Source organism: Ochotona princeps, chromosome X (genome assembly GCF_030435755.1).
Source record: "Ochotona princeps isolate mOchPri1 chromosome X, mOchPri1.hap1, whole genome shotgun sequence".
In the NCBI taxonomy this organism is placed as follows: domain Eukaryota; kingdom Metazoa; phylum Chordata; class Mammalia; order Lagomorpha; family Ochotonidae; genus Ochotona; species Ochotona princeps.
In genome coordinates, this window is record NC_080865.1 from 93,081,030 (window position 1) to 93,225,208 (window position 144,179).

The 144,179-nt window shown below is 39.4% G+C and overlaps 4 protein-coding genes, 1 non-coding gene and 2 pseudogenes across 11 annotated transcripts in view; 3 read left to right on the forward strand and 4 right to left on the reverse strand.

Moving 5' to 3' along the window:
- Nucleotides 1-8,608: 8,608 nt before the first annotated feature.
- LOC118760566 (U2 spliceosomal RNA) lies at nt 8,609-8,730 on the reverse strand (annotated as a pseudogene).
- A 16,709-nt stretch (nt 8,731-25,439) lies between these two features.
- Nucleotides 25,440-49,045, reverse strand: PABIR2 (PABIR family member 2). 5 transcript variants are annotated; one of them, XM_004587726.2, is made up of 10 exons: nt 47,971-49,045; nt 45,696-45,777; nt 41,477-41,533; nt 41,155-41,198; nt 41,017-41,071; nt 40,673-40,774; nt 40,274-40,359; nt 38,938-38,999; nt 35,342-35,438; nt 25,440-27,117 (listed from the first exon to the last, which is right to left on the reverse strand). In XM_004587726.2, exons 1-10 carry the CDS (start codon nt 48,066-48,068, stop codon nt 27,048-27,050), a joined length of 753 nt encoding a protein of 250 aa, XP_004587783.1. In that variant the 5' UTR covers nt 48,069-49,045; the 3' UTR covers nt 25,440-27,047. The 5 variants fall into 5 exon arrangements, with proteins under 5 accessions (XP_004587783.1, XP_004587780.1, XP_036353732.1 ...); XM_004587723.2 differs by having other exon boundaries at nt 25,440-28,031; XM_036497839.2 differs by having other exon boundaries at nt 38,938-39,002.
- A 1,277-nt stretch (nt 49,046-50,322) lies between these two features.
- On the forward strand, nt 50,323-115,894 carry LOC105941975 (P2R1A-PPP2R2A-interacting phosphatase regulator 1-like). Of its 3 annotated transcripts, none has more exons than XM_058658552.1 (11): nt 50,323-50,497; nt 54,219-54,405; nt 61,686-61,764; nt 74,971-75,027; nt 87,534-87,577; nt 87,680-87,734; nt 90,351-90,443; nt 90,772-90,830; nt 91,376-91,437; nt 94,937-95,036; nt 115,743-115,894. In XM_058658552.1, the coding sequence occupies exons 1-11, from the start codon at nt 50,449-50,451 to the stop codon at nt 115,753-115,755; spliced, it is 798 nt and encodes a 265-aa protein (XP_058514535.1). In that variant the 5' UTR covers nt 50,323-50,448; the 3' UTR covers nt 115,756-115,894. The 3 variants fall into 3 exon arrangements, with proteins under 3 accessions (XP_058514535.1, XP_058514536.1, XP_058514537.1); XM_058658553.1 differs by having other exon boundaries at nt 91,379-91,437; XM_058658554.1 differs by lacking the exons at nt 91,376-91,437; nt 115,743-115,894 and having other exon boundaries at nt 94,937-94,955.
- LOC118760506 (U6 spliceosomal RNA) lies at nt 53,082-53,188 on the reverse strand. Its single transcript, XR_004996814.2, has one exon. It is a non-coding gene; the product is annotated as a U6 spliceosomal RNA (small nuclear RNA).
- On the forward strand, nt 83,259-84,555 carry LOC101522802 (charged multivesicular body protein 5-like). Its single transcript, XM_036497881.2, is given in 1 exon segment — nt 83,259-84,555. A coding segment is annotated over 1 exon segment (660 nt). The 3' UTR covers nt 83,919-84,555.
- Nucleotides 105,144-105,262, forward strand: LOC118760489 (5S ribosomal RNA; annotated as a pseudogene).
- Nucleotides 115,895-124,677: 8,783 nt separating the features above from the next.
- Nucleotides 124,678-144,179, reverse strand: part of MOSPD1 (motile sperm domain containing 1) — a 21,980-nt gene continuing 2,478 nt past the window's right edge. Inside the window, exons 2-6 of the mRNA XM_004587728.4 lie at nt 135,318-135,572; nt 135,132-135,207; nt 133,497-133,714; nt 128,293-128,454; nt 124,678-126,235 (exon numbers count right to left, since the gene is read on the reverse strand). Coding sequence (XP_004587785.2) covers nt 126,204-126,235; nt 128,293-128,454; nt 133,497-133,714; nt 135,132-135,207; nt 135,318-135,471 — 642 coding nt within the window. The 5' untranslated portion in view covers nt 135,472-135,572 and the 3' untranslated portion in view covers nt 124,678-126,203. The remainder of the gene's footprint in view (nt 126,236-128,292; nt 128,455-133,496; nt 133,715-135,131; nt 135,208-135,317; nt 135,573-144,179) is intronic.

Genomic DNA, 144,179 nt, shown 5'->3' on the forward strand with positions numbered 1-144,179 from the left:
ATATTTATTTATTTATTTATTTATTTATTTATTTATTTATTTATTTATTTGAAAGCCATAGTTACAGAAGGAGAAGGAGAGAGAGAGAAAGGAATTGTCCATCAGATGGTAGCAATGACCAGCTCTGGGCCAGGCTGAAGCCAGGAGACAAGGGTGTGAGTTGGGTCTCTCAGCTGGGTGGTAGTGGCCCAAATACTTGGGACACTTTCAGGATTTTGTTTTGTTTTGTTTTGTTTTGTTTTTGTTTTCTTTTGTTTTCCAGCCAGGCAGCTGGATCAGAATCGGAGTAGCTACGACATGAACCGGACCCATATGGGATGACAATTTTGTAGGAAGTAGCATTACCTCCTATGCCACAATCACAACAAAATCTTGCTGATTTAAGTGGTATTCGAGTTAGTGGATTGGGGATGATTTGAGTTTTAAGTGAGGCATTTTTTCTTGATAACAAATATTCATTCTAACTTTAAAAATTTAGACTTTTTTGACTTCATCTACCAAATCTAGACATTATAGACTTTGTAATTTCATTCTTAGATATGCCCAACAGAAACACACACACAAATACATACATATTCATAATAGCATTATTCATAATAGTGAAACTCATTCGAAGGGCTATTAAGCATCCAGTGGAATCCTATGGCAATAAGAGTATGGCCAATAGGTATGAACACCCACAAATTTCCTCAGTATGATACTGAGCCAAAGTAGCCACCCATAAAAAAGCTCATCTTATATGAGTTCATTTATATAAAGTTCAAATTCGAACAAAGTTAATCTCTGCTGTTAGAGCTCAGGACCATTGCTACCTTTAACAAGGATATGACTGGGAGAGAAGGTGAGGAGCTCAGCAAATTGAAGAGTGGCCTCAGAAAAGATATGTTGGTGTCCTGAAATCTGCGAATGTGACTCTTAGGAAAAGGATATTTAAAAATATGATTAAGTTAAAGGGCTTGAGATAAGATCATTCTAGATTATTCAGGTGGGCCCAAAATCCAATGACAAGATTCCCTGTAGGGGAAGATACAGAAGGATGAGAAAAAGGTGCAGCAAAGACAGAGCTAGAGATCACCGGAGTTGTGCAGCTGCAAGCCAAGGAATGCTTGGAACCACCAGCACTGGAAGAGAAAAGGAAGAATTCATTTTTAGAGCCCCTAGAGGAGATGCAGTCCTACTGGCACCTTGATTTTGAACTTCTGCCTTCCAGAACCATGAGGGGAGAAATTATTGCTGTTTGTAGTGACTAGCTTGTAGTCATTCATTACAACCACACGGAGGTATTCTGTTTCTTGACCTGGGTGCTGCTAGTTCCATGGGGTATGTTCACTTTGTAAAAATTTATCACACTGTACATTAATGGCATGTACATTTTACATGTGTATTATATACCAGCAGAAAATTTATTCTAAAACTCCATGACTCTACAATCTATTGTCCAATTGCCCAGTATTGTAAGTAGCCAAAGTGGCTCTGTGAGGTTTTATTATTTATGTTTAAGCCATGCTTCACAACAGGAAGGCCTTTTTAACCCTAATAAATATATACACACAGTCTTTCCCACCACAGTAGAATGGTGAGAAGAACTTGGAAAGACAAAATGCCAGAAGCAACAAGCATACAGCCAATTTTCCTATTTTCTTTTGTTGAAGTAGGTAGTCAAATCATTACAGGATAACAAATCATCAGGACAGGAAATATCTAGAAGTTTTGGATAATGAATAAATTCAATAACAGAGGACGGATAGAGTAACCAATCCTCCATTTTCTCATCGTGAATTGACTGTGATCCCTTTGTGATAAACAGCAAGCAATAACGTTATACCAAAATTCTGGTTCTACTTTGCCTAGTAATTTTGCTTTAGACAGAAGCATTACATAGAATTTGTATGCTATTAAGATTGAAATTCAAAGATGGAATCTTCTATTGGAGACAAGAAACACACTTGGCAGCCTGCGAACTACAAACCAGTGGAGGTTTCAGAATTTTCCAAAAAGAATGAGATGCTTCCAAACTGAGCATGTTTTCCATTTTCCACTTCCTTCAACCCCGGGCAGATGATTTCGAACGTGCACTCTCCTCTCACTGGCTTCGAAGAAGTCAGTTCTTGCCAGAACTGTGGACTCAAGAAGAAAGCCAAGTGCAGATGGAAGTGGCTCTGGAGAGCAAGCCCAAATTCCCTCAACGGGGATTACTGAGGAACAAAGCTGGCAGGGTGGAGATTTCAAGCATCACAGGTGCAGAGAGACTCAGAGTGGGGGCTAGATCAGTGAAGAAAGGCCTTTTTCCATCTTCATAGCAGTCAGTTCTCATGCAGGCCTGCCTAGAGGGGCCCACTGCTGCTTAATTGCAATTACCACATTTATCAACTCAAGAAGTTGTAAGCGAAGAAGTACCGACAAATCCCCTGGTTTCTTCCATGATGGACTTGACCCTTTCTCAATAACCCTATCTAGGTGCTTGAGAACAAAGGGTTGGGGCCACTCTAGGGGTATGGAGTAGGACAACAGTGTTCTTTCAACTAGGAGAGCGATTTTGAAATCCAACGTAGAAATGAGCCAAGGTTTGGCCATGGTCTGGGCCGTCTGTAAGGGCTAAATTAGGCCAAACTTTATGACTGTAAATCTCCTCCTGCACCAGAATCCTTAAATGCATGTGTTTTGCTTTATATGGATGTCTTGCCTGTCTTCTGCTCAAGTGTGAGCTACAAAGACAGCAAGAATTGGACCTCTGTTTTCTGTTTTCACCTTCAAGTTGTTATTATGTACATGCAGCTGTTAATGCAAAAAAAGGAAAAGAAAGAATGAAGAAAAGAATGAACGAAGGAAAGAAAAGAAAAAAGTGAAGACAGAAGTGAAAAGGCACATGTTACAAATTAGTCTACTCTGAAATGACCATAACAGTGACTTCTGCAGAAAAAAAGAAAAATATACTCAATAAGATATACTCAAAAAATATACTCAAAGATTGCTTTAGAAAGAAAAATCTGAAATTAGGAGCAAAAAGAACATTCCCACCGCCCCCCCCCCCAAAAAAAAGTAATAAAAAGAAAGCAGTGTTTGTAGACCAGATAACAATTGACTTGAAAAGAAGTTAAAATATTAGGTAATGCAAAATCCTGGATCTGAAACCTCAACTGTAACATATATTGCATGATTTTTCCTAATTCAGTTTTTTCTGTATGGTATTCCAGTTAAATGTTCTAACCGAAATCCCTTGAGGAAAGACTGAATATGAGACAATAGCTCATAATTCAATTCTATCAGCACTCACTGAATACTCACTGTGTGCTTGACATTCTGTTTGGTGCTGTGGGTAATGTGTGGGAAGTAGAAAGCACAGTGAAGACCTGCAAGATGCTTGCCATTTTGTTGGAGGAGAGAAGACTTCCAAACATAAAACAACTCAACAACTTAATCAGAAAATAAACACATGGTAAAGAATCAAAAGAAACATAATTGACTGCAAAGCTGTTGGGTTCAGGCAAAAACAGGCAATTTGACACCATAAAAATTCTGAAAATAGTAAAGAGAAGTCAGCAGGATACAAAGATGGTAGAATCACAGGATGAAAAAAGCAAAAACCAGCCAGTGTTTCTCTCTGGACCTGATGTTAACAAGAAAAACCCTGTTGTTGCCATGAAGACCAAGGAAATGCCTCCACATCAAGTCAGAGTGGTTTCTAGAATCTCAACTGTAAAGGGCTAGCCAATACAAAATCAGTTATTTTATGTTGATGTGTTTGTGACAAACATTTTTGTTTATCGCAGTATGAATACTGAGTAACATCAGGATTGTAAGGAGTAATCAGTGAGTGTGTACAACACTGATGAAGGAAGCAAATTTGTATTTGGGGCTCTTAGAATAAAGTGTGTTTTAGATAGAAACAGAGAAAGCAATCCAATTGCTACCTTTCTCCCTTTCCATTGGTTGCAATTCTTTAAAGCAGTTATCCTAGAATCATATTGGGTGACCCTCATCCCCCATGTGGCCTTAACGACTTAAACTTCTCCAAGCCTCAGTTGCCACTGTTGTACAATAAAAATCATAATAACACCTGAATTGTGTTGAGGATTTAACTAATTAATATGAGGACATCTTCAAAAGGTTTAATGAAAATACTTATTATGGAAAGCGAACTATACATAGATTTTGCACCCAAATAAATGTATCTCTTAATTCTGTTTCTCTGCAAACTGAAATATTCCTATACATGAGAAGTGCTGAGCAGAGGGCCTTCCGCAGAGCAGGAACTCACAGATTTCCTAATCGCACTAACTTCCTGGTTTCCACCAAAGGCCAGATAAATCAGTAGTTAAGAGATTGGGATCTGGATTTACAGATAAAACTTAACCTATAGATATTGATACTTACTAGCAAGGTGACATTGGGAAATTCAAGCTGTTATTATTGGTTTTAATGTTGTTATTAGTGATACCAACTTAGTTTGCCAGGTATCTAAAATATTTTAATATTATAATGGCAGAGTTACAGAGAGGGAAAACTTCTATCTGTTGGTTCACTGTCCAAATGGCTGCCACAGCTGTGGCTGGACCAGCCTGAAGCCAGGCACCTGGAACTCCATCTGGGTGTTCCATGTGACTTGGGCAATCTTGTGATGCATTCCCAGGCATATTAGCAGGGAACTGGATTGGAAATGCAGTGGCCAAGACTGCTACAAAAGACCATATGGCTTACTGACATTACAGGAAATGGCTTAACCCACAGTGCCAAAACGCCAACCCCTCCCAGCTATCTATACTAGGAATGGAAATTAGAGGACATAAACGTTTCAGGCATAATTATTCATTGTCAGTTCTGATTGTCAGGGAATACTTCAGTGTTTCACATTATAGTCCCTCTGAGTCCAGTTTTTATTAGTTCCCTGGATGATCTAATTCCAGCCAATCTCTTCTGCTATCATCAATCTCATCCCATTTCCTGCAAAACAAGAAAGCTGTGGGTTACAGAACAGAAGTTCAGAGGCAGGTAGCTCAGCTCCTCTTCTCTGTGCTTGTCTTTTTTCAGAGCTACTCTTTGAGTTGACTTTACCCTTAAGCTTGAGTGTGGTGGGCACAACACATCCAGACCTCACACCCATGAAGGAAGATACCTGATCCTTTTTTAAAAAAAGATTTATTAATAAACAGAAGACTGACATACATTTAAGAGGCGATTTACAGGAAAATAACAAAGTGTTTCAATAATGGATTTGTCCACCTAAATGTGCTCTCAGACGTGTATAGTCTAAAGCCTGAATAGTTGGATGTACATCTTTCTCTAAAAAAAGACAACTAAACAGAAAAAAAAAGATTTATTTCTTTTTATTTGAAAGGAGGATTTTTACAGAGAGAGAGAGATAAGGTCTTCCACCCATTGGTTCACACTCCAAATAACTGTAATGGCCATTGCTATGTTAAGCCAGTCTGAAGCCAACAGCCTGGAGCTTCTGCCAGGTCTTCCACGTGGGTGCAGAGGCCCAAGGACTTAAACAATCCTCCACTGATTCCCCAGGCCACAAGCAGGGAGTTGGATCAGTAGTATAGCAGCTGGGGCTAAAACTAGCCTCCATATGGGAAGCGGGTGCTTGCAGGCAGAGAATTAGACTGTATGTCACTGCACCAGCCCCAAGAGACCTACTGTTTAGTAATGTAGAAACTTTACTTAGAAGCTAATGGCAATCTTTTCTTCAGCTCTCATCTGCCCATCCCTAAACTAGTCCTTGTACCCAGCTCTGCTTTAAATATCCAGGAGCATACAAAGATTGGCTCCGAACAATGAAGCCCCATACGCTGGATCTGGGAGGAAGCCCCCAGAAAACTAAATTACTACAATTATTCTTTTGCTAAATAATGTGAGAGGGGTTAATTGGGTGGTGGGTTCTCAAAGCACAATGGGCATCATGTTAAACATAGGATATACACATGCTCTAACAATGCAAATTAAAAACAAAACACCCCTACTACAAATAATTTGCCACTCCTTGAAAATCGGTTGAAGCTGAGGTCTACTCCAGTGACCTCTTTGGAACTGTAGTCATATCCGGAGTAACAGGAATGTCAGTGCCTGGAAAAACAGGGCCCTTTTCTAAAATGGGCTTTCCCTTCTGGCCAGACTCCTTGGTCCATAACTGTAGTTGATAGGATCTTTGGGAGAGGTTTCCTTGGCCTTTTGTTTGAATGCCGTGCCCCCTTTATGATTCTATACATGAATAGGAAACCAGCCCTTTCCAGCTGTGTCAGGCCCCTGATTAATGCCTCAGGAGCAAGGCACGACTCAAACCGCAGCGAGCCTGGTTCCTTCCTTTCCCAGAAGGAAGCTCACATGCTCTCCTTTTGTTTGAAGGCTCTGGGTTAAAAAATATCAGCTTTGGTTTCAGAGGAAGGTAAGAAGACCTGAAATCTGTTCCCCTTCCCACTTCTCTACCGTTTTAGTTGAGTTTAAAACCAATCAGCCTGAGAATCCAAGATTCCTCCAAGGATACAGTGAAAGCAACATACACGGACACAGGCAAACTGCAGAGCTCAGCATGACACCCTGTTCTGCAGGGCATGCAACCAAAGACCTGTGGCTTAGGGTTCAATTCCCAGGATTGTTTTCCTCCTTAACCTGGTTTTAATTTTTCAAAACTCCCACCTCTCTTGCAGAACAGTTTCGGTTGCTTGCCTGACCTCTGCTTTGTCTCCCTGGGCACGTTGGCTTGTTCTCCCTCAGCTGGCCTGGCTGGCTGGCTGGCTGCCTTATTGTCCCAAGAGACAGAAAGGCACCCTTTACATCTCTTTGGTTTTGGTCCATTTTTATTGCTTTCTGGAATTAACATTAAGGACTTTAAAAACATCTTGGTAAATGCAGATGTGGAGGCTAGATAGGATTGTGGTCACTTTGGCCCTCATTTTTCTTGCTGCTTACAGGATAGGAAAATTCAGTGCTGTTTTTGGACTTGACCCAACACCTTTTCTGTCCAGAAAGCCAGTAACTCATTCTCCAAGTGACTTGTTTGGCTCCTCTGGATGTATCACGTGTCATATATTATAGATGATATATCACAGTCATTGGCAAGCTAACTAATGCCCAAACTCCACTAGTAGATCCCACCATTAAGATTGCTGGAGGTAACCATACATTAATGTTAGTGAGACATGGTGGGCTGTTAAACCAGTCTGCATTATGTGAGGTGAAAGGGTAGAAGCAAATAGACGTCCAAGTTTCTTGGATTAGTATCAGTATAACTTCTTTTGGACTGTAAATACTTCAAAAGATCGTATTTTCTACATTACTTGGAACTGATTTTTCAAATCATTTGCATGTTGTGTACAGAACATCAAGATCAATGTTCAAGGGCTATGAGGATTTCAGTGAAGGATACATACCATATGCTTTGGGGAAAAAAAACACAAAATAGCCAAGGCAGTATATGCTTAAGTCCAAAGGCATGCTATAGAGCAGGCTGTGTGTGCGACAGAAGCACAGAGAACTTTATCCTTGGTTGATGTATAACAGCTTAAGCTCATTTCTAAACATTGCCCTTGGGCCTTTATATTCAGGACAATGACATACTCTGGGAGAGGTGGGGTGGAACACCACTGACCATCGAGAGTTAAGTGAAACCTCTTATTAACCCATGACCAGTCTGCAGCAACAGTGCCTTGTTCAGTCACTAGCTTCTTATGGCTAAAGCAGGCCTATCCAGCAGGCTAAAAGAGCATATGGCCAGTGGTTTATTTGGCAGATTGCCCTCTGCTAGGAAAGTGTAGATAAATGTGGAGGGGGCAAGGGAGTGGTGACCTGACTCCCTGGGAAACACTGCTGTATTTCGAGTTGCCTGGTCGCTCTACTTAATAATTTTAAAAGAAGACATTATTTTGCTCAGTGGCCTGTGGTGAAGTTTTCAGTTTGCCAAGGAGAAAATAAATGTCTGTGGGAGTGGGGAAATGGTAGGGCCCTCCTTGTGGGACTCTGCTGCTCTCTCACTTTATTAATTCTGAAATAAGACATTATGGCACTGGGGAGAGAACCTTGGCCCAGAAGTCAGGAAACTTGCCATGGGGTGGGCCCGTTAGCAGATGGAGGGGGCATGTCAGCCCCTGGGAACCCAAAGGAACCATTTACAACGATGAGAACAACACAAATGTGACATTTTACACCGCTTAACACTTTGCCAAGCACTTTCACACTTATTACCATAAAACTGTAGAAGATTAAGAGTGGGAAAGGACTTTAGAACTTAGTCAGTGTGACTTCCTATCCCAGGCAAGAGACCTGAAGAAGTAATCTTGGCAGGTAGTGCCATCTCCATTTTGCTAAACAAAAGCAAAGCAAAAACCTAATCACACCAGTATCTTACCACAAATCTTAGCATCCAATTATTCTCAAAATGCTAGAAACCCCAGATTTGTATTTCATTCTGCTTTTTCTACCTGCCTATCAAAATCAGGTGTTCTTGGAAGACACTTTTTAAATGCCTGAATGCGCTGAAATTCTGAAATTGACCAATTACTCCTTATAACTTTCAAAGATTTTATTCTCATCTTTGAACATTTCAGTTGGTTATAGCGTCTGAGGTTACTCAGTTTGGTTGATTTACTCGGGTACCAGGGCTTAAATTGGGAGAATGTCTTGATATTTTTATAGCAGATCACCTTTCTTAATAGAACGCCTGGCAGGACAATTGCCTGATATTGGCAAGATGAGATTCTACACTTGATCTTAGCCAAAAGGCCGAGAAGCGATAAGATGAGTTTCTAATAACGGCTTTATTTCTCTTTAAAATCACAACTGGAACTGTAGAGAATAAAGATGATATGCTGGCCCTTTGTGACCATTGGAATGTATTAAATGAAAAACAATGTTCTTAGTTTAAATCTTAATGTTAAAGAAACAGTTCTTATCAGAGTTACTCATCATGGCTTCTGACACAAAAATCAGTCTTGTCCAAGAGCATTAGGCTGCAATAAAAGCAAGAATCCAAGACTTACTCAGAAATACCCATAGGATTAACTAGCTAGCCAATTGTGCACTTTTTTCTGAAGTTAAAAATTTTTAATTTGGTGAGAGGGTTCTATTTAAAAATTGAGATTTTAAGCTGTTATCAAATTCTTTGAAAAAAATCTCTTCAGCTCATAACTATTTAATGTTGTTAACATATTGAAAAAAACTAGCTGACCACTTTCCATTCCTAACTGCTGATTTTTTTTTTCATGTTTTTTTCTTTTTACACAAACAGGATCTACACAGCAATAAGTATCCTCAAGAGGCCAGCATTGTGACATAGTGAGTTAAGTTGTCATCTGAGATTCCAGCATCCCCAGTGGGTTGTAGTTCAAATCCTGGCTGTTCCTCTTTTAATCCAGCTCCCTGCTATTTCTCTGGGAAAGCATCAGAAGATGGCCCAAGTGCTTGAGGTCCTGCAACTATGTTGAAGACCCCAATGAAGCTCCTGGCTTCTGACTTCTGCTTGGTGCAGCTTTGACCATTGTGGCCATTTGGGGAATGAAGGAGCGGGTGAAAACTCTTTCCCTCTCCCCCTTTTCTCTGTAGCTCTGCCTTTTAGATAGATAATAGATGGATAGATAGATAGACAGACAGACAAATCTTTTTTTTAAAGATTTATTCATTTTATCACAGCCAGATATACACAGGAGGAGAGACAGAGAGGAAGATCTTCCATCCGATGATTCACTCCCCAAGTGAGCCGCAACGGGCCGATGCGCGCCTATCCGAAGCCGGGAACCTGGAACCTCTTCCGGGTCTCCCATGTGGGTGCAGTGTCCCAATGCATTGGGCCGTCCTCAACTGCTTTCCCAGGCCACAAGCATGGAGCTGGATGGGAAGTGGAGCTGCCGGGATTAGAACCGGCGCCCATGTGGGATCCCGGGGCTTTCAAGGCGAGGACTTTAGCCGCTAGGCCACGCCTCCGGGCCCAGACAGATAAATCTTAAGAAGCATCTAGCTCCTAGCTTCCCTCTCAAGGACATCTAGAAATTATGATAAATAGCAGTGGAATTACTGGAATTAGTTGTTGTACAAACAGGGAAGCTTCCCCACTACACTGCAGATGGATGAATGAGCTGTCCCCAACTTTGAAAATAAGATGAGAGCAAGCAGGAGTTGACATTTGCTCTAGATGTTAAAAATCAGATTAAGGTGCCAATGTCCCATAACAGAGTACCTGGCTTTAATACCCGGCTTTATCTCCTGACCCCAGCTTCCTGCTTAGTGCAAACCCTGGGAGGCAGTGGGGATGGCTTGTGGGAGACCTACAGAACCATAAGAATGAATGAAATTCTGACTTTTGCAACTGAATGGACACATTAGAACCCATTATGCTTAGTGAAATATGTCAGTTAAAAAAAAGACAAATATATGTTTTCTCTGATTTTAGGCAGTTAATATAGAACGCAAAAAAGTATACAGGAATGAAGCAGTCATCTCGTTTTTACCATTATTTATATTCCTGTGGAACGAGGTCTTCTCAGCTTTTACTTGAATGCAACAGTTAGTGGCAAATTAAGCCCGTGATTATAGAGTGGGTTAAAATTATGTCTTTACAAAAATGAATGAAAAGAAGGGAGGGAAAGAGGGTGATTGGAAGAAGGAGGGATGTGTGGTTTTCTTAGAACTCTACATATGAAATAGAAGAAACCTGTTTATAAAGACATATAAATCAATTAAAATGAAATAAAACCAAAAATTCTGTTTCTCGATTTCGCTTAACCACATTTCACATGCTCAATAGTTACGTCGCGAGCCTGGTGACTGTGGTAGCACAAGTGTAGCACATTTCCATCACTGCACAAAGTTCTCCTGCACATAGGGTCCTCTGACTTCTTTCCTATTTCCTAATGTCTTTAATTCCCAAGCACACAGCTGCATCACCATCACTGACAACATAAACAACTGCTCTAAAAGTAGCCATCCTTCTCTTTTAGCCACCATTTTCTATATTGTTGCCAAACTTACAGGATGAATGCTATATTCCTTCCTTGGTCCCTTACAACATGTCTTCTGTACTTTCTTCACAGAAATGAAGCCAGCCAGGGTTTTGAGGGTGTTTTTTTTTTTTTTTAATTCTTTTCCAGTTCCCACTCAACTGTGATTTCTTCTCTCTATCCTTGCTGGATTATTGTTTAAATAAAGTAAGAACCTTCCCTCCTTGATCCTTTACTCCTCCGGGATTCTTTAGCCTACATCTACTGACACTCCCCTGTCCTGAAAACACAGTGCTGTGTCTGCTGAACTTTTCTTTTCTTTGCCTTTAACTATCTGCTGCTCTGTGAAAATGAGTCTCAATCTCACAGCACAAACAGCTAATTTCTCACCTACAGGACTGGTGTTACTGGAAGAACACCAAGAATAAATGTTTATATTGTCAATGAATGCTCCTTGTGATGTAGCGAAATCTGTGTCGTCCAACCTAAACCTGAGTCTCTTACAATAGCACAGGGGCCATCTGATCCTGCAAGAAGTGAGCTGTCCTTGTCTAAAAGGCTGCAGTGTAAGAACTCTGAGCATGTGAGGAGTTGGAAACTCAAAAGTCGCAGAAACAAAAACTAAGGTAAAAAGACATGGGACAGTTCTGGTCAGAAGCATTTTGTCTATACGGTAATTTTGCTGGGTTTTTCTTATGATATCTCTTTCCATTTCGTTTCTTTTTTTCTCTCTCTCTCTTGAGGATGGGGAGTGTGTTAAGAACTATTTTGTTGCATCTACACAGTGAGCTATGCAATACTTCTAGTTCATAATGGAAAACCGGTCACTTTCACACGGGCAATATCACACAGTCAGCCTGAAGCAATTTACACCTTGCTGTTGTGTGAAGGAAGTTAACTGGACAATGCTCTCTTTCCCTTCTCAAAATTAATGCACAAAGTACACTGTAACCGCGAGTAGTATGTGATGTCTGTAACTAACATTAAGGCAAATCAGAACTCACTTTCTTCTTTTTTTGCCTTTAAGCATACTTAATACTCTGCTGCTTACAAAGCTGGGAAAGTGAATATGGTTAAACGTACCAAACAAAAATTAAAGTCATGCAGATAATGCTGTGCAAGATGCTTAATTATGTTACATTTAACTTATAAGACCATAGGACTTAAGCAATATTCTTGAAATGCCAGTCCCCAGATGGCAATAAGAACACGGAGAAAACGGGAGAAATTTCTGTAGGAGAGATGGTGCTCTTCCAACACTCGGTGATCCTTTACTGCTACAAGGTCAAGGCAGTTTTTCGCCCATGATTTGTATGAAATTTGCTTCCAAGAGGAAAGCAAAGTTCAAGGGACATGTAGTTATATACAAGATAATCAAAGTAGAAAAAAAAAAAAAAAACCCTCCCAAAGTGACTACTTACTAGGCAATTTGAAGTACAATACTATCAAAAGGAAGCTTGTTTGGGCCAGCAAATCTGCCTTTCTTGCATTTGAAGAAAAGTCGAAGAAAACTAAATGCACTTCTCCAGAACTCCTTTCCCACAGCCTTCTGCCCGACAGATTCTGTTGCTAGGTAAACATAAGCTACCAATAATTTATATACACACATGCACAAACACACACACATATACATGTATCAAATTATAGTTAAACAGATGACAAATTTATGTTGTGGCCCCAGAGAAAACAGTTTTTTGACATAATGAACCATTGCAAGTCTCTCTAACAGCTTCCTAGCCTAATAAACGCTGACTTTTCATGTCTCAAAGAGCAAGAATCATGCAGTAAAGAAATGAAGCATCAGGAAGCAATGGCTCTCTTAGTGCCAGAATTAATCTGTTTTAAACTTTGTGTGTAAGTAAGCGAGAGCAGCATGAAGTAAACCAAACCAGTTCATAATTTATCTTCCAACTTACCATCTGGTTTGAAGTGGTATTTAACAAGTCCAGTGATAGTGATGTCACTGGTCTAGCACTATGACTAATCTAAGGACGACTAGTCCAACAATCATGGGGTGTGAACCAGAGTATATAAACTTCAGTCACTATATGCCTAGACAACATATCCATTCCTATCTAAATTTTGTAAAAAGGCATTACACAGACTTGAGGCCCTTCAAGCTCACATTTCTCATCCAATCTAAACTGGTGTTTGTTTAATAAGCAAATGGTTCACCACTAGCCTTCAACTGTCCCCCCACATCCTGGAGCAAACTATTGACTCACATTCAGATCCACACTGACATCTGCAGGTAATCAACACAGGACGTCTATTTATTCATTTTCAGACTCACAATTTTCAAACAGTTTTCCTATAGCAGCATGTTAATCCCTGAAACTCTTCTACCCTGGATGATAATGCATTTCTTTAAAAAACTACTCTGTGTTGAAGTGCTTTCGTAAGCTAAAATCTTGCATGTAGAGTATGAGTTCAATTATATAGAAGCTTTTACAAACATGTAATTGAGCTCTCTCTGCCTGGTGTAATTATGGGGATTTTTAACTCATTTTAAAATTTGAGTCCTTTTTCTTATTTGTTTTCGTGCATTTTCTAATTACCACATAGTACTTTATTGAAGATTTGTTACATAGATTTTAACCCCAAAACTTTAGTTTTTCTGATTTGTGTATTCACATTCATGAAAGTCTTAGGGAAAAACTTGTAAAATGTTGTTTTGCTGTAATAAACAGCTGCAAAATGGCTGCTATTTATAGAGGCTATCCAAGCTCCTAAATACCAACAAAGATAGTATGAAAACAGATTTGTGGCAGATTTAAGCTCCTTTAGCCCGAAACTCATGATTTTTCTATAGTGTCTTTCAATTGAGCAACATTTCTAAGTAACACTTATTGGATCAATCTACAGTTACTTTATTTGAAAAAATAGGATCCACCACCAAGAGACTTCTTTTACAGTGACTGGGGAAAAGCCTATTTTTACTGGGTTTGTGAAATCAAGTGACTCATTCAGCTTCTGAGGTGTAAATCAACTTATAACGAAGGCTTTATTCTATACCTTAAAAGTGAAACATAATAGAAAAAGACATCAAGGATTTCTAGTGGTATAAAAAGCATAATTGCTCAAGAATTTATTAACAAGAATCCAGGTAAGTCTGAGCAGTGGTGTGGGTGTTTGGATACCGCATAGCCCATGGGTGTGGCTGGGGGAACCCGTGCAAGGCCAGGCTTCCTGCTGGGGATCATAGCTCCCCATCCACTTTTGCTAGGCAGGGAGAAGGTCCTGAACTTCTGGCACTGGACTTCACCTGCTGACTGCCTAGTGACAAGCTCTGGGGTCTTGGGGCTATCAACAATTGCCTAGGGACATCCATGGATAAGACCACTGTACGTGTAGGTGAGGAATGAATCCTGAGGGACATCTAATGACAGGGCCACTGTACTTGCAGGTAAGTGAGTGGACTGAGACCTGGTGGTTTGAAGGGGAGAGACCTGACAATCTTTATGGGTCAAACTGATAGACCAGCCCACGTGGGAGTCCTGGGTTGGGCTTGTTAGCATGAAACATGGCTGACCACCACACACTAGTGCACACACAATCTATGGCTGGGGGCATGTCTGGCAGGGCTAGATCCCAGTACCTGACAGTGAGTGTCGGATCAGGGCATGGGCCACATTAGACTGGGCCATGACACCAACCAGCATACAAGAGAACCAGGTCCAGGGGTGGGTTCTGTGGGGGATATGTTGGCCCAACCCTATGGAACTACAAGTCCCACTGGTTATGCTGAGAGTTGGAATGGTGGTGGGCTGAGCTAGGCGTGACCATGGAACTCATCGATTCTCACTGGTACTGGGCCTGGGAACAAGTGGGGCAGGTCCAGCCTGCAGCACCTGCATGAGTACCCTAAAACAGATGTGGGGTAGGCTGGGCCACACCAGCTCATACAAAGGCCAAGATGGATGGGGCATGTCAGGTAAGGGACAAGCACCCGCTGGCATGCATGAGACCTGGGTCTGGGAGCAGCCCAAGGGGGAGAACCCTTTATCACCTCCCTCCCCCCAGATGCAGGAAGGGAAAAAGAATGTGGAAACAATAGTCTCATTCACTTTCCTCTATCCCTTGACCCTTCGCACCCTAATCAAATATGTAAAAATTATCAAAAATAAAATTGATACAGTTAAAAAAAGAAAAAGAAAAAAGATTTATTAACAAATCCAGTCACTGGGTATTCATAAACATGTAACTCCCAATATATGTAAATGTGTCACATTTCAAATATTTATAGATTTTTTTTTTTGCTAATTGTTCTCTAGAATACATTTTCTTAAAAAAAAATGTATGGTGGTTAGAATTATAAGTTGACTTGCTAAAGTGAAGGTAAAACTGTAGGAATGTAACAGAAATATAGGAAGTTATTTTCACAATTTAGCTAAAACAAAAGTTGAAATGATTTTATTTTATTTTTTTATTAATTACATTGCATTATGTGACACAGTTTTACAGGTACTGGGATTCCCCCCACCCCTCCCCATACCCTCCCCCCATGGTGGATTCCTCCACCTTGTTGCAGTATTACAGTTCAAATTCAGTCAAGATTCTTTCATTGCAAGCATAAACCAAGCATAGAGTCCAGCATCTTATTGTCCAGATAAGTTCAACGGCTTGTTGGGGAGACCTTCTTTGGTCTGAAGGTAGAGCCGGCAGAGTATCATCCCGATCAATTAAAAGCTCCAACATAACGTCAGCAACAATTTATAACATTATGGAATTAATTGGCATAGTATTGAGTAACCAATATGTTAAAAATGAAAGTTCTTAACCACATCCTGTGACTACTTCATTGACATTTCGATTTTAGTTTATATACAACCGGCTGCTATACATCTTAAAATGGCTATAGGGTACTATTCAGCTGTCTCGTGTCTATTTTCATTATAATATTTAGCATTTTATAGCGTTGAAGCATAATTTTGCTGAACCTGGCTTTTTTTTGGGGGGGTAGTCTAGACTGGCTTATAACTCCAACAAGACATATGTCAACAGTTGAGGTGCAGAACAGTTTTAGGAGGGGTGTGCAGAGAAATCTTCAATGCCCTAGTGAGGAGTAACTAATCTTTGTGTCCCACCTAGTAAGGTATAAGTGAATCTACGCTGACCGTTTCCTGTCTGATTCTAAGCTTTCCTTGTTCTCTATCTATTCTAGATTTTTTGTTTGTTTGGAAATGATTTTAGAAATAAGTTATTTCTCAGCTTGTTTAGATGCATGAGAAAATAATTACAGAAATAGAAAAAAATAGGGCATTGCAAACACTTCTCTGGAAATTTCACTTTAAAAATTTCTTATCTAGACCTGAGTTATTCAGTGCATGGGCCATCCTAAAGCTTTTACTTTAGTTAACAAAAGGAGACAAGGTGGAAATTAGGAGAACAGGAAATAAATTTTGCTATGGAAACTAGGAAAAAACTGAAAGAGAAAAGAGGTGAATCAAAGAGAACAAATTTAGACACTAGTCCTTGCTACCTCTTCATTCATTCATGTAGGCCACATCCGTGACAAATGCTAACTGCACTTCACTTTGTTGCATGATGCTGTGGATGCCAGTGTGAACAAGAGAAGCTTGGCACTATTCTCATATCTACTAAGCTAGTATGCAAGATAGCCATGGAGTAAATACGACAACTACAAGTAAGACAAGTGCTATAAAAGGGAAAGCCCATGAGTGTTTCAAGGAAAACCTAACAGTCTAGCATTGCCCCAACTCTCACCCCCCTAACTGATCCAGATGATCCAGCTGATTGCATAAACACATTTGTGTCTCTCTTGCAATCTATATAGTTAAGTATCTTTTCATATGCTAAAGGTCATTTTCTCCTGTGACCTTGTATCCATCTGTTTTTTTTCTATTACTCTCTTGAGATTTCTAGCCTTTTCTCCCCTCTAAATACTGAGAATTTTTATCTACTTTAGAGTTAATCCTTGCTTTCTGCTAATGTTTGTATGATTTTATCTCTCACATTTTGTTCCATTTGAAGTTTATCCTGCAGTAAAATGTGAAGTATGGAACCACATTTTCTTATTATTTAAATAGCTGTTCAGTTATCCCAACAACATTTTTTTTGTATTCTGTTTTTATTTTTTTATTTTCATCTCCATTCACATTTTTTTAAATTTTTATTTTGAATTTTGTGGTACAATTCCATAGGGTCTGCGATTTCCCTACCCATTCTGCAAGTTCCCGCCCCCTGACTGATTTCCCCCATAGTATTACAATAAATAGGCAGTCATAATTCCATCTGTCTGTTATTTAAGTGTTCCCTGACATTGCTGGTACAGATAATGTCAAACAATCCAGCATCCTATTGTTTAGATATGTCCACGGTTTCACTGGGAGTCCATCTTTGATTTAGAAGTAGGGATGCATACTGCATTGTATCTTCACATCTGAATATGATAGTCTCTATTACGCTGTCACTACACATTCCCTTAAATGAGAAGCCATGAAACAAACTCAACAGGTATGAATTTGAAACAAGAAATTTACAACACCTTGGAGTCAAAAAACGCGCTCCTAAATAACCGATGCATGGGTTAAGAAATGAAAAAGAAAACACAAAAGCCTCTTGCGCAAAATGACATCACTGTATGATCCAGGAGCCAGCGATGTAAATTGTAAGATCAGTAACTCTTTCCATACTGTTTTCGCTGCATCCCATGTGCCTTAGTGGTTTTTGCTTTGTTTTTATTTTCATTTCTTCAAAATAGTCTCTTTTCTGTTGTCGAAGTCATAGCATTTATTTATTTTTTAAATCCATCTTTCCCCTAGTAATTTGGTTCATTATAATGTTGAATTTTCACATACATTTAGGTTCATTTCTGGACTTTCTTCTTTGTCCCATTGATCAGTTTACTCTTGCACCGCTATCATAATGTTAGCAGGTTATAACACCTGGCATAACTTACTCAAAAAAGAATTTGAAGTGCAATGTGTAAAGAAGGGGGATCAACTTCAAAGAAAGTAACCTTAACCCTAACCCTAGGTAACCAGAACTATACTCGCTAATCAATGTGAAATGACAGAATTAAGAAACCATAGCTTTGCAGCCACCATCTTAAAAACTGATTCAATAAGGGTAAAAGTATTTGGAGACCAGGACATTCACATAGTAACATTTTTACAGTAATTATTTATTATTAATTATGAAGAGGAGAAAGACAATTTTATAGTAATGAGATCTTGATCACGTGACTACATTTGGCATCTCCAGTGAGACACAGTGTGATCACATACCTCCTTGTGTGATGCACAATGAAAATAACTGATGCAATATTCTTGCCAAAAATAATGTTTAAGCCAGAATTTATGAGGAAACAACATGACAAATCCAAAATACAGGCCATTATACAGGACAACTTGTCTATATTGCTCAAAATGAATATATCATGAATGATGAAAAAACAGTGAAAAAGAAACTAGAGACAGAAGAAGTAAATGAATGCATGATCTTTGATCCTGATTTTTGGATCATGGACCACAAGAACTAAGCTCTAAAGGAAACTAGTGAATAATCTGGAAAGTTTGTACATGGATTATGGATTAGTGTTATTTTGTTAATCTTAAATTTCTTGGGTGCGCTAACCAAAGTGGGTGTCTTTATTTTTAGGCAATGCAGGATTTTAAAAAGTGTTTCAATTATTGCAACTTAATTTCAACTCACACACACACATGCACACACACAGAGGGAACAATTAAGGCAAAACCTGAGAGGTTTTCACCTTTGTGAAGCGTAGGTTAATGTTACTTATACTACTCCTTCTGCTTTATGTAGGCTTGATGACTTTCTAAATTAAAAAGTTAAAATGTCTATTAAATTTGGAAATAACTATCAAAATTATATGCATACCCTTTAATATAATGATTCCACTGTTAGAAGTTGACCTGACAGATGCTCAATGTTATTCACTGAAGTACTGCTATGTAATAACAAGAGAGCTGGAGAAATATAAATTTACTCCACCAATACAGGATTAGCAAAATAAAAGTGAATTTTAGAAAGACCTTTGTTGAAACCAGTACACACTATGGAACGCCAGGGTGAGGTTGCCTGTACTGGATTTGACTGCAGCACCCAACCAGCACACGTGAGATCCAGGAAGGGAGGGGCAGAGCTGGCAAGGGGATTAAGGGGCTGGTCCCCTCGCCGGACAGCTACTCCCACTGGAGAGCATGGGCTGGGATAGACAGACCAGACTAAGCAAGGCTACAACACCTGTGCGCTGCATGTGGACTAGATCAGGGAAAAGCCAGGCTGGGCTGATTATTCCTGCGGGTGCAAGCATAAATTAGAGCGGGTGAGGGATGTTTGGGCTTGCCCACAGCATCAGCTGGCAGAAGCTGGCACTGGGGACTAATTCTGTCAAGTCAAATCACAGAACCACCTAAAGAGTGCAGAAACCGGGACTGAGAGAGAAAAAGTGGGTTCCCCCTTCCCGGGTCACTAGTCCCGCGGGCGGCATGAAAACTAGGATGGGGGCTGAGGTGGCTAGACAGAGAGGCACTCAACAACATCCATGAGGGCTGGATGGTTGAGTTGGTTAGATGGAACTAAGCTTTAATACCCATTGACAAGTACAAGAGCCAAATGGGATGGGGGGCAGACTGGTCTACTGCTATACATACTGGCAAACCAGGGTAGGGGGTGGGCCTGATGGGGGTTATTGTGGGTCGCCCCGACTAGGCTGCAGCTCCCACTGGTTGATATAAGGGCCGAGTATGTTCTGGGCACAACCAGACTGGACTGCAACACCCATTGGTTCCAGTGGAAGTCGGGACTGAAAACAGAACCAACCCAGCAATTGAAACCACCAGCTGATCGGGGTGATGGACTGTGCCGGGCCCTGTGCTTGCTAGAACATACAAGAATCTGGTCTGGGAATACCTCAAGGTTTCTTTGGAGATCTCCCCAATCGAACTGCTGGACTCAGAACTCTAACCAAGAAAAGACAGAAGACAGAACAGGTCAATCATTCATCTCAGCTATATGTTGGTAGCGAAATATGGGGCAAATGGAGACTTTATGATGGACCATATCAATCAGTGGACGGCCTCATCGAGCGAAACTGGCAGTGATTCATAACTGGAGAACTATTAAAACCACTCGAGCAAATATCTCAGAACATGCCCGACATCCGGGACTCGGGGGCGGGAAACCGGGTGGGGCTTCTCCTTCAATATCCCCCTTTACCTCAGATACATGATGGAAACAATATGGGCATAATAGTATTACCCACTTCCCTATACCCCCTGAACCTTTTTGTTTTAACCGCAATTAACTATGTAAAGATTGTCAACAACAATACAATACAATAAAATAAAATTAAAAAAGAAAGACCTTTGTTGAATATCATACAATAATTTCCAATATCTATGAGCAGTATTAGTAAGAAAAGGTAAGATACAGAGCAATACCTGTAATACTGTGCTCGATGGAATCAAAATAGTCCCCATTTTCTCACACTAAACATATGCTCCTTTACATGTGCATCTGCTAAAAATGATTGTGAATGTATAAGAAAGGTAGTTAGGAACACAAAGCAAGCAAGTTTTCCTCAGGGTTGTCTGAAAGAGGAGAGCTCTTTCTATACATTAGAATGTGTGGCTACTACTTCCCTGGAGATTTTCTTTTGGCTTCTCTTATATCACTCCACTGTACATTTCTTCCAGCACTCTCTATAGGTTGAAACATGGAGTTACTGTTCCACAAACTCTTGAGTGACTCCTCTGCCATTTCAGACACAGTAGTAACCACTGAGGATACAGCAGAAGAAAATGGGAAGGAGTTTGTGTTGTAATCATGCAATGGTTGGGAAAGGGGAAGGAGTCAGATCAGACATACACTATATGTGGACATATATATACTCCTGTTTATTCACAGCACTGAAGTGAGATTTGTCTCTTCCATCTCATTAAAAGTACACTGAAGACAGTCTCCAGAGGATACAATGGGAAATTCTCAATACAATTAATTTGACTGACCTTGCAGACTGTTCCCTCCTTAGCCTTTACAGGTATGATAACCACTTTCTGTAGAGCTCCCAACTGCCTCTCTCACCACTCCATTTCTTCTTCAGCCTCCTCCTCAATGTTGGTGTTTTCCAGGATTTTGTCTTTGACCTCCTCCTTATAATTTCCCTGCCTTCATCTATACCTATAGCTTTCACCCACATAAAGACTCCCAAATTCTAACCTAGATCAGGCTTCCATTTCCCTCTTCAACCTCATTTCTCATATCAACAAATTACTTTTACGTCTATTAATAGTTTTTTCTTTAGTACATCCTATATTCCTCTACCTGATTCCTATTTCCACCTCAAGCTGTTCTTCAAGACCCACCTTGTGCTACCTGTTCTGAGAACCGTTTCAGAATCGTAGCCCAGGCTGCGTTGGGTAGTCTTTGTTCATCTTCCACAACACATTCTGATCTGGGCTTTCAACACTTTCATTCCACTATGCTGAACTGAAGGCATTAACTCAATCTGCATCTACAATGCACACCACAGGCTCCAATTTTTTTGTTACATTAATGAAGATAAGAAATTCCTGAGCTGTGAACAGTTCAACATAGAGGAATAGGAACTAGTAAGTGACAGCTGGGTGGGTGTGAACCAGGGATATTTAAAGAGAATATTTCGAGTTTCTTCCCATTCTCTTCCTTCTGTAGAGGCAGCTGGAACTCATGGGACATCAGGATTGATCAGAGCCAAGAAGATGGTTGAGGTTGAGAAAGCAGCCAGAGTCACAGAAGACAGGGTAGGAAACTGATTGCATATAGGACAAAGGAAGAATTAATTATTTACAGTGTAAAATGGAACCAGTTTCTTCATTAGCAGGAATTATAAATATGGGTAAAGGTGGACGTTGGAATGAATCTTGTGGGGAACTGGAGTAAGAAGTACTGATGTGAACTATTTATTTGGGAGGGAGAGTAAGACACACACACACACACACACACACACACACACACACACACATCTTCCATCTACTGCTTCACTCCCTAAATGGCTGCCAGAGCCAGGGCTGGGCCAGGCCGAAGTCAGGAGCAAGGAGCTTCTTCTGGGTTTCTCAAGTGGGTGGCAGGGACTCAGGTAATTGGGCCATCTTCTACTTTTACCAGTTCATCAGCAGGGAGCTGGATTGGAACTTGAGTAGATGGGAAACCAACTGGCAATCAGATGGGGTGTTGGCATCAAAGGAAGCAGCATTACCTACTACATCACAGTACTGTCCCCTATTCATTTGAGACAGCAAGAGCACAGAGATTCCATCTGCTAGTTCACTTGCTAGGCCAAAGTCAGCAACTGGAATCTCAATCTTGCTGCCTCCCAGGGTCTACACTTGTAGGAAGCTGGAAGTGGGAGCAAAGCTGGGACTTGAACCCACCCACTCTAAATGGGACAGGCACTCTAACCAGCAAACTAATCATTAGGCCAAATACTCATCTCTTATTTTGTGCTCACTTTGGCAGCACATATACTCACTGTTTATTTTATTCATTTTGAAGGGGATTCAATGTGTAATAAAGATGTAGGAGTGTGTGTGTGTAAATTTACAGCACATAGGTATTCTCATACATGTGTTTTCCCTAAACTGTTGAAACAGTGATGCTCCAGTCAGTATCAGTAGTCATACCTCATGCCCTCAGCTTAGTTTTCAAATACTATTCTCTACTGAAAGGAATTAAGTGTGGCTGTTGTTGTGGTATAGAGGGTAAAGCTGTTGCCTGCAATACGAGAATTCCATATAGCCACGAGTTTGAGTCCTGGATGCTCTACTTCCAATCCAGCTACCTGCAATGGCCTGGGAAAAGCAGTGGGAAAAGGTTCAGGTGTTCAGCCCCTGCACCTATGTGGGAAGCCTAAAGAAACTCCTGGCTCCTGATTTGGCCTGGCTCTAGCCCTGGCCATTGTTGCTGTCTGCAGAGTGAACAAGCAGATGGAAGATCTCTCTCTCTCTCTGTCTTTCCCTCTGTCTGTATAACTTCTTCAAATGAGCAAACATTTAAAAAAGAATTAAGGATCCTTAGAAAAAAAAGACTGATCCCAGGGGCTAGGACAAGGAAAAAGTGAGTCTGGGATAGCTTATGCCATTAAGTGAAAAGCTGGAAAACAAAAATTATAGGGAATTGTTGAAAGCACACAGAAATGGGCTTAGAAGGGCTCTCTGTGCAAATGTGAGAAAAGCTATCACAACAATCATGGTAATAGATTAAAACACACTGACAAAAAAGAAGGCCATACTGATGCAAATAAAGGAGAAGGCAACTTTTTCTTCTTTTGTTTAGATTTATTTTTATTGAAGAAACAGATTTATAGAAGGAAGGAGAAACAGAAATCCTCTATCCACTAGTTCACTGCCCAAACAGCCACAGTGGCCAGAGCTTAGCCAATCTGAAGCCAGGAGTCAGGAGCTTCATCTGGGTCTCCCATCTGGGTGCAGGGTCCTAAGTTGTTGGGCCATCCTCTACTGCTTTTCCAGGCCGCAAGCAGGGAAATGGATGGGAAGTGGAGCAGCTGGGACACAAACCAGCACCGATTTATGATGGCGGCACTGCAGGTCAAGGATTAGCTTGCTAGACAATACACCAGCTCAGGGAATTTTCTTCCTTGTAGAATGCCAGTTAATAAATGTACAAGGAATTATTGAATTAACAAGTCACAATTATTCCATCAGGCAAGAAAGATTTATAAATTTTATAATGGGGATAGTTTGATAAGGAAATATGGCATTGATATTCCTATTTCAACACAAGTTATTAATTTCAGTAGAAAAGACTAATTGTCCAGTGGAAAAGCATAGCAGACACCACCCTCATCAAAGGATCAAGGCCACCATAAATTATAAAGAGGAAAAGTGACAACACATACCTTCTGAAACGACATATTGGGAACAGAGTATCACTTTAGTGTTATTTCAGCTCAAATTTTTAATAACCTGGCCAGTACTTTTGGAAAATACAAAGATCACAAAAGACAGTTATGGAACTGCCAATCTGAAGGAAAGTCATGACATGTAATGATTAAATGCGACACATTAAGTTTGAATTGACATCTGGACCAAAATAATGTTTCTCTTTTCCTTCTTCTTAAAAGAGCATTACTGGAACCATTTCAGTGGGTTTGTAAATGAGGTGGCTGTTTTGGTTCCAAGTCAGTTTCCTGATTTTGATAGTTGTTTCAGGCGGTTCAGAAACACACACAGAGGGACTAGGAAAAATGGCTCAACTGGCTAACCTTCTCCTTGTGAAGCACCTGGATCCCATATGGATGTCGGTTTGTGTCCCAGCTGATCTATTTCCCATCCAGCTTCCTGCTTATGGTCTAGGAAAGCACCTATGCAGCAGATTTGGAAGAAGCCTGTGGCTCCTGATCAGCTCAACTCTAGCCATTGTGGCCATTTGAGGAGCAAAGCAGTGGATGGAAGACCTTTCTGTCTCTCCTTGTCTCTGCAAATCTCCCTTTCCAATAAAATAAATCCCACCCCCCAAAAAAACACATATACAGATAACTATGAAGAAAATGTTGCTAAATATTACCTAAGGCATCTAGGTGAATGATATGCATGAGTTCCTGCAACTCTTATGAAGTAGAAACTACTTCAAAATGTGGTGTTTTAGATGAAGATCATATATTTTTAATTGAAAATAAGATGGGTGTTGTGCCACAGCAGGGTAAGCCACTGACTGCCTGGGATGCCTGTATCTTACTGCTTGCGGCTGAGTCCAGCCTCTGCTTCTTATTCAGCTTCTTGCCAGTCTGCACTCTGGGAGAAAGCAGCTGATGGCTCAAATTGTTGGCTCCCTATATCCTTGTGGAAGACCCAGATTGAGTTCTGGGGCTCCTGGCTTCATCATGGCCCAAGCTGCTGTTGCCATTCAGGGAGTGAACAAGCAGATAGAAGATCTATCTTTCCCCTGACCCCAGATAGAGGGGGAAAAAATGATAATATAATACTAGTGTGGAAACAATGGTATTACTCACTTTCATCCTGTAACCCTTGGCCTTTTGTACCCTAACCAAGTAAGATTAATAAAAATTAAATTAAAAAAGAAAAAAAGATCTCTCAAATATATAACTTTTAAAAACCTGAAAATAAAATTTAATATTTTATCTTGGGTGGTGCACAAAAGGCTTATTTTTTTTCCATATGACTTCTAATCTTGTTCTAAAACAACTTACGGAGGCATATAAATACATAAAAAAATAGAAGATAAAATGAAGTGAAACAAGGAATACTTATGATTCTGCCAAGAACCTTCTAAATGGTCAGATTCTATGAAAATTCTTTAAATGCTGATATACAATGTGGAGAGATTACTTTTTTCTTGAAGGGGGGGCTGCCCAAATGTCAATATAGCTATGAATTCTTTTGTGGTTCTGATAACCTTTGACTCAGAAATTGACCTGTAATTAGCACATAATTTAACTATTAGGGTACAAAACCAGAAAAAATTATTAATAAGAACAAAAGAGGTAAGACTGAAAAGACACTTACATACTTTATTAAATTTGCATACTAAGATATACACAAGGCCAGCATTTCACAAAACTATTATCCCCAAAATAGTTATGAAATACAATGATTATATAAGTCAGTGAAGCAAAAAAGTATATATAGGATTCTCTTAAAGTATCATCTCTTATGCTTTTCAAATAGAAGCCTGAAATATATATTAGAAGAAAGAATCTGACTGTATAACAATGATCACTTCAAATATTAGATTTTATATAAAAATAAAGCAGTGCTATCAATAAAGCTAATCTGTGGGTTACCATTTCCCTCTCTTGTTTATTTCAAAACAATCCCTGCATAAAATTAGCTATCCAGTCTATTTGAACAATAAAAACTCAAAAAGACCTTTGTTTAAACAATAAGGTGAATAATCTAGTCTAGTTCTCATATCATCAGAAAATTTTTAATCTCTTCCATAGTCTTCTCCCCACAGTGAATTAGTTTAAAACTGTAAATTCACCACATGAATAAGGTAATTTCTTAATAGACCCACATTAGAGCCCAAAAGTGTCCCTTTAAGGCAAAGAAGAGTTCAGAGTGAAGGTGGATAAATTTCCTGAAAGACAAAACCACCTATCATCATTACAGGGGAGACATATCTTAAAATGGCTCTCTGACAAACAGAATAAATACACTAAATAGTATGGAGGAAATTTTTCTTTAAAATGGCATAGTAAAGGACAATCTTCATAATAGATGTGTTAGGCTTAAAGACTTGCAGAAATTGCCCAGGTGAAAGCAATATGAGAATTAAAGCCACTAATGGCTGTTATGGCTATGATAACAAGTGAAAATAAAGGCCATGTCTGATGCTGTGACAGAACTACTGTGAGCTAAGTGATGCTCTGTAATAATTGAAAGAGAATGGCTTTCCCTTCCAGCCAGAGTGTGTGAGTGCCTTCAAAGCACATCATTTTCCTTTAAAATCCAAGGGCCTTTGCCTTCAAAGACACAAATGCAGTAGTTTTCATTTTCTTACATTCACTTAAAAATGGATTAATGTGCACATTAAACACAGACAATCCATCCACGATAGGTGAACCTTAAGAAGTCTATCACAACAGACACTTTATACAGTGCAATAAATAACGAATGACAACAGAGTACGCTGAGCTTTCTTAAATAGCTCAATCAGAATTTTCTTTTAAAATCTGAAAAATTTATGGCACACCTTATACTTATTAGCATGTATACTGTTTACCAATCAAACAGTTTCTTAAAAACAGAATACAGAACAACAATGACATTTTTAGCTCCCAAAAGCATGTTTGCAAATATTAAACTGCCCTTACTAAAACGTGGTAATAATGAGAACTGGCTTCCCATCTGGTGGCAACATGATAACCAAAACACCAACAAGCACGATAAAACAAACAAATCCAACTGACAAAAATAAATCAGAAAAAGCAGCAGCTGAAGCAGTATGTAGCAATCACACACCCACAAAGATCCCGTTTTCTACCCTACTTCAGGATATACATCCTGGACGGCACAACCACACACCCCGAGGCACCTAAAGGCCTCACTATACCACCCGATACTCAGACGGCTCCGAGGATGCTTTTGTACAGTGATTTGTGTGTAAATAACATTATTCATTCATTTGTAGATGCTCCACACATCTGGTCAAGGCAGGGATTTCTTCTCCTTGATAACACCACCTAGAAATACCAACAATAGTATATATATTCCTTAGTGCAACAGATTTGTGGGGAGAAATAACAACTGGGGTGGCAAAGTCATGAAAAGATGGGATGACAAACAGGCGTCCCATAAATCCATTTGCATTCTCCACAGAAAATCAGTCCTCACCTCATACATTCCAACACAAGTAAGCAACAAAGGTAGTAATGAAAGCAACTACGTGCTTTTTCACCTCAGTGAGAAATGGCAAGTAAGCAGCTCAAACAGGAAAGGGAAACAAAATAATGTACTTGAAGCTGATGTATGGGGAAAAAAAAAAAAACTTACATAATCAAAGCAATTTACGTTTTACTGTGAAACAATGAGACTGGAAACTATGTAGTCAACATAGAACAAAAAAAATCTCTCAAGCAAGAGAATTTCTGACCAACTTTGTCATATCACTGCTGGGGAAGAAAACCATGGCATAGAATACACATCAGTGCCTTCTTCAAAAAGTTTACACTTGAAAATAGGCAAGGCACTAAGAAAAACATATCCTCTAAACAATAAAAAATGAGCATCTGAGATTTAGTTACCATATCCAAAGTGAGATCAGTAAAACACAGGTATTAGTAAGATCACTACATTTGCAAAATGGAACTTTAGAGATGCCAAAACAAGTAACACCAGAATGGTGGAAATGTGAAACTTTAACCCACAGTATGGATCAAAGTTCCCTGTGTTCCTCACTCAATGTCTTGTGTAGGAAACAGCAGGTAAAATACGGAATCAAAAATTGTTAAGTCACTTGGGTGAGAGATCATCCATCAAGGTGAACGAAGAGTATGGATTGGAGCATGCTACTGAAGACTCTGCGGAAGCGCTGCCTGTAGCCTGTGAGCCTGAGGACAAGCCACTGCTGCTACTACTGGCATCCAACATATCAGAACTGAGGACAAAGCAAAAACAATTATAAGCAAATGCATCCATCAGGGTAAACATAACATGCAATGACACCATTTCAAGAGCTCACACATTGGTGAAACATTTTAAATAAAAAGCTTCAACACAACAACAAACCACACAATGTACTATATGTAGATTCTTGCACAATCATAAGGTCACAGAGTTTCAAAATAAGATTTCCAAGGTGCTATATCATTTGAGTGCCTACTTGCAGCCACCAGACTGCCCAATGCACAGTAAGTGTTCCACTTGCTACACCATGATCTTCCTGAGGGTGTTGTTCCCTTACCTTCAGCTCAAGAGATTTCTATCCTGAATTTCTCTTCTTACCTTCCCATCAGGCTTGGAAGAAGAGGAAGGACCACTTATTGGCCACCTGAAATGTTCTATCAGGCACAGTCCCTCTCCCCTGAAACAGTCTTTCAGCTGCCCTAGAGCAGACTACTTCCCCTTTCCAACGATGCCTTCAACTCAAACACGATTTGTTCTGACTTTCCCCTCCAATGAAGCCTTTTATATTCTTCACATTTTTGTGAATTCCTTAAACGACTTCCCTTCAGAGGCAATCTAAACTTTTATAACAAATGTTCCCTATTCATCTTATATTCTGTATCTTGCTCTATATTCATAGATTATCGATTCACACAACTGGCTTCTATCTGCTCCTATCCGTCCACTAAAGCTCTTGGTCCAGGCATGAAGAACCTCTGTAATCCAGTCCAGGGACACTGTTCTCTTCCAACCCAGGGGCTCACTGCTCCAAGCAGGCAGTCTAATCTGCCTCATAAATCTAGCTCAACACTTCGGCAGGGAGTTGAGAGCCTTTACAACTTGGCACTAAGTTCCCTTTCTGGCTTTGAGTCCCATCAACCCCAAAAATAAATTTCATGGCTCTATATTTGCCCTGAATACACTTATTCTAATACTTAACTGAGAGCCTGCAAAGTACAAGAAGTAATCAAGTTACTGGAAATACAGTGGTGTGCAATACACACTAGATCTTTTCCTCATTGATTTTACACCATAGAGCAATAGACAGGCATTTAAATAATCATGCTAATAAATATATAGTTACAATTAGCGATGTAAAAAACAGAGAGCTATAAGAAAGCTATGAGAATCTACAACATGGGTAACCTGAACTCATTTGGAGGAACAAGGCAAGGCTCCCCAGAGGTGATATTTACTCGAATCTAAATGATGATCAGATATTAATTCAGTAAGGTTTGAGAGGGAGCAAAGATGGCTTTAGCAACCAAAGGCAGGCTAATGTGGCTTCAGGATAGACAACAAAGACAAAGCTGGAGTGGTGCCAAGGCAATTTTGCAATTTACGCACACTTTTTATTTTCCAAAAAGGAAGAAGACAGAAAATTGGAACAGGAATTATGAACCAGGAAATACAGGCATGAGTTTAAGTTTCATCACTAGCTCCTTTGATGAAACCTCATCCTGATCTCACATTGAGTTCAAATGTTGTGACTCTTCAATATCACTTCTGTGAATTTTCAAATTAATACATGTCAAGCATTAAGTAACCTATGGTACATTTGGAGGTTCCTGGGCCTTACAGCATCCTAAATGGAATTAAGTCTCCCCCATCCAATGCTTCTCTAATCGACTTTTCTTGGAAATGCAGTTTCTTTCTATTGCCTGAAGACCATTTTTAGGTGGAGACAGACTACAAATAGGCTTTGGAAAAGTAAAAATAAAAAATAGAAACAGTATATTCCACACTGCTCCTACTCTGTGCTCACTGCTGTCAAATGCATCATTAATAATACTGCTTTTAAGTAAGAAGCTTGGAAAATTTAGCTGGCTCTAATATTTTTTAACCCAACGGCAAAATGGTTCTAAAATATGAATTATTCAAACTACTGAAAGAAAGTTACAGCACAGATAATTCAAGACATCAGAAAATCAAAAGACCTTTCTATTTGCCTTTGGAACATATGTGAATTTTCCTCCTGCAGTTTTTTTGCCTAGACTAATATTAAAATGAATTTACTTTCCTAAAGCACATATTGGCCAGGCAGCCGAAGGACACACTCTATGCTACTTGGCAGGAAAAGACAGGCTTAGATTAAAATTTGGCCACCAAGCAGATAATCTGAGTATAAATAAAGAATTCCTTATTCCAATCCACAGACTTACAGTGAGCCCTGGGTTAAAAGATTCCGCTTGCAGTAAAGACTGCTTGCATGGATGAATCTTGTATTTATTCAAAGCACAACCACACATGACTCATGCAGTGAAATTTGTCTTCTAAAACTGTTAGTTACCTGAAGAGAAATAAGCTAATGGAGAAGTTACTGAGAAACTAGGAAAAAGTAAATAAGTCTGAACATCTCACTTTAGAATTTCTTCTCCATTATTAAATATAAATGTATATAGTTTTGTCACTAACAAAAATGGTGTATCTGCACTTTGTCTTCATGGTAATTTAGATTCAGATATTTTCACTAAACTCAGACTCTAGCTTCCGTTCTAATTAATCTGCCACAACTGCATGAGCATGCAGGTAGAATACAGGTCATAAATTCCAAGCTGTCGCTGTAGCTGTAGAAAGGCAGATTTAAAAAGGAATTTCAAATCCATAGGCAGCTATCGGCTTAAGAGTAATCTTTATAGAATCCACTGCTAAACCTTCTCCAAGAACTCTGAAAAGGAGGACTATGATCTGTCTTCCTCCTTTTGTAGCACAAATGCTGATGGAGGGGTGAACGAACCTTTCGTACGCTGATGATCAAAAGCCAGACAACAGGAGGAAAGCAAAGGATCTAGACAATTCATGTTGGATATCAGAGTACTTGAGTCAAAAGTGAACTAATTTATTCCAGCCACTGAACATACATGCACTGTGGCTATATTTGATGCACATAAATGAAAGTATGTATTGACTGTTAAAATGGAGCTTTCTATCCAGAAGCAAAAAACATCCAATGACAAGGTAACAGTAAATTTAGCATGGTCAGTTTGACTTAAGTTATCATCCCATGTGCATGAGCGACTTGGTCAAAAACTTTGAATTCGATTACTCATAGTAGGCAGGTCAATGTACTAGAAATTAGTCACAGTGCCATTAGGTCCAGGAGATGCGGGTGCAGACCTCCCAACCCCTGTTGGGGGTTAAACTGATCTGCATCGTATGACCTCTGCTATTTACTATTTTACCTTAGGAAGGCCCAGCATCATCTTTCCACATAACCATTGAGTTTTTCAGATCACATATTTATTTTTTTAAAGATTTGATTCGTTTTTATTTGAAAGACAGTTACAGAGAGAAGCAGAGACAGAGAGAGACATCTTCCATCCATTGGTCCACTCTTCGAATGGTTGCAGCGACCAGAGGTGAGCTGTACTGAAGCCAGAAGCCACGAGCCCCTTCCAGATCTCCCACATGGGTGCAGGAGTCCAAGGACTTGAGCCATCCTCTACTGCTTTCCCAAGGCATAAGCAGGGAGCTGGATCAGAAGCGAAGCAGCTGGGACACAAACAGGTGCCCATATGAGATGTTGGCGCCACAGGCAGAGGCTTAGTCCACTATAGCATAGCGCTGGCCTCTCAGATCACATATTTAAATATGATCATTTTCAAAGCCACATTGGAGGCAGGAATATACAAGTATGAGCACAGATTTCTAAATCATTTACATAAACATTTATAAAATAAATAGATGTATTCCTGTTAATTTATTAAATAAATCATGATGAAAACAATTTTTATACCAGTCATATAATTATGATTTTTTTGGTTTTTTGCCCATGGCGCATATAACATTAGAAATAATGTAACAACACTGAAGTAAATGTTAACAAAAGAAGTTAAAACCATCATTAAAATGGGTGTTTGGAACAAAATTCAGGATGCTTTGGGATACCTGTTTCCCCTATTGGAGTTCATGGTTTTGAGTTCCATCTCTGGCTCCTGACTCCAGCTTTCTGCTAATGAGCAACGTGGGAGACAACAGATGATTGCCATCTACGTGAGAGACATGGACTGAGTTCCTGGACCCTGGCTTCACCTTGGACCAGTTTCAGAGCTGAGACAGAGTGAACCGGCAATGGGAGAACTCTCTTTCTATCTTCCTTTCAAATAAAATGAATATGAATCATTTTTTTAAATCACTGATGCACTGGGCATGAGAATTCATGGGAGACTTTTTCCTTTGATGCAAGAGAAAGAGATTAGCACAGAGCTTCACTGCACAGTCAGCAGCCCTGCAAGTTCTGCTCTACAGCATGCTGCAGATACACACAGTCGTCTGACTCCTTGCAGAAAGAGTAGTCAAGAGTTCACGACATGCGAATTGAATCAAAGCCCCATGCAAAGGTGTATTTCTGAGTTATGCTCACACTTTCAATGTTCATAAAGAATAAATACAGAATGTTATAATTCCTTTCTTGTGGCTAACAATGTTCACCAGATGTGGTTGGCAAAGGTTTCAGAATTTTCAGGGGTTTTGTTTTGTTTTGTTTTGTTTTGAAGATGAAATAAAAAGTATGCCTAACTGGACACAAACTCCAAATGGGTCTGTTCTAAAATTTAATTCATACTTCAAGATGTCAAACTTTAGATATTATCTAATATATAAAATTCGATTTACAGGTTGTAGGCCTCACATTTTCTTTGTGGGATCGGGAAGGAACAAATTATAAAGATTTAAATGATGAGACAGCATCTTCTAATGAAGGGATCCTTTTTCTGATTTCCAAAAGGTAGTATACAAGCTGCTTCCTTAGCTGCATTACCAATTGGATTGTTATCCTTGGCAAAAGAAACCAGAATGCAGCTGGTTCTTGTCTCTGTCCCCATTTCTAAGAATACGACTCTGATGTTTGATTCTGATCAATGGAACTACATTTTAAGAGACAGAAGAAAAAAATTCAGCAAGAGCAGGATCTAGTTTCTACAAAAAGGAAAAATTTATATTTAAAATAATTGGAGATATAAATGTCAGGATCATTAGCATATAAGATATCCCAAAAATCTCATTGCAATGTTAAACTCCAATAACCTCCTAAGAACAGATGCTACAATCTGAGTCAAAACATTATTTGAAAATTTAATGAATTGCTGAACTGTCTTTGAAAGTCTTGTAAATTCTGAGTAACAGTCCTCTTTCAAGATTACTGGGACCACACACCAGCTCCACAGCTCGTGAATAAAGCAAATCACTATGTACAGCAACAGCCTTTTTTGTTTACAGACTCAAAGTTTCCTTTGCTGCCAATGATGGTGTTCCCAGGGCTCTCATAGCTAATCACACGTCCCTCCCAGTGTGGGACTAGTGGCGAGGGAGAAGCCTTATGGTGGTCACCGTCATCCGCTTAGTGTTTCAGAAAAATCACCACCGGGAAGGGAGAGGCACTCAGGTAAATACTTCTCCCTTCCCTTCCCTCCTTTTATGCGTGAACTTCTTTAATGGCACTTACACAGTCAACCCAAAACATCATCTCACCCAGATGTTTTTAGTGTGGCAAAGTGCTGTTGTATCTTTTACTTCACTTGGTCACTTGGGTTAGTAACGGGTAAGCAAATTTATTTCCAGTCATGTGCCTGTATTAAAACACACTATACCATAAAACTGAAAGGCAGTTTTTGCTAAGCATATTTTCACCCACTAGTCTTCATGACAAGTTTCAAAAGTTTTCTCTTTGCAATCATCTGTATACCTCAAAAGATACTCTAAAACTTAGCACACTGTGCTACTAAGGAAAGACTGAGATGACAGGGAAGAGAGATGGTGAGGGGGGCGGGGCCGAACATATCTACAACAATCTAAAAGGCATGTGTTCCAAGATTAAACAGTGCTGTTCAACAAATCTAATAAAGGAGAATCTGACTTCTTGGTCAAATAGAAGCATGGGCTACAACACAAAATAACAAGTAAGTGATTCAGGAAGAAGGAATCGTTAACCCTTATACCTTGTAAGTGGTTTACAAACCTCTTCCATTTAGAAGGCACTAATGTGCTTTTGAAGTGAGTGTGCATGGCCGTTTGTAAAAGATCTTCAAGTCATAAAACTCAATGAACAAAAAAGTTCTGAAAGGCACTCCGCAATTGTGTCTAGAACATAGGTACTCAGTGAGTGGCTTGGAACCTATTCAAAGATTTTGAAATATTACCTAGTTGCTGCCACTATCCTTTTCCCTTCCTTTCAATACACATGTCAGCATGCAAAGCTCAACCTCAGGCATAAATGAACTTTCTCACAAAAGCACCAAAGGCCCTCAAGTTACAGATCTACACTAGGAGAAGCAAGACTGAAAAAAAAAAAAGTCTTCTCCTTGCATGTAACAGGATCCCATATGGGCGCCAGTTCATATACTGGCTGCTCCATTTCCCTTCCGGCTCCCTGCTTGTGGCCTTAGAAAGCAGTGGAGGACAGCCCAAAGCCTTGGGACCCTGCACCCCATGTGGGAGACCCCAAAGAGGCTCCGGGCTCCTGGCTTCAGATTGGCTCAGTTCTTGCCATTGCGGCCGCTTGGGAAGTGATCAGCAGATGGAAGATCTTCTCTGTCTCTCCTCCTCTCTGTCTATCTGACATTCAAATTAAAAAAAAAAAAAAATGCTTGTTTTCACTGCCAAGTCCAAATGCTATAAAACGCAGGCACAGGGGCTGATGTGATGGCTCAACTGGCTAATTCTCTGCCTGTAAGTGCCAGAATCTCGTATGTTCGTGTCCTAGCTGCTCCACTTCCCGCCCATTCCTGCTTATGGCCTGGGAGAGCAGCAGAGGATGGCCCAAAGTCTTGGGACCCTGCACCCACATTAGAGACCCAGAGGAGTTTCTTAGCTTTTGAAGAATTTTCCTAGCTCAGAGGAATTTTCCTAGCTCAGCTTTGGCTGTGGCACCATTTGGGAAGCGAACCAGCAGAAAACAGATCTTTGTTGCTGTCTCTCCTTTTCTCTGTAAATCTGCCTCTGACTTCCAGTAAAAATGAATAAATCTTCAAAAAAAAAAAAAACTACAGGCAGAAAAGCTACAATGTACATTACCACAAAAACCCAACCCAGACTTATTCTCACACCATCCAGCTACTGATCCTATTACACTGCTCCATCTGGCAAGAGAGGCTGATCTATCAGAAGCTAGGAGTGGGAAGTTAAAGTGCCAAAGAAGACACACACATTTCCCAATAAAGTACCTATGACTTTAAAACTTCTCCCTCCAAACTATATTTTTAGTGAGATTTCCTCTTTCTAGCATATGACTAAAAAGATGCTGATCTTTTAACTTATCCCAATATAGTTTTCATATGGCTCTTTTGATTTTATTTCATTTTTTACCATGAACTGAGATCAGAAAATTTCGTAGCATCCGAAGGTAGCACATGGGTAGTGCCTTGGAAGATTCTCTTGGGCTGGCTCTCTGTCTCCATTTCACCTAGAGCAGAAGAAGATGATGGTAACATATAACAATTTTATAAATACAGGCTTGATGCTAAATTGGAGTGATTCTTGTTTAACCAGAGCTCAGAATACTCTTTTAAGCCATTACTTAAAAGCTATTTTCCCATGTGCTTTAACATGGAAGAACTACGTTTCCATGTAACCTCAACCAGAATATCTACAGGCCTAAAAACAAAAACAAAAACCACACTATTCATTTGATATTGCATATGAGACATCTAGATGTAGAGGTATATGCTCTTTAGCAGAAGAGAAAGCCAATTCTATCAGGCAAACTGGATCAAGGCCAACCATATTACAACTAACGCATTCCTAACCCGCTGAGGCTCACACTGAATACCACTTTGCACTAGATGGTTAACAAAGACTACTGATTTTATGTATTTTAGGATGTGAACATTTCCTGAGACAATATCAAGCAAATCTGAAAAATATACAGCATGATAAACAGTATCTATATAAAAGATAATTTATACTACTCAGTGAAAATAAAGATTAAACAAAATTGAAAGTAACTTTGTATTTGAAAGTAATCATTGTCCAACTCACAAAACTGGTATTACACTGGCTACCCCAATCTATAGATTTTCTCAGAAATGGTAACACAAAAACACTGACAGCAATAATGCTTACCATTTTTCTGTCAGTTACTTAAGATTTTAATTCTTTTTATGTAAAAGCTATGATTTTATTTAAAAAAAGCACATTTCTTGTTTTTGAAGTTTACTACATGAGGTTTAAAATGGAATGTTAAATAAAATTTAATTCATAAGCCTATCTATATGGTTCTACAGTATGAAATCAGTGACTCTGAACTTAAATCTATAAAAGAGTCTGTCGCTGTCCTGCAGCGATGGACTTGGTGCACGGAGCAGATAATAACATGCTTGGACTACTGACTGATGATCAATAGCCAAAATTTATTAGGGGCAACAGACTATATGCTGAGGGTCATACAGGATTAGGGTAGAGATACTTAGTTCATCAACAGAACCATCAACTGTTTCTATGCCTTAGTTTGGAAGTCCTTTTGCCTTGTATATTACTTCCCACTCAACTGTTCTTATACAAATGATATCTCATCAGGTATACAAAAGGTAGCCATACAGTTGTTCTCATGCAAAGGATATCCAATCAGTCACACACAAGATATCCATTCAGTTGTTTATCATACAAATATTGTCCCATCAACTGTAATCCTGTGTTTGCTGACTACTGTGGATGACCTATGGACACAATGTCCTCCTACAAGAGTCTTACAATGTAAAAAAACAAGAACAAATTCAATGTTAATTTTTTCATATAACCACTTAACTCAGATTGTTTCCTTTGCAACTCTCCTGAAAACTTCTGCAGCTCAAGAAAAGTTATGATTTTTATTTGCTTTTTCCATGCTTTAACACACAGATTTTAAGAGCTGTTGCTGGATTTTCAACTCCACAGGCCAAACATTTTGGCCCTTTTTAGAAAGGAATCTCTCCATCTGCTGGTACATTTTGGAATAGCTATGAAACTCAGCATTCACACTGATTCCATCAACTTCTGCAATCAATTTTTAATAATAGCTGTATTTCCAGCTGAATGGTACCTTATAGCCATTTTAAGGTATATAGCAGCCGGTCCTGTATACAAACTAAAATTGAAATGTCAATGAGCAAATCATAGGTTGCGGTTAAGAACTTGTTTTTTTGTTTTTTTTTTTTAACATACTGGTTACGCAAAATCATGTCAATTCCATAATGTTACAAATTGCTGTTAATGTTATATTGGGACTCTTAATTGACTGGGATGATATTCTACCAGCTCTAACTTTGGACCAGAAACGGTCTCCCCAAGAAACTGTTCAACCCATCTGGACAATAAGTAGCTGGACTCTATGTTTGGTATATGTTTGCAAGGAAAGAATCTTGATTGAATTTGAACTGTAATACTGCACCAAGGTGGAGGAATCCACCAGGGGGGAGGGGCGTGGGGAGGGGTGGGGGAATTCCCAGAGCCTATGAAACTGTCACATAATGCATAATAATTAATAAAAAAAATAATAGCTGTATTTCTAAAAGTTATTTTTATGTAATAGCTTCTGAGAACTCTGCTAGGATTGTAACTCCTTGCAAGATTGAAAAAAAAATAGTTTGTAAAATAAAATTCATTCAGCAAATAGATATAGTCACTATGTCAGGATCCATTTTCCAGAGCATATCAACTTCAATTTAGATTGCCTGAAATACACCACTGTTTCCATTTTGGTATGATCTATGACTGGAAAGTGTGGACCAAAACACAAGTATTTGATATGAAGACAGTTTTTTATTGGCCCTAAAGGTGATTTGCACACAGAAGCCACTTATTGAACTGTTTTCTAAAAGTTATTGTCAAAACTCTTCATTCTAAATGATACCCAACAGTCAATACCATGTGATCATATCCACAGAAATAATCACTAAACCTGTGCTAAGTTTCTTTTCTTATTGGAAAAAATAACAACAAATGTCATCAAATAATTGTGAGAAGAATCAGCCTAACAGTGATTGAGTCCTATGTTTAGTGCTCTGTGGTTCAAAATAAGGAAATGAACACTTCTCATTATATCAAAAAATGTTATAGATCAGAATATAATGCATTTTAAAATTTGCAGAGTGCAATATGTGACAGAGTAAATGTAACCTTACAGTTGAGCATACAACATGTTTATAGATACAGTTCTGAAGATATTAGTATATATAGCTGCAACACAGTATCAGATCACTGGGACGCAATATATTGATACTGTGAATACTATTCCATTACAAAATATAAGAAAAATATAGATGCTATCAAATAAATTTATAAAGCTTAGAATTAGTAAATTATGCATTGGAAAAAAATACTTCACATTTCTTTAGGGGAAAAAAAAGGAAAGCCATGTCATGATTTTCAGACAGGATTTCTATTATTTGTTTACTTTGAAATTCAGAGTTACACGGTGGGGAGAGGAGAGACTGATCTTCCAGCTGCTGTTTCATCTCCCCAGAAGGTGGCACTCAGCCTGCTCTCCTCTGCTCTTTCCCAGGCTATCAGCAGGGACCTTGACTGGAAGTAGTAGCCAGGACATGAAGCAGTACCATATGAGATGATGGTATGCAGGATAGGCACTGCCTGTCAGCTTTACCAGCTATGCCACAAGGATGGCCGCAGAATTCTACTTTCTTGCTCGGCTTATGATACCTATGATTTCTTTTCTCTTTCCAGCTTCACTGTGGTGTAACTCTCAAGTGTAAGATGTACTTGATACTATAAATGATTACCATAATAAAATGATACTAAATGATAATAAAATGATACTATAAATGATTACCATAATAAAATTTCTTAACAAATTTCTCACCTTACCTAGTTATACTGTGTGTGTGTGGTGAGTAGTGAAGATTTAGGCTCTTGGCAAATTTCAAGGATATAAGATGGTACTGGCAAAGACAGCATATACTGCTGCGTACCTTTTCTCTTCAGAGGACCAAGAACACTGGGCCTGATGCACTTAACTGGACTCTGGCTCCGCCTGCTTGGATGAATAAACAAACAGGATAAGGTGAAGTACTTTCAAGATACAGGATAAATAGTAGGTTGATCCACTAAATAAATGAATCAAAGTGACAAGCATACAGGGAGAAATAGGAAAATGCTTGTGTTCAAAACAACTAAAATAGCAGCAGGACTTAATCTAGTATGTGACAACCTGGAATAACACAGCATTTAATTTTTGAAAATCATTCTTACGATAAAATGCCTACAATATATTTTTTAACAAAGAATGATTTTATTAAACTACACTGTGGCCATCATCCATGCTTTTAGGATGATGCACCAAGTCTAAGAACATACAGATTTTTAAACCAAAAAGCCCAGTGTCAAAGCTCCTGTTACAAAGGCCAAGATAGGCAAGCTTTTGTTAACCACTATCCTGGAGGAAACTAGCAGTCTCTAGGGTTGGTTTTTCTATGTTAATTAAACTTAAAAAATTCAAAAAGAAGAACACCATAGCCAACTTGAACAAAGGGAGGGAGGAGAGGACAGCATGGGGGTTAGGGGAGCCTTTTTCTGTAGTTTACAACCACAACCAGAGGGAGACAGGAAAGAGAGATAGCATTCACTGCTCCAAGATAACCCATCACACCAGGTGTTCTCATAAAAACCCACAATATTTTAAAGGAAAAAATACATTATTACAAAGTTATTTGAATTTTGACTGGTAAACACTCTTCCCTTCTTTAAAACGCTATTTTAATTTTCTTGGAAAAACAAAAAGAGAGTGCTCTTCACATGGCTCACTCCCCAAATGCCTACAACAGTCAAGGCTATGCCATGCCAAATTAGATACCCAGAACTCAGTCTCGCTATCTCACATGGGTGGCAAGGACACAAGTATCTGAGCTACTTCCCAGATTGCTTATTAGCAGAAAGATGGAATGGAATTGTGGCTGAGACTTGATGTGGGATGTATGGGATGTAAGGCATGACCAGACTTAACTGCTGTTCCACAGGATAGACCCTGGTGTTAAAAGTTTGTTTACTTAACCTTAAAAGGGGTATATTATCCTGTGTGGGTGTATATTCCATCTGAAAATACATCAGTGCTAATATTAAAGAAAATAAGAATCTGATGAAATCTTAATGGTAGAATACAGGCATCGGGTATATTGCACACTGTCAAATTCTTTCAGTTTTGCTGTATGTCTGAACATTTTCCATAAAGAAATATTGCGTAAAAAGTCAATCTGTGAGTCAACTGTAATGAGTGGTCCTTAAACATATTTAAACCTCAAGTTCACTTACCTGGAGAATCGTCTTGGACTAGGAATGGGACTTGGTGGCATCCCGCTGCTACTCACAAACATTTGTAAGGATGGTGAAAAGCATTGCTACGAAAAAGCATATTTAATATTAAAGTAGTTACAGTGCTCCTAGTTTTCTTTTTTAACTTAATTTTTTAAATTATTATTTTAATGATACTGATTTATGGGTCCCAGTTTTCAAAAGGTTCTTTTCAAAATGGCACAAACAACATCCTTAGCATGGCTTAGGTGTCTTTATTTTCAAATTACTGTCATAGATTTTCATTGATTTTTTTCCCCGCATCAAGTCATGGATACTTTAAAAGGGACATGGTTTATGCACAGTTTTTGTTCTAAAGAGTAAACCACTCATTGTAGAAGTGAAGACCTAGAAGCTTACTTTCCCAAATCCTCGGGTAGGTGAAGGTGCTGGAGAAACTGGAATGAAGTCAATTCTCTTTGGAGAGTATAATTTCTCTGGCTTCTCAAAATCACTGTCACTCTGCAAGCATACAAATGTTACTGCCTTATAACAACTCAGAAAACTGCAGCACTTACTACTAGAATACATATCTTTAAAGTAGCAAACATACACTGTGTTATTGTGCTGTAAGTCAGAGACCAAAAAGAACATCGCTTGGAAAGCACAAGCGATGGAAATACAGAAAGCAGTTAAATAGGAGTGGTCAACAACATAAAGGTTTCTCAAAAACGCCCAAACGAGCAGACATGGGCAAACTTTACCAGGCTCAAGCTCTCATCCCATGACTGGCTTATCTGCATTGCTGCTTGCACTTCCCTGAAACAAACAAAATGACAGGCCATCAGTGTTTATACACAAGACATATATTAGGCTAGGCCTGGCTTCTGTGAAGCACTAACCTTTCATGTTCAGTTTCTCTGTTCATCATGCCCATGCCTTCCTCCTGAAAAGAAAAATGTATGTGCTACAAACATAATTTTCATCCACATAGTTCTCTATTTCAAATGACATTAAAAAGGTTTTCTACCTCACCTGACACAAGCCACATTTGAGCAGAACTAACATACTAAGATGGTCACCCATGCCAGATCTACATTTCATCCGTATACACAGAAGACTTTTAATCTGTCTCTTACTACAGCTGCAACCTATATTTTATTGTCTAAACCTTTAAAATAAAAATATTTAAAAAATCAGATCTGAACTAGTAAGTAAAATTACCCTTTTGATTTGATGCAGTCTGCTATTATGAATACGATTAGGTGAGGATGACAGCAACTGGAAAGAAAAAGTAAACATTTACTATTTTCTGAATCACAAAGCAGGCAGTCTGCTGTCAATACTGCTGCACAACCTTTTTCTAGATAATTTTTCAGTCTTCTTCGAAATTTAGCTCTCTAAGTCCCTGAACATCAATGCACGAAAAGCAGTACATTTAGTTTTCAGAAAGTACACCAGGTGTCCAACCTCAAAGCACCACCTGTTCCCAGACAGGCACTGACTCTAGTACTTTCCCCAAATGAATGCAGAGCTGGGTACATTTAGGACAAAAAGACTCTGGGTCTTAGAAATATACATTACCCCACTTGTCTAAAATTAGAAAAGAAAACAAAACAAAAAAAAACAGCATTTTTTTAAAATAAGCAGTTGGTATACTAATAACCCCAATATATTTGTGTGTGTGTGTGATTAATGTTGACCAAACACACATCAAAACTGCAAAAAGGAGATTGTGTTTACATGCTCTAAATCGGCTCTGATATTTGATCACTAATGCTATTATCACAACTTACTAGAGAAAAATCAATGTAAAAACGCAAAATATATCTGATTACCATCTTCATTTAGAAATGTTTTAGGCACCAATTATGTTCATTCAAAGTTATCACAATCTGATATGAAATATAAGATACAATTCATATCAATATATGATAGGGTTCTAACAGCCATAATGTAAAGAACTATTATCCATTCTCCCCAAAATTACAATTGAACTGGTAACACTATACAATTAAATTAGCTAAGAAAATAACCCTTTCGGAGTCCCTAAGCTACTAACACTTTATTTTTTAAAATGTTAATGCAGTGAGCAGAAGAACATGGTAATGAGTGACTTGATTTTTAGGCAACACCTAATTCAGGAGAAAACTTTTAGAATGTTATCTACTAAAATATGCTTTTAAGATTTCCTTCATGGGGGCCCAGTGGCATGGCCTAGCGGCTAAAGTCCTCGTCTTGAATGCACCTGGTAGCTCCACTTCCCATCCAGCTCCCTGCTTGTGGCCTGGGAAAGCAGTCGAGGATGGCCCAAAGCCTTGAGACCCTGCACCCGTGTAGGAGACCTGGAAGAAGTTCCTGGATCCTGGCTTCGGAACGGCACAGCTCAGGCTGTTGTGTCCACTTGGGGAGTGAATCATCGGACGGAAGATCTTTCTCTCTGTCACCCCTCCTCTCTGTATATCTGACTTTGCAATAAAAATAAATAAATCTTTAAAAAAAAAAGATTTTCTTCATCATTTCCCACACATTTTTGTTAGGAATTGCAAAGCAAAAAACTTTACCATAGGTAAATATTTTTTCAAGGTGTTCTCCTCCCCCCTCCATGGTCAAAGTTAGGAGTTGTTTTAAAACCCCATTTGAAAAAAAATGTTGACCTGCCAGGCAAGGCAGAGTCTTTCAGGATAACGTGAAAGAAAGCAAGGTGGGTGTTAGAATGAAGAAATCAACAACAGAGAAATCACCTACTTAATACACAATTTATCAATTTTAGAAAAAACTGAAAAGTAGACCAGAAAGAGAGGTGAAAAGCAGCAAAACTGCATCTACTTGCAGGAAGAAGCGAGTGACATACTGCCGGGGGGCGGGGGGAGACAATAACATAAAGCAGGTGCTCCTTAAAGGTTAAGCAAAGCAAAACACTCAAGTGGGATAGGAAATGAGACCCTGACATTGATAATTAAGCGGGCAGTGGTGTTTTTTGCAAGAATGGTTGCCAGATTACAAACTCACAAGTAATTAAGGGAACAAGGGGTTAGAGGCAGTTTTGCCAAAGTTTGATAGTTTCAGGAGGGAAAGGAGATAGCTAGGAAAAACAAAACAGTATGTTCTTCTCATACAGGATGTATGAGTTGGGAGATGTGAGGAAAAGAGACACTGAGGAAGAAAGACACTAGACAAGAGTTCACAGTGAAGTACAGGCATCAGAATGGCCACAAAGCATTAGGGAGAAACATGTGGAGGTGAAGACACTTTTAGAAGAAAGCTGATGTTTATACAAGATAGGTGTCTAGCTTTGTGCAGTAGGAAGGATCACCCACTCAAAGAGTGACTACACGGGAAGCTGGCCCAGTCTAATAAAAACTGTAGAATACTGTTTTGGACAAAAGCATGGGGTCAGTGGCAACCTGAATCCAGCATGCTCCAAAGAATTTATCCTTTTACCTTTTAAACTACTAAACCATTAGATTTCCGAGCTCATCAAAGGTTATACCAACCCCCTCCCCCACACTTGTCTTCTCAAGGTTACAACCAAGAAGAAACACAATTGCAGTCTCTCGCAGTCCTTGTTCTCCCTCTCCTTCTATCTAATCAATTGGCATACCATGAAGCTCCCACTTGTGCCCATCCATCTGCTAACAACTTACACCCTCCACATTACTATGAAACACTTGATAAGCATATTAACATTTACAGAGTGTACTATGGTATAAGATATATAGTGTCGGTATTACGAAGACAGTTGTGTAGGTCGATCTAAACGTGACACAAGATTTTGCTGAGTTTGGAAGGACTGGAAAGGAACAGAGAATGGGGTAAAAGCCAGCACAAAGATCAACAAGGTACAGTGAATTACCACATCCCTTTGGAAAAGTCAATATTTTAGTGCAGAGCAATGCGTGTTTGTCAGGGAGTAGTGAGAGATGAGCCTAGACCAGTACTGACCGGAATCTTTACATCTTGCAAAAGAGATAAGTGAAGTACAGAGAGGTAAATGCATCCCCCCCTTGTTTGCTATGCTACTGTTATCACAGTGCACAGTTGCCTAACACTTACAAACATCTTCCATACACGCAGCAAAAATAAGTAGTGATATTTTCCAGTATCCCTAGGGAAGGAGGTGAAGAGAATGAAACCTCCAGATAGCTAACAGTTCACCCTTTAAGTATTTTTAGGCACCTCAGCTGGAAATCTTGCTTAAATGTGTTACATTTTTCACTTTCTTAAACAGATTATAGCAAACAGAATGGCACTGGAGGTGTTCTGTTCTAATCCCAGTTCTGCCACTTACGAATTGCAACATTCTGAGCAAGTCACTTACAGTGCCTGAGTTTTAGCTGCTGCTACTTTTAATTGAGAAAAATAACTTTCGCCCTGTCTACTTCAGAGGGGTTGCTGTAAGAATCAAATGCGGGAAAGCACTCGGGAACACGTCAGATGCCACACAATTGTGAGTATTCCTAGGGATTAAAACGAGATTAAGGACCCAGGGATCCTTAGACACATTATTGCATGGTTCTGTACCAACAACACTCTCAGGGGGGTACCAACAGGCTCTTTACACATCCCCACAGAGGATGTGTGAGTTGACAGGAGATGTGAGGAAAAGAACCACTTTATACCAAACCACAAATTATTTAAAAAAAAAAAAGACTTTTTCCCAATGCTTTGTTCTGCTCCTTTCCAAGCAGCTATTAGGATATCTTTAACCTAGACATACCTCTTCTGATTTGCTACTTCTCACGCATTATTGAGTTGGAGGATTATTATTGTGATTGTAACTTTTAGATGATTGTGAGGCCAGAGAGACTCCCCTTGTAAATAAACAGATAAACCTTTGTGCACAGACAATGGAACTGTAGTTCAGCCCTTTGCTTCCATTTCCGATGTCTTCCAGAGAACTGAAACTGTTGGATAAGTGAGCTCCACAAGTGAAATCAGCACTACATAAAAATCCTACCATCATTTCTCGTGATGTATCAGCTCCACGAGGTAATCCCCAACAGCTCAGGCTGCAGACAGCAGCCACAGCCAGCAACTCTTTTCAACATATAAGTACAAACACTCTGAAGGAGTCTTGAGTTTTGAAAACCAGCGCCGTCCAACAACACTGTGCTACTGGTTGAAGTGCTTCTCACATCCTGGGACATATAAACACCATTGTTCCCAGCTAGTGGTAAAAGCGAATCCTAACCTACCTCACAAACATGATGAGAACAGTTTCAACAGTGAACTTTTGTTTAAAATATCAAGTCCCACAGCAAAGAAAAAATTGTTAAGGTCCCCTCTGTGTATGAAAAGCTGAATGGTCTTAGCAGTAAACAAGGCAGTAAAAATCAATCTCTTTTCGACAAATGTGTATAGCACATAATCTTCCCAAACAATTGCCTCAGGACATATTTCCCTCATCGAAATTCCTTCCAATACTTACTCAGATACTTACCAACAAGCTGTGGTAGTTCATAAATGCTGTACTATTTCTCCGACCTCTAAAAGTGTAAGGTTCAAAAACCTGTGAAAGGTCACTGAAAATTAAAAATGAAATGGTTAATGTCTTCTAATTGAAGGCATTGTCTACACATATTCTCACCAATTCTGTAGTCCACAAGAAACCCTACTGCGTCTCTCATGTCCAACGGAGAAGAAATGCCTCACCGTCAGGTGTCTGCAGAGGTGGCTAGCTGGTTGCTGCGGATGACACTCTGTCAGGACCCTGAGCTCCACAATAGTTGGGGGGCAGCTCAGGGATGTGTGGGGCAGGGCGTCAGACTGGTTGCTTCCAGCTGCTTCTGGCCAGAGCTATGCCCTCAAACCAGTTATCTACCACCAGATATGAGCAGTTTCTTTTGTTTACTTCAAAGGACCTATGAATATTACCATTTCTGTGTTTATCGTGACCTGAAAAGGGCCGGAGGGCCATGTTCTCCAGCAGGAGATGTAATCAGCACATCTTCTACCCATTCTAAACATGAGTTCTACCTTTGACTCCCTGTAACTCAACTGAACAAACAAACCTGAGGTTTTGCTCATATCTTCAAATGTCCTCCCTCCTAGACTGTATGTCCAAACCCTTGCTCTCCTAACCCATCTCAAATGCCATGTCGTCCCTGAAGGGATGGCACAAATCTCCTTCCATTCCACAGTTCAAATGCAGCTATCTCCTCATCTGAACCCAAAGAACACACGGAGAAACGAGATGCTTCTTGTGGCACCTGGTTTAGTTTTCATTAAACAAAACAAAAGTGTATGTGTCTTCAAGGCCTTGGTACTGAAGTGCTTTATTCACCTTTGTATAATATCCCTGTGGTGTCTACTAGGGAATCAAGCCCATGATAAGACTTTGAGAAGGATTTTCAAGGCTGAACTGGATTGGCCTTCAAGGAACCACTGAGATCACTGCATTCAGCTCTACGAATTTTTAAATGAGAAAACAGAGACTCGGAAAGGTTAAATGACTCATTCGTGATCATAACTAGTTAGTGAAAATTGGATCAGGCTTCGTTTCCTCACCCCTTTTTTTGTCACATCATGCTACCTTTCAAGCAATTACTTAAATCGTGATTCACAAAAAAGATTTTTTTCTACGATAGCCTAAATGCAGGTCAACAGGATCACCCAAGTTCTTAGCAATTGCTGGCTCACCAGATTTTTAAAAAGGCAACAACAACATAAACAACAGATAAGTTCATTCGTAAAGTACATTTTTTAAAAAATGTTATTCCAAGAGCAGCATCATCAAACTAACAATTCACCCCCTCGCTACTTCAATTTAAAATTGTTGTTAATAAAAGGAAAAACAGTAAAATAAAAATGTTTTTGTCTCCAAAATCCAGAAGCTATAATCAGCTTAATAGACAGTGATTAGCTTTTTTCTTTCACTTGCTTGATTATTGTTTTTGGTTAATTCCAATCCCATCCACCTTTCTGGATTCATGCCATTTCTACAGTCTCATCAATTGGATCCCTACCTAAAATGAACTACCTCTAACAGTGAAATGTGATAGATTCCGAAGGTGAGCCAAACTAACCTTTCTGACATGATTCTGCCTTAAAAAGAAAACCTCTGGTAACTTGTTCACACAAGAACATAAACCCCTGTCGCCTAAATGCAAGGGTCCATAGTCCTTTCCATTGTTTGCTGAAATGCGTACTTCCACTGACAAACTATGGACCACCGTTCTTTTTTCTGTTCACTGAAATGCATTTCAGGCAGTTTCAGAACCTGAATACATCATGACAAATCCAAATCACTTAATTTGATGTGAACACAGCATTTAATTACAAGTGATTAGATAAACTGTGATTTATTAAAGTAAACCTCTGCTAATGCCAGGGTTCCTACACTAAGCTTAGAAATAGCAGCTCTTAGAGACAGGTGTCAAGTTGCAAGTCTAGTTCCAGGGGCTTCAGAACGACATTCCCTGGTGTAAATCAGCCAAGGCCAGCAACCTGTCAGAAGAGCCAGGTTTCTGCAGCTCCTTTCAGGCTGGGACACTGCCCCAGGTGGAAGGGACCCAATTTCCCTCATACTGCCCGGAGTTTCGGGCTCAACTTTCATTCCACCTTGGGGTCCAAGTCTCTGACAAGCAAGTAAGTTCCCACCGCCTCAGTTTGGAGAGCACCCATGAATTGCAACTCACAGTTTCGGGAAGGAAAACTGCCTGAACCGGGTCAAGGAGCCCTAAAGCCTACACTCCATCTTCCCCACTCCTGCTCACCTGAGCCCATGGATCAGGGGAGCACTGTTGGATCTCCTCAGGGTGCCCCCATCAGATGTGTCAGGCTCAAAGTCCAGCTCCATTTTCTCCTGAGCCATGTCGGAGACTTGTAGGCAGGCACAGCGGGTTACAGCTCAGCTCCTGGTGCTTAGCTTTGGACTCCGAAGACTCACTGCAGGACTGCGCTGCTAGGGACTGGCAGCTGGGGGCGGGGGCTGAGGGGCGGAGGCTTGGGGGGCGGGGGCTAGGGGCGGAGAAAGTAAAAGAGGAAGAGGAGGAGGAGGGAGCGAAGATGCTTAGGAGGAGAAGAGGGTTGTTGCGTGGGATGGAGATTGGGTGGAAGGTGACGGGCAATGAGGGAAGACCGTGGAGAAAAGAAGAGAAATGAAAGAAGACAGGATGGAGGGAGGGATACGACAAAGGGAGGAGAGAGATGAACAAGTAAGAAGGCAGGGAGGATGAAAGGCGGAGGGCAAAAGGGAAAAGAAAAAGAGGAAAGGTGGACAGCGGCTTGAGGAGTGCAGGAGCGGCAAAGAAGGGCGAAAAGTGGGGAAGAAAGGGAGGAAGGCAGAGGGAGAAGACGAGAAGGGAGGAAACTAGGCAGTGGCAGAATGCATGCTGTTTTTTCCCCGCTGTGTGAGGACTTCAGGCGGCGTCCGGTTTGATTTACACACGCCGCGGCAGCCCAGGCAACGCTAGCACCGAGGACCTGACAGCCGGGCAGGGCCCGGCCAGGAGTCCTCGGGAGCACCAGATCCCCATGCTCAGGGACCTGGTGCAGTTCTCCATGCTCAGGGACCCGGTCCCAGGGGCTTCTCAGTCCCGGGATAGATGCTTCCTCCGTCCCTACCCCCCTTCAGCCTCGAGGACAGGTGCGGGGGAGGGATTCGCCCCTCGGGCGCCTCAACCCCGGGTGCCTCCTTTTCCTCTCTCGGATTATAATGGCCCAGGGGTAGCTACTGGGGCCAAGACCAAAATCTACAACCTGATTTCTCTTCCGCCTCCCACGCTTCCGAAGCGGGAGCTTCGGCAGGGCCAGTGCTTCCGCGTCCCGGCACCCATTAGGTCTTGCGCACGCGCCAGGCGGCCCCTCCAATGGGCCCGCAGGCATGGAGCATGCGTGGGAGCCTTCCCGCAACCCTGTTCCCCCAAAAGGGAGGAGCGTTTCTAGGGTGCCCGATGACTTCCTCATTGGCATTGGCTCCAGGACCCTGGCGCCCTATTTCAAAAATGACCAATGATTTGGAGAGTCGGGAGCATCATTTCTCTGGAGCAATCTGGGCCAGAGACACCACGGGATTTTTCGCGTTATCTCATTCCCAATTTGTACGTTTTTTTAAAGAGGCTGGTATCTGTTGAACGTCATCCATGTGAGTGCACTAGTCAAAAAGAAAATAAGCAAATGGAGTTCAAACTGAAGCAAAGCCCATGAGAGCTCACACACCAGTCAGAAACCCTTCTCTCCATTTTGCAATCATCCACAAGCTTCCAGGACATTAGGCGCGATCCTGAAGAACAGAGAGCAGAACCAGATTCTCTTTCTTTCTTTCTTTCTAGAATTTATGAAGATCCTAACAATTGTGAGGTCTGGAATGATTTATTGAACAGACACCTACGTAACACTTAGTATGTACTAGGTGCTATTCTAAACAGCTATACAGATATTAGCCTATTTAATCCTCACTGTTTGGATGAGCCTGAAGTAAAGAAGGTCTTTGTGTTGCTTTAACCACACAGAGCCAGAAAGTATAGCAACAGTAAGAGGTAGAAACAGGCTTCAAAATGTAGCAAAAATATTTTTGTCTGTGTCTTCAATTAAAGTTCTCCATGTTAAATTCCCTAAGGCCAGTCATGTTACCCCTCAATGTTTATGCTTATGCTTGTACAGATCTTTTTAATCTGCTTGTATTTTCTGCCAAGTAGAGCAAGCTCCGTTTTTGAGTAATGCATGTGTCTGTGCCTCAAAGCCTCAGCATTACCCATCCCTACCTCACTCAGAAGATGGAGATAAATTTGTTTGTTTAAGATAGCAAACAATCACTTGATGATCACCTGCACAGTCCTTAATGCTGACGTGTCCAACAGTTTAGTAGAATCCCTACCTTTTAGGAGCTTCACAATTTAGTAGAAATTCATGTGAAAAGGATGCTTGGCTATGATTTCCACATTTGACCTCTATCATTCTTACCTATCTGGCTTCTTTGCCTTTCATGTAATTCTTTTGGGAAGTCTTGGGGGTGTTTGTAGTATGTGGCCTTGGTTTCAATTTCTATTTGACTTTCCCTTGTGGCAGTTAATGGTTGAACTGTACCTTTAAAGTTTCCATGACAACTGGTCAACTGAAGACCTGATTGTGACATAGTTATGAGACACCTCTTGTAGGTGAGAGGCCTAGGCCAGGTGGTAGTAGACTGGCATACAAGCCTAGAGTAGCAGAAGTGCCAACGTATAGGTCTAGTAAATCGGAGGTGTAAGATCATGGCCCACCACAATGGAACAGGAACATCTGATCAGGAAATGCAGTCAGGTTGGTTTAATAATAACATAGGCAGAAAGCAAAAGAAAAATGATTTCTTTAACTATTGTGTTTGTCTCACAGCATACAGACTTTTCTCTGCTTTTGTAGAACTTGTTCCTTTTAATATTTGAATCAGTTTGTATGTTGGGAATTCTGTCTATATCCCAACAGGTTTTGGGTTCCTGCCATATAGCTATTCTCTAGTTCAAAAATTGTTCCTTTTCAGTACTAGCTGGGGATTTGTTGCTACTGTATATGTTGAATCATTTCATATTACTATTCCTTTTGTACAAACATAATACCTATTTTACCTAATTTCTTAGTGTTATTAGAATGCTACATTTTAAATTAAGTGTAATGTTTAAGCATGATGAGATTTTTTTGCCTGTTTGTTCAAAATATACTTATTCACCCTGATTGCCTCCCCAAGAATAGTTACAAAAACTTTGAAAAGTAAAATTGGGCCCGGCACAATAGCCTAGTGGCTAAAGTCCTCACCTTGAACGTGTCTGAATCCCATATGTGTACTGGTTCTAATCCCAGCGGCCCCACTTCCCATTCAGTTCCCTGCTTGTGGCCTGGGAAAGCAGTAGAGGACGGCCCAAAGCCTTGGGACCCTGCACCCCATGTGGGAGACTCTGAAGAAGCTCCGGGCTCCTGGCTTCAGATTGGCTCAGCTCTGGCGGTGGCAGCTGCTTGGAGAATGAACCATCAAAGGAAGATATTCCCATCATTCCTCCTCTCTGTATCTCTGCCTTTCCAATAAATAAATAAATCCTTTTAAAAAAGGAAAATGAATAGTAGAATGCAGATTAAGATCTACTTGTTCACTGTTACACTCTACATTTTTCTGCTATTCAGGCAAGTTGGTTTTCAGTTCTGTTCTGTGTAAAGTCACCGTCTTTTTTAAAATTCATTCTGACTTTACCCATCAGGAATTATGATTTTTCTAACCTTTTCTAATACACTGGGGATCTTAACTGTGATTTTCAGGAGCTGTTGGTACCAGCATGAATTCAACTGCTTTCTAATAATGTGACATTGCTTTCTTTTTAATTTTATCAACTATAAAATAAAATTGATTTATCTACCAAACAGCTATGAAGGGCCCAGTGCAATGGCTCAGTGGCTAATTGCTCACCTTGCACACACCAGGATCCCATATGGGTGCCCGTTCGTGTCCCAACTGCTCCACTCCCCATCCAGCTCCCTGCCTGTGGCCTGGGAGAACGGTAAAGTACGGCTCAAATTCTTGAGACCCTGCACCTGCGTGGGAGACCCAGACGAGGCTTCTGGCTTCAATCTGCTCAGCTACAGCCATTGCAGCCACTTGGGGGTGAAGCAGGGGACAGAAGATCTTTTCTGTTTCTTCTTCTCTGTAAACCTACCTTTCCAATAAAAAAGATCTTTAAAAAAACAAAAACCAAAAAAGCTACCGTCTGAATATCTATCTCTCTCTCTATATATATATAGATATATATTTTTTTTCCTAAGCACTTAGGTTCTTGGTAAGGCCCCAATCTATTGATACGATTTTGCAATACTGTATAAATATTGTTTTATTTAGCTTAATGATGCAGCATGCACTTTTACATTGTATGAAATCTATCTCCTTGCAGCTATTCATCCAGAGAATGAAGTCCTCAGCAAATTCACAAAGAGTTGAGTTAAATCAGTGGAGTTTATTTTCTTAAATATCTCCTATTTGAGTATCTGTCCGAGTTACTGTTTCCATTTCAGATACTATTGGGAGCTATGTATTATAAAGCTGTGCTCACAATGCCCAAAGAACAGGTCATTTAAAATTGTCACCACTAATTAATGAGACATATGGAGTACTGAAATCTCATCTCTAAGTTAATAATATAGTAAATCACACACATTCAGCAGAAAAGGTAAATGAACCTATTGAAATGGAAATTATTCATGAAAATAACCATAACAGTAGTACGGCACTTTTCAGCTTGCAAAATGTTTCACATGCTTGTCTCAATTGGCTCAATCATCAACCCTGCTCAGATAATCAGTGGTGAATTGAAAATAATGGGATCGTCTTGAAGCGGTTCGTGACAAGTTATGATATGTAAAATCATTATCATTTATTCTTTGTCCATGCTGGGAATAGAATAGGAAAAGCGTGATTATATTAGGTGGAGTTAGATGAACTAAATCCTAGACAAGAGGATGATTTGAAGTCTCCAATCCTGATGGAAGACAGGTTAATAATAGATGGCATTTATTGGACACTTATCATGTGGCTGGTACTGTCCTAATCAATTGAAGTATGTGATTGAATTTAATGCTAACAAAAATTTTGTGAGGTCAGCATCATTGCATTGCCCATTTTTCAAAGTAGGAAGCCAAAGCCCAGAGGGATTACTCGAATGATCGCTACTAAGTGCCACAGGCAAGAATCTTGTCTGTGTTTGAGGAAAAGGACAAATCAGCTGCCTTTGAGTTGCTTCCTGCACACTATTTTCTGATTCATAAGCATGGAAGAAATACTTATTGAATCATTTTATAACTAATTTTAAATAACTTGTCATTCATGACTTTTTTTTTAAGCCTAAAACATAGTGCATCAGCTTTATTAAAAAATATGGAACGCTTCACGAATTTGCGTGTCATCCTTGCGCAGGGGCCATGCTAATCTTCTCTGTATCATTCCAATTTTAGTATATGTGCTGCCGAAGCGAGCACCATGACTGTGTTTTTAAGATTTCTTTCTTTTTATTGGAAGGCAGATGTACATAGAGAAAGAGATACAAAAAAGTTCCACCTGCTGGTTCACCCTCCAAGTGGCCGCAATGGTCAGAGCTGAGCTGATCAGGAGCCAGGAGGCAGGAGCTTCTTCTGGGTCTCCCACACGGGTGCAGGGTCCTCGACTGCTTTCCCAGGCCACAGGCAGGGAGCTGGATGGGAAGTGGAGCTGCCGGGATGCTGCAAAGGGAGGATTTAGTTAGCAGGCAATCGCGTGGGACCCCTGTTTCTTTGTTTTTACAAAGATATAATGTATCTGCTGCTAAAAGCTGGAAAAATACACTTTAGAAGGTTAAAAGCTTATTAGTGTCAGTCTTAAGGGCTGAAAACAGATTGAGAACAGAAAATACAGCACTCCTATACTCTTCGCTCCTCCTAACCCTTCCTAAATAAAGGTAGAAGAAATTGTTCCAGGTTTAGTGTAATAACAAATGGAAACAAAACAAAACAAACAAACCCGAAGATCCTGAACTAAAAGGAGAGGCATGCAGGACTTGGGCGAAGGGAGGGGTTTGGGGGTGGGCCCCTGAATGAGCAAAGGCAGCTGCAGAATTGCGCATGCGCCCTGGCAGGGGCGGGCAAACCCGCGCGCAGTGGCGCGAATTTCTTGTGTAGTAGGCCTGCGCTGAGCCCTGCGTGTGCAAAGGGGCAGGGCGCTCGTGAGTCTCAGAGGCGGGAAATTTTGATTCTTATTTTGACTGGTAAGGCTAACATGAATTTGCTTTGGCTGTAAGAGGTAAAGATTTTTGCTGGTGATGGGATAAAGTTTTCATGTTTATTAATTAAAGGTTTACAGGTCGGAAAATGACGGTTAGCGCCCAGCCGTCATGACTGGGTAAGAGTTTCGAAGCCAGTCCTTCACAACTTTATAGCTAGTGGTGTTAGGGATGTTGGGTTGCCAGGGATGTGGAGAGGCCACTCTCGTTTATCTAAGAGTTTTCTTTTCCTCCCGTGTCTCTCTTAAATCCAGTCTATCCGTCCATGTATGAAGGAGAACCGGAAAAACTTGGGAACTTCGAACTAAGTAGTGACTTCATCTTGGAGACAGGAATGTCACAGGAAAAAATGGAAACAGACTCTGAGCTGCCAAATCCCACCAACACAAATAACACCATTCTGAAACGATCCACCAGTGCCCCAATGATGAATGGGATTGGGTGAGTGCGGTTGAGAAAACGGAGGAGACAAGCGGGTCCGGGGTGGGTCCGGAGAAAGTGGTTTCCCATGGTGTTCTTATCCTTTTATTACTGAAAAATTCTGCAAGTATCTCCCTTGCCCTTAATAGTCTACCTTTAGCCTGGGACAAGAGAGATGGGTAGATTTGAGAAAAAAAAAAAAAGTGCCCTTGACAAATCCTCACCCTTGCACCCTGGTCCCCCTCATCCTCCTCCCACTTGCCACTAAGGTTGACTCGAACATCCTCTACTGAGGGTCCACCCAAACCCACAAGTAGCAACCAGTTGGTGTGGAGCATGAATTTTCTTCCTAACTGTATCCCATCTCTTCCTCCTTTGAAAAAAACTGAGCATTCTGCCATGACTGCGACTCTTGTCATTTTCTCAGCAGCCATGTCATTTCTGGCAGTCATTGCCAGCACATTCAAGATGGAAATAATTGCCAAACAAATCAGCTGGGCCTCTGTATAGCTAGTTTTTCTTGAAATTGGATTTCTTTACAAAAAGATTTATGAATTTCTTTGAGATGCAGAGCAACAGAGAGGGAGGGAGAGACAGAAAAGAGGGAATTGATCCCTTAATCACTACGTAATAACTGTTGTTGTCTCTTAAACTGTGTTTGTCTTTAATTTCACCTAAAAATAGTCTCTCCTGCTCATTTCTAATTTCTGTTTGCATAGAAAATGTTTTTCAATCCTTTCACTCTCAGTATGTGTGTATATTAGTGTAATATATTTTTTTGTAAGCAGCATATAGACAGGTGTGTTTTTCATTCTTCAGCCAGTTTGTATCATTTAAATGGGAAATATACTGCATTCACATTCAAGTTTATTATTCATAAGTAATGATTTGGTCCTGCTGTTTTTCCATAAATGTTCCTATTGCTTATTTTGAAGCAGCTTTGTTCTGCTACTTGGAGGTTTTCTGCATTCACGTTCATTATGGTGACTGTCTCTATTTCTGTGTACACTGTGTTTCCAAGTATTATTTCGAAGCTTAGCCTGGCGGTGATATATTCTTTCAGTCTTTGCTTGTAGTGGAAGCTCTTTGTTTCACTTTCATTTATGAAATTAGAATTTTGCTGAGTTATGTTCTGAGTTGTAGGACTTTGCTTTCAGAACTAGGACCTTCCAGTTTCTCCTGGCATGAGGGTTTCTGTTATGAAATTTGCTGTTAATCTCATGGGAGACCGTTTAAACGTGATTGGGCATTTCTCTCTTGCATGTTTTTCGACATTGTGTTTTACTTTTGAAAGCTTGACTATAGTGTATTGTGGTAAGGATTTTTCCTCATCATGCCAATTTGGGGTTTTATGTGCTTCCTGTATTTCAATTTGCATTTCTTTTTCCAAATGGGAAAATTTTCTGCCATTATTTCACTGAATACATTTTCTAAGCCATTGTTTTTCCCATACCTTGAACCTTCAGGAACGCCTAAGATGTATGTATTTGGTTGTTCGATGATATCCATAGATCCCAAACACTGTTTTTGGACTTCCTAATTTTTTCTTTAATCCATTCTCTTTCTCTCCCTCTCTCTCTCTCTCTCTCTCTCTCTCTCTCTCCCCCTCTCTCTCCCTCTTCTTCGCTCCCTCCTTTCCTTTCTTGTCTGACAAATATTTCAGAAGACTTGTCTTCTACATTAAATGTTGTCTCTTCTGCTTCATAAAATCTGTTGTTAAAGCTTTCTACTATATTTTTGTCTTACTGAATACTTCATTTATAATATTTCTTTCTGATTTTCTTCAGTAGCTCTAATCCATTGCAGAATTTCTCATCTGTATCATGTGTGAATTTCCTTATTTCATGTAACTGTTTCTGTGTGTTCTTGAGTAACCTTGTAATCAATGCTTTGGCATTTCTTTTCTGCATCTTTCCAGTCTCACTTTATTCATAGTTCACTATTAATGTATTATTGTGTTTCTTTTTGAGAATTGTATTGTTTTTCCTTTTCAGTGTTTCTTGTGCTTCCATGTTGGCCTGTATAAATCTGGGGGGGGTCACTTGTTATCATCTCTTCCAGGAGCTATTTTAAATTGAAAGCTTTATTCTTGTAGTATTTCCTCTCTAGTTCTGAGCTCGTGCTGGATAGGGTCAGGAAGCTCTGGCCAGTTTGTAGGTGAAATAACCATTCCAGAGTGAAAGCCAAGTTGGGTCTGGTGCAACACGCCTTGCTACAGTTGATGGAGGGAGGGGATGGTGGAGCTGGCTAGTATGTTCACAATCCCAGCCCTTCCCTGTGTGTAGGTGAACCAGCTGGTTCTCGGCCTAGAGTGAGTTCCTGGTGCCTGTGCACACCACCCACCCAGGCACATGCTCCAAACAGAATAGCAGTTCATTTTATGGTGTGTTCCTCAGTCTTCTGGGAGATCTGTCCCCAGTATGCAAGGAATTCTGCTTCTGCGCTCAGACCATGCAGTTGCATAGGAACCCAATGACAAACTATTTTCCTCTGAGCCCTGTGGCCTCTGCCTATCACTCTCACAGTCACAAGGTACAAGACCTCTGCTTTGCATCCTGCAGGCTGCTGTTCTCAGCATGAGCTCCCTGCCATTCCATGTGGGGGCAGAAATGAGCAGCAGCTCCCCTTAGCAAATGAGCTTGCTGTTTCAGTTTGGGGAGGGTAGATAAAGAAGGCGGTCTTCCTTCATGGCGGCAAGTGGGTTCGAAACTGCCTGCCTGTTCCACAGGCTGCACTCAAAGCCAGTGAGGACTGTGGAAATCTCCCTCAGTCAGCGCTGCTGCTGGTGTTCACTGTGGTAGCCTCCTCCTCTCACCCTGCCTGGGAAGATGGCACCTCCCAGCTAGGCAGCAGCTGTGAATAGATGGAAATTGCTGGAGGCACAGTCCTTGAACGTGTCTGTTCTCACTCCTCACCTAGAGAGTCTTGCTTCTGCTCTGTAATTCTCCATAGAAAATTTCTTTTAATCTCCTGTGAATGTGGCGTTTCCTTGGTTTCCTGGGCCTGCTTTTGTTTTCCTGGCCAGTGCAACTTCTCCCTATTCAATCATCTTGAATCTCTCCCTGTTTCTTAAAAGACTTTGAAAACGTGTTCTTGAATCTCGTATCCCAGTACAGTAGTTTTCTGGATATTATGAAAATGTCTGAAAAATGCATTTAGTACATGTTATTGTCTTTGCTCCTCACTTTTGGACCATCCTACTAATTGATAGCTGCATTTGCAATGTCAGAGGTCATTCAAGATGGAATGAGACCAAACCTGTCCTCTCTCTTTAACATGTGAGGAAACTTAGGCCTGTACATCTCTAAAGTGAAATAGTTCACAGCAGTGCCCATACTAAGGGCTTGTGTCTCTGGACTCAGAGTGTTCTGTTCACACTAATGAGTGCGTAAGTTGATTAACACTAAACAAATGCAGTTTTCAGGTCATTTGAGGTAGGAGATAATTGTTACAAAATGAATAGCAAACTAAGATTTATCAAAACAAATTCATTGCCTTTTAAAAATAGGAACATAGGACAATTAAAGATGGAGTGCTCTCTGTGTATTGTACTGAGAACAAGAACATTTGGAAATTTAGGGTTTCGCTCTAATTCCATTGTGGGAATAAAATTGTTTTTAGAACTACTTGGCTAGTAGAAGAGAGAAGTGGGAAGAATGTTGGTTGTGTTGGCAGCCTTCATGAAAAGAAACAGCTTACAAATAGAGGATGGAGGCCATATACTTGTACTTGAAGAAACTTATGGAATCTGTTTAATTTATTAAATGTACTGGGGGGAGCATACCTTGTCATATCCCTTCTTGCTTGCTTTGTGATAAAGGGGAGTTGAAGGGATTTTTAAAAATTATGTTGGAGTGCAATTATAGTATTAAATTGCATGGCATAATATCTCAACTCATGCAGTAAAATTTGCACAGAAAGGCATGGTTAATAACATGAATCTGGTGGGGGTTAAAGATACACAAATTGGAAAGTGGACCAAGTCTGTTCCTGGCCCATCAAAGGAAGTGACGGGAATGATATGTGATATACCTGAGGTCTGAGCACTTACTCAAATGATCTGTGGGCACATTTGGCGCTGCTGTAACAAGCTTAGAATGGAATCAGAAAAGTTCATCTTTTCCGAAGTTTCCAGATTCGAGAGGCAAGAAAAATAGAATCTCCATCTTTTCCTTCACACCTCATAGCTGAGGTAGAGACAGAGGGCAAAGCTGGGCGGCAGAAAAACTCCAGGTTTCCTACATGAGCAGAGGGAGCCTCGCTGAACCATCACCACTGCTTCCCAGGGTCTGCAGTAGCTGCAAAATGCAATTAGGAGGGCCCGGCGGTGTGGTCTAGCAGCTAAACTCCTCGCCTTGAACATGCCAGGATCCCATATGGACACTAGTTCTAATCCCTGCAGCTCCACTTCCCATCCAGCTCCCTGCTTGTGGCCTGGGAAAGCAGTCGAGGATGGCCCAGAGCCTTGGGATCCTGCACCCACGCGTGGGAGACCTGGAAGAGGTTCCTGGTTCCCGGCATGGGATCGGCACAGCACCGGCCATTGTGCTCACTTGGGGAGTGAATCATTGGACGGAAGATCTTCCTCTCTGTTTCTCCTCGTCTCTGCATATCTGAATTTGTAATAAAAATAAATAAATAAATAAATCTTTTTTAAAAAAAGAAAATAAACCTGTTTGGAGAATGTAACTGACAAATTTATTGTAGCTTAGATTGAGCTATTTAACTATTCAGTATACTGCATTGAACAGTGACCCGGTTACATTATCTTCAGGTTTTCTAAGTTATGGATTTCACATAGGATTCTGTAATTTCAAGGTAAATGATGCGTATCAATTGAGGCACATTCTGCCTTGATTATTTCTTTGTGTAATTGTCTTATTAAATGAAGCCAGCGGAAGATATTATAAATATCTAACCCATTAGGCTCTTCAAATTTCCTGATAAGTGACTTCCACAACAGATTGCTCTTCTTATATGGAAAATGAGTGGGAAAGGAAATGAGAATTAGACCTCTTGACATGTTTTCTCACAATATATTGACTTATTGCCTGTCACATGCGAATTATCATGCTTCAAAGACTTATCAAGGCTCAATACAGTTTTTTAAGTTAATAGGGAAGATAAATACTCAATGAATGTAAATGTTTGGCAAAGTAAAATAAGTATTTAGGGAAAGTAGAAAATGTTAGTGGTATGCAAAGAAGGGAGTGAGAAATCTCAGTGAGATTGGTAAGGGATGAGGAAAATGCTGATGGAGAAGATGGCGTTTGAGATGGACTTTAAGGAACTGGTAAGATGTACACTGGGAGAAAGGGCACCTAAAGCCTGGGACAGCATTACAATTATGTTTATAAAAGAGTTGGTGGCAGAAAAGCACCGGTATTTCCTAGAGGGCTTAGTGGTCAGCATGGCCTGGACCTGTGGCCTCCAAATGTTGCTGATCAGTCCATGCAAATGCAGCTTATGAAAATAAATTGTCATGTAGTGATTCCTTATGTTTTCCTGACCAGGACTGTATTGTACTATGAAAGTGTAAGTGACAAAATGAATGTCCTTTTATAAATGGAACAGTGTTTGTAGATGACCAGCTAAGTCTTTGGAGGGTGACTCTGATACTGTTAGATTAGAGAAAAAACAGCTGAGGAGACCAGCTAAATATTGTGAAGTCGATGAAACAGCATAAAGGCAAGGGACCTGAAGATAATAAGATTAGTCTAAGAGAGGGTATAGAATTGAAATCGGTAAGATTGAGTACAGGCAGCAGGTTGAAAATGTTCAACATAATTTCTTTTTTTAAAATTTTTTTATTTTTTTTATTACAAAGTCAGATATACAGAGAGGAGGAGAGACAGGGATAAAGATCTTCCGTCCGATGGTTCACTCCTCAAGTGAGCGCAACGGCCGGTGCTGTGCCGATCCGAAGCTGGGAACCTGGAACCTCTTCCGGGTCTCCCACGCGTGGGTGCAGGGTCCCAAGGCTTTGGGCCGTCCTCGACTGCCTTTCTAGGCCACAAGCAGGGAGCTGGATGGGAAGTGGAGCTTAGAACCGGCACCCATATGGGATCCCGGGGCGTGCTTAAGGCGAGGAGTTTAGCCACCAGGCCACGGCGCCGGGTCCTCAACATAATTTCTTATTAACATTGGAGAAATGTGGATAAAAGATATATATGGGGACCTTGTTCTTTCTTTTGGAACTTCTTGTGAATCTTAAGCTATTTCAAAATAAAAAAAGAATAAAGGGAAAATGAAAAAAGACAAGTTATTCAAAGTTACAAGTTCAGACAGGACTGAGATCATTTGGGTCGCTGACTGTCAAGGTGGAGGACATAGGCACTGTCTTCAGTGCATAGCAGCTGCTCAGCTCCGGTCTGTTGTTGCCACACGGGAATGGGGCCCGATTGCACATTTTCAAGAGAAGTCAGAAATCTGGAATCTGAATTTTTCATTTGAGATTTCATTGAGATTTCTCAGTATGCACAATGAATTAAATATATACACATATATATATATATATATATATTTTTTTTGAGGAGTATGTGTTTAATACGAAGGTTACACTGCCACTTGGGGTACATGCATCCCTTCTTACAGTGCCTGAGTTCAGTTTGTGGCTCTGTCCAGGTTCTAGTGCCCTGCTAATGTACACCCAGGAGGCAGCAGATTACAGCTCCCTACTTGTTTCCACCCACATTGGAGACCTAGCTTGAGTTCCTGGCTCCTAGCTTTGACCTAACGCAGACACAGTGTTTGTGACTCTTAAAGGAATCAAACAACAGTCGGGAGACCTCTTGTCTGTTTTTGCTGTTCAATTCGATTCAATTAAGTTAAAAAGTACTGAAATATTCTTACTGTCTTGTTGGCCAAGTAAAACGTATCTGTGGAAAGTATGTTTTATCAACTCTGGATATTGTTATTCCTTTTCTTCATGGGAAACTGTGGGTATTTAAAGGATTTGGTACTTGCGTATTGTAGCTCTGATCATAAATTTAAATCAGATCGAAATTGACACTGATGATGTATTTACAAAGTCACAGTAAATTATACTTCTTGGTAGCATGGCTGATTAGAAGTAAAGTGATGTGCTTGGAAATTCCTTATCCTACATGGAGACTTAGTTAGGCTCAGGTAACTAAAACTCTGTGTGTATGTGTGTTTCTAATTTCTGCATTTGTACAACTGTGTTCACCAAGACATCATTTATGTTGATAACATTGCTATTTTAAATATGGAAATTTTATTTCTTGAAAAATATTTTATAATAGGCTTTATGTGACAAACATTTTCTTTTTTCTTCTTAGTGATAGTTCACAAGCTTTCCAAGCTGATACTGTGAGGATTAGAAGAAACAGTTCAACATTTATAAATCGACCAAATCTGGTAAGGAAATGCTTATGGCATGCTGCTTGCCCGAGATGTGTGCTTGTTGGTTTTAACCAGTGATTCGCAACCTTGCACCTGCACGTGAAGGGTTTACTAAACCACAGACAGCCCAATCTCACCCCCAGAGTTTTTGATTCAGTAAGTCTGTAGTGGAGTTTGAGAATTTGCATTTCTAACAAATTCTCACTTTGAGAAACTGTGCTGTAAACATTACTGAAGGCAAAAATCAAACACATCATCTATAGTTCGGTTGACTTTTGCAGCTGTAGCAGAATTAGTTTTTAAGTCTCATATGGATTTAACACTGAGATTTGTTTTCATGTATAAAACTAGCTGGCATCTACTTTTTGAAAAAATTGTAGGATCTTCCAAGAATTGTTTTCAGGCTTTTAGTTTGACTTTTATCTCACATTTATCTTGACCTATAAATAAAATTTGCTTTTCATGGTATATAATAAAATCTCTAATAACAATTGTGTGATTTACTCTGTAAACACAGGAAATATACTTGTAAATCAGTAAGCCAAAATGAATAAATGATTTATTATATGATTTTTTATTGAACTGAGTCTCATATAACAATTAACAGTTTTAAGTGCACCATTCATTGACATTTAATGCATTAACAAATTTGCTCACCCACTACCTCTAGTTTCAAAACTTGCGTATCCTTGTCTTGTTACTAATCTTTTTTTTTAAGATTTATTTATTTTTATTACAAAGTCAGATATACAGAGAGGAGAGACAAAGAAGATCTTCCGTCCGATGATTCACTCCCCAAGTGAGCACAACGGCCGGTGCTGTGCCGATCCAAAGCCGGGAACCTGGAACCTCTTCCGGGTCTCCCACGCGGGTGCAGGATCCCAATGCTTTGGGCCATCCTCGACTGCTTCCCCAGGCCACAAGCGGGGAGCTGGATGGGAAGTGGAGTTGTCAGGATTAGAACTGGCGTCCATATGGGATCCCGGGGCTTTCAAGGCGAGGAGTTTAGCTGCTAGGCCACGCTGCGGGGCCCGTCTTGTTAATAATCTTAAGGGGAAATTTTTCAGTCTTTTCCAATGAATTTGATCTTATATTTGGAATTTTGGTAAATGTTCTTTATCATTTTAAGGAGATGCCCTTCTCTTGCTGAGCATTTTTTTAAAGATTTATTTATTTTTATTACAAAGTCAGATATATAGAGAAGAGGAGAGACAGAAAGGAAGATCTTCCATCCGATGATTCACTCCCCAAGTGAGCGCAACAGCCGGTGCTGTGCCGATCCGAAGCCGGGAACCAGGAACCTCTTCCGGGTCTCCCACGCGGGTGCAGGATCCCAAGGCTTTGGGCCGTCCTCGACTGCTTTCCCAGGGCACAAGCTGGGAGCTGGGTGGGAAGTGGAGCTGCAGGGATTGGAACTGGTGCCCATATGGAATCCTGGGGCATTCAAGGTGAGAAGTTTAGCCGCTAGGCCATGCCGCCTGGCCCTTGCTGAGCATTTAAAATTTTTTTTTTTCACTAAGAGCCAATGTTGTGGTATAGTAGGTTAAGCAACCACTTGCGATGCTGGCGTCACATATTGAACCACCAGCTCAAGTTGCAGCTGGTTCTGATTCAGCTTCCTGAGAAGGAAGTAAAAGACAGCCGATGTACTTGGGTCCTTGCCACCCATGTGGGAGACCAGAATAGAGTTTTAGGTTCCTGGCTTGAATCTGGCCCAGCCCCAGCTGTTGCTGCCATTTGGGGAGTAAATCAACAGATGAAACATCTCTCTCTTTGTCTTTTCCTCTCTTTCTGGCTATGCTTTTCAAATACATAAATAACTCTTTAACAATCTGAAAGAAAACATTTGTTAACAATACTCATATACGTTTATGGGCTTCAGTGTGACACTTCAAAACATATATACAATGTGTAGTGATCAAATAGGATAATAAACATTTTCCCCTTCTTTACCATTACTTTATAATTGGCAGCTTGGAGCATCTCTCTTCTCTATTTGTTCATACAATAAATAATAGGTCACTGTAAACTGTAGTCTCCCGTCTATGCTGTGTATCACTAGGAACTTACTCCTTCCACCTCACTCTGATTTGGTCCCCATTATTCAGACTCCCTACCTCTCCCAGCTTCTAGTTGCCACTATCTTTCATTGAGATTTTTTTCCAGCTTCCAAATGAAAGGGAGAATATTGTATTTTTTCCTTTCCATATGGCTGCTTTGAGCATCAAATACTCTATTTCCAGTGCTTCTTCCAGACATCTAGAGATGATTCCATGACTTATCCCTATTGTTCTGTTCATAGGATGTATTACATTGGTTTTCTTATGTTAAACCACCATTGCATTCCTAGGGTAAATCTTTTTCATCTTTGTTCTTCACATGTGTTTTCCTTTTCTTGTAATAGCTTTGTTGACTTTCCTATCCAGTCATGCCAGCCTCCTAGTATATTAGAGGGGCCAGCATTATAACGGTGTGAATAAAGCCACCATCTATAGTACTGGTGTCCCATATGGGCACTAGTTAGAGTTTTGGTTGCTCCACATCCAGTCCAGCTTCCTGCTAATGCACCTGGGAAAGAAGCAAAAGATGGCCTAAGAGCTTGGGACCCTGCATGCCCACAATGGGAGATGTAGATGAAGCTCCAGGCTCCTGGGTTTGTTTTGGCCTAGCCCCCGCCATTGTGGCCATTTGAGGAGTGAACCAGTGGATGGAAGATCTTTCTGGCTTGGACTCTCTCTCTTTGTGACTCTATCTTTTGACTACATAATCTTTTAAAAATGTTTGAATTTTTTTCTATTTTGCTTATGAGAGAGTTGGAATAGGATTGGTGTTAAAATTTCAAGTTTTTGATGGAGTTCACTAGTGAAGACATCTGGTATTTTTTTTGTTGGAAGATTTTTTCATTATCTCTTGTATAGATCTGTTTAAATGTTCTATTTCTTCTTGAATCAGTTTTCTTTTTAAAGATTCACTTATTTTCATTGGAAAGGCAGATTCACAGAAAGGAGAGACCAAGAGAAAGATCTTCTATCTGCTGTTTACTCCCTAAATAGATGCAATGGCTAGAGCTGAACCAATCCAAAGTTAAGAGCCAGCAGCCTCTTCCAGGTCTCCCACATGGTGCAGGGTCCCAAGGCTTTGGGCTGTGTCTCTACTACCTTCCCAGGGCACAAGTAGAGAGCTGGATGGGAAGTGGAGCAGCTGAAACACAAACCTACGCCCATATGGGTACATTTATTTTTAGATCTCAGAGGAATCTCCATACTGTCTTCCATTATGATTGTACTAGTTTACATTATTTCATAATGGTGGCTATCTTTCTGTATTTCTGTGTTTAATACATTCTTTTTTATTTTTTTCTTTCTTTTTTATTATATTTTTGACAATCTTTGCATAGTTAATTAGGGTAAAAGTAATTACATTCTTAAATGTCTTATAAGGCTGTGAAAGTGCTGACTAATTCTTTTTATTTCTGTTTGGGAATATCTTTATTTCATCTTCATTTGTAAATGAGAGCTTTTCAGGGTACAATAGGTTCAATGGGAGGTGAGACACAACGGAGGCAAGTATCTGGCTTGCGTAAGTGATGGGATGATAGTACCACAGGAAAAGAATCCCACGCACAGATGTGTCATCTTCAGACATATTGTGTTTGAAGCTCTTAGGTACTTCATAGTGGAGATTCTGAATATGCTAGTTTGAATTTCAGGGTAGAAATCTTGGCAAAAGTCCACATTTGAGGATTATCAGTAGACCATCATTTAAAGCTAAATAAATGAATGAAATGACCATGGAGAGGGTAAAGAGAAGGGGCTGCAAGACAAAAATATAAATATCATCAGTCAGAACAAGAGTCCAGAGATTAAGATGAAATTGTCAGAGAGGTGAAGGGAGATTCAGAAGAGTTTTTCTGTGCAAAACAAAAGGCAATTATAAGTGGTCACATGTTCTTTGAAGTACTGAAAATGAGATCATTCATAAAGTTCTTATGTTTGAAAGCAATTTTAGTGGCGAGAGATGGGATAACATTAATCCAAATTGCACTGGGTTGAGCAATCACTGATAGCTGAGAGCCTGATAAATGACGTTATACATGCAATCTCAATGATTTGGGGGGAATTTTGCCAAGCTGAGAACCTATTGAATGATGCTATACATACAGCCTCAGCTACGTGGGAGCAGTCTATTCCTTTTCTACTTCAATTCCTCATCTAGAAGAGGAGAATGTAATAGCATCTGCATTTGGGTTTCTGGTGATGATTAATCTCTGTCAAACACTCAGCCTAGAACTGGTGCGTACTAAGTGATTACTAAATAGGAGAGAATTTTAGTGACAGTAGATGCATACAGTTGAGTTTTTAAATGTGTATAATATTCCTTAGGAATTCTAGGATTTTAATCCACATAAAATTTAGCTTAATATAATACACATTTATAATAAACCATCTTAAATAACAGTTTGCATTTGACTGAAAAATTATATTATCTTCATTGTTAGAATTTCAATGCTCATTTAATTAGCTGGATATATATATATCAAATTAATCACTATTATTATAAGACTCATAAGAATATGAAGGGTCTTTTATTCACAAACTTCTTTTTTTTAAGATTTATTCATTTTTATTGAAAAGTCAGATTTCACAGAGAGAAAGCTACAGAGAAAGGTCTTCTGTCCACTGATTCATTCCTTAAGTGGCCTCAATGGCCGGAGCCGAACCTGATCTGAAGCCAGGAGCTTCTTCTAGGTCTCCCACGTGGGTGCAGGATTCCAAGGCTTTGGGTTATCCTTGACTGCTTTTCCAACCCACAATCAGGGAGCTGAATGGGATGTAGAGCTGCTGGGACATGAACCGGCACACATTTGAGATCCCAGCGCATGCAAGGCAATGACTTTGCCGCTCCCTATGAGGGCAGCTTGGGAGAAAAAAAAGGGGGGGGAGTAATAGCAGCCGGTTGTGTATTTACTAAAATTGAGATGTAAAGGAAGTAGTTACAGGATGTGGTTAAGAACTTGCAGTTTCTAACATATTGGTCACTCAATACCATGTTAATTAACTTTAAAAAAAGTGTGTGGAAAATGTTATAAAGAAAGCTATTCTGGATTAAAATTTTTTTACACCAAAATAAACTTATTTTTAATTCCCCTTTTCCATGAAATAGCAACAGTTTTTAAAATTTATTTATTTATTATTAATTACATTGCATTATGTGGCACATTTTTATATGCACTGGAATTCCCCCCACCCCTCCCCAAACCCTCTCCCCACGGTGGATTGCTCCACCTTATTGCATTTCCATAGTTCAAATTCAGTTGAGATTCTTTCATTGGAGGTATTTACCAAGCATACAGTCCAGCATCTTATTGTCCTGGTAAGTTCAATAGCTTCTTGGTGAGACCATCTCTGGTCTGAAGGTAGAGCCGGCAGAGTATCATCCCAATCAATTAAAAGCCCCAACATAATATTTCCAACCAGTTACAACATTATGGCATTGACATGGTATTGATTAACCAATAATCATTTTTTTAAGATTTTATTTTTTATTACAAAGTCAGATATACAGAAAGGAGGAGAGACAGAGAGGAAGATCTTCCGTCCGATGATTCACTCCCCAAGTGAGCCGCTATGCGGATCCGAAGCCGGGAACCAGGAGCTTCCTCCAGGTCTCCTGTCGCTGTCCCGCAGCAATGGACTTGGTGCACGGAGCCGATAATAACACAGGTGGACCCTGACTGATGGTCAAAAGCCGTAGTTTATTAGTGGCATCAAACTTTATACACTGAGGGCCATACAGGATAAGGGAGGAAGTATTGAGCTCATCAACAAAACCATCAATGCTTTTGTTTGGAACTCTTTTGTCTTGTATATTCCACCAGGTGTTCTCATATACATACTCTCCACTCAACTGTTCTTATGCAAATGATATCCAATAAGGTATACAAAAGGTAGCCATTTGGTTATTCTCCTCCAAATATCCAAACAACTGTAATCCTGTGCTCACTGACCTTCTACGGTCACAATGTCCTCCTACAGTCTCCCACACGGGTGCAGGGTCCCAAAGCCTTAGGCCGTCCTCGACTGCTTTCCCAGGCCACAAGCAGGGAGCTGGATGGGAAGTGGAGCTGCCGGAATTAGAACTAGTGTCCATATGGGATCCTGGCGTGTTCAAGGCGAGGACTTGAGCTGATAGGCCATGCTGCCGGGCCCGAAATAACAACATTTTTAAAACTTATTTGATAAGTTGGGGGAAGTGCTGGGCAAGACAGAGACACACATGTGCTGATTCATTAGCCAAATGTCCACAAGGCCAGGATTAGGTTGGACCAAAGCTGGGATCCATGTGGGCAGCAAGAACCCAGCTGCTTCTGCCATTCCCACTGCCTTCCGGATTTGTTTTAGCAGGACCCTGGACTTAGACATTGGAATTGGAAATCAAAGCCAGGTGCTGTGGAGTATCTTAACCTCTAGGCCAAATGCCCATGGAACTTTCTGAAGTACCTTTGGGTACTAACCTTCAGTGTAGAAAAACTGAATTATTTAGAATGACATATTGAATTAGAATGCTTTTTCTACAAGCAACAGAATTCAGTTGAATTCCTTGCTCCATACATATCCATGTGCATATGCGTAAATAGATGTAAGATCATGCTGGCATCTTCTGACTCTGGGGATTCGATCATGCAGGGTCCCTACACCTTCCCCAGGACTGCTCCTGGCACTTCTGCTGCATCTGGGTACAGTGGCACCATGTTTCTCTCCCCTTACCCTCTTATTGCAAAGGAAGCAGGGAGAATGTCTCATCTCTCTTGCTGGGAAGGCTGTTTTACTTGAGTGGTTCAGCTGTTTCAATATTTGTGTGATTGGATTTGGATTTTGTTCATTGGCAGCTTTGAACCCTAATTCCAGTTTGTATTTGCTGCCTGTCTAGTTTGCACTCAATTTATGTTAAGTATCATTGAAAGCTACTTTAAATCGTTTCTGAAACCAAGTAGATATTTCTAAACATAGCATCTAATTTTTCATTCAGAATTTTATTCATCGTCTAATGATGAAGATTTTGTCTAGCAACTATAGTAGGAAATAGATTAAAAATAACAAATCCGGGCCTGGTGCAGTAGCCTAGTGGCTAAATTCCTCGTCTTGAACACACCGGGATCCCATGTGGGCGCCGGTTCTAATCCTGGCAGCCCTGCTTCCCATCCAGCTCCCTGCTTGTGGCCTGGGAAAGCAGTCGAGGACAGCCCAAAGCCTTGGGACCCTGCACCCGTGTGGGAGACCCGGAAGAGGCTCCTGGCTCCTGGCTTTGGAATGATTCAGCTCTGGCCATTGCGGCTCTTGTGGAGGTGAATCCTCGGAGGGAAGATCTTCCTTCTCTCCTCCTCTCTATATATCTGATTTTCCAATAAACATAAGATAAATCTTAAAAAATAATAACAAACCCAAGAAAATTGGTTTTTTTTTAAAAAAGATTTATGTTTATTGCAAAGACAGATAGAGAGAGAGGAGGAGAGACAGAGAAAGTTGTTTTGTAATGCTGTTTTTGCAATATTAGTTCTCTGTGATTTTTTTTGAGTGGAACTGAAGTTGGCCTTTCCTCTGAGTGCCTGCATCTGGGAGAGCACCTCCAGGCTCCACCTCGGGCTGGCATTCTGGCTTCCTGCTCAGGATGTTTCCCCTAGAAAATGAGAGAAAGACGCAATGGGAAATTTACACAAAAGACAACAATGGAGTTAATGGGCATCTCCGGAAACTTTTTGTTTCCATTCCAGTACTTGGCTTCCTGAAAAATTAGTGCAGGTAATTCCATTTGCAAACACCACCTTAATACTTAGCTTTGGATAGAATTTTCTTCAAAAAGCCTTGTTTTTCTCAGTCTATTTCCCACTTTATAACTAGACAGGCAGTCCAGCACAAATGTTTCATGTACATTTTATCAAATAAAATCTTGCTATGGCGTATGATTTTTGTAGTTCGAATGCCACTCTTTCTTACCACAGCCATATCACTGCATTCCTGCTGATATTATCAATCTGTCAGGCAACCTTCTCATATTCCCTCGATGCAATTTTCCAAACAGAAAGTCTAAGCCTTTGCCATGCTTTATGTATTTTTTTTTTATTTCCACATTCTCTTTTTTTTCTTCCTATATCTGGGGGAAGCAAGGAGATAAGGAGAGAAGGCACACCCAGCCTCCCAACAGCCTCTGTAGCCCGGGGGTGAGGGTGGGGGTGGATAGCCACATTCTGCCATCCCAGGGTTCCTGATGTGGGGCATGATCCCAGGGTCTTACTCAAGATGTTTTGATAGTTCAACAGTTCTGAATTACTGCTGATCTCTCCACTCCAGTCACAATGAAGTATCTTCAGAGTCCATTGGTTGACATAGTCTAAATTAGAATTTCCGTTAGCCCATATTTTCATAGCCAACTCTTTCATGCTTTATGTATTAAAAAATAATATCTTCTAGGAAGTCACTTATAATTAGTTTAGAACAGTTTCCCAAGCTATGTAGTTAATTTTTTTTTTAAAGTGTAGGGCTAGCACTGTGGCATAATAACCCCCGCCTCTGCTTACAGCACTGTCATCCCTTCTAGGAACTGGGTTCACATCCCAGCTGTTCCACTTCTAACCCTGCAGGCAAACACATGTAAAACATCTCTGTTCTTCTTGTGGTACCTCTGCCTTTCAAATAAAACAAACAAACAAACAAACAAACAAACAAACAAAAGAAACCCCACCAACTTTTTAAAATAATGTGTCATTGTATATCAACTAAACTACTACAATTTCTATATGGATTATATGGATATCTTTAAGCTCAGGCTCACACATCTTTTCAATGAGATTATGAATTTTATAAACCTTAGTGTTTCACATTATGCACACACACATATATTATATCTCTTCTGGACATTGAAATAATGAAGATATATGCCAGGTATTCTGCTAGGTGTAACATGCATTACCATCTTTATCATATTTAATGTAAGTAGATGCTTGAAAGATAAACTCTAGTATTTGTTCATGATAATATTTTCTGTAGAAATGAACAATATATAGTACGTAAGCTTTATCTAGAAAAAATTTCCTGATTTTCATGAGTAGGGCCAGTTGGTTGCGTTATGGATTTATGCTAGAAATTTCCTTGAAATATCAATCGTAGGACCGATTAGTATATGCCAGTCTGAGTTACTGACCAGTTAATAGCCCATAGCTGTCACATGGTCTCTATCTCTCTTTTAAATTTTAAAATTTATTTATTTGAAAGAGAGAGAGAGAATCTTCCATCTGCTGGTTCACTCCCCAGATGAACACAACAGTCAAGGCGGAACCACTGTATAGTCAGGACCCAGGAATTTCAGCCAGTTCTCACTTGTGGGTGGCAGGAGCCCAAACACTTAGATCATTTTCTGCTGTTTTTCCCAGGCCATTAGCGGGCAGCCAGATCAGAAGTGGAGTAGCATCGCTTCTGGGCCTTTTGGTTAAGATTAAGTATAGAAGAGGAGTAGCTGGGGCACAAACTGAACCCCATATGACGTACTGGTGTTGCTGGCAGTGACTACCTGCTCTGCCACCATGCCAACCGTGATAGTCTCCTTTTTTATACCCCCTTTCTAGAAAGGAACTGAACGAGGTTCAGGGCTGATGATTATCTGAGCATGTCTACTCTAAATTAAATAGTTGAGGCTGCTAAGTATAAATTGCTCTTTTCTACACCACAGTAGATAGTTTTTTCACCATTAGAATTTTTTGAACATGGTATTTAAAGTTTGCCAGCATCTTCACCCTTTTAGCTTTAGAGCCCTGTCTCTGTTCATGGACTCCTGGTGTTTCATTCACACACAGCTAATAAAAACATAATCACATTGCCTAAAACAAGCCTAGAACTTTCACTTTGGTGTCACATGCTGTCAAACTCGTTGTCTACAAGGCTCCACTCACATGCCAGCTTTGTCATGCCTTTCTTACCTGTCTCACCTCCTAGCTCTCCACACGTCCTCTTCATCTCTGCTCTTTATTCCCACCTCATTTTGCTTCCATTTAACATTCATTACTTTGTCTCCTATATAATATTTATTTACATTATTGGTTTTTATGGTGGATCTTAAGGTCTCTGAAGCTATGACTTAGTATTTTTATAAAGTCAGTTCTTACTCTGTGAACAGAAAAGCAGATTCTTAAGCATAAGGACTCAAAAATATTGAAATATGAAAGGCATACGTATTTTGCTATAATGAATTATTACAGTGAAGTGATTGTTGCTGTTAAATATAATTTATTTGTGTTAGATTTGCCGACCACCAGGGAAGGAACACAGAGCCGTGTATAGAAAAGAATTTAGATGGTTTTTATTCCAAGGAGCTTTGATCACAGGCTTCCCTTCCCTGTGTAGCAGAAAGACAGACGTGAAGCAGGGAGCTACAGAGGAAAAGAAAAAGCCAGGCAGAGTTGTGCAAGGGAGTTTTAAACCACCCCCCACCCGACACGGAAGCTGAAGCAGGGGTCGCTTCAGCCCTTAGTTGGTGGGGAATATTGGCTGGTGTCTGTCACTGGTGCAGCAGCAATTCCGTTGCCTGACAGGTGCTCCAGAATTCTGCTGTCCCTTCTGATCGCAGCCTGAAGTCAGGCTGACACACTGGGCTGGAAGCAAGCGCCACACTCCAGTAATAGTGGCAAGCATCATTTTGTAATGGATTTTCAATTATCCACCTACAAGTTTTTACTGTCATTTTTATAATCTTACCTTATATATTCTTGTTTCTTCTATCTTCTAAGAAATGATTGGAAAAAGCAAACTGATTTTAGCACTTTAAGCAAAATACAGTGATACCTGAAAGATTTCCTGGAAAATGGAATTAAAAGGTCATTTACTTGGGGTCAAAATTTTTTGAAGTCCATGCATAGTTTTTCTGATAATACACATTTTCAGGGACTTTCAAAACCTCTCGGTGCCCGGATTTCAAAAGTCTTCTGTAACGAAGTAAGTTGGTCTTTCAGTCCTAATTTCCTCAAAAATTTTTAACTGCACTTGATAATTAGTGAAGTAATAAGATCCTTCAAAATCCATATTATACATTTAGAACCCAATTGAAATTGAGATTATCTGCAACATAGAGACATTTATTTACCCAACATATTTTTTGAGCATTCATCTCATTCACTGGCTTGCTCCTTTTTTGTGACCATCAGCACCTACTGGCCTTAATTAGGAACCTCAGATTGATCTTTTCCTCTTTCTGATCACTTCTCTAACCTGTCTCATTCTCTTCAACTCTGCCTTTTTCATTCAGATCTTCAGAACCTTTGATTGGTCTACAGCCTGCTTCTAGTCCCTTTCCCTTCTGCTCTCAATTAATTCTGTGTGAGGCTGAATACATATATAATGTTCCTTTTTTTCACCAGGTGTGATCTTGTTTAAAACACCTTTGAGGTTAAATACTCCAAGGAATGTACACGAGGAACCTATGCTTTGAGTTTCCCGTTGGGCTCATAGGCTGAAGCCCAGAGACTACAATCTAGTTTCTGCCAGATTTCCTCATGTTTGTTTCCTGCCACTCCTCATGTACCAAGTTGTAATCATCTTGAACATCTTTTCCTGAAACTAGTCTCCCTGCCTGAGCATCTGTTCCTATGCTTGGAAAGTCTTCCTGCCTCTCCTTCATGTGAGTTTGTACCTCCTATGTGGAGCTTTTTCCAAGTCCTTACATACAGGTCTCTGTTCTTTCAATTCCCACAAATTAACACTCTGTTCTGGCACTTACTGATAGCCTGGTTTTCCTTAAATACATCGTGAATTGCTCTCAGATAGAAAAATGTCTCATTTGTCTCTGGAATTTTAGACCCTAGCAAGGTGTTATAGCACATAGTAAGTGCATATTGAATATCTTTGATTACAACTATATACGCCTTTAAGACCTGATGTGAAAGTAAGATAGTAAATTATCTGCAATTCTGAGAAGTAATCAGGGTACAGATGGAATGTACAAGTGAATTCAGAAATAAATGCTTTTTTTCACAATTAGCTATAAATCCCTCCTCTTTTCATTTACCTGTTGTGAGTCCTCTCAAGCTTTGAGAAGATTAAAAAGAAGGTAGTTGTGAAACAGAGAAAGGTACTAGACAGTGAGTGTCTTAGTAACCAAGAGTAGAATGTTCCAAACTACTTGAACTTTATTGCTTCAAGTCATTGTATATTATGAAATTTTGGTTTCCCCAGCTAAATTGCTGGGGAGTTAGCTGCCAATTTAATGCTTGTTTCAGCTTTTTTTTCTGGGTAATATCTCTCACTATGCTTTAATGATGGGTTCATACTGGCAAGATACGTGGGGTTATTCTAACATATAGTGCCTTAGGAACGGGAAGATACAGACAAACAAAATCTTCTATTAATATTCTGCCCCACCTTTCGGTATTTTGTTCCTTTTTGAAATACATGGGCTTTTAATCAGTATATTTAGGCAAGATCCAGTTTGAAATTTTTTTAAAGATTTAAAAAAAATTTTTATTGCAAAGTCAGATATACAGACAGGAGGGGAGACAGAGAGGAAGATCTTCCATCCACTGGTTCACTCCCCAACGGCCAGAGTTGAACCAATTCAAAGCCAGGAGCAAGGAGCTTCTTCCAGGTCTCTCACACAATTGCAGGGTCTCAAAGCTTTGGGCCGTCCTTGACTGCTTTCCCAGGCCACAAGCAGGGAGCTGGATGGAAAGTAGAGCTGCCAGGATGCAATCCAGCACCCACATGGGATCCCGGCACATGCAAGGCTAAGACTATAGCCACTAGGTCATTGCGCCAGCTAGTGAATTGATTGTACTTCACCGGTTCATGTTTTGTGCATGCATGTATTCATATGTGCAAAGTTTATCAGACTAATTCTCCAGCTGCAGAGTGGGCATCCCATATGGGCGCTGTTTCCAGTCCTGGCTGCTCCACTTCTGATCCAGCTCCCTGCTTATGAGCCTGGGAAAGCAGTGAAGGATGGGACATGTCCTTGGGCCCCTGCACCCAGGTGGGAGACGTGGAGAAAGCTCCTGGCTCCTCGGGTTGGATTGATTCAGCTCTGGTCATTGTGGCTCTTTGGGAGGGAACCAGAGAATGGAAGATCTCTGTCTCTTTGTCTCTCCTTCCTTCTGTAAATTTGCCTTTGAAATAGAAAGTATTCTGTAAAAAAAAACATTTTAAAATTAAAGTACGCTGACTTTTATATTTTAAATTTCAGTTGTTCACACCATCTTCCATTCGTACTTCCATCAACCGCATCGATCAGATAAAACAGGTAAAAGTCTTTTGAAATAGAAAGCTGTTCATTTAAAAAAGTGAATTTTAATTTTCTTTTAAGAAATACATGTGTTTCAATAACTAAGTGAAGTCATATAATTGAATTTTAATTTCAGGAATGATTTTTTTAAAGATTTATTTTATTTATTTTTATTGGAAAGTCAAATATACAGAGAGGAGGAGAGACAGATAGGAAGATCTTCCATTCAATGATTCACTCCTCAAATGACCGCAATGGCCGGAGCTGAGCCTATCAGAAGCCAGGAGCCTGGAGCCTCTTCCAGGTCTCCCACATGGGTGCAGGGTCCTAAGGCTTTCGGCCGTCCTCGACTGCTTTCCTAGGCCACAAGCAGGGAGCTGGATGGGAAGTAGGGCTGCCAGGACTAGAACTGGCATCCATATGGGATCCCAGTGTGCTTGCAAGTTGAGGACTTCAGCCACTAGGCTATCACGCGGGGCAGGAATGATTTTTTTTTTTTACAACAAAACCTCCAAAATCCTTTATGTATTTGGGATATTAAATATTTTAATAAATTGATAGTTTCCAGAAATACTGCATACTGTTATACCTTGAATCTAGGTTTTTTCCAAGGACCTCAATGAAGATGTTATATATATAAATAGGTTTGTAATAATTGTAGCTCTGTTTTTCATCTAAACCCACTGAACACTTTCTTGGCAGAGAAATTGGCCCTTATCTTTTGGTTTGCCCCTTAGTGATTTGGATTCAGGGATACATTGCACTTCACTGGTTCATTTTTGTGCATGTATGAATTCATATGTGCATGCACATATGCTTAAAAACATAATTCTAATACAGAATTAAAACCTAATTATTCAAGCATTAACCATAGAACTGAAAAGATCAAATCACCTCTTTATTCACAATTGGTGGGATTTTTCAGACTCAACTATAAGCAGACTGCGTTACAGGGTGCGAGTGAGATCACACCAGATATGTCTAAGGTTTATTAAGGAGTCTTTATTAACCAAGCTTGGTGATAACAGAGCATACTAGAAACAGCAGATCACAAGTCCATATAGCAATCCAATCAATCATAATCCAACCAAACATATTCCAAAGGGGAACAAATGGTCATTACCCTGAAGTCCACCCGTTAAGCTGAAGATCTGTGTCCCAGCTTCCCCAGCAATATAAGTTATCCTAAGAGACATGCAACGAATAACCTGGACACACTCACAAAGCTGCAGACATTCACCTTTCCCTGGCTTCTCTGCCCACATTCCATCACTGCTAGGCCTCACCTCTCCTGGAACACATGACAGCACACAAACCAGAAATAACACTACTATATCCATTGACCCATCTAAGCAGTCAATACACATGGGCCATGCTCAGGGGATTACCTGTCCTGGGTCAGCCAAGAGTCAAGGTGCCAGAGTAACGGAAACACCTGGCCAGATAAAGCGATTGTGAGCCCCCGCTTCACGGGCCTTTTAAAGGGGCTTGTGAGGGGTGTGGTTACACAACAATGCAATACCCTCTCCTCTCAGTTGATAGGTGAGTCACAGGTGGGCAGGAGCGAATACCTAAATGTTGTGAATTAAGGAGTTAATTGGTGCTCATTGGAATAGGCAGGAACAGAAACTGGGCTTGTAGCTAAAAACACTTATTGGACTCGTCTGGGTTCAACATCCTGGCCAAATTAGGACGTGGGGGAAGAGTATACAAGGAGAGGTGAAGGAGCAATCACTGGCTGCACTCCATAACAACTGTTGTTTCAAGGTAGAGATTAACTGTTGTGAAGCACTTATTATTCACTTACCACTAATAATACAATAGATATTTTATATCAGTCATCTCATTTCATTTCACAATTACCTTATATTGTCACACACTAAAGATAAGAGGAATTTAGTAATTTTTATCCACTGATCTTAAGATAATGAATATCAGAACCAAGATGTAACTCTAAATTAGGTCATCCACCAGCAAAAAGTATGTAAAAATATTCTTTTGCTCTTTTATAGACAAAATATTTTTTTACTATTTTCTTTTACTGTTTGTGTGTTTATACAATGGGTCTTCAAAAAGTTCATGGAAATGCATATTTTGTAAACTATGCTTGGATTTCAAAATTTTTCTTCCCTCTCTGTATATCTGACTTTCCAATCAATATAAAAATAAAACCTTTTAAAAATGTGATTTAGCAAAACAAGTATTAAAAATGCTATTGCGGGCCTGGCGGCATGGCCTAGCAGCTAAAGTCCTCGCCTTGAACACGCCAGGATCCCATATGGGCGCCGGTTCTAATCCCGGCTGCTCCACTTCCCATCCAGTTCCCTGCTTGTGGCCTGGGAAAGCAGTCGAGGATGGCCCAGAGCTTTGGGACCCTGCACCCATGTGGGAGACCTGGAAGAGGTTCCTGGTTCCTGGCTTCAGATCGGCGCAGCACTAGCTGTTGTGGTCACTTGGGGAGTGAATCATTGGATGGAAGATCTTCCTGTCTATCTCTCCTCCTCTCTACATCTGACTTTGTAATAAAAAATAAATAAATCTTTAAAAAAACTAAAAAAATAAATAAAAATGCTATTGCTATTATATTGTGCGTGAAGGTTGCCTTATATCAGAGAGAACATATTAGAGGAACTATTAAGGGAAAACATAGGAAACACTGTCCAAGATGCAGGAACAGGGAAAGACTTCTTAGAAAAGTCACCAAAAGCACAGGCAGCCAAAATCAAAAGAAACGAATGGGACTGCATCAAACTCAAAAGCTTCTGCACAACAAAGGAAACAACAAAGTGAAGAGGCAACCAACAGAATGGGAGAAAAAATCTTTGCACACTACCCAACTGATAGGGGACTAATATCCAGGATTTACAAAGAGCTTCAGAAACTCAACAGCTGCAAAGCAAAAAACCCTGTGAAGAAAGGCGGAGAAAAATGAACATTTTTCAAAAGAATAAATTCAAATGGCTAATAGACAGGTTTCTCTTTTTTTATACGATATCATCACTGTTGGATCAGGGTCAACCCTAATGACCTCATCTTAACTTCATTATCTCTGCAAAGACCCATCTCTAAATAAAGTCAAAATCTCAGGCCTGGGAGGCTGGGACTTCACTAAATAAACTTGGGGGAATTCATCTCAACCCATAAGAGTGTTCATACTATTTTGTTATATAATTTGACACGTTTTTGACTTGTTAAATAAGATGTAAACTCATTGTTACCCAGTAAGAACATACAATGTCTTAAGGACCATCTCTGCATTTATAGTATGTCTTAAACTCGTATCTCCACGAATGCATTGATAACATGTACTACCTGTATCTTGTATCTTACTTGGACCATGAAAGTTAAATTGGGACTGAACACAAATGTGAAGAACTTCCTGAGGTGAAGCTATTTGCAAATGGATTATAGCAGTTATAGTCTAGGCCATGAGTAGATAAGCACAATTTAGATAGAATCTGTGTCTGAACCTTTTTCCTTACTGTCCAACTTCTATAGTAAGTCTCTTACAAACCTTATCACCATTTTCTAACTTAGTAGAACACTGATATTAGACTTCTATGATTTTTGGAGTTTTCTTTGTAACACAATAAGTACCTAGTCTCTTTTATGAAGTATATCTGTTTAAGAAAATAGCCTAACTTGCTCTAAAGGAAGTTTACAAATTGATGTTAGTTTACAAATTGTTTCATGCTTTCAATAAGCATTTACTGAGCACCAAATAAGAACTTAACAACAAAAATATTTCAAAGATAGTCTCCTACAGAACAGAAGTTGGTAATTTTACTCATTTCATTTTTACCTTGTGTATTTAAAAAAATAAATGCTTATTACTTCAGGAAAGTTACAACTTTCCTCAGTTTAATATTCTTTGCCTCTGAAAGCTGTATTGGTACTTGAATTCTTGTTTTAGCAACATGGTACACCATCGAACATCCATTTTCAAAATAAGCAAGATAAAGCTGAGAAAGAATCCACTTCCTTTGACTAAGAACCCTCAATAACTGATATTAAGTGATGTTCCAGATATCATTGTGAAGAATTTGAAGCAAAGTTCTTTTCTAGTTTTAGGAAAACTCTCTTGTTGATCGAATGAATTACAAAACACATACACTTTCACTATAGAGGAAAACATCTACATAAATATTAAGTAGAAGAGATATAGCAACCACTGTATTTTACTGAGAAGACTTACTCTTGTTTAAAAACACTGACAGTTTTAAATTACCTTCCACAGTTTCCCTTATTTTCTCTAATTGTACCACATTTATCGGTCACATAGTTAAGACTCAAAGCTCTGTTCATTTTGAGTTTTTCCTTATTTTTTACTGTACCGAATTTAGTCTTAAAATCCTATTAAATCTTCTTTGAAAATATCCTCACTGTTCTCGCTATCATTTCCTTCTTTTCTTCCAGATTACTAAAGTAATATCCTAATAGATTTCCTATTTCAGTGAAATTCTCTTCCCCCAATCAACACAAAGAGAACTTTTCTAAAGTATTTTCACCTTTTCCTCTCATACACAGGAAGCTGCAGTGGCTTTCCATGATCTATTTTTTTTTTAAGATTTTATTATTATTGGAAAGCCAGATATACAGAGAGGAGAGACAGAGAGGAAGATCTTCCGTCCGATGATTCACTCCCCAAGTGAGCCGCAACGGGCCGATGCGCGCCAATCCAAGGCCGGGAACCAGGAACCTCTTCCAGGTCTCCCACACGGGTGCAGGGTCCCAAAGCTTTGGGCCATCCTCAACTGCTTTCCCAGGCCACAAGCAGGGAGCTGGATGGGAAGTGGAGCTGCCGGGATTAGAACCGGCGCCCATATGGGATCCTGGGGCTTTCAAGGCGAGGACTTTAGCCGCTAGGCCACGCCGCCGGGCCCCATGATCTATTTTTGAAAGATTTTTTTGTTGTTATTATTTGAAAGGCAAAGTTACAGAGAGAGAGAAGTTTAGGCAGAGGGAGAGATCTTCCATCCACTGCTTCATGCCCCAGATGGCTACAATGCCCAAAGTTGGGCCAGTCCAAAGCCAGGACTCAGGAGCTTCCTCCGGATATAGCCCATGTGGGTGCAGGGTCTCAAGGACTAGGGCCCTCCTCCCTTGCTTTCCCAGGCCATTGCAGGGAGCTGGATTGGAAGTGGAGCAGCCAGAACTTGAATTGATACCCTTATGGGAAGCTTAGCCTGGTAGGCCATGGCGCAACCCCCCTCCCCCATTATTTATTGCACTGTAAGATTAAGAATGGCTAATATGTGTTGAGTACTTATTATGTACCAGTTTCTGTGATAAGAACTGTATACCACTTCTTTGTTGTCATAGTCCTTTCCATATGGATACAGAAAGTAAATTTCAGGTTATGCCACATGCCCAAGGTTGCACAAGTGGTAAACTACAGAGCTAAGATCTGACTCAGTTCTTTTAGACTCCAAAACTTATGGTCCTGAGAATCATGTTTAAATGCTTTAAGTTCAAGCTTCAGTTATTTAAACCTATAAATCTGGCTTTGTCTTACCTCTATAATTTTGTCTCATTACTTTAGCATGAACTGTTTCACCAAGTTAGTCTCATGGTCTCCAAATTGGCCATATTCTTTCCCATCTCTAAATGTTTGTTCAGATGGTTCCTTCTGCTTCCTTCCCTTGGCTTGTGCAGATTTTTAGCATGTTTGAAGGCTGAGGTTCAACTTTAATTATTTCACACAACTCATGTCACTCTTCCCAAAACATTTATTGCTTATACTATAGGCAAGAATCTTTAAACTCTTTTAATCACACAATAAAAATGTTTGAACATATGCCTCCAGTATATTTACTTATACATTTTGGCAATATACTACTGTGCTAGTATTTTATGTGAAGCCTGGAACGTGTAAAAATATACATATAAAAAGAATAAGATAAAGACAGAATGCTATCTGAGAAAATTTAAAATTTTATTAGCCGTAGAGCACAATTGAGAGTGGATGTGAATTCCTATGCCCAATAGTCTTGAGGGGTTAAAGTTATTTTAGGTAGTTTCTTTTTTTTTCTTTTTTTTTTTATTAAATTTAATCATTAATTACATTGTGTTGTAATTTCGTAGGAACTGGGATTGATACAGTAGTTCAGCGTCATGTTTTCACAATAAGGTGGTATATGGTGAACTATGCTTGGAGTAGCAAACCCTTTGCTGCTTTCCTGATATTTGCTTCAATTTGTATCATTAGTGTTATCTGCTCTCCAAATTTCTTTTTGGGGCTCTTGTCAAGGTAGTTGTTCCTTTTGTGAAAATTAGTTCAGTTAAAAACTAGATAATACTCTTACATCCTTATATGCGCCTGATTTTGTACAGGTACACTGCAATTAGTTGCAAATAAATAAAGCCCCTCCCCCCCAATGCCCTTCTCTCATGAGAACCTGTATGCTGAAAGTGTGCACCCTGTGTCAGTCTGTGTATTTAATTGCAATAATCCTATGTTAAAACTGTGTTACTTAAGTATCTATCTAATAAAGACATTGATTTGTCTGCGGATTTCATACATAAAATGTTTGCTCCATTCTTTTGCTTCTTAAAGAAAAGACTATCTTGTGTACCCCTTAGACTTTCTTCATGCTGACTTTAGAGAGCATTCACATTGTGTAGTTTATGTAAAGTTTAGCCCCCAAGTATGATTCTAGGCCTCTTTAGTGATACCTCATCTGCTTATTTCATGGTCCCCACAATATTTAGCATTGTATTTGTTCCACATGATCCTATCAGATATTTTATTTTCTGTGAGATATTGTTTCAAGAACGCTAGGGTAGGAGCATGTAGGCGAAACCTCCACCTATAGTACTGACACCCCATATGGGTGCTGATTTGTGTCCTGACTATTCCAGTTCCAATCCAGCTCCCTGCTTATGGCATAGGAGAACAGCACAGGATGACTTAATAAGTCTTTGAGCCCCTGAACTCACGTGGAAGACCTGGAGGAAATTCCTGGCTACTGGCTTTAGATTGGCTCAGCTCCAGCCATTGTGGCCATCTGGAAAGTGATACAGCAGATGGAAGATGTGTGTGTGTGTGTGTCTCCTCTCTGTAACTCTGTGTTTCAAATAAAAAATAATTATTTAAAGAAAACCTTGTACTAAGAGAAATAAATCAGACAGAAGGACAAATATTATGATTTCACTTATATAAGGTGCCTAGAATAGCCCATTTCTTTTGTGTATCTTTATAGAAAAATTTCTATCTTGTGTTGGCATTTGGTAGCAGGTAAGATGCTTCTGGGGGTACACACATCCAATATGGGGTGCTTAGCTACAAGGGTTCAAGTCCTGCCTTCTTTTCTGATTGCAGCTGCCTGCTAATGCTCATGCTGGGAGGTACCAGATGATGGCTCACATACTGGGATCCCTCAGCTAGGGACTCAGGTGGAGTTCTTGACTTAGGCCCTGGCCTGGCTCTGCCCTTGTTATGGACATTTGAGGAGTGAACCTCTGCATGGACAGTCTGCCTTACTGCCTTTCAAATAAGTAAACACTAATAAATCTGGGGAGAAGATTTATTTGTGTTTTTTTTTTTTTTTTTTTTTTGAAAGGCAAAGAGAGAGAGAGATGTTCTATCTGCTAGTTTACTCCCAAATGGCCAGGCTGCGCCAGACCACAGCCAGTAGCCAAGGATGGCTTCTGGATCCTCCACAGAAGTGTCTTGGGCCCAGATGCTTACACCATCTTCTACTGCTCTCCCAGGCACATTAGTCGGGAGCTGCATTGGAAGTGAAGTAGCTGGGACTTGAATTGGAGCCCATATGGGATGTCATCATCACAACGATGACTTTGATCTGCTGTGCCACAATAAATAAATTTTTTTAAAAAGAGAAATGTCGGGCCCGGCGGCATGGCCTAGTGGCTAAAGTCCTCACCTTGAAAGCCCCGGGATCCCATGTGGGCGCCGGTTCTAATCCCAGCAGCTCCACTTCCCATCCAGCTCCCTGCTTGTGGCCTGGGAAACCAGTTGAGGACAGCCCAATGCCTTGGGACCCTGCACCCGCGTGGGAGACCCGGAAGAGGTTCCTGGTTCCCGGCTTTGGATTGGCGCGCATCGGCCCGTTGCGGCTCACTTGGGGAGTCAATCATCGGACGGAAGATCTTCCTCTCTGTCTCTCCTCCTCTGTGTATATCTGGCTATAATAAAATGAATAAATCTTAAAAAAAAAAAAGGGAGTGATTCTGCTTCCGTTTCTGTGTTCGCTCCAGTGTTTGGGTTCTCTCCGCGGCCTCCCAAGATGAACTGATTCTTCGGGAAAGCGAAACCCAAGGCTCCGCCACCCAGCCTGACTGACTGCATTGGCACGGTGGACAGCCGGGCTGAATCTATTGACAAGAAGATTTCCCGACTGGATGCTGAGCTGGTGAAATACAAGGATCAGATTAAGAAGATGCGAGAGGGCCCTGCAAAGAATATGGTCAAGCAGAAAGCCTTGAGGGTGTTAAAGCAAAAACGGATGTATGAGCAGCAGCGGGACAACCTTGCCCAGCAGTCATTTAACATGGAACAGGCCAATTACACCATCCAGTCATTGAAGGACACCAAAACCATGGTTGATGCTATGAAACTGGGAGTAAAGGAAATGAAGAAGGCATACAAGCAAGTGAAAATCGACCAGATTGAGGATTTACAAGACCAGCTAGAGGATATGATGGAAGATGCTAATGAAATCCAAGAAGCACTGAGTCGTAGTTGTGGCACCCCAGAATTAGATGAAGATGACCTCGAAGCTGAGTTGGATGCCCTGGGTGATGAGCTCCTGGCTGATGAAGATAGTTCTTACTTGGATGAAGCAGCATTTGCACCTGAAATTCCAGAAGGTGTTCCCACTGACACGAAAAACAAGGATGGAGTACTGGTGGATGAATTTGGATTGCCACAGATCCCTGCTTCATAGACTTGCATCACTCAACTCCATCATGTAAAATCAGCGAATATTCTGGGACTGGGAAATATTTCTCTTTCCAAATTTACCATAACAAATTTGGATTTTTTCCCTTTCTTTGAAAGAAAAGCTAATCACGCTGCTCTTTTGTTTTCCGTTAAGAGACTCATTGCTTGGGGAATGCTTTTTTGTACTAAAATTTGATTTTTTTTTCTCTTATGAAAGATTAACTTACTTAGAAGTGTCTTTGGCTTTGTATGACACGTTTTCATTCATTAGTAACAATTTGAAATAAAACCTAGGAAATGAGAATATTTAAATTCCATGACAGTGTAACTCTGCAGTCTCAAAATGAACTGATAAATTTCTGAGGCAAAGATGAAATTATGGAGACTGTTCATATTAGGATTCAAAACCATTTTCTATTGTGGCATTATAGGGTGGTTAAAGTGATGGCCTTTTTTGATAGGTTTTGTTGTGTCTTGTGAGCAAATCACTGTGTGCAGTATTGGAATGGAATTATCACTACTGTATCATAAGTGGGTATCTTGTTTCTGTGGTTCCCTCAGTATTGTAGTCTGACTTGTAACCAATAATGAATATTTCTTGATATTTAATGTATAGGACATTTATTTATACTCAATAAATATTTTTCAAAAAAAAATAAAAAAAGAGAGAAATGTCAGTTCAAGATCTTTGTATGTGCAGCAAAACGAGTAAAATTGCAGATCATTATAGTCAATACATAACCTTGACTTTGTTGTTGAAAATCGTTTGCCCAAATGAGTGAAGATTTATTCCTGGTTTCTCTGTTCTGTTCTGTTGGTCTTCATTTCCGTCCTTATGCCAGTAAACACTGTTTGTGTTTTCTTTTCAGCTTATCTGCATTTGTTACAATCCTGTTAAAGCAAAATAACCTATATGCTACTAGTCAGACACAGGAAGACAAATACCACATACTGTCTCCCATGTGGAGGTGAAAGAAAATTGATTTGAACTTAGAATACAGATTACTAGCAAGTAGGAAAGGACTGGGGAAGAGGCTGAACGAGGATGAATAAAGGGTAATAAAGCACAATTAGTGAGAATTAACAGCTTCTAGTCTCTCTTATCCTTGTGAGGCGACTAAAGGTCATGGCAATGTATTGCGTGCTATAGAAAGAGTTACACAAGAGTAGTTCATCAGCTCTGAGCCTGGAGAGAAGATGGGGAGCTGGAGGTAGTGATATCCTTCTTTGATTAGTTTAGATGATTGAAATATTTCATGTGCCCCAAACATGTGTACAAGTATTACAAGTTAATTAAAAATTTAAGAAGTAAAATTTAAAAAAAAAAAAAAAAACCCTTTGCCCCTATTTTAACTGGATTATTCCTTGCTGTTGTTGAGTTGTAGGATTTGTTACATAATAATACTTTATCAGAAAAATGACTAAAATATCTTCTCCAGTTCTCTGGTTGTCTTTTCACTCTGTTAACATTGTCTTTTTCATGTATGACTTTTTAAAAAATCAAGAAAATCAGTCTATCTGTTTTTCTCTTGTTTACTGTGCGTTTGCTGCCAAATTCAAGAGGTCAATGACAAACCCGATGTCATGAAAACTCAGCTGTGTGGCTTCTTAAAGCATTTATGGTATCAGCATTTAATTTTGAAATCTTTGGTCCATTCTGAGTTAATTTTTACACATGATGTAAAGAAAGAAGTCATATTCATTTCTTTGAATTTGGAAATAGTTTTCCCCAACATCATCGCTTGTTAAAAAGACTGTCCTTTTCCAACTGAATGACCTTTCCATTGTTGTCGAAAATCATTTGAGCATGCATGTGAGGGTTTGCTTCTGGATTCTCTGTTCTTTTCTATTGTTCTGTTTGTCTGTTCCAGTCTGTTTGTTCTTACGGCAGTAAATACTGTTTTTATCTTCTTTACAACTTAACTGTATTTGTTACAGTCTTTAAAAATGAAATAACTTGGATGCCACGATTGCATTCACAAGCCTTGCTGAGTTATTATTGGAACTGCTTTACAACAAACTGAGGAAAGTTTATAATTTTGTTCCCCTAAACAATAGTTTTCTTTGGGAAACAAGCCTTGTGGAGAGTTCTTTCCCCCAAGTTGTTTCCGCCTAACTTATTTCCAGAGGAAATCAGGATACACAGCTACAGTGTAAAGTTTTAAAAGTGGGTCCTACAAGGTGAAACTCAGATCACTTTAACAAGTATTTTCTTTTAAACACAAAGGTATATATCAAAACCCTTAAGTGACAGAATATTTAGTCTACTGTAAGGAATCTAGCTTGATAGCTAAGCACTTTAAGACTACAAAGTTGACAATAGGTTACATGTATTGTACAGCAGATGTTTCCTTGATTACTGAAGCTTTGCAAAAGTTTTGAGGTATAGTGTGGGTCTTCCAGTTTGGCTCTTCATTTACAAGATTGCTTTGGCAGGGCTGGTGCAATAGCGCAATTGACTGATCCTCCTGCAAGTGTCAGCATCCCTAATGGGTACTGGTTGCGTCCCAGCTGGTCCACTTCCACTCCAGCTCCTTGTTTATGGCCTGGGAAGGCAGTGGAACATGGCACAAAACCTTGGAGCCCTATACCCACATGGGAGAACTAGAAGAATCTCCTAACTCCAGGCTTCTTATCATCTCAGCAATAGCCATTGCAGCCATTTGGGGAGTGAACCAGCGTTTAGAAAATTTTTCTTTATCTCTCCTTCTCTTTGTAAATCTGCCTTTCAAATAAAAATAAATCTTTTTAAAACAATAGTTTAAACACACTGCTTTGACTATTTAGAATCCTTTGATATTCCATACAGATTTTAGTATAGGTTTTTCTACCTTTGCATAAAATGCATTAGGATTTTGATAATACTTATATTGCATCTATAGTTCACTTCTGGTGAATTGTCATTTTGTTCATTTTAAGTGTTTCAATCTATAAACACAGGATGTTTTTATATATTTGGATTATTTTAAACTGTGTGAAAATTATACTTGTAAGTATTCAGAAGTCAAATAAGAGAGCACAAAGGAAGAGTGAAGAAGTTACTCCAAATCTCGCTATAGGTTTTGATAACCACTGTTAGCAGTTTTTGGTGAACGTCCTTCTGAGTATTTCTTTTACATCTTTTACAATTTTACATAAATAGTATCCATTTTCTCCACTTAATATATAATTCACTTTTATGTTAATAACTAGTTTTAAATAATGTTTGCCTTATTTATCTAAACATATTCATACCATATTCATTTAGTTTATTTTGGACTATTGTGTTATTTGTTACTATCATGCTGTTAATTGCAAGGGAAATATCTAATTTTGAAATTTCATGCTTTCTCTTTTGAATGAAGAAAGCTTTCCTCTGAGCAATTCCTGCATATCTATTGTACTTTAACAATTGGTAAGATAGACTTTGATGTAGTAGTTTGTGCAATGGCAGTGATGAAGAATAAAGAAGCGCATTCTTGTTCAGAGATTTGCTGACACCCTAACTCTTCTGAGGCCCAATGAGAAGTGGTAAACGTGCATCCAAATGAAATTTTGAAACTCTCAACCCAAATGACACATTGTAATGGCATAAAAAGCTGGGTCTACGCAATTTGTTCTCATTTTTCCCACTTTTCAGGAGGAGGGCGTGAATTTGGCAGCGAGGGAAGCAATGACTGAATGGTAAGTGCCGTGCTTTGAATTACTATTCTGATAATTTCATATTGAGTTATATCTTCTCTTGCAGATAACCAAGCCATAGTACTGATTTGTTTTCTTTTGTAGGGAAGTTCAAACAGCAATACAGATCAGTCAATCGTGGGAACGATGTTTGACCTTGGTATGGTATTAACATTTCAATTTTGTAAAAATTTTTCAAAATTCTTACCCACATTGAATGTGTGCTGTTGCTATTCCACTTTAATTTCTAGAAATATAGGCTCTCATGTAATACTAGGATTGTACGTGCTGCATAAATAATTTTTGATTGCTCCTCAGATTTATCAACAAAATAACTATCATATGAAAATTGGCTTAAAAATAAACAGTTGTTTGATGGGAAACTGTGATTGTTGTGGAGCAGATTCCTCTCTGTTCGACTGGAACTAAAATAATAATTGTGCTGGTTAATATGCTTGTATGACAGTAAAGCATTTAGTCCTTGCGACAGAACTCTATGTTGAATTTTAAACGAAAGACAATGGATTTACTGGAAAAACAGTGCTGTTTTATGTCTAACACATACATTTCCAGCAACATTTTAGCATCTCTGTACACATTATGTTTTCTTAACTGTGGTAGTGATAGTGCAATGATGCTTAATTGCTCTTTTCATTGGCCGTTTCAGAATAAGTTTTGAGCAGAAACTTGAGTAGAAAAGCTTCTGCTTGATGTTAGTTTCAGATTTGGGAGTTATTTGATAAGGAAATGGCTCAGTTATCAGCAAAAAGAGTAACATCTTATTTTCCTTTGAGTGTGGATTTTGGAGTCATTCCTGAAGAATGAGTAGATAATTTTTGGAGCCTGTCACTTTTCCTTTTTTTGGGGGACACAACCAGTTTTACTTATTTAGATGTTTTCATAAGAGAAATCTGTGAATGTGCTAGGAGGAGGGGGCAGGTAATATTCAAGTTTAATGTGGCTTTCGTTTATGGAAATAAAATGGACTTTGAAATCCTTAATTGCGAGGTTCTGGCTTTGTTCACACAAACTTATAAACATTCTAATAGATGTAGTTTTCTATTTGTGCTATTTGCATCTTCTATCCAAATATTTTTAAAATTAATCTTTTTTAAAAAATATGTGTTTAAATTTCCCACATATGTAATACTCCATTAGGTGACAATAACAACAAATGGCAAGTAGAAAATAATAACAAAGCACAGAAGAAAAATAAGTGAACAAAAAATCAAAACCCTACTATTTCTACAAAGTATAAACAAAGGCTGTAGATGATAATCAACCCCCAGAGTGTCACTTTTCATATCTATAGATTGCAGGATTTTTCTACTCTGTTATTAGTTGTTACAGATTGGGGAAAACATAATGTTTATTGTTTTGGGATTTGCTTATTTCACATTATGGTGTCCAGTTGCTTCCATTTAGTTGAAAAAAGACAAGTTTTCATTCTTTTTAATAGCTGAGCAGTGTTTCATAGTGTTTCTGTACCACACTTCCTTTTTTTTTTTAAGATTTATTTATTTTTATTACAAAGTCAGATATACATAGAGGAGAGACAGAGAGGAAGATCTTCCGTCCGATGATTCACTCCCCAAGTGACTGCAATAGCCAGTGCTATGCCAATCCGAAGCCAGGATCCAGGAATTTCACCCAGGTCTCCCATGCATGTGCAGGGTCCCAAATCTTTGGGCCGTCCTTCACTGCTTTCCCAGGCCACAAGCTGGATGGGAAGTGGAGCAGCCGGGATTAGAACCGGCGCCCAAATGGGATTTTGGTGCGTTCAAGGCGAGGACTTTAGCTGCTAGGCCATGCCGCCGGGCCCCTACACTTCCTTTTTTAAAACTACCTTTTTTTGTGAAAATGTTTAAAGTTTTTATTTTATTTATTATTTTCCATTAAATTTTTTGTAGGCCAGATTGTCTTGTTTTGTTTTGTTTTTTGAAGGTTTATTTCTTTTTATTGGAAAGGCAGATTTACAGAGAGAAGGAGATACAGAAAGATATTCTGTCCACTGCTTCACTTCCCAAGTGGCTGCAACGGCCAGGAGCTTCTTTCCAGTCTCTCATGCAGGTGCAGGGTCCCAAGGCTATCAGACCGTCCTTTACTGATTTCCCAGACCACAAGCAAGGAGCTGGATGGGAAGCAGGGCCATTGGGACACGAACCAGTGCCAATATGGGAACCTGAGAGTGTGCAAGGAGAGGATTGAGCCATTATGCTGGCCTCCACATTGTCTTTAAAGTTGTTTCCTGGACTAGATGTAATTAAGAACAGGGCAAATCTCAAAAGAAAAACTTAAATTTAGAGTTTATGTATGTTTGTATACTTGTAAAGGTTCATGGAAAATGGAACTAAAAATAAGATTTTTTTCATGCAAAACATTTGAAAGGCATGCAGTTTTTCATAATTCATATTTTATCAACTTTTTGAGGATCCTTCATATACATGGATTTCAATTTTTGGACCCAAATAATTTTATTTTTAATTTAATTATTTTCATGGACTTTTGAAATAACCTTTGTCTATATGATATGTCTCACTCAGAATTGAGTGTTTACATTCCAGCTCATTCTGGGGGTGCTAGAGGAGCCCCTCAACTGTCATGTGGTTCTGTTCCTCCCAAAGGCAAAGCCTTCCCTAATTTGTCAAAGTCTTGGATTTCCCCAGGGCAGTAACATAGTGGGACAGACTCCTTCACTTTTTCAACGGCTATTTTATTAAGTGTTCATTTAATAACAATTGATACTACAATAGTACATTGGTTTCTCCTTGCACAGAATGACAACGATGTAGAAAAACCATCTTCCCTAACATGCACTGATCTTATTTCGGTACTCCCAGAAGTTTCTCCCAGAAGTGGAATTGGGAAGGTAAGAAAAAAGTACCTTAAAATTTACAAAACATAAGGTTTTGGAGAATAGATTTTGCTGTAGTGTGTCTGATTCTATCAGTTTATTTATATTTAATAAAACCAACTTTCAAGTATGTATTTAGATGAATTTTGGTAGCTGTGCACAGTTCTATACTGCAGACATATTCAAGGTAAGTAATTTCCCCATGGTCTTTTCTACTCAATATCCCTTCCCATCATCTTGCCTGCCATTGGAAACTTCTGATTGTCTTTCTGAGGAAGGGGTGGTTTTAAAGCCTCTATTCCAGTTTGATTTCAGCAGTCTTTCTCCATCATTACAAACCCAGGTTGGCTGTACCAGTTCGCCTACAGGTACTACTCCAAGCCTTACACGCCGATTTGTGATGTAAGTTTGTTATATGAAAATTAGTATAAAATAAAAATCTTAGGAACTTAGAGAAATTTCAGGTCTAGGTTTTGTGCAAACCAAAGAAGTGATTCATTTTTAGCAAAATTAAAATTTCATTTGTTTTGGTTTGTCATTTTATATAACGAAGTAAATCAAGAATGCACAAAGTAACAAAATATTTACAAAACTAAGCAGGTGATGATCATAAGCTCCTCTGACCAAGCTTATTGATTAGATCAAAGCTTTTTCTAGAACTTGAAACAACTCCACCTGTGATTCTCACCTTGATTCAAGGCCAGTGCCAGCCAGGACTCCTGGTCTTTCCAGAATGTAGGGTTCAAAGTTCCAAATCCCTGCGAATTAAAAGCAACTTGCTTGTGAGGCATTCTGTTGCTACCCATATTTAGAGAAAAATAACAAAATATGTGTTATTTACTATGCAGTATTCAATTTTATGCCCTTAGGGCTGCTATAATGGAACTATAATTGCTGATTTTGTTCAATTCGTTTTTCTGGTAATGATCATGATGATTTTATTTTAGAAGCAGTCACAACCCCACAAATATTATCAGACCAAGTATCCTTGGACCAATAAAAAGAAAAGGTATTTCAACTACCATAAGAAATATAACGTTAAGTTATTTTTGTAAAGTATCAAAAATAAGTGCTGTACAAAAATTGTTCTTAAATTATTTATTTAGAATGCATTTGATAAGTTACTGGAGGCCTTTCCTTTTACCCAAACAGAAATATTTATAAAGATATTTTGAAAATTATAAAATGTCCTGTAAGAGCCTTGAAAAAGTTCATGAAAAGCATATATTATGGAAAAATGACATGGATCTCAAATTTTGTTTACAACCAAATGATCTTATTTTATTCCACATTTCCATGAACTTCTTGAAGTATACTTACATAAATGTGAATTTTGAAATTTAATTCCAGTTCAGTACACTATTATGATTTTCTTTTTATAAAGGAACTTACCAACACTTAAAAAACCTCCTGAAGGTGGGGAATAAATGAGTGAAGTGAGTCAACGGGTGATTTGCTGAATGTCAACTTCCACCCCACGGCCACAGGCACACACTGGTATATCAATAAGTTGACACAAGTTAGATCCTACTTATAGCACTAAAAATATATATGAAAATGTATGATCTTTGATGTTCAGCTTCTTCATGGGGATTATTTTTAGTTAAGCGTGTAAAACAGCCTATTCACTCAGTAATAAAAGTGAGAACATATATCTTTTTTTAACTCTTGCAACCCTGAATCTCATGTCTCAATACTACCTCACTAAACTATGCTCTTCTTCCCTTTAAAATATCACTGTTTTGTATTTAGTACATGTCTTAACTACAATGGAGAAGAGGAAATAATAGGGATGGAGATTAAATGTAAAATATGTATTTGTGGAAAATCTATTAAATGGGAAAGAGGAATGATTACCGTGGTATTATGGGGAAAAGAATGGAAATATGTTTCAGTGGTCCATGTGTTTTAAATTAGTTAATGACAACCTTCCAGCAACATACCAAACTCAGCATATTCATTTTATATCCTGAATTAAGATTTGATAATCTCTGAAAAGCACATTTTTCCAAACTAAGTACATCGTTTTATGAAGCTACATCAATGGACAAGCCTGTGCTGTAAAATTTGAGCTAATATATCAGCAGTTTAAGAGCTGTTGGAAAGTTGGAGTCACTTTAGTGTTTAAAGTGAACCTAAACTGAAGATAATAATTTTCCAAATTAAACTAAATTAAATTAAATTAATTTACCAAATTACAAGGATTCCTCTTTTAAGACATTTGTGTGAAATTTTTTTATTGTATTGAAAATACCTGAACTTTTTTTAGAATTTATGATTTCAAAAATTGTTTTTAAATATCAGCTTTGGCATAAATAGACTTGGTTTCACACAAGCCCCTTGTCTTGCAGTTTCAATTTACCTGTTGGATGACTGTTTTATTTCTTTGAGGTGTTCCTTAGAAAACTCCAAGTTTTGTGTATTCTGTATATTTTTTAAATATTTATTTATTGATTGATTTACTTTAGATACGCAGAGTTGCAGAAAGAGAAAGGCGGGGGGAGAGAGAGAGGAGAAAAGGGAGAGAGATGGGCCCGGCGGCGTGGCCTAGCAGCTAAAGTCCTCGCCTTGAACGCCCCGGGATCCCATATGGGCGCCGGTTCTAATCCCGGCAGCTCCACTTCCCATCCAGCTCCCTGCTTGTGGCCTGGGAAAGCAGTTGAGGACGGCCCAATGCCTTGGGACACTGCACCTGCGTGGGAGACCTGGAAGAGGTTCCAGGTTCCCGGCTTTGGATCGGCGCGCACTGGCCCGTTGCGGCTCACTTGGGGAGTGAATCATTGGATGGAAGATCTTCCTCTCTGTCTCTCCTCCTCTCTGTATATCTGGCTTTCCAATAATAATAAAAATCTTTTTTTAAAAAAAAAGGGGGGGAGGAGAGAAAGAGAGAGAGAGAAAGGGGAGAGGAGAGAAGAGAGGAGAGAAGGAGGACAGAGATCTTTCCTCTGTTGGCTTACTCCACAAATGGCCACAGCAGTCAGGGCTGTGCCAGGCCAAAGCCAGGAGCCAAAAACTTCATCTGGAGCTCCTATGTGGGTGCACAGGACCAAGCACTTGGGCCAGCCTCTGTTTGCTTTCCCAGGTGCATTAGCAGGGAGCTGGATTAGAAGTGGATCAGCTGGGAATCAAAGGAACACCCAAATGGGATACCACCATCGCATGCAATGGCTTAACCCACTACACCATAGTTCCAACCTATATAGTATTTTGAAGTCAAACTTTCCCATGAACATCCTAACATAAAATTGGTAAAAAGCAATCTGGCCATTGTTAGCCTGTTGTGGTAACAGATAAATAGGCAACTAATGTTATTTAAATATGTTGGAATATAAATATTAGTTTGGGGAATAACAATGTATGTCCCATTTGGAACCCATGAATACAAATGGTACATGAGAACACATGGTATAAAAATGAAAAAGAGATACTAAGGAGGAGGGGAAGCTGAAAAAAATGTGGACTGTATAAAGTGGAGAAGAGTGTGAGAAAAATATTATGACCTTCCTATGGCTATATGGAGGCATATTTTATGGTGGTAAATGGTCATTATTTTCATTTAGAATAGGAACAATAAAGTTTCAAGTGGGAATTCTGAAAACTGTAAAATTGGGCAGCTATAAATATTGTTTTTACAGTACTGTTGGTTTTAGCAAAGAAAACTTGAATTTTCTTTTGTTAGGAATTCACTTTGATTTGTCCTGTTTTAAATTTAAACCACAAAAGATAGATGGGTAGCTTTTCCGTACAGCTGTAAATGCAGTCTGACAAGGGAGAGCATACCAGACAGACTTCTCTTGCGCCTTATGAGCCATGATTATACTGCTAAGGAAAGGCTGGGGCATCTCTATCTCTAGGGATAGTTTTAAATGATGACTTTAAGGTTTTATCATTCAAATATACTCCATTCTGGAAGTTATGGGCCTGAATGTCATTTTTCTTAAGTCCAGACGTAGTTATTATATGAATGTGAAGCAATTTTCAGATTTTAGCATTTACTTCAAGATAAAGATTTTAACAGTATAGTTTTTTAAGATTAGATCATCTTCTTTGATCATTAAAAATACATTTATTTTGTCCAGTTTATACTATGAAACAATTTATCTACGTAGTTCATTATATCCATTTAGCAAAATAAAGATGGCAACAACCTAAAACTTTAGAATAAGGTATGCAATTAAAGTCATTAAATAGTCTTACTACCTAGCTATATAAAAACATGTTGTAAATTTAGTTAATATCATAAAACAATAACTATACTATAAAACAAAAATCAGATTAAATGTCATTCTGTATGGTACAAATACGGTCCTGGTTAAAAAATTAATCACATGTATATACTCAAATTGCTCAAAAGTGATTATAGATGGATAATAGTAACTTGAATTGTTTCTTTGTGTTTTTCTGTATTTTATAAATTAGCTGCAATGAATAAATACTACTTTGTAATTAAAAACATAGAAGTAACATTAAGTAAGACCTACCTATTTTGGTCTACTCTTTTGTCTTAGGTGAAGTGGCACGTGAAGATCCACCAAAGAAGGTTTTCATAGCTACTGACGACAACGAACTTTCTTCTGATGTTACCAAGCTGACAGAAGACAATGTTTCGTGAGTGTTAACATGAAGTTTTAAGCATCCATTGGCTGTTTTCACTTGGTTTTTAAGTTTATTTTGTTGTTTACATTGAGAAGTATGGTAGTGTAGTATTAGATATTTGTATTAGTTATAAAACTAATATTCCAAAATGAAACCATCAAATTCAGGTCTTCTTCTAATATACCTGACTTTGTTATTTGGTGGCTACACGTTTAGGTATGAGGATTCGACATTAGGGTATTAAAGATGTACATATGAAGTTACGCATGTTTGAGAAGTCACATTCTGCCCATCTTTTTTGTCCTAGACTGCTTTTCTTCTGGCACTGAGAGTATTATTGAAAAAGTATGCCTGAAAAAGTATATTTTAATAATAAAAATGAGAAGTACAGGGATAGATTTTTAGTTGTTATTAACATTGCTTTTCTTTTACTGCTCCTATGAAACTGCTCTTTTGATTAGTGCCAGTTGTTGGTATCACAGAGTTTGCATTCATGTGCAGACAAAGCAGAGTACACAGAAAGCTCTTTTGAATTCTTTGATCAGTCAGTAACATTTTCTGTTCCTATTGTATCTTCAGATACTCTTATTAGAAACAGTCATAGTGCTGAGCTTGTAATTCACCAGATAAAGTCAACACTGTCAGTCTCTCCTGTGTCGCTTTCAGACTGTTCTTCACTTATTCTGGTAGATAAACTTTCAACTGAGAGATTCACACATCACGGGATGTTCTCACCACTGGAAAATTTACACTGAGAAAAAAAATGAGAGTGAGAATTGAGTGGTCTAAGTTTGTCTCCTTTTCCCCCTCAGTTTCCTAGAAAGCTGTTTATCTGCAGAACTTCCAAGTGTGATTTTGTCTGTCCATAACACCAAATTAGTAAATTTTCAATGACGTTTTCCATATAAGAAATGTGCAGAAGATACAATCATACATCTTAAGCTATTAATGTTTAGAAAATATTGTACCTTGGCTTTTTCTTTCAAGAGATTTCTGTTATTTTATGCAAATATATAAATAAATAAAATTTTAAGTTCTATTGAAATGTAACGGTTCACATAACCAAGAACTAGCTTGTCCATTTCATTATGTTTCCCTGTATGTCTGGAGTGTACCACCTCCTCTGGGAAAATTCATTTTATAGTACATAATGCGTTATTGTGAAATATAGTCACCTCACTCTGCTGTGAAACACTAGACCTTATTACTTCTATTTCACTCTTTTGGTACCCACTAAGAAGGGTAAGGAAATGGAAAAGCCTATTTCCCTGGTTTTTCTGTTGTTATCAGTTTGAACTATGTATGTGAATTGAAATATTGTGCTTTACCCCGTAAAATATACACACTTTATACAGTAATATAAAAAGCTCCTAAATAAAATTTAAAAATCACTGTAAAATATTCTATTTTTTGAGTCCTATGTAAAACTGTAGTTGTTACAAAAACTAGTCAACAGGGCAAAATTATTTTTGATTTTGTGCTTAACATCCATACTACTTTTTCAAGTTAGGAAAACTCATTCCTAGTTAGACCATACTAACCCAAAGAGTTCCTGTTTTGCACATTAATCCTTAGATGTCTGATTCGTTGGGAAGGGAAGGTAGAGGAAAACAAGAGGAATAAAACCTAATTGAAAGAAAGAAAACAATATGTAATTGGACCTTCACTCAATTTGTACTCAATCTGATTAGCACTGATCAATTGGTATTCTAATTAAGTGTGAAAAAAAGACAATGTTGATAAATTGCAGTCTTTTAACATTTTTATGAATTCCCTTTTATTCATTATCATGACTATAGGCTTAAAATGTTAGTGCTTTTCTGCAAGAATCATGTACTTACAATTTTTCCCAAAGGGCCATAATGTTTGTGTGATCCCTGATTTACTGTTGTAAAGATTTGAGTTTTTTTTTTTTAAAGATTTATTATTATTGGAAAGCCGGATATACAGAGAGGAGGAGAGACAGGAAGATCTTCCATCCGATGATTCACTCCCCAAGTGAGCCGCAACGGGCTGGTGAGCGCCAATCCAAAGCCGGGAACCAGGAACCTCTTCCGGGTCTCCCACTCGGGTGCAGGGTCCCAAAGCCTTGGGCCATCCTCAACTGCTTTCCCAGGCCACAAGCAGGGAGCTGGATGGGAAGTGGAGCTGCCGGGATTAGAACCGGCGCCCAAATGGGATCCTGGCGTGTTCAAGGTGAGGACTTTAGCCTCTAGGCCACGCCACTGGGCCCAAAGATTTGAGTTTTTGAAATAGGAAAAGCCATGTTAAACTTTTTAATTCTAAAGTAAGTACTTTAAGTAATTGGTATAGTATTTGTGTTTTGAAAATAAAAATATAGCAAAAATATTATTGAAAGGATTATTGATCTTACAATTTGCACACACTTTGCCTTGTATCAGGGAGAATATATGGTATTTGTCCTTTTGGGATTGACTCATTTCACTGAGCATAATGGGCTCTAGTTGGGACCATCTAGTTGCAAATAGATTAATTTCATTCTTTTTAATGGCTGAGTAGTATTACATGGACAGATGTACCACAATTTCTTTAACCACTATTCTTTAGATGGGCATCTAGGTCGATGTCTTTGCTATTGTAGATTGTGCTGCTATAAATATACGATGACAGATCCCCTTCTCACACGCAGTTTTCATTTCCTTTGGATATATTCCTAGGAGTGGAATAGCTGGGTCATATGGCAGGTTTATTTGGTGTTCTCTGAACACTCTCCATACTGATTTCCATAGTGATTGTATTAACCTACACTCCCACCAGCAGTGAAGGAGGGTACCTTTCTCCCCACATCCACATCAGCAGGTGTTGTTAATAGCGTTCTGAACGTAGGTCAGCTTCACTGGAGTTAGGTGGAACCTCAGTGTGGTTTTCATTTGTACCTTGCTAATAGCTAGGGAGACTGAGCATCTTTGCATATGTGTATTATCCATTTGCACTCCTTCTTTTGAAAAATATCAATTCATTTCCTTTGCCCATTTCTTCACAGGATTTTTGTTTGTTTGGTTGGTTGTTTTACTGTTCCTGGGTTTCTGAAGTTCTTTGTAAATCCTGGATATTAGTCCCCTTTCAGTTGTGTAGTGTGAAACAATTTTCTCCCATTCTGTTGGTTGCTTCTTCACTTTGTTGATCATTTCCTTGGCTATTGATTTTATTTTATGGTTTCTCATTTAAAGGAATGTATAGTAACTGCGTATTAGAGACTATCTTATCCAGATATGAGGATACAATGCAGTATGCATCTCTACTTCCAAATCAAAGATGGGCTCCCAATGAAATTGTTGGATATATCTTGACAATAGGATGCTGGGCTTTCTGCCGTTGTCTGTACCAGCAATGTCAGGACACACTTAAATAGCAGAATGATGGACTTATGACTGCCTATGAAGGACTATACTATTGTAATAATACGGGGAAAATCAGCTGCAGAGAGGGAATTTAAGTAAGGGGTAAGGGAAATCCCAGAGCCTGTAGAATTATACCATAAAATTAAAAATAAAATAGAAAAAAATTCAAAAATAGAAATATATACTTATGAAATGAAGTTGAAAACTGTTTTGAATTCCCACAGTTAATGAAACAGGAACAGTTATGTAAAAATATTTGAAACAGATTTTTCTAGTCACTGGAAATCATTGGGATGGTAGAAATCTAGTATATTTAGGACTTTACATGGGCAAAATAATTGAGAATTTTTCAACAGTGTCCTAAGTAAAGTTGAATGAAACGGATTTACAATTGGGGGAAGGTTCTACTCCCCGTTACTAGGTGAAACTGAGTGTACAGTAATGGGGTTCATTGTGGTTCCCTGATACTGGAACAGGATTTTGTAAGTTGGTTAAGGACATATGAATGATAAATAATGTCACAGTTTCTCAGCTTCTCTGCTTGCCAGAGCAATACGGTACCAACTGTTAGCACAACAGAGGGCTCTCATTGCAGTGATATTCCTGAGGAAACTGCAAAACCATTGATGAAAAAATTTATACATATGGGCTATTCACAATGTTAGTCAAAAAAAATTTTGTAGTACAAAGAGTACAAAGCTCAAGTACAAAGAAAAATGATGGAGAAAGTAAAAAATAGGGATGAGACTACAGTTACATAAGGAATTTTTATCAGTAAATCTGAGTAATCTTGACTTGCTACACTTTTCTCACTTCAGACAATTCCTTTTTCTTCATTGAGTTAGACATCATTGTTTTAGTTGTATACTTAGGATGCTAAAATATACCAAAATATTCTCAGATTCAAGGATTTCATAGATGGTTCTCCATTCTTCTATTTTTTGAGATAGTGTTTTGGGAGGATCCATTTATTGATTTTCAGACATGAATGTAATTTTTAAATGATGCTTAATGGTTGCTTGTTAAGTTGTGGTGAGGCTGTGTTTTGTTATCCTGAACACGTCAGGGAATCAATCATCATTACCAGTTTTCCATAGTGAAGGACATGTGGTGGTTTCCTAGCGCTGCCATAACAAAAATTGCAGACTGGTGACTTTAATCAGAAAATGTATTCTTTTTACAGTTTTGGAGGATAGAAATTCAAGATTACGGCATTAACAGTTTTTGTTCTTTCTGGAGGTTCTGAAGGACAATTTTATCCCTGTCTTTCTCCTACCTTCTAGTAGTTTCTGGCTATCTTTGATTTGCAGATGCATCACTCCATCTAGTGAGTTCCTGTGTTTCCAATAACCTTCTTATAGACAACAGTTACTGAATTTAAGGCTTTCCTAATTTAGTATGACTTCATCTTAACTTGATTGTATCTGACAAGACCCTATTTCTTGGTAAGGTAAGAGCTTACCTGGGGTCAGAAGCTCCAAATGTCTTGTTTTGGGTACATGATTCGATCCATGACTTAATTTTGTTTTGCTTTTTTCATTATTTTTATTTTATTATTATTTTTATTGTTACTCTTTTTCCATGATACAGTTTTGTAGGTATCGGGATTCTTCCCTACTTTCCTCTCGTTTTTCTTTATTCTTAAATTAGTTTTAAAAAATTATGTATCCTGTAATTCATGTTCAAAATTGTGAGAACAAAAATTGTGTGTATTACTGTATCTTCTTTTTAAAAAGATCTTTTTAATCCTTAAATATATGTTCATTAAGTATTTTAATTTTGCTTATTACTTTATGAAAGAACAGTATTTTAAACTCACCCATGTGATTTACTTAGATTTGTGTGAAAATTCACTGTGATAATGAATTGGATTCTCCAATGAGGAAAAAGAACATTGTTCTTTTTGAAGATCTCTTGTATGCATGGATTTCAGGTTTTTTGTTTGTTTGTTTTGCAGTTAAGTAAACTTTTTAATTCCATTTTCTGCAAGCTTTCTGATACACTCTTTTACACAGTTGGAGATCTTTGTGGTGTTACTGACAGTAAAGTAAATTGGTAATGTGATTGTTCATGCCAAGCTTTTGGGGAGTGACCAAACTATGTTCTCCAAGAATACAAGAATTAGGAGATCTGACTTTATAGTTCTAGCTCTGTCACTAGCTTTGTGTGATTTGGGGCAGGTTTTTTCACCTTTTGGGCTTCAGTTGCCTGATCTGTAAAATGGAGTTTATTTGACACTTGCAAGGCTGCCTGCCTCTGACCATTCATTGATTCTGTGAAAACAGCTGCCTTCATCATTGCAAACATGGCAATGGAAGTCAAGGTGGCAATAAACTATAGAATGCCTTAAGAAACTATTTAAGAAATTAGAGAGCTTTATGCCAATATATTTATTCTTTTTGGCAACAAGAAACTTATTTTCTCATCCTCATCAATGCTTTCCTCTCTTGTCTAACTTATATGCATGATTTATGATGAAATGTGGAATGCTCATTTCCCCTTGGTTTCTTGCTTTGTGTGAATAAATGATCCTCTTAAGATTTCCATACTAATAACAAGTTCCCACTGACAAAAACCTCACCAAAAAATGTTCTTTGTACTGTAGCTACAGCTTCAGCAAAAACAAAATAAAGATACATTTGATATGTTTATTTCAAAAAAGCAGGGGAGACATGGTCAAAAGCTACATCAACCATAAAAGCACTACCCCAGAAAGCATTTGAAAGTACGCAATTAGCACTAAAAAGCAGACTACCAGCAAAAGAGCTTTTTCTTTTTTCTTGCTAATTATCATATGGCTATAAGAAAAGCCCTCTAAGGTCAATTTAGCTTATTTCTTGGCATGGCTGTAATGTTTGGTAACTCTCCATTAAACACAAATGAAAAAGGACACACTTGAAAGTCACAAACAGCTGGCTTGTGGCTTTGTGCTGAGGAAGGAAATACTTAAAAATTACATTACCGAGCAGAGGAACCTAATTATACTTTCCATTTCTAGCCTTGCTGTTCGGAGAGTTAGTTTGCTTCCTTAACTAGACATATATTAAACACCATTGGGCTTTACATCAAGTCCTAATCTTGGATAATCTTTTTGTAGGAGTCGGGTTTTTGGAAGGAACATACTGTGGCTAGTATGTTAGGGCTGGTTAAGCAAGTTCAGCTAAAATTTCCTTTAATGTGATTTGGAATACATTTTCATGCCATGTGGATTAGTAGAATTTTTTTAAAAAGGTAGAATATACAAGGCTGTTGAGAATATAGGAAAAGTGTTATTGGGATTCACTCTGGTGGATTTCTAATGTCCTGTTAAAGTATATGTCGAAAGCTTTCAAAGGCTGTACTTCTTTTGGTGTAACAGTCCTAGTCTCTTAGGGAAAAGTATGGGGCAGATTGTAAAGGATGCTTATTGTATTGTGACTTGTAAATGTGAAAAATTACATGAGAAACCTACAATTTTCAACGAATTTTGCTGGGCAGCTGAATATCCACGCGCAAAATGATGAAGGAATGAAGTGTCATGTGCTAAGTGAAAAAGCCAGTCACAATAAGAAAAACAAAGTGTATGATTTCTCTCATATAAAATATTTAGAATAGATCAATTCATAAAGGCATGGAGTACACTAAAAATCACCAGGGATTGGATATGGGAAGTTATACTTCATGTGTAGAGTGTCCGTTCAGGGTGATAATAAAGTGTTTAAAGAGATAGTAATGATGGATGCACAGCATTGTGGATGGTAGTTAATGTCATAGAATTGTATACTTAAAACAGCAAATTTTATTAAAACAACAACAAAAAGCCTAATCTCACATTAAGATCAGTTCATCCACAATTTGTCATGGTGTCTTGTATAATGTGCAGGGGTACATGTCCCAAAGAATTAAAGAAGAGGGAGTCCCTGTTACCTTTGGTTAGACTCAGTTCTTTAGCATTGTTAAAGCCATTAGACGGAATGTGGTGTGAAGTATTTTCAAACTATTTGATCTGTGGTTTCTTCCTGGAGGAACACCTTGTCTAGTTAATGTTTTATAGACTAATCTTTTCTAAGTCTTGGGTTAAACAAATCACTGTACATTCATTACAAGGAGATCTCTACACCCATTAGGAATGATAGTATAGTCACATATCACTTGACATAGAAAGATATTTACACTGTAATGTAAAGTTAAAAGCAGTGTGATTCATGGGATCTCATTTTTGCCTTATTTATACCTTTTGCATGGATATATAACAGAAAGAAATCTGTAAGGTATATGCCACAAAGTTTACATTTCAGGGAGGTGGGAAGATGAATTGCTTTGTTTTCATTCATTTTGCTCTTTATAATTTCCATTTTTTTCTACATGGAATATTTGTTACTTGTGAAATCAAGGAATAATAGGTTTAAAATGTATTTTAGCAACTTATATGCAGTTGTTAATCATGTGAGGGAGCTGAGAAGGTTGGGACTATCTTACCATTGTTTGAACGTTCATTGAAGGAGAATTAAAGAGCCTAAGAACATTTAGAAAGTCCTACTCATTCAAAAAATCTTCCTGATATTGAACTAAAATCTGGCTTCCATTCTTTCACCCTAATTTGTCATACATAATGCAACAAAATAAGCAAAATCTATCTCTTCTAACATAGATTTTTACATATTTGGCTAAGAGTATCATGTCTCCATAAATCTTTTATCCTCCAGATTTCTTTTCTTTTTTTAAAGACGTATTTATTTATTTATTTATTTATTTTAAGATTTATTTTTTATTCTTATTACAAAGTCAGATATACTGAGAGGAGGAGAGATGGAGAGGAAGTGGAGCTGCCGGGATTAGAACCAGCAGCCATATGGGATCAAGGCGAGGACCTTAGCCACTAGGCCACGCTGCCGAGCCCAAGACGTATTTATTTTTATTGGAAAATCAAATATACAGAGAGGAGGAGAGACAGAGGGGAAGATTTTTTGTCCACTGGTTCACTCCCAAGTGGCTGTAACTGAGCTGATCCAAAGTCAGGAGCCAGGAGCCTCTTCCGGGTTTCCCACATGGGTGCGGGGTCCCAAGGCTTTGGGCCGTCCTCTACTGCTTTACCAGGACTCAGGCAGGGAGCTGGAAGGGAAATGGAGCAGCTGGGGCATGAACCAGCCCCCATATGGGATCCTGGCACGTACAAGGTGATGACTAGCTATTAAGCTACAGCACTAGGCCCTTTCCTCCAAATTTCTTATTCTAATCTTTTTTTCCTCTGAAATAGTTTCCGTTCATCACCTTGACTATTTGTTAAGCTCAACATTTTTCCAGTTTATCCAAAAAACTGGATGATCGTAAAGTATGACACCAACAGATGACCATTTTCACATCTCTGTTGCTATAAAAGTGTTAGACTTCTCTGATTAAACAACTTCAGAATGCGTCCAAATTAAATGTGACTATACCATGAGCTACCCAAAACTTACACAAAACATTCAATTGTCTATTGCTATCTACCTTTTAATTCCTAAGGCTATCTAGCTAGATAAAACATTTCAGGCCAATTCCTTATCCAATCTCTTTGTGTTTATTAAACATTAATAGAATTTTGTTGTTGTTGTTGTTGTAAGGTTTATCTATTCATTTGAAAGGCACAGATATGGAGAGGGAGACAAAGACAAAGAGATCTTTCTTCTGCTGGTTCAATCCCCAAATGGCCACAGTGGCCAAGAGCTGGGCTTCCGGATAGTTGGGCCCCAAGCACTTGGACCATCCTCTACTGCTTTTCCAGGCTATTTGTAGAGAGCTAGATTGGAAGTGATGCAGCCTGGATTCAAACTGTGTCCCATGTGGAATGCTGGTGCTGCAGGTGGCTGCTCAACCTATTGTGTCACAGCACCAGTCCTGTTAGTAGTAGTTGTTGTTGTTTTGTTTTTACCAAATACTGAACAAAAAATAAGATAGCCTCCACACTGATGGAGAGGCCAAGGAATTTAACCTCTTGTCCTACACCATTTTCTAGTCTTTGTCCTAATTGTTGGTGCCAATTTTACTGACTTTGTCAACATTATATCTGAGTTAGACAAGGCCAGTTGAGACAAGGGAGTTGATAGAGATGGGCCCGAGTTACGGTGATGTACAGTACCATTTCTTACCCTGCACTTGCTCCCATCCTGTCCCACCCAGTGTACACTCTGATCTTTCCAGCCTAGTGAATTTGTGCCCTATTTTGTCATTCTTCCTAAATAGTAGGCAGTTTTCAAAAGAACCCAATAAGGGATATACACAAATTTAACTAGCACTAAGTCCAGTGGTTTCCATTCTGTATCTGTGCCCATGTGCTTCGTTTTTTTCAAGAGAGTATTTGCATGATTGTAGTTACTGCCTCTTAGTACACAGTTTAGACAGAATGCCTGTTATTCAACACTTGTTAAGCAGAAAGAAACTGTTAAAGATTTTAGCTTTTAAAAATTTCCATTTGTGGGCCTGGCGTGCTAGTATAGTGGCTAAAATCCTCGCTTTGCACACACCAGGATCCCATATGGGCGCCAGTTTTAATCCTGGCAGCCCTGCTTCCCATCCAGCTCCCTGCTTGTGGCCTGGGAAAGCAGTAGAGGACGGCCCAAAGCCTTGGGACCCTACATCTGCATGGGAGACCCCAAAGAGGCTTCTGACTCCTGGCTTTGGATGGGCGCAGCTCCGGCCGTTGTGGCTGTTTGGGGAGTGAATCAATGGACGGAAGATCTTCCTCTCTCTATATTTGCCTTTCCAATAAAAATAAATAAATCATTTAAAAAACACTTCCGTCTACGGCCATACCACCCTGAACGCGCCCGATCTCGTCTGATCTCGGAAGCTAAGCAGGGTCGGGCCTGGTTAGTACTTGGATGGAAGACCACCTGGGAATGCCATGTACTTTTTCTTACGTCACACACACAAAAAAAAGACTTCCATTTGTAAAGTTTTAAACATTTGACCAACATAATTTAAATATTATAACTTGTACCCACTTTAAATTTAATATTAAAATATAGACCATTTCTATCACCACAAATTGCAATGCCCATTACAATTAGTCTGCCTTCATTCACATTGCAGTCTACAGTAATCTCCTTTTCAGTACCATAGACTGCTTTTGTTTAGAATTTCATGTGTATGTGATCATAAGGCATATTTGTTTTTTTTTTTTGTTTTTTTTTTTTAAAGATTTTTATTATTATTGGAAAGCCGGATATACAGAGAGGAGGAGAGACAGAGAGGAAGATCTTCCATCCGATGTTTCACTCCCCAAGTGAGCCGCAACGGGCCGATACGCGCCAATCCGATGCCGGGAGCCAGGAACCTCTTCCGGATCTCCCACACGGGTGCAGGGTCCCAAAGCTTTGGGCTGTCCTCGACTGCTTTCCCAGGCCACAAGCAGGGAGCTGGATGGGAAGTGGAGCTGCCGGGATTAGAACCGGCGCCCATATGGGATCCCGGGGCTTTCAAGGCGAGGACTTTAGCCTCTAGGCCACGCCGCCGGACCCCAAGGCATATTTGTTTTTATGTATATTTATTTTTGCTTGGAATAATGTGTTTGATATCTGTCTAAGTTGTTTACTATATAAGTAGTTTGCTAATTTTTTATTGCTGAGTCATTATTTGATTGTCTACATGTAATGCAGTTTATTTATGCATTCACCTGTTGATGGAAACTTGGATTATTTCCAGTTGATGGCTGTTACTAATACAACTGCCATTAAATTTGTGTTTAAGCCTTTGTGCAGATGTATGCTTTATTTTCTTTTGAATAAATAGTGTGTAGAATTGCAATATTGTGTGGTGAACTCATGTTTAACTTTGTAAGAAATAACCTATTTTCCACATGATTTTATCATTTCATCTTACCATAGGCAGGACATACTCATTTTTAAAAAACATCCATTTTGTTTCTTTGAAGGAGTTATAAGAGAGAAAGAAGGAGAGACAGAGAGAGAGAAATCTTCCATCCACTGATTCCCTACCCAAACGGCTGCGATGGTAAGGGCTGGGCCAGTCCAAAGCCAGGAACCAGGACATTCTTTTGAGTAGGGGCATTGGGTACGTGAAAAGATAAGCATGTTTTGACTCCAGTATAAAGTACTAGTTTTATCTGACAGTCCCCAAATGTTAGGCAGTATCAGGAAGCCATTTGCATAGTAGGTAATGTAGTCCCACATTCACCAGGCTGTTGACTAAACACATTTGGAATCTCTTGCTTGCGTTGTGAACTCAGGGGTTGTGTGCTTGGCATTAAGGATTGCCTTCCCATCATACATGGTCTGTACCAAAAGATACAACATTGCTTTCCTCCATGAAACAGGAGCCATGTAACACATGACATTTGTAGACTATTTGAGGCCATTAGGTAATATCTGCTCTGTACCCTTTCTGGTTCGTAGTTTTCTGTTTCTATGAGAAGCTTTTCTTTGGTTTCTGTACTATTTAAAAATATTTTCCTGGGCCTAGCGCAGTAGCCTACTGGCTAAAGTCCTTACCTTGCGTGTGTTTGTATCCTGTCCACCCTGCTTCCTATCCAGCTTCCCTTTCCCCGCTTGTGGCCTGGGAAAGCAGTTAAGGATGACCCCAAAACCTTGGGATCCTTCACCCGCGTGGGAATCCTGAAAGAAGCTACTGGGTCCTGACTTCGGATCAGCTCAGCTCTGGCCGTTGCGGCCACTGAAGGAGTTAATCAATGGATGGAAGCTCTTCCTCTCTGTCTCTCCTCCTCCTGTCTGTATATGTGACTTTCCAACATAAATAAATAAATCTTTTAAAAAAATATATTTTCCCTTAATAAACTGAATGTCAAAGGATTGCACTTCCACTCACATTCATACCATATCGAAGTTCTGCTGATGAGAACTCTTGATGAGTTCTGATGAACTCAGGGAGCCTGTGTTCATTTGTGTGTCTGTGGAATTTGTATTACTCAGTGATACCCGAAACCAGGGAAAAATATATCAATGATTCAAATTCTTGGAGTAAGTTGATGTTCTGCCAGCTCTACTTTCAGACCAAGGATGGTCTCCCAATGAAACTGTTGAATTTATCTGGACAATAAGATGCTGGACTCTCTGCATGGTCCATGCCCGCAATGAAGGAATCATGACTGGTTATGAACTGTACTAATGTAATAATATGGAGGAATTCAATATGGGAGAGGGGGTTTGGAGGTGGTGCTGGGGGAATCCCAGAGGCTATGCAACTGCATCACAAAATGATATTTAAAAAATAATTAAAAAATGTACTAGGCCAAAAAAATGGATTTTTAAAAAGAAGTAAAGTTGATTTCTTACAAGGTTGAATAGTAGTAGTATAGTTTGACATACTAAGATTAAGAGGACCTGGGAACTGTCTGTCTACCAATGTGTCATTTTTTCTTGGTTATATTGTGCTCCCTTACAAAGGACTTGAATTGGAGACAAGTGAAGTTCATACTGAAATTTCTTGCCACCTTGCTTCTGTTGCTCCTCTCACTCCAGCTGCCCCACTGGTAGCTGCCTTGGTTTGCCCTCTTCAGAAAGCAGCTGGCACATCAGAGGCACACTGTCTTCTTCTCTTCTAACCAAGGCTCCCATCCCAGCAAGTCTTAAATTAATTTGAACATTCTGATTAAAGTTCTTCATAGGCCAATTAAAGTTACCATTAACTCTGGGAGGAGGGGAGAGGTTTGTATTTTAAATCACTAGTTGAATTCTAATTTCAGTCTTTGGCATTCGGGGCTGATGAGGGAGTGATGCAACTGGGAACCTCTGTCCCCTTCTTTCTTCTCATTAAGGTTTTCCCCAGAGCATGCCATGTGTTAGGTAGAACTCAATGAACCTTTCTCTCCTGTACTCCCACTCTTGCCCCCATTTATGCCAGTGTTAGGAAACTCCCTTTTAAAGAAATTTAAGTAGGAATGTAAGTTATTTTGAAGAAAAACACTAGGTATCAGATGTTGTATGGGTGGGTTTTCTCCTCCTGGAATTGACTCAAAGTCTGTAATGAGCAGCCCCTGTGTTTCATAGTACACCCTGGCTGACCATGCTCCAGCACTCCAGACTCCCTTGGGCCTGTTCTCCTTTCTCTTCTTCCAACAGGACTCGCCACCTTCTAACACGCTATAGGGTTCACTTACTATTTTTGATTGTCTCTGCTAAAACGTAACCTTCCTCAGGAAGGAATCTTTTTCTGATTTTTTTTAAAGTGACCAAAGTACTTAAAAGCATGTCTGGGAGGTGGTCAATAAATATTTGGCAACTGGGTAAATGAATAACCTTGACATTCATAGTTCTTCGTATTCAGGTCCCACTTATTTTACGGCCTCATCTTTTCCCCATCCTCTGATCTGCCTGACACCAATACTAGCAGTTTTTCCATGCACACCACCTGCACACCCATCACTGTGAGTTTAATCACATTTTTTTTCTCTGTCCTGAATAATTAACCCTGGGTCTATGCAAAGATTTCATTTGAAGAAAGTTCTTCACAGCCTGGATTTATATCAATGAATAAATGTGAAAGAGCTTCAATGTCCATCATTAGTTTATTAGTTAAGTACATCATGGTAGTCTGAACTTGATGGAGGGAAATTTGGTGATATGCATCAAAATTACAAATGCACAGAGCCTTTAAGACTTTATCCCGCAAATACACTTGCTCGTGTGCCAGATGAATATGTGCTGGTGACTCAGTGCACTTTCGTCATTCCTGCTAGACATAGCAGTGACAGAATTCATTAAATTATTATGTAGAGCTTTATTTATTGATGTGGGAGGATCATAATAGCGAACATTAATTCGACTTGTGGTGTGTCAGGCAGTGATAAGTGTTTTATAAATTTTTATCTCATTTGATCCTTATAACAACCATTTGAGGTAGTTACTATTAGTCCTTACTTTACACAGGACAATTGGACTCATGAGAGAAATTCATTTACTTAGCCAGGACCTGACAATTGATAAGTAACAAAGGTGAGATGTACAAAATATATAATGATAAAACTGTGTGTACCAGGACTCAATTTTGTAAAAAAAAAAAAAAAAAGTACCTACATAAATTTATATGTATGTACGTAGGAAGATCATAAAGAAATACATGCCAAACTGTTGATAGTTAGTGCATGATTCTTTTATTTTCTCCCTTTTTTCTTAACATTTTAAAAATTTTCCTGTAAAATTTATGGGCTGACACAGGAGAAGTGAAGTCAGGAGGCACAATTAGCTGTGTTATTGCAAAAGTTACTAAGCTTCAGAAATCTGATGGTTAATATGGAACAATGACCCCATAGGAAGGAAGTGTTTTTAGGCTGAGAGGAAAAACAAACAAAAACAAAATAAACAAACTGGAGGGCGGGCGAGCTGTCCAAAGGGAAGGAGTGTGGTTCCTTGAGGCTCCCTTTTTTTGCAGGAAAAGGCAGAGAATCTAGTACCAAAGGCACAAGTGGAAGTGGTAACTTTGAGGTGAAAGTGCCGACTTCCCACGAAGCTGAATGAGGGTGTGAACAGGTATAGGAGTATGAGCCAGGGAGGCAAAGCAGAGGAAATGTTCAGGAAGTGGCTGCTTGATGATCTGGGAGCCTCTGTCGTTGAAATCCAAAGCTAGACTCTGCGCTGTGGGGTCTGGTGCAAGGGTGAGGTCCAGGATGTGAGGCCAGGGGGAGGATTTGGAACAATCACTGAGAGAAATTTGATACAGATATATAAAAGGACTGCCTTAAGGCCCCCTCTGAGGCTGGCTGGCCTGGCTTTGTAGTGGAGCCAATTTCATGACCTTCTCCAGCAGTAGCTATCAGCCCAGGAGCAGACAGCAGAGAGAATGCATGGTGGGGTTTTCACAGGCCTGGGGATTGGCAGAGCAGGTGCTGCTGAAGGTCATGAGGAGAGTTAGTTTAGAGGATCCACACAAGCAGAGCTAAAATGGCTGGTCGTCAAGCTGACTTGAAAGCAGAAAAGGAAGCCAGCAGGCTGCCATTGGCCTTTGGGAGATGAACAGGCAGCACGGGTGTGCTGGAAGCCTTGGGGGCCAACAGACCGTGCAGGAATACCAGTCGGAGGCTACGATCAGAGGGTTCTAGGAGGCTTTAGGGGTTGAAGGATTTTCATATGGACCCTGGAATTCAGTGGCTGCGAGTAGCAAGGAAACAGCCCACCATGAAAGGATATAGGCAGCATTCAAACAACAGAGGCCAATAGATAACATCTGCCAAAAATTATAACTGTACACTCTTCCATCCAGCAATTATTGTGCCTTGATGAATTTATGCCAAATATATACATACTTGTCTTTGTACACAATGAATACATAAGGTGAATCAGAGTAGCAGTCAGTTAGGCAAGAGTCTAAAAGTCTCTCGACAATGATTTGATGAGTTCAGTGAATTACGGTTCATAAAATGGACTGCTAAGTAGTCATAATGTGGTATCTGTTGATATAGCATGATCTTCAGATTATATTGTTAACTGAGACAAACAAGGTTTAGAACAGTGTGTACAGTTTTGCAACGTATTTCCAAAGTTGCACAAAATATTCTCATACGGCTGCGTGAAAATCTTGCCTCTGAGAAACGAAGGCTGTTGGCAAGTGGACTAGGGTTGGAAGCTCTTAGAATGAGGACCAAGATTAGGGGACTTTTCGCTTCTTTCTTTTTCTGTACCCTTTGCATTTGAGTTGTGACTATATTATCTCATGAGAAAATAGAATAATTAAAAAGTATATATGTGGACTATATACTATTCATACTATGTATTTACAATGTGAATTTCTACATAATTTCAATATATTAGTTTGAAAATGAATATCAATAAATTGAATCTGTTTTATTAAGTCATTGAAACAAAAACACAAGGACAACTTCCACCAGAAATTTGCTTCTGATTAAGCAAGCAACTTAATGGGTGGGAACTTGGATGAAGTGCTATTGACCAAGTGTTGGTAACTATGACAGCTGGCTGATGGATATATGAGGGTTCATTTTCATTGGAAATGTGAAATTGCCATCTTTATATATCAAAAATGGTTAAATTTTTTCAGTTTCATGTGGATTAAACATATGTTGTTCTCACTATTTTGGTAAATTTTTCGTAATGGAAGAAGTTTTAAAAGAAGAAAGAACTCCCACTAGGCCCTTGCTAAAAACATTCATGTACTTCCTCATCCTGGCTCTTGTATCTCATAATTGAGTGGAAATTCCCATTCCCCATTGACTTCAGAATCACTAGTATTGTCTTACTGATTTCTCTTTATTATAGGACTGAGTACTGTTCTCCGGATTTTTCTTATTAACAGCAATCTCTCCCCATCCTGTTGTGTGCTAATTGGCTATTGCCTTATCCTTATTACTGGTAAAGTTCATCCTGTTCTCAAGAAAAATCACTTCTTCAGTTTCTTACAATCACTTGACTTTTTCTTCCAACCTCCCAATGTATTATTAGCAACATGAACTTATTTGGTGCCACACATTTATCCAGGTTACTTATATGTGTCAGTCTATGGCTGAGGCTCTTGAACATTTACTATACATCAGTGGAAATTGCATCAATAAGCACACTTCTGTTCAGTCTTTCAACCTTGAGTTGTTTGGCTTATGTCTCTGCTTCTTAAGTTACCGCAGAGCCTATGGAAACCTCAGCTTGCCCCTTACACCTGTTAATCCATAACTTGTCATCTGTCTTCAGGAGGCAAGTGGCTTCTGCGTAACTGCCCACATACCCAGGCTCCTTCTCTGTATCCCACAGTCTGTCAGTCCCCTCTGCTTGCATATCTTGTTGGAAGCCCAAGTTACATTCTCTTGACTTTACATGTCTCCTTTAACCTCTTCCCCCAAAGAGCTCTTCCAACCCCATTTCTAGGAATTCTAGGTTGATTTTACTTTCTCTGTGTTTTCCAAACATCCCTTATGTCATGGAGTGATGCTTGCCTCTTTATTGTCTCTCCTGTCACAGACTGTAAACTAAAGCGAGACAACAGATCCTGTTTTCTTTGGGTTTCACACACTTAGCACAACATTGGGTCTATGGTTAAATGCTCAAAATTATTTATATATATACATATATAATTGTTAAATTTTAAATACTTAAACATACAGTAAACTGTATAGAAGAGAACTTTGATGTAGCCTTTATCATGCTCAGATATTCAGATATGCACACACGCATTTTTCTTTCTGAAACACTTGGAGGTAAGCTACAGATATCATGTCCTTTTGGTCCTTAATCCTTCAGCATGTTTCCTAAGAACAAGAACATTATGTTATATAAACACAGTAGTGTTCTCAATTTCAGGAAATATAATGCTTATTATATTGATATGCATGGGTCTTCAAAACATTCATGGAAAATACATGTTATTAAAAAACTTCATTGCTTTCAAATATTTTATATCAAAATCAACATAGCTTTCAGTTTCACCATTCATGAACTTTTTGAGGAACCCTCATGCAATCTAAGCCTCAGATTTTAATTGCCCTAGTATTGCCCTTCATTGCAGTTTTTTTCTTAACCAATATGCAGTCTAAGATAACATTATATTTAGCTTTTGCATTTCTTAGTTCCCTTGAGTGTTTTCAAATCTGTAACAGTCCTCAACCTTTATTTTTTGTTAATGACATTGACATTTTGGAAGAGTACATGACATTGTTGAATGTCCTTCAATATGGGTTTGCCTGATGTGGCCCCATGATGAGTCAGGACACACATTTTTTGCAGGAATGAAACATGAAAAGACACACGATGATGCTCGGTAATGTCAACTCTGATTTCTTGGTCAAGATGATGTCTTCCAGATTTTCCCGCTGTAAAGATACTGTTTTCTTTTTATACTTCATAGCAAATGGAGAGATACCTTGAAAGTATCATGTTTTTCATGAGGATTTCTCTATCTGGTTTGGTGGGTGACAAACAGCAATTTTCAGTGTTATACATACATATGTATCTATTTATCCACAAAAAGAGGTGCCTCTTTTTCTAGCAGCCTCTGGTTGTTTCCAAGCTGGCAGCTGGCTCCAAAACACATGATCCTTTATAGCACTTGGAAACCTTAGATGAGGTCCTCCTGTAAGCCTCTGGCCTTAATGGGGGCTCAGAATGGACTCCAAGGCTTCCACCAAACAGTGTCCATGCTAAGGCCTGCTGGCAGCAGCTGTTTGCTCAGTAGGCCCCTTGCCTGTATATCCAATGCCTGTTTACTCTATTTTGCCTCATACTTGAGAACAGGAGGGTAAATGGGACAATATTTGCCTCTATTCTGACTTCTCTGAAAAAAATATGAAATAGAATTCAGTATTTAGCACAAACTCTTCTGCCATTCTAGAGACCCACATCTTGAGCCAATTTGATCAGGACACTATTTTCTGCAGACTGATGTACAGAAAAGGAAAAGGGGCCATGACTCCATGGAGGGCAGAAGGAAGTGTATGTGCTGGGGCTTGTTTCTATTTCGGGACTGTATTACATTTTGGGGGCCTCTGTAGTGTAGTATCACAAACTAAGTGGCTCCAAGCACTGAATGTCTTTTCTTCCTGTTTCTGGTAGCTTCCTTGTCTTGTGGTTGAATGTCGCTGTCCTGCAGCGATGGACTTGGTGCACGGAGCCGATGATAACACGCTTGGACTACTGACTGATGATCAATAGCCAAAATTTATTAGGGGCAACAGACTATATGCTGAGGGTCATACAGGATTAGGGTAGAGATACTTAGTTCATCAATGCCTTAGTTTGGAAGTCCTTTTGCCTTGTATATTACTTCCCACTCAACTGTTCTTATACAAATGATATCTCATCAGGTATACAAAAGGTAGCCATACAGTTGTTCTCATGCTGTGCTCGCTGACTATGATCGCTGACCTACGGTCACAATGTCCTCCTACAGTTGAACATCTATAATCATTGCCTCTGACATTCTTCCCTCTGTGGTGTTCTCTCCAAATACACCTCTAGCTACGGAAACATATTGGACTTGTGCCCTCATCTTAATGTGACTTTATCTTAGAATCATTACATTGACAGAGACCCTATTTCCAAATCGGGTCACATTCACCGGTCCCACGGGTCAGGACTTCCACATATCTTTTGGGGGGATATAACTCAGTCTGTCAGTGGGTCGTATCTAAAGTCTAACCCATCTGAGAACACAGCGTACAATTCTCTAATCCTTTGCCCAGTATACAAAAATTCTGTCTCTGGTTTTACTGACTTGCCAACAAGTAAGGAAGATAAATGAGCTTGGCAGAACATGCTCTGCCCCTTGAAATAGACTTACTACAAGTTTCAAGTGATCATAAGCTATTCATATAACCATTACATAGAGGACAATAATAGAGAGCAGTTACAATCTGCATAGCTCTTGCCCTTACATCCTTTCATATCATTTTCACAATTTCTTTGTGATGTAAGTACATTTGTCACCATTTGACAGAGTGTGGGCATGAGACCCAGAGAGACAAAGTAACTCCTGCAGGCCATACAGCTTAGTAAATTCAATGTAAGGCAGGATCATGTCTATGAACCACAGAGCCCAGTCCCATGGTAGGCAGTCAGTGAATGTTTATTGGCTTAATCAGTGAGTGGATTACAAATCTGCAACTGCCTTCCCTGATCAATTATCCTTTCTGTTGTACTCCATGAATAACTGAAGGCTGCAGACTACGGCGTGAGCACAAGGCAGTGATGGAGCATACAACTTCAGATTTCCTTGCCATATTTAATAACTTTCCAAATTCTGAGGCGAGAACTATGTCCATCTACATTTGATTATTTTTCTTGCTTTACACCTGATAAACTAATAATCTATTTGTCAACACACAAACTATTTGCTTATACTTTTACTTGAGCTTCTTACCATTTGTTTAAAATAATGTTTGCATTAAAGGCAAGCTTTATCACATCAAGAGACTTGCCATAACAATGTGTCAAGGAAGGAAATAACTCAGCGTGTTAGCTTAGTATCTTGTGCTAGGATGAATGGTCCAGATGAGATGTACTGAAGAAGTTTCAGAGAGATGCATGGAATAAACAAAGGCCAAGATGGGTCTTCTAGGACACAGGGTGTGCTAGGAATCACTCTGTGGCAGGTGCTCCCATCCCAAATCTCTGTGTAACATGTTAGTCACAACTGCCTGTTATCCTAGGGTTCAGGGTTTGTCCATCTCCTCTTCCGGTTTGCTTGAAGAGGTAGGGAGAAACTGGCTTGAATTTCTACGTTCTGCTTTAACTGTCCTTCTCAGACGCTAGTTTAAGTCGTACTCTTCTACTCCAGCTTTGTGTAGTGACCTTATGCCTCTCATTCCAGAACCACAAGACTCCGTACACACTCTAATTTGCCCTTTCTTTCCTGCCCTAAGCTTTGATTCATACAAGAAATGTTGAGAGAAATTTAACATGCTTATGCTTTCTTTCCCTGTTAGAGAGAAGATCTGATTCAGTTGGATACAGAATCTTTCAGGTTGGCTCAAGGTGTAACCGATGGACAACTCCACCTGAAACATCACTTCTGTCAGTTTAAATAAAAGAAGGGCATTGCATTCTCTGATCTTCCCTCCAGTGAACATACGAAAAAAGAAAATCTAGGGTGGGGAGTGGGCTTCTCTCCAAAGAAAAATGGGACAAATGAAAGGTTTTTGAGGGTGATCACATCCCACATTGGAGTGCCTGAATTTTATTTTCAGCTCCAGATTCTGGCACCAGATAGGAGGCAGCAAGTGATGGCTTAAATACTTGGGTCCTTGGCCCCCATGTGGGAGGTCTGGGTTGGGCTTCTGGCTTCCGGATGCTCACTGTCTCGGGCAGTTAGGAAGCATGCAAGCAGGTTGGAGTGCTCTCTTTCGCCCCCTTTTGAATCTGTTAAAAAGTAAAGCTAAAAATTAATTTAAAAACAACAAGATTATTTTAAAAATCAAAATCAAAGCAATGAATACAGGATTATACTTGAGATTTCCTTTTATTGGAAACACAGATTTACAGGCAAAAAGAGACAGAACAATCTACAATCCCATGATTCACTCCCCATACTGCCACAATAGCCAGAGCTGAGCAGATCTGAAGCCAGGAGCTTCTTCCAGGTCTCCCACGTGGGTGCAGGGTCCCAAGACTTTGGGCCGTCCTCTACTGCTTTCCCAGGCCACAAGCAGGGAACTGGATGGGAAGTGGAGCAGCTGGGATACAAACCGGGACCCATATTGGATGCTGGTAGTTTTAGATGGAGGATTAGCGAACTAAGCCATCACGCCAACCCCAAGATTTCTTAAAACGTTGAAATAATTAGATTCACAAGAAGTTGCTCCTCACCCAGCTTTCCCCAATAATTGCACCTCAAATGATTGTAGTAGGATATAAAGGCCAGAAAAATTTTTAGAGGTACACTGTGTGTGTAGCTTCTAGCCATTTTACTACATGGTTAGATTCATGGAACCATCACTGCAATCAAGACACAATGACTCCCTAGTGGGCCTTTATATAATCCCACAAACGTCAGTTTCTGGCACCTCTAGCTTTCACAACATCTTAGGCTCAAAAAATGGTTTCTCCAGCCCTGACTCAGATTCCCTTTACCGGGTCTCCTCCAAATGTCCATCTAAGCCCTGCCAAACAAACAAACAAACAAACAAGCTTGGCTGAGTTTTTAGGGGTGTTGGAAGCTTTGATATAAACCTTTAGAGCTTGGACATGTGTTTCCTTCCGTAACTGCCTGCACTAATATGTGATGCTTAACTTTAGATTAGCCATTACAACAATGCCCTCTTGTGCTGATTTGTCGCACACTGCGCTGTCTCAGACAAATACCTCTTTTTTTTTCCCTGTTCCTTTTGCCTAGTAGAGGGGGAAAGCACAGCAAAACCTAGAAGACCAACAGAAAATTCCAGAAATCCATTAACTACAGATTAAAAATCTGGCCTGCAACCATTGGGGCCTTTTAAGTGCACGTGGTTTATGCGGTGGAATTAAGTCTCTAGGCTGATGTGTCATCTACGTGATCTCTACAAGGATTGTTCCGTGAGATAATACAAGCTGCAGTCCAACTCCCAGGACTCTTTTGTACATGCAAGAGCATTAAAGCACACTCCATTGTCTGCAGTAATAAAATCATAAAATTATGAGTCAAAGTCATGCTAGGATAGGAAAGGGTTAATAGAAGAGATATCAGGGGAATTCTGTAGCTAGGATTAGTTTGGGTCTCTTACCCGCTTTCCCCTGGACTATTTTGATGTTTTTTTCATTTCGAGCAAATTTAACTTCCTATTCACTTTGCAAAGAACACTGTGCTCTCTGCTGAACTGAACTGCAGCACATATGCAAAGCCAAGGTCAGACACATTATGATGTGGTTCCCTTTAAAATAAATGACTTCAGACTAATGGCTTCCTTCACAGCCAGCCCCACAGAGGTGGGAGTGGGCATCTGCCTTTGAGTCGGGAGACATTGTGGTCCAGGTAGCGGCCCCGAATTCCTGACTCTCTGAGAGCTTTGCCATCCACATCACTTTTCAGTTCCATTTAGATGAGAACACACTGAGGGAGAACAAGAGAAAATGCACCGAGCTCTGTACCCACTCCTGGTGCCATTGCTTGGCTCCACATCCTAGCCCACAACGAAAGGCTCTGTGTGCATGACGAGTGTGGCTGCTGATGTCTCGAGCTGCGCTCCTGCCTCCCCCTCACCCTGTTGTATCATTTGTAATTTCCAAAATGAAAAGATTTTCTAATTAACTAAGTAGGCCTGATTTGTTCTCTACTTCCTTGTTTTTAGGGGAATAATTTTGTAGGTATTCTTGTGTTATTTTTTTAAATCAACGTATGGGAAGTGGAAAGAACACAGAACCAACAGGTGGTCGGGGAGTTTGGGTCTTGGCTCTGTCTTTTACTTACTGGGAAGCCTTCTTGTGGAAGGCAAGTTTAACTGTCAGAGCCGCAGTTTGCTCATTTGCGAAAGTGGGATACCAACTGCCCTTCTAATCTTCACAGAAATGGTACAGACAAAAAGCAACTGTAGGAAAGGCCTCGTGAAGGTTTTAGAAGGGGGATACAGCTATTCGCACATTATTAAAACACAATATTGAAATGCACTATTTTAAACACCTGCTTTCCTGTTTAGAAAAATACTCAAGAGGCCAGCATTGTGGTACAGCCGGTTAAGCCATTGCTTGAGACAACAGCATCTTGCGTCATAGCTAGAGCTCTGGAAAGCAGTAGCAGATGACCCAAATACTGATGCTCTGACACTCATGACTTGGATCAAATGTTTGCCTCCAGCTGTCATGTCCAATTAGGAAGTTGAGCCAATAAAAGGGAGATTCTGTCTCTCTCTTTCCCTCCCTCTTTCGTCATTCTGTTTTTCAAATAAATAAATCTTAGGAAAAAAAAAACCTTTGAAAATAACTCAAGGTCTTATGTATTTTACCTTAGATGTTTCTGTTGATTTGCTGTTTTTGTTTTGGTTTATTCTGTTTCAACTCCTAGTGTTGCTCATTAGATGTAAATAAAGTTTATATACACATATATGCATATGGCCAAGGCCAAGCTTGTCTCCTACTAAATGTACATAATGTATATTTAATATAAAATATGACATATTTAGTGTAATTTATAAATTTATATTGGAGATATTCATTAATAATTATTAAATATGTGTTAATTGAGTTTTAAAATTTGGTAAATCCACATTTATAATGAAAATTATATTTAATGAAAGAATTATTTTATCTTTAACATAATACTTTAGTTTTTATATTTATACTTAGATATAATTAATTATGCTTAATTAATTCTTATTAAATATTAGATTCAATACTAAATATATACAATAGGCAGACAAGCTTGGCCTTGGCCATGCAATGTCATTTGCTTCAGTAGAATATTAGGTAAAGGGATCCAAATACTTATTTACATGGCAGAGGAGACACACTTAGGATTTGATATAATGCTATATACAAGAAGCTTTGTTGAATCTGAGGCTTTAGCATGTTTTCAGAAAGGTGTACTGTCTCACAAGACTCACCTGTGTTCAGGTCATCTGCTTCTGGAGCAGAAAGTCAATCATAACCCTGTTGAGACCTGTCACCAGGCCAGTCGGCCTACCTCTGCTCCTGATCTTTTTATGTGAGGGCAGGTTGCCTCGTACTGGGTCTCTGGGGCTTTGTGTTCGGAACTTCACTAGGTTCCTGCTAGACGTTAATTAATCATCACATCAATTCATCTGCTCATCCATGCAGCTCCATTAATGCAAGTTCAGGTGCCACTGGGGTAGCAAAAGAGAAGAAAATGGCCTCTGCTCTCTCAGGATCAGAGAGGTTTCCGAGATCTAATAGTTCCAGTGAAACTGGGGGGTACGGGGTTCCAGCGAAACTAGGGATATACTCCGAAATAGTCCTATCATATTGTCCAGCAGAGTTTAAATGTGGAAGGGTCCCATCTTGGTGTAGGAACAGCCACAGGCTAAGGTTGCCCAACTGGTCACAAAGTGAAATAGCCATCAATCTGCCCTTCCTGCCTGTGTGACATGATAATCTGAGTTTTATACTTTTACTGACAATTTGGGTGTGCAGCAAATCTTCTCTGCATTCTGGGAGAGCTTGTAGTGTGCAGCTTGCTTCATATTTGGGTCAACAGTCATTGACAATAGGGAGTAACTGATGATTGCTCCTGTTTCTGTTTTCTCACCACTGAAATGCTATGTACACAATGCCATGCTAGCGGGTTGAAAAGTGAAAAGACCTTGCAATGGAGACAGCGACTGTGTGCATGCTAGCAAACAGTTTGGGTTTTTGCTGTTAGTTGTTGCCGAGAAAGCTGGTTGTTTCTATGTTGTGCTACACACACTGTCTCAGTTTCTTTTACTGAGTTGTCATCAAATTGAACTCCCTATATGAGAGGAAGCATACTGTAAGTCATGGACTCTGAAACCAAACATACCTCATTTCATTAGTTGTGGGACCTCACAGAGGTCAAAAACTCACTGTCTGTCTGTTATCTCATCTGTAAACTGGGCAGGATGGAATCAGCCTTGCAATATTGCTGCAAGATTGAGAGACAGTTATTGTGTGTCTGCCCTGGGCGAGGCAGTCAATACTTCTTTGACTTTGATTGCATGCAAAGCCTGCCTGGGAATCTTGTTAACATGCCCATTTCGGATTCCGTTGGACTGGTGTGAAGCCTGACACTGTTGTTGGTCAGTAAGTTTGCAGGCGATGGCCAGGCTGTTCACTGGGCAATATCCCACACTTGGAGCAGCGAGGGTCTAGATAGCATTTGTGAAATAGCCAGCACAGTTAGTGCTTAACAGATACACACGTGTGTGTGCATGTGAACACACATGTACACCCAATTTCATTCTTTTGCCTCAAAATAAACTTCCATTCCAGTTCCTATACATTTCTTGAAGTTCACTAATACGACCACCTACAAATAATTTTTTTTTAAAGATTTATTTTATTTTTATTACAAAGTCAGATATACTGAGAGGAGGAGAGATAGAGAGGAAGTGGAGCTGCCGGGATTAGAACCAGCAGCCATATGGGATTAAGGCGAGGACCTTAGCCACTAGGCCACGCTGCCAAGCCCCCACCTACAAATAATTTAATCAGTCTTTTAAAAATAAGAGGCACTAGGATTGCAGCGGATTAAGTTGCTACCTGCTTAGGCTCTAGCTCACTGCTGATGCACATTGGAAAGCAGCAGATGGGCCAAGCACTTGGACTCCTGCCAGCCACATGGGAGACCAAGACAGGGTTCCTGGCTCCTGGTTGCTGTGTCTAAAACCTGGCTACTACAGTTTTTTGGGGTAGTGAAACATGCAGATAAATATTATCTGTCTTTATCTCTCCCTCTACCTTTCAAATAAATCTTTTTTTTTAAAAGATTTATTTTATTTTATTTTTATTACAAAGTCAGATATACTGAGAGGAGGAGAGACAGAGAGAAAGTGGAGCTGCCGGGACTAGAACCAGCGGCCATATGGGATCAAGGCGAGGACCTTAGCCACTAGGCCACGCTGCCGAGCCCCCAAATAAATCTTTTTAAAAAGACAAAAATGGAAACCTTTCCCACAGAAGTAAAGTCAGTCTTCCAAAAGCTGTAATTCCATAGCTTTGATAAAAAAAAAATCTCATCCAGATTGGGCAGTAGTTTATTATACTATTTAATCCACTCTTGTAATTGTTTCAAATTTTCTGTAATGGATTTTTAAGTTACGAAATTAAACCACAACAGGCATTTGAAAGCCACAAAATTGTCCCGAATGATGCTATTCTGGCAGATGTACATCATTATGCATCTGTTCAAGCCCACAGAATGTGAATCCTGATGTGAAGTCTGCACATGGGGTGAGAGTCAGCTATCAGTGTGGGTCTATGGATCATAACAAGTGCACCTTTCTATTGTGGGATGTTGAGAGTAGGGGAGGCTGTGCCTGTGTCTAAGGGGCAAAGTAGTGTATGAGCACTCCCTGTACTTGCTGCACAGTATTGCTGAGAGCACAAAACTGTTTTAAAACATAGGCTATTTTTAAAAGCCACAAGCAGAAAACACCTGTTACCTAACAGTCTGAGAATAGAAGATACAAGTTATCTAGTACAGTGATTAGCTCCAAACACGTGTTTGTTAGGAAAAAGAGATTTTGTTAAAATCCTCCACATGAATTCATTCCTAACCTTGCCTTTCGGGACTTAATATTATGCAAGAGTGATCTGCTTTGGGATTTTACCTCTGTGTTTGTGCCACATTTGCATTCTGCCTATCCATCCCAGGATTCAGCACATAAAGAAAATTGTTACAATAGTTGTACATATTTATGGCCTTCAGTGGGGGCATTTCAGTATGTGTATACACATTTTTCTTAACAGCACGGTTCACATTTCATTCTGTCAAGACAGATTTTCCATTGTCTACCTACATTCTCAAGAAATCAGTTAATTTAGTCCTTTCATTTTATTAAACCAGGCCTTTCCACCCCTGCCCCAAACCTGGATCACAGCCAGAACTGCCTAACATGTGTTCATGAAGACAGCGATTACAAATGAGTTGCCTAGCTAACTGGAAACTGCACTTGGTGAGCTGGATATGCAACCCCCCATCTTCCTTGAACTTGGTCCAGTTTTTTCAAAAAGTATTTATTTATGTGAGAGAGTTTTATATATAATTAGAGAAAGAATGCGTCCATCTCTCAGTTTACTCCCCAAATACCCACAACGGCAGGAGCTCGGCCAGGCTGAACCCAGGAGCCAATAACTCTACCTAGGTCTTCCACATGAGTTGCAAGGGCCCAAGAACTTGGCGAAACTGCTGCTTTTCCAGGTACATTAGCAGGGATGTGGATCAGAGGCAGAATAGCAGGACCTGAGCTGGCACTCTGACATGGGATGTGGGTGTCACAAGCCATGGCTAAACCACTGCACCACAGTGTGCACCCCTGGGCCCAGCCTTGTTAGGTCTGGAAGATGCAGTAGTCAAGGGCAGTTATCACTTCAACTTGTTGAACAGCTTCTAATTACTGATATTTCAAGCAAATCAGAAAGCAAATGAACACAAAGGAAGCAGCTTAGGCTTAGTCCACTTGCCTTTTTGTCCTCTATATTATATGTAGCCTCTCCAAATTCCTTATTTCTCTGTTCCCCCCACTACCCCTCCCCTGTCGCCAGCCCCCCTCCAGTGGCTTAAAGGGCCTTTGATGTGGTCAGTGGAAGTGCCTCCTGCTGATGTCTCGTAGCTGGGTCAACTTTGTCATTCTGTTTGGTATTTAATCCTAGAGACTAATGTTCTGTTCTGGTATGTTGTTTATCACTTCCAGATTATAGGTGTAGCAAATATTTTCCTAATGAAATAATCACTAACTTGACATTCTGCTGCTGAGATAACTACACTGAGGCTCTGCTGGGCTCCTCTATTTAAATCATCTAATGAAACCACACAATCCTAGTTTTGCCCCCTACTGCTTTCAGGTCAACATGGCTCCTTTGCAGGCATGTGCCCTGTACATGTCAAAGCCTTAGATGGCACTTGAAAATTTCAAACTTTTTCACAATAGTGAAGTTTTGAAACCCTAGTCATCTACTTCCTTGTGCGTGTGGAAACCCTGTAAGCATCTCCTTCACAGCTGCTATAGTCTATGTATAGCTTGGTGAATGAAAATATCTAGGAGTCACTTGTAGCTGGAATCCCTTCCAGAAACCCAAGACTTAACATGATGACTTTATACAACGCTTTTGGAAGCAAACCGAGGCGGCAAGAATTGTGCAGACCTAACGATTCAGAGGTGGCAGAAACACCTGCAGTGACAGATAATTACAATTATTGCCACGTCTCTTGCTGTGTGCTTCCTGTTTGCTGGCTGCTTTCAGGATGAATCATACTTATTTTCACAGTGACAACTACTTCTTTAACTCTTCCCTCATTAAATTGTAATACCCACGGCCCCTGGGTTAGCTTCATTCGTTCCTCATTAGCTGTCATTCATCCCCTTGGAGCACAGCAATAAAGTCTTCTTCACGGTCAGCAGGAAGTTAATGACATGTACATCAGTTTAAATATCTCCCTGTACACTGTTATAAAACAACTCTCCTCAGGTCTGGCACAGTGACTCAGTGGTTAAAGTCCTCGCCTTGAACGCCCCGGGATCCCATATGGGCGCCGGTTCTAATCCCGGCAGCTCCACTTCCCAATCCAGCTCCCTGCTTGTGGCCTGGGAAAACAGTTGAGGACGGCCCAAAGCCTTGGGATCCTGCACCTGCATGGGAGACCTGGAAGAAGCTCCTGGCCCCTGGCTTTGGACCAGCTCAGCTCTGATCTTTGTGGTCACTTGGGGAGTGAACTAGCGAGTGGAAGATCTTCCTGTCTTTCCTCTCTGTAAACCTACCTTTGCAATAAAAATACACGCATCTCTTAAAAAATAAGATAAAAAAGATAAAATAACTCTCACCGCATCGCACAATCATTTTTACCTTTCCTATGAACCAGCTTCTCTCTCTACATCAATCAAAGCCAACCTTCCAGAGCCAGCCCAGTCCCAGGACTTGCAGCACTCAAAGAGTTTTCGAAGAGATAAAAATGTATGCTCAAAAAAAAAAAATGTATGCTCATACATAGCACTAGAAGTATGCTTCAGCTAGGGAAAAAAGTGGCCCCGTGTAAGGGAAGGATTATTTTTCACTATATATATTTTTGTATTTTGTATTTTTTGTATTTTTGAAGCTTGTGATTGGAAGTTAAAAAGAATGAATGAATTGCCTTGGTTAAGACAGACACATTTCTAAATACCCATTTCATTCTTCCTGTTTTGCATAGAAGTATGAGGCAACTTTGGTTATCCCTAAGACCCTCAAAAATACTTAAATCAGTGCAAAACTTACGTCTCTATTTTTCTTTTATTTCTTAAAGTAATCTCTGTTCTTTATAATGTGTTATCACACACGTACATACACATGCGTGCACCTGCATGTGCATGCACACATAGAATATTTGAGATGGATAAACAAAGATAGCGTCCAAACATAAGGTTTTTTTTTTTTTACAAAGTTCAAAGTAGATTAACATTTATGTGCTTTCAGTCATTATACAATGTACAGACATAATCCATTTAACAATTCAGACTCCACAAATGGTTACAATGAAAGTTTTCAATGAAAGACTAGACGTAAAAGCTTTCAGAAGCAGAGTACTGTTTCCTGCTAAAATCAACCTCAAGCATACATTTGTGTTCATGTATATTCCTTGAGAATGCTACAGTAGCAGTGCATAAGTTCATTCTGTAAAAAGATCTGAAAGAGAATTTTCAAGAGACTTTTTAATGCATTGTGCTTTCAGATAAAAATCCTAAGGAAAAAACATCAATTACTATCATTACAGTTGAAACTGCATATATATGTCAGAGATCTAAGAGACTATAAAGAAAACTAAGTAGTTGTGCTTAGGGGATTTTTTTTGGTAAAGTTGTTTCAAAAATAAATAAAAACTTAAAAAATCTCTCAGTGACTGTTATAAAATATACACAGGTATCAAGGGTTTCCTATACTTGGCTTAGCATTTTGGGATGAAAAAATCATCTCCACATTAACCACCTGCTACCTGATAATCCGGGCATGTCACAGTCAGGGAGGCAAGGGTCTAGGAGGAAAAGAGAAAGTGATTTCCCCCTATCCTATTAACATAAAGCAATAACTAGAGGACAAGCCAAAAAAATAAACAAATGCCTCCCTTGCTCTAAAATGCAGATAGAGAGGTAACTCTATTGCTATTAGGCTGAAAAACAAGCCATGTGCTTGGTATCTGGACCACAACCCATTCTGTAGTTTACAAGATGAATCGAAAATGTCCTGTCTTCTCTAAGTCCCCAGGATTAGTATGATCCCTTGGAATTTTTTGCTTCTCACTTTTACCCACCACAAAATAATTGTAAAACTCTTACTTTAGAAACACCATGGCAACTGTTCATAATAATAAGAGGGCATGGCTTAACTTACATAGTAATGTCGATCTTTGAAGCTAGGAAATACATGTAGGTTGTATTTATTAGGCTGATCAATTTGTTCTTTTAGGCTTTAACTTTGAAGGGCACATGATCCTTAACAATCAAAGGGAATCAGAAAAAAAAGAGAAAATAAATGTTTTCATTAAAGTCTTTTGCACAATAGATAGAGATATAAAAAATTTCTTCAAAGAATTTCCTAGGTACCACTCAGAAGCATCATTGTTGTCTGTAACATAATGTACTGGAGTCTTTCAAACAAAATTATAGAGCATTTTAAAATATATATTATACATTTGCTATTATTTGAAATAATTCAATACTTTATAGCATGTTAATGGAGTGAAAGAGATAAAAGGCAGTCCACATTTATATTTTCAAAATAAATTTCCTTAAGAAGTCTACCGAAATCCTTGCTCATGTTCTAAGTATAGCCATTGTAATAAGACCTGAAAGGAAAAAAAGAGACAATCAAAAACATGCAGTTTACAAAATTTTTCATTCAACAAGCAATTATTGGAACTTCAGTGAATTAATAAAATGTAGCACACAGGCAGGCATTCTACCAAGAACTCAAAGTCCATTTGAGTTTAGTTGATACTATACAGAAGAAATCAAATTTGCAGCAATGGGTAGTTGCTGGCTAGATTTAATGAAATCCCTAATGTCTGGCCATAGCTAGTTTAACCACCAAACATACCTCCTACTTTATCCACTCACATCAGCTATAATAATAGTAGGCATGCCATTTTAAAATGTCAGTAAGTCTAGCAGACTTCATCAACAGAAACAAGAACAGTTTTTTATCCCATGGCTCTAAGGCCACGAAGAGATAGGAGAATAGTGGTGACGCTTTACCTATTCTCTTTCAGAGACTCCTTATAACTACAAGAATATGCTCAGTTCCAAATGAGTAATGAGGAAACTGTGTGACAAAAACTGACCTTAGGCTGTAAAAACCAAAACAAACAAAAACCAAAACCTGACCTTAAGTGTAAGAACTGAAGTCTTAAAAGATGAGCCAGAAATATACAATGAGATTGGCAGGTGTTTCTGGAGAGGGTGTGGCATGATCAAGAGCCTGAAGAGAGGACTAGGATTCTAGACAAGCGATTCCAGAATTAATAGATAATTAAACAGAGAGACTATATCCAAGGATTTTATTGGGAAGCAGCTAGACAAGATAAGCTCTAAGTGGTCTTCAGCAGGCCGTGAAGAATCTTAAATGCCAAACTAAACACTTTTACTTTGTTCCACAGACTGTGAGGAAGCACACGCCAAAGGATTTTGACTAGAGGGTGATCGTGAAATCAAAATGGAATGCATACCATTCTGACAGCATTGATGAATGGTTTGGGGGGGTAAAAATAAGAGGCAAGGGTATAGACAGAGGTAGGGGGAAAACTTAGAAGACAAGTGTGAACTAAAAACAAGTGTGAGCAAGTGAGAATGCTGCAAAAACTGAAGAGTTGGCATCCAGGTAGACGCGAGGAGAGAATATGAGGAAACACTTATTCATCAACAGAACTCTACCTGGCACATGGACTGTACTGAATTCTCAATAAAAATAATTAGCTGGAAGATTTCAAGCCAGAATATGACTGAAAGAATGAGTGATCAGGACATAAGGGGATAGCTTTAAAGAAGAAAGTTGAACAAGATTACTCTGTTCATCCTTATCACGGTCTGCACTCTGTCCAGCACAAATGCTGCCTCATGGAATGTGCCCATTTCACACCTTACACGTTTTCTACCACTGCGAATCAGCAGAAAGGATACTGAGTAAATATAATATTAGGTACTAGATAAATAAGCTGGAAAGAATTAAAGGCCAAGTCAAAGTTATATTTTCAAATGCACATAACCCCAGCAATGCTTTTGAATTCGTCCTCATCTCTTTTAATTTATTTATTGAAAGATTTATTTATTTTTATTTGGAAGGCAGATTTTATAGAGAGAAGGAGAAACTGTGAGAGAACATCTTCCAACCACTGGTTCATTCCCCAAATGGTCACAACAGAGCTGAGCTGACCCGCAGCTGGGAGCCAGGAATCTCTTTGGGGTCTCCCATGCAGGTGCAGAGTGGAAGACTTTGGCTGTCCTCTGTCACCTTCCCAAGCCATAAGCAGAGATCTGGATGGGAAGTGGAGTAGTCGGGGCAGGAACCAGTGCACATACGGAATGCCGATGCCATAGGACAGAGGACTAACCTGCTGAATCACCTGCTGGCACCAACCTCCCTTCTTTTTAAAAGAAAAAAAAAATTAAAGCACCACCACTCCTATACACATAAAGCTAAATATATCCTAGTACATCTTTCTTATTTATTAATTTAGGGCTTTTTTTTGGTTTAGTTTTTTTTTTTTTTTTTTTTTTTTACCAGACTCAACTTAGTTCATATAGATAGGATGATATGACATTCTTCCCTTCTTTTCTCCTTAGGCTTTTGAGATGACATATTTTAAATTTATACTGCAGTCCAAGTGCATGCTTTTAAAAGCCTTACCTAAGATATAAGCAGCCACTAGTTTCTGATTCACACTTAAGTGGAGGTAGAGAGGCACCAGCGATTCCACATCTCCCAGTGTAGGAAGCATCAGGGCTGCGATGCACACCACGCCCAGGAAGACGGTCAGTAAACTAGGTCCTGAGGAAACACTTCTGTTTTCTGTAAAAAGAAAAGACATCTCTAAGCTCACTTCTAAAAACAAAACTTTCTTTACATATACCAGAAGCAGTTTGTCAGGACTCTGGTTTGGTCCAACTTCTCTCAATCTTTCCTATGATGTTTAATTGGGCGGGGGCATTCACTGTCTTCTTGACATGGTATTTTCATTTCGTGAAGGGCTGGTCAGGATGCACTTCCTTCTTTAAGTCAACAAACAACTGTACTCCATCTGAGCCAACTATGTTATTGCTCCACTACATTATGAGAGTAGCGAACAGAAGTCTCAAATATATTTGATGTTAATAGCAACAGCATTTTTGATGATGTAAGTTCTTAGCCTCTGCTCTATCCCATTAGTAGCAAAGAAGAAAGCTGCAGAAATAATACCTGGCAAAAATAAGTGAAATAAGCCAGTCACAGAAGAGCAAATACTACATGAATCCAATGATATGAGCAATTTTAAAAAGTCAAACTCATAGCATCAGAGAGCAGCGTGAAGGTTTGCCAGAGTCTGAAGGAAGAGGATACTGCAAAATGCTAATCAATAAAGCACAAATCTTAAATTGCACAAGATGAATAAGTTTCAGAGATCAGCTCTGCAACATTGTCCCTATAGTTACCAGCACTGTATGGCACATTACAAATGAGTTATGAGGGTAGATCTCGTGTTAAGTGTTGTTAGGATAAAATGAAAAAAAATTTCTTAGGCCCAGCGCGGTGGCCTAGCAGCTAAAGTCCTTGCCTTGCACACGCCGGGATCCCACATGGGTGTTGGTTTGAGTCCCAGTGGCCCCGCTTCCCATCCAGCTCCCTGCTTGTAGCCTGGGAAAGCAGTCTAGGATGGCCCAAAGCCTTAGGACCCTGCACCCATGTGGGAGACCCGGAAGAGGCTCGTGGCTCCTGCCTCCTGGCTTCAGATTGGTGCAGCTCTGGCCGTTGTGGCCACTGGGGAGTGAATCACCTGGCTATGTGTATATAATGTGCAAGGACTTTAAAAGGTTTAGGGGAAAATGAAATGAAATTAAAAGATAAGTTTATTTTATTGCAAAATTTTTAAAGATTTATTTATTTATTTTTTTTTATTACAAAGTCAGATATACAGAGAGGAGGAAAGACAGAGAAGAAGATCTTCCGTCCGATGATTCACTCCCCAAGTGAGCCGCAACGGGCCGGTGCACGCCGATCCGAAGCCGGGAACCTGGAACCTCCTCCAGGTCTCTCACGCGGGTGCAGTGTCCCAATGCACTGGGCCGTCCCAGGCCACAAGCAGGGAGCTGGATGGGAAGTGGAGCTGCCGGGATTAGAACCGGCGCCCATATGGGATCCCGGGGCGTTCAAGGCGAGGACTTTAGCCGCTAGGCCACGCCGCCGGGCCCCTATTTTATTGCAAAATTTTTGAAGTTGATGCAGTGTTTTCATAACAAACATGTTGCATGAACTTTTTGATGACCCCTCATTTTCTAAGAAACCCAATAATAACATTTTGTTGTGTATTTTTTCCCCACTATCTTTTCATTAAAAGGAATGGGCAACGGCAATATACTATTTGTGTTCTATAACGAAATAATGCTGTCCATTCGATTATTAAATAAGCTTTCCCAAATTATTAATACACTAGCTGTTTTGTTTAACTGAACCTCAGCAAAGCCAGAAAACGAATCTTACAGAGATTCTTGCTTGGGATGAAACAACAATATAAATTTAAAAACAGATCTTATTTAAGTTAATATATCAAGTAGCTGTATGTGTTACAAGGATGAATTTTCAAGAAAAAACATTTCTTTATGGTAACCACTGCTCATTGAAAGCCCATAAAAAATTTCAATTTTTTTTTAATACTTAAAGAAATTCTAGACATCTACAAAAGAAAAAAAAAAGTACCTGAATATTTTTCAAAATGGAAATATCTTTTGTTCCTGGTTAATGATTATAAGAGATGATATAAAGATGCAGAAAATGTTTTCCCTGTAATCCATCCTCCCAGAGCTGACATCATTAACATCTTGATATATAGCATTTCAGACTTAATAAACACATAAATGAATTTTTCATAAATTATTCTTTACATATTTTATATACTGCTATATAACTGTTTTCCCCCCTCACTTAGAAATCTGTTTGAAGCTCTTCCTATGTCAGTATACAAGCATCTATCATTATCAGATTACTGTAAATGCCTGCCTGGCATCTCATCTTATGAATATTTATAATTTAATAAGTTCACAACTGATGAGCTTATAGGTCATTTCCAATGTTTTATTACAGACAATAATAAAGAAATGTAGTTCTCTTAAGCCAGAGGGTAGAGAGGCAAGCACAGCATAGACATAGCAGTTCATTAATAACATAACTGATACAAACCCAACAGATTGAGCTGTATCTTTTAAAACCTTTTTTAATAACCTGGCCTTGATATTTTGTCAAAGTGTGCTTTATGAGTCTCTCCTAATTCAACAGTTATATTTCTGTAAGTGAAAACATTCACTAAATATAAAATCGTATTTATACACACAGGCATGATCTAGAAAGTTATCATGGAACACTAACAGCAGAACAAGCAGATTTGGTTAAGAGTGTGACATTACAAATTCTTTTTCTTTCTAAAATTTGTTACTGCTATGTGCTACATACAATAAACTTAAAAGAATGCTCCATCTTTACCGGCTTTGATACATTTTCAAATTCAAATTTTCCATGATGTAGTCTTCAACCATTTTATAGCTAACTGTAAATCTCACACACACTGTTGTGTCTCTGAAACTTCTTCTAATAATACGTTTTTGTTGAAATGTTTTCTAAGGTAAAATTTGCAAAAAAAGACATTCAGAATCTTCCCAGAAAACATCTTCAATTTATTTCAGCATTGTAACTCAGAGACACATAATGAAAAATCTGGGAATTCTGCATGATAAAAGTTGTACAACAGCTACTAGAAGTTAAAAAATATATCACTTTGTCAACTTAGATCAGATCAGTTTCTAGTCTATTAAAGAAGCAAACCTGATTCAACTTACTGCCAGATCATTAGACAAATGAGGTGAACTGCTCATTGACGGGCAGTGGACAACACTCTGCTGTGGCGTCATCCCTCCTCTGCCGGAGCCGCAGGAGCCGCGGGCGCTAAACATTAATCCCAAGGACCCTGAGCAGACGTGAGGAGTGGTTTTCTGAACTCAGCTCATTTACACATTTTTTCCCTTTTTCTCTTTTAAAATTTGTCTTATGATACAGTTCCATAGACTCTGGGATTTCGCCTCCTCCCTCCCTCAATCTCCTCCCCTCACTGGTTTCCCCTATGTTATTACAATAGTATAGTCCTTCATAAACGGTCACAAGTCCATCATCTGCCATTAAAGTATAACCTTACATTGTAGGTATAGACAACATCAGAAAGTCCAGCATCTACTGTCAAGATATATTTAACAGTTTCTTTGGGAGTCCATCTTTGATTTGGGAGTAGAGATGCATACTGTATTGTATCTTCACATCTCATTTTCTACATAACTGTACCGTGCCAGTCACGGTGCTAGGTGCAAACAAGGTACCTGCCTTAACTGAGCTGTCTGATGTGAGAGGCATAGAGGCAGTTTCACCCGAAACAGAGAACACTAATGTTATACCACTGTCATCTATCCTCATCTAGCTACCTACTCCAATTTCACAATCAGAAGAATTCTCTGATAGATTGATTCCAAGGTTCATTTAGAAAATAAGGCTAAAACAATACATAGTGTAATTATTCATCTTTTTGACATGATTTCCTCTTCAATTCTAATAAATTCAAAACTGAAAGGAATGAAGTTCTCCAATTATACATAGATTCACACCCACACCCTGAAATCTTAATCCTTGTTATGCTTTGGCTAATAAACTAGCGTGTTAAATATAAAAATGAGCACAAACGGACTATTTTACATTATGAATTTAATGTTAAGAAAAACAAATATTCATTCAATAGACATTGCTGTTCTAGGGGCAGCATTTTAAATGTCAACTTGACAATTCTGACTGGACCAAGTGTCATTGGACAAAGGCTCCCTTCCAGTTTCAAAAGAAAATAAATAGGTGGTCCTGTTGGTTAAAAAATGCACAAACGATCCAGTCTCTAGCTGTGGTACCACCAGGACATCTGGACACTCGTGACATGAAGAAGACATTCGGCTGCAGTCAGGGACAGAGGTCCTACTCTGTTTAATTGAGATAAACATCCTATGATAAACTGACTTGGACCTATGAGTTCATATAACAACAAGTACATTTATAGAAAAAAAGATCCCTCACATGAACATGTGAGTATACTGTTGCAATTTTAAGGCCAGCTATCATATTCATATCACCACCAAAAAGTTTACTATTTTTCTGTGGAAAATTTTGTCATGCTCCTCACACAATAGATTTTCTAGGAGATAACAAGAAGTTAAGAGGGAGAGACAATGATGTCCAAAAGGGTGAATACGAGGATAGCTTCGATCTTCAAAGAATATATCATAACACTTCTGAATATCTAAGCTGGAAGGAAATGAGGAATGGAGAGGGATTCAATTAATAGCCCAGAGGGGATATGATAATCTACTTAGTTTAATTAACTTCAACTTTAATGAGATTTTTTTAAAAAAAATAATATGAATAGTGCACTACGCTTGGCCCAGTGCCAAACACAATCTCTCTACTCCTTTGAACTAATTAAATGAGAAAGGATATAGGGAAGTCATAGAAACAACAGTAGATAATTGTCAGATTGTGCTAGCATCATAAAGTGTAGTACATTCAGTCCCAGATTTTACAAATGTTGAAAGGCTATGGCAATGTTCCCCCTCTCCTTATTGTCTAGTCTAGGGAGTGGTACTCTGTCCTCTGAAAGTCTAGCTTTAGGCCACTTGTTCTACTTCAGGGACCTGTTGCTCTAGTTCCAGGTTTTGAAGTGGTTGAATAGGTTTTCAAATGCCAAATCATTTTTCTAATAATTAGCCATAGAGTCCTGATTATTTAAAGCTAGAAATGTGTACGACATCAAAAAGAGTTTAAAATCAAGCTAATATTACCTGGTTGAAATGACTGCTCAAAAAATAAACTTTCACTTAAATGCTCCTTTATTCTCTTTTCCTCTTCTTCCTTATGTTGTTCTTTTGCGGACGGCAGAAGAGTGGCAACGACCTCTTTCCTTCCTAGAGCCTTCCTCTGGCTTTGCTCAGAAACTTGGAGGCGGAACTTGTCTATTACACCATAGTGACAGGATCGAACGTCTCTGTGACGGATCACACTGAAAGCAGCAAAGAATAATAAGTGCAGCAAATTTCAATTCAGTAAAAACAATATTACCTAACTTATATATACCTAACATCTATCTAACTTATATACATATGGCTAACAATATATATACCTAATAATATTACCATATATATGTGTGTGTGTGTGTATAAACACTAACAATATTACTTAACAGAAACAAAAATTTGCTAGGATACTAAAACAATCATAATATATATATATATATATATATATATATATATATATATATATATATATGAGAACCTCAAAAAAAGGGTAATTCTGAAATATTTGATGAAAGGATACTCTCAAATACAGAAAAGGTCTTAAATTTAAAAAATGAAGCAGTAAGCTTTTTCTAGATACCTGTGAGAAGCAATATTTACTAAATATGAGACTGTTTCTTATAAATATTTCATAAAGTTCTACTGACAGCTTATTTATTATTGTTAAAGTAACAAATGTCACTATACATTTAAAATACAACTTCATGCACACAAATAAACACATAAGTAAGTAATCCAGTATGATCAATACATCTCTGTATTTCCCTAAAGAGAAGATACTATAAAGCACTGTAAATTGTATGAGTTTTCTGTAATTCTATTTTTTGCACTTCATTCTTAGTAGGGAACACAAACTCATTATGTCAAAAGTAAAACAGTTATTTAGCAAGAGACTACATTTTGCTGAAATGATCCTTGATGATCATGTACTGACCAAAAATCAAAAGAAATGTGCAAAAACATGTTCTCAAATATACATCATCTTATGGCTTTGAGAGGATGTAAATATATTCACAAGAAAGGAATTCTGTTTCTCATTCTCACAGAAGATTTAAACAAACACAGTTCACTTGGTAACTTAATGGTTGGGTCAATGGATCCATCTGGTCACAGCTAGTTCTAAAGTGAAAATTAAATATGAACAGCTTGAACAAACAATCATTTATCTGACACTCTAAGATGAAATTATCTGGAAGGGTTCAGGCAACCTTTTACAGATGAGCAGTTACACACATGCTTGCTGTTTATATAGATTAACTTTTGGATTTTTTAGCTGAATTATTCCAGATGAACTTATATTACCATTGTTCTCAGACGTCAGTATTAGAAAGCTCAATTCTCTCTGTATAGCATGCCTGCTATGAGTAAAACCACAACGGGGAAAATGTTCATGGACATATTAACAGTCCATTAGTTCCAACACAGCAAAATATTAAATAGTGGGTCAACTTGTGTCAGTTTGGACTTCTTAAAAGGAATTTTGATAAACTTACACACTCTGAGCAAAAAAAGTCAAAATACAGTAAATGTTTGTGTGGGAACAACTTCAACTTAAGACCTTTTTTCAAACGAAAAATAGATCAATACACTCAAAATGTGTTACCGGAAGCGATTTGGACTTACATATCCACACAACACTGAGGCTTTACTGCACCTGCAGCATCAATGACAACATACTTATTTGGAGTAGTACACAAAACTGCAAGAAAAAGTCACATCGGCCATTAGTATTAAAAAAATTAGTTACTACAAGTCAAAAAATTAGTAAGCACTAGTTTAAAAATTTTAAAATACCCCTCAGAGACTCACCTTTGAACTTTAAGGCAAACTCATAGGGATTGTATAGAGTCAACACTTGCTTATGTGTTGATTGATCATCAGCATAAAATATGAGCTCCGTGGGAAACACGAAAACAGGAAGATTCCCTTCCACTAACTCTGGTTGTCTTTTTTGTTGATGCATTGGCACTAAATCCCCCTTACTGCAGCTTCTGTTTTTACAATCTCGGGTTTATTTTGGACTTCTCTGAGTTTCAGCTAAAAACTCCAAAGCATTTTGGCAATCTAGAAATAGAAGGAGAGAAAAACAAAACAATACGCTGAATGCTACTGATTTTCATTAACCTACTATCCTTTCACAAACAACATATTTATCATGTATTCAAATAGCTCTTCAAACGTTTTAAACAGGCCTTTTAACTTTCGCCCTTGTCTTACCTATATAGTTTTTACCAAATTGCATAACACCATTCAGGATTTCACCCATAATGAATTATAAAAGCGCCTGAATAAAAGAATAGAGATATCTCAAATTATTCATCCCCTTTCCAAGAAGAAAAAGGATTCGTTACTTCCATTAAACCTCATATTTTTTAAAGAAAGTATTGTCATAGCTGATTTAAGTGAGCCAATCAGAAGTCTTAAAAATTAAAAAGTTTTAAGAGGCAAGTTTCCATAGCTTATGGGGAAAAAAACGTGTCACCAAGCCTTTATTACTTTTTTGGCAGAATGGGTAGGACAGATCTTTCTCATCCTTTTTCTATCAAAACCCAGACAAGCTAAAATATCTCAAAAGGAAGCTGAATACTCACACTTATTAAACAATCCTTGGAGTTTTCAACGAAAATTCAAAGTCAGTAAGAGGGCTTTGGTATGCAAGTGGTACCATGGCTCCCCTCCCACGTCAAGTACACAGGCTTTCTGAGAGCTATTTTCTCCCAATGTCAGAGACCTTTTTGGATTCCTTCTAGAGTTCTTGAATATATTCCACATAGTTGTAGCTGGCAAAGGTCTGCCTCTTTGACAAGTGTGATATTTCAGTATTTCTTAATCTCACTTGTACCAATATTCCTGTTTAGCAAACACTGAGTGTGGCTTTAGGAAAGTAAAATACACTCTGTCTCTGTCATATAAATCAGTACTGGAAAAATCCAAAGTTAAAACATACGCTTACAGAAAATGTTTTTCATCCTGTAGATAATGCCTTTCAAAAATAGTCTATTTGGGCCAAGCGTGAAATGACCGCCTGTGAGGCTGCCAACCCATGTGAGCACCAGTGTGAGTTCTAGCTGCTCCACTTCTCATCCAGCGCCCTGCTGGTGAGCCTGAGGAAGGCAGAATATGACCCGACTAGTTGGGGCCCAGTATCCTTCATGGGTTACTGAGGGTTTCTTTTAAAAAGAAAGGAAAATAATAATCACTATACATTCTTAGGAAACCGGAAGAGACATGCAAATTTTATGGTACTATCACTATTCACAATATTCTCTTTCAATTTAGAAAACAAAATTGAATTACTCCACATTCTACCTACCAGGATAAATTCCAAAGGAATCAAAGCTCTGAATGTAATAAATAAAGTTATAAAAGCATTAGAAGAACCCAAAAAAGTCTGATAAATTGAACTGTATAACTTAAAACTCTTTTTGTGGCAAAAACCTGATAAATTAAAAGAACTTTGTAATTCATATTACAGACAAACTCTAATTTCCGTAGTATGGACAACACCTATGAATTAATAAATAGGGGCTGGTGTTGTGACATAGTGGGTAAAGCTACCACTTTGAGTCTGAATGTTCCTCTTCCTTCCCATTCAACTCCCTGCTAATGGCCTGGGAAAAGCAGCTAAAAATGGCCCAAGTGTTTTGGCCCCTGCACTCATGTGGGACACCCAGATGAAACCCTTAACTTGGGGCGTCAGCCCGGCCGAGTGGTAGCTGCTAGCTGCACTCATCCAGCGAGTGAAGCAGCGGATGGAAGCACACCCTTTGTCTCTCATGTGAGAATGTGCACATTCTGTCTCTGACTTCAAACTCAATCAATACATCTTAAAAAAAAATCAATAAAAGGCAATTTAATACAAAATAAGCAAAGTCCGATATTTTGTAGAAAAAGGAAATAAGAATTGCTTTTAACTTATAAATGGAGGTTTAACCTCACTCACAATAAGAGAAATGAAAATGAATGCCATAAGTACTGTGATACAAAAACGAATCTACCAATCTACCCACCGGGATACAACTGTGTGTCTATCACCTCAATGGGATACAGATGTGTGTCAAGAAGAAAGTAGCAGCACTCAGCCCGGAGCGGTGGCCTAGAAGTCCTCACCTTGAACGTGCCAGGATCCCATATGGGCACCAGTTCTAATCCCGGCAGCTCCACTTCCCATCCAGCTCCCTGCTTGTGGCCTGGGAAAGCAGTCGGGGACGGCCCAAAGCCTTGACCCTGTGCCTTGTAGGAGAACGAGAGGAAGCTCCTGGCTTCGGATCAGCACAGCACTGGCTTTGCGGTCACTTGGGGAGTAAATCATCAGACGGAAGATCTTCCTCTCTGTCTCTCCTCCTCTCTGTATATCTGCCTTTCCAATAAAAATAAATAAATCTTTTTTTTAAAAAAAAAAGAAAATCTCTTCTCAGCCTTTTGGCTAAGATTAAAAAAAGAAAGAAAAAAAATAGCAGCATACAGTGTAGTTGGCTTAATTTTCCAGACACAGTGTGAAGCAAGGAAATCAACAAGCTATTTCTTTCTTTCCAGAGTCTATTCTCATTTGTAACAAAAAAGAAAATGAAAGACTATGTACACCTATTTTCCTGGATGTGGCAAAAATCTTTGGAAGGACATTTCCATCTGCAGCAGTGGAGAGAGCCTGGCGGCTAGCGACAGGGAAGACAGAGGAATTTCCCCTAGTTACTGACTGGTATCCTTTGATTGTTAAATCCAATGAATACATACTGAAAAAAGACAGAGATTGAACAGACAATAACAGAACCTGCTATGTAAAAGGTGTCAGTTTTCAGCCACAAGAAGGAATTTAGAAACAAGGTGTGACAAATTGCCTGTTATCTGCATTTTGAAATTAGTGATTTTGGAAACCTTAGCTGCATGTTAACGACAATGATTTCAAACCCTTTAATCTGACACGCAACAGAAACTCATCAGTTCATCCCAACTGCGAACCTAAGAAAACGTGTAACTCTAATGGAAACTTTTTTTTACATATACATGAGGAGATGTATCATAAATCTGACTGGAAAGTAAAATTAATCACATAGACAAGTTCTAAATTTGTGATTCCAACCTTAAGAAGAAGCTGGTTGACACAGCACAGGAGAAATTCTACTAGCTTGGATTAATGGCTTAGTAGGAATTCTTTAAATTTTGAAGCATTCTCTTTGTGAATTAAAAACAAACATATTTTCCCATGAATTGTGACTAGGCTAATTTCTTATCACTATTAAAAATGCCTGATCACTTCTGATCTTTTCAGTATCTTTCTTTCATAGCCTTGCTCCTCGCTGTCACTTTTCTTGGCTAAGATGTAAGTTGTCTCTTAGACTCCAACTTGTGGAAATTAGGAAAGAATTGGCACTAGGGCACTGGAGCCATGCTGGTGAACTCTGCCAACTAACTAATGAAGCATACCACCTGCCTGATGGTCTTCTAGAGTCTAACACTTTCCCTTGACTCCAGTCCATATCACAAAACGATAAAGTGCAAAAATCCCAGGGAGAGATTAAGAGGTTGCTTTCCAAAAGTGTAAGTGTATGCCAAGCCAAAGAATGGCAGCTCCCAATCTTTCTCACTTAAAAGATGAGGAAAGTAGGCCCATGCTAGTTAAGACACTTAACCCATGGCTGCTCAGGGTACTGGCAGCAGAATTCTGGTCTCCTGATTCATACTGTTCTATAATCATGATCTCTATACCCCAGTTTGACAGTCCTGCTTCTGATGCAGATTTCCACACATGCTCTCATCTCTTTTCAACATCAGACTTCTCAAAGGACAATCCAAAATTCAAGTTACAGCCAAGCCTGCACTGTCTTGATTCATATTTCCTTAAACCAAGAGACCATTTCACATATTGAGTTGCACACGCGATCTTTTCCCAGTTACGAAACAGTAGCTGCGGATGTCAGTTTGCCCTATTCTAACAGGGCAAATAACCTATAACCAGTTAGCCCAATTCTTCCACTCCAGACAGAAACATTTGCTCATTCTTAAAAGCCTCATTCAAGTTTCCCTTCCTTGCAGCATTGCTCCACTACTTTTATCTATATGGATTTCATCCATTTTAAATTTTAGCAGACTGATCCTACAGATTGAACATTTTGGCATTTGTTTTGTGTGAATTAGCTTTGACATAGCGATGAGATTTCAGGCATAATATCAGTTTGGATTTTGTGGGGGTGTTTTGTTTTGGTACCTTTCACAGTTCACAGATGAGCACATAGGAGACTGAGATTATCAGCTATACTTCAGATGTCTACAAATGACTGTGTCTTTCATCAGGATAAAAGGTCCTGTTCCCCTAGCTAAATACCCTTTGTAAAAGACAGGCAAGGGGTTTTAATTAAAGGAAAGGTAAACCTTACAAAGCAACTCAAGCTGGGGGTGGGAGGTGGCTGGAGTAAAAGGAGAGCAGAGACAATCAGCCTGCTCGCTGCCCCTCTTCTCCCTCCTCTTCTACCTGGTGTTTCCCTCTTATCTCCTCTGGCTCCTCGGAGCCGCACTGGGACAGCAGTGTCTAGAAATCTGAGGTTCCAATGTATCCCCAACCTTACAAGCAGACAGTTGTCTTCATCCTCTACCAACAGCACAGAAAAGCTAACCTGGATGAAATGAGAAAGAAAACCTATGTGTGAACACCACCTTGTGACCAGTTTGCAAACTACTCTCCCATAAAAAGCAACATTTAAACACTCTGAAATCTTCACATATACTTACTACTGTTAGTCCAGAGACCAGTAACCCAAAGCATAATGATTGCTATCTTCACTGCATTAATCAGAGGAAGGAAACGATAGATAGGGCTTTGAGATAAACAAGGAGTTTCGATATATTTTACCACCTTAAATTCAAAACTGAGAGCCCACCAATGAACAAAGAAATCACTTTAAAAGCATGTTCTCATATTTTTTCCTCTCCCCCTTTCTTTGGAAACAGAGGGCACCAAGAGTCAAATAAAATTACTGATCCTAGGGGATTCTTGTACTGAAGTGGCTCAAAGTTTGGAAACAATTAAGGAAAATGTGAAATATACCCTTTCCCAGAAACTAGTAACTCTGCCTGGCTAGTGGCCCAGCTACTTCAACTACCTGCCCCTGGTTTTGCTGTTAATTCTGATTAGGATTCCCAGCTCCATCTTCAGGCTGGTTCTTTTTTTTATCTAGGCCCGGGAGCCAGCTCCTTCCTCCATACTTAGGGCAGCCCTTGACAATGGCCACTTAATATTAAAGTACTGAAGACTGACAATTGCCATTGCTTTAATGCCATTAGTAGTAAAATCTCTTTCTTTCCCTCTTACTCTGTATACTCATGTCTCTTCCTCTTTGAAACCCCAGTATTGATTCTGAAGATTTCCAACAGCTAGTTTGTGTTGCAAGTCAACCCTTTTACAGACGATGCAGTAATGTTTACTTTACATCTTAACAGTCACTGTTTGGTATTAGGCAAAAGTGTATTTTGACATACTTTCTAAGTGGTATAATTTGATATCCTTCTTTAAATGCAATTAGCTGTTATAAATGATAGCAGTCAGCTACTCCACATTCAATGTATAAAAGTTGTATGTTTTAGAATTTAAAAAACAGAACATTCTGGGCCGGCACAATGGAGCAGGAAGGGTACTCCTCTGCCTGTGTCGCAGGCATCCCATACGGGTGACAGGCAGTTTGTGTCCTGCCTCACTGATTGCAATGCAGTTGCCTGATTGTGGCCTGGGACAGCAGAGGATGGTTTAAATCCTTGGGCTCCAGAACCCACGAGGGGGACCTGGAGGAAGCTCTTGGCTTTGGATCAGCTTAGCTCTGACTGTTGCAGCCATTTGGGGGTTAAACCAGCAGATCTGTCTCTTTCTCTCTGTAACCTTGCCTTTCAAATAAAAATAATCAATCTTTTTTACAAAGAATATCCTACAGTTATGTCTTCAAAATCACTTCATTTTCTTTCAAATGTGTTAATTTCCAAATCTGTCCCTGTTTAAATAAGCATGTTATTTCCATGTTTTACAACATCCCAATACATCTTCAGTTATTTCAAGATGCATGTGCAATTAACAAAGCAAAACATATTAATGCATTATACAACATATAAAGCACCCTCAGAAGTTTTAGAATTCACTGAACATTTACTGAGCACTTTGCATATACAAAGGAAACATGAAGGGAAAAAAATGAAAAGTCCCAGCCCTCCAATATTCAGTCTAGCAGTAATTAGGATATAATGGGGCACACTAAAATGCTGTTGATATAAAGAGCACTGGGAGCAGAATGAAAGTGACAACCGTTTTTAAAAAGTTTGCCATGGGCCCAGCACGGTGGACTAGTGGCTAAAGTCCTCTCCTTGAACGCCCCGGGATCCCATATGGGCCCGGTTCTAATCCTGGCAGCTCTACTTCCCATCCAGCTCCCTGCTTGTGGCCTGGGAAAGCAGTCAAGGACGGCCCAAAGCCTTGGGACACTGCACCCGTGTGGGAGACCTGGAAGAGGTTCCTGGTTCCCAGCTTCAGCTCAGCTCTGGCCATTGCAGCCACTTGGGGAGTGTCTCTCCTCCTCTATGTATATCTGCCTTTCCAATAAAAATAAGTAAATCTTTTTTTAAAAAAAGTTTGCCATAAGAACATGTGGGGAATGCATTCTAAAAATAGAAGGGAACTTCAATATGTTCATTGGATTCCAACACTTTTTGCATCAAAATACATTTTTAACAAATGTATTTTACAGAGAGAAGGAGAGACAAAGAGAAAGACCCATCTGCTGGTTCACTCCCCCAAAATGGTTGCAATGAGCTGAGTTGATGCGAAGCTGGGAGCCAGGAGCTTCTCCTGGATCTCCGATATGGATGCAGGGTCCCTTGCACTTTAGCCATCCTTGGTTGCTTTTTCAGGCTATAAGCAAGGAACTGGTTCAGAAGCAAAGCAGCTGGGACATAAACCAGTGCCCATTTCAGATGTTGGCACTGCAGGATGGGGATTAGCATGTTAAGCCACCACATCAAGCCCACAATTTTTTTTAAATTGTAATAAAATTTGGGCCCAATGTGGTAACCTAGTGGCTAAAGTCCTCGCCACCAGGATCCCATATGGGTGCCAGTTCTAATCGCTGCTTGTGGCCTGGGAAAGCAGTTGAGGACGGCCCAAAGCCTTGGGACCCTGTACCCACATGGGAGACCAGGAAGAGGCTCCTGGCTCCTGGCTTTAGATCGGCGCAGCTCTGGCCATTGCAGTCACTTAGGGAGTCAATCAACGGACAGAGGATCTTCCTCTCTCTCTTATCCTCCTCTCTGTATATATTTTTTAAAAGACTTATTTATTTTATTATAAAGTCAGATATACAGAGAGGAGGAGACAGAGAGGAAGATCTTCCATCCGATGATTCACTCCCCAAGTGAGCGCAACAGCCGGCGCTATGCGGATCCGAAGCTGGGAACCAGGAACCTCTTCCAGGTCTCCCACATGGGTGCAGGGTCCCAAGGCCTTGGGCTGTCCTTGACTGCTTTCCCAGGCCACAAGCAGGGAGCTGGATGGGAAGTGGAGCAGCCGGGATTAGAACTGGAGTCCATATGGGATCCTGGGGCGTTCAAGGAGAGGACTTTGGCCGCTAGGCCACGCCGCCTGGCCCTCTGTATATTTGTTGAAAAATTGTAACAAAATTAGAGATTTGAGACACAGACAAGGTTCTTCATCTACTAATCCAGTTTCCAAATGCTTATAAATGCCAGGGCTGCACTGAGGTGAAACCAGCAGCCTGGAGCTCATACCAGGTCTGTGACATGGGTGGCAGGCACTGAAGGCGTCGCTGCTGTGTCCCAGGGTCCTCATTCGGAGGAAGCTGGGGTGAAGACTCACAGCCTAGAACCAGACGCAGGCACTCAGATGCGGGGCACAGATGCCTGCTCCACTAAACCGTTCACACACTCTCAAATTGACTTTTCAAATTCTACTTTCCATGAATGTTTTGAAGTTCCATCATATGTGTAGAGGCAAGAAAGGGGACACTTAAAATGGACTTTGGCACTGCAGTTGTTAAAAAACAGCAGGCCTGGGGGTGGGGAGGGGGAGGGTGATCAAAGATAAGGCTGGAAAAATAAGCTGAGGCAGGTTGTGAAAGATCTTGCCAACCAAATTTGGAGGTTAGCGTTGACTTTCTATGCCAGTGGATCTCAAAGTGTGGTGCCCAGCAAAGCAGTTGCTTCACCTGGCAAATTCTTCGTTCCTGTCCCAGGCCTACTGAATCGGAAATTGGGGGATTGGGACCTAGCCACCTATGGTTTGACTCTGGCCCTCCACCCCCACCAGTCCCCTCCCCCAACCATGACAGCTGCCTCAGGTAATAAGAAAGCTCTGACAGGATTTTAGGCAGGGAGTAACCTGATAAGATCAAAAGCAGGAGATTGGATTGTCATTGGTCAATCAAGCATGGCCCCTGAATCCAGAGTAGTTTCAATAAGAAATAAACAGCTGCTTAACGGAAGTGCCATGAAGAGAATAGGAGGGCCCAGATTAGTTAGAATGACAGCAAACAGATTTTAAGAGATGTTTTACAGGTGACCCAGGCACCTAGGGTATGTGATACAAAAGGTGCAACTGAAAATGGTTTTTTATATAAATGACAGCTGTTAATCTCCCCAAACCGCTACCTTGGAAAGAAGTAGTCCACAGAGACCCTAAAC

Excerpts from the sequence above, each read along its gene's own strand:
- LOC105941975 (XM_058658552.1), top strand. The coding sequence starts at position 50,449 with ATGGCCCACCACAATGGAACAGGAACATCTGATCAGGAAATGCAGTCA. Across the intron at positions 50,498-54,218 it reads TGATCAGGAAATGCAGTCAG|TCTATCCGTCCATGTATGAA; the intron begins GTTGGTTTAATA and ends TCTTAAATCCAG. Across the intron at positions 61,765-74,970 it reads TTATAAATCGACCAAATCTG|TTGTTCACACCATCTTCCAT; the intron begins GTAAGGAAATGC and ends TTTAAATTTCAG.
- PABIR2 (XM_058658398.1), bottom strand. The coding sequence starts at position 48,068 with ATGGCTCAGGAGAAAATGGAGCTGGACTTTGAGCCTGACACATCTGAT. Across the intron at positions 40,775-41,016 it reads GGGATGAGAGCTTGAGCCTG|AGTGACAGTGATTTTGAGAA; the intron begins GTAAAGTTTGCC and ends GTATGCTTGCAG. Across the intron at positions 35,439-38,937 it reads TGGTCCTCTGAAGAGAAAAG|GTGAAATGGAGACAGAGAGC; the intron begins GTACGCAGCAGT and ends CTTCTGCTCTAG.